General features: G+C 48.4%; 5 protein-coding genes across 12 annotated transcripts; 2 read left to right on the top strand and 3 right to left on the bottom strand.

The window, feature by feature from the left end:
* The first annotated feature begins 26,061 nt into the window (after positions 1-26,061).
* Positions 26,062-66,209, top strand: TNRC6A (trinucleotide repeat containing adaptor 6A). Of its 4 annotated transcripts, XM_088657150.1 has the most exons (24): positions 26,062-26,271; positions 28,186-28,233; positions 38,145-38,235; positions 39,113-39,134; positions 44,436-44,792; positions 45,761-48,385; positions 49,476-49,640; positions 49,960-50,141; positions 50,296-50,376; positions 50,626-50,677; positions 51,491-51,633; positions 52,762-52,911; positions 55,304-55,435; positions 55,723-55,851; positions 55,939-56,034; positions 57,343-57,571; positions 58,541-58,672; positions 59,894-60,052; positions 60,567-60,707; positions 61,542-61,655; positions 61,859-62,077; positions 62,671-62,741; positions 62,885-63,024; positions 64,003-66,201. In XM_088657150.1, exons 1-24 carry the CDS (start codon positions 26,267-26,269, stop codon positions 64,382-64,384), a joined length of 5,865 nt encoding a protein of 1,954 aa, XP_088513276.1. In that variant the 5' UTR covers positions 26,062-26,266; the 3' UTR covers positions 64,385-66,201. The 4 variants fall into 4 exon arrangements, with proteins under 4 accessions (XP_088513276.1, XP_088513275.1, XP_088513274.1 ...); XM_088657149.1 differs by lacking the exon at positions 52,762-52,911 and having other exon boundaries at positions 55,939-56,028; positions 64,003-66,209; XM_088657148.1 differs by lacking the exon at positions 52,762-52,911 and having other exon boundaries at positions 55,939-56,031; positions 64,003-66,209.
* Positions 65,285-84,347, bottom strand: LOC118092986 (uncharacterized). 2 transcript variants are annotated; one of them, XM_035131676.3, is made up of 11 exons: positions 84,186-84,347; positions 83,827-84,081; positions 77,293-79,560; positions 76,069-76,181; positions 75,266-75,324; positions 74,212-74,360; positions 73,677-73,842; positions 73,380-73,571; positions 71,007-71,237; positions 67,944-68,100; positions 65,285-66,947 (listed from the first exon to the last, which is right to left on the bottom strand). In XM_035131676.3, exons 1-11 carry the CDS (start codon positions 84,271-84,273, stop codon positions 66,873-66,875), a joined length of 3,753 nt encoding a protein of 1,250 aa, XP_034987567.2. In that variant the 5' UTR covers positions 84,274-84,347; the 3' UTR covers positions 65,285-66,872. The 2 variants fall into 2 exon arrangements, with proteins under 2 accessions (XP_034987567.2, XP_088513277.1); XM_088657151.1 differs by having other exon boundaries at positions 83,869-84,081.
* A 1,648-nt stretch (positions 84,348-85,995) lies between these two features.
* On the bottom strand, positions 85,996-91,751 carry NDUFAB1 (NADH:ubiquinone oxidoreductase subunit AB1). Its single transcript, XM_035131223.3, has 5 exons — positions 91,558-91,751; positions 90,114-90,236; positions 89,328-89,415; positions 87,582-87,691; positions 85,996-86,170 (listed from the first exon to the last, which is right to left on the bottom strand). The coding sequence occupies exons 1-4, from the start codon at positions 91,741-91,743 to the stop codon at positions 87,600-87,602; spliced, it is 489 nt and encodes a 162-aa protein (XP_034987114.1). The 5' UTR covers positions 91,744-91,751; the 3' UTR covers positions 85,996-86,170; positions 87,582-87,599.
* Positions 91,752-93,436: 1,685 nt separating this feature from the next.
* PALB2 (partner and localizer of BRCA2) lies at positions 93,437-108,419 on the bottom strand. 4 transcript variants are annotated; one of them, XM_088657156.1, is made up of 13 exons: positions 108,248-108,419; positions 106,517-106,576; positions 105,926-106,025; positions 102,863-104,554; positions 101,161-101,918; positions 99,819-99,893; positions 98,590-98,751; positions 98,217-98,302; positions 97,859-98,020; positions 97,567-97,683; positions 96,109-96,196; positions 95,337-95,413; positions 93,437-94,519 (listed from the first exon to the last, which is right to left on the bottom strand). In XM_088657156.1, exons 1-13 carry the CDS (start codon positions 108,356-108,358, stop codon positions 94,285-94,287), a joined length of 3,723 nt encoding a protein of 1,240 aa, XP_088513282.1. In that variant the 5' UTR covers positions 108,359-108,419; the 3' UTR covers positions 93,437-94,284. The 4 variants fall into 4 exon arrangements, with proteins under 4 accessions (XP_088513282.1, XP_088513281.1, XP_034987115.1 ...); XM_088657155.1 differs by having other exon boundaries at positions 95,337-95,485; positions 108,248-108,415; XM_035131224.3 differs by lacking the exon at positions 108,248-108,419 and adding an exon at positions 107,980-108,138 and having other exon boundaries at positions 95,337-95,485.
* A 124-nt stretch (positions 108,420-108,543) lies between these two features.
* DCTN5 (dynactin subunit 5) lies at positions 108,544-120,716 on the top strand. The gene is made up of 6 exons (XM_035131225.3): positions 108,544-108,650; positions 110,425-110,493; positions 111,097-111,215; positions 112,740-112,851; positions 118,832-118,934; positions 119,071-120,716. Exons 1-6 carry the CDS (start codon positions 108,603-108,605, stop codon positions 119,166-119,168), a joined length of 549 nt encoding a protein of 182 aa, XP_034987116.1. The 5' UTR covers positions 108,544-108,602; the 3' UTR covers positions 119,169-120,716.
* Positions 120,717-128,329: the final 7,613 nt, after the last annotated feature.

Raw genomic sequence — 128,329 nt, 5'->3', positions numbered from 1 at the left:
TCGCGTATGCCCCTGCCACCACAAATTTATAAATACAGTACATTTACCAGCTTGGGACCTAGGCCAGAGCCCTGTGGCGTTCCAGAAGAGACAGCTCTCCAGGTGGATGTAAGCCATTAATGGGTACTCGTGCTGTTGTTCAACAGCTACCTAACAGTAGCATCATCCTGCCCATATTTTAACCATTGGTCAAAAATATGAGAGAATTTATCATATGCTCTTCTGCAACCAATTTATACTGTCTACCACATTTCCATGAACTACTAAGTTAGTAGCTAAGATAAAAATGATTTGGCATGTCTTGTCCTTCAGAGACCCTCACTGGTTTAGTAATAAAACTTCATTTCCCATGCTTTGAAGGGGCAGGTATACTTTTTTTCTCCCATATCAGTTTTGTTCTAACAGTCAGGTTATATTGGGTCCTGGGTGTATGAAATTCAGGGTTCCACTCACCCTTAACATTTCAACACCACCATGAGCAATTCAACCAAGGCTGTTGGCTGTTTGTTGGCCCAAACATCAATAACGCTTCAGAACATACTGGGGTATCTGTTAAAGTTGGTTGCTTAAGGATATTCACTTAAATGGGGCTTCTTAAAAGTGGCATCCCATTATGCGGAGTACAGCCCTCTTTCAACAACAACTCTCAGGTTCAGTGTTTTGGATTTGGTTCCTCCCTATCTGAGATGCTCAGCATGTTAACAGTTTTTCATTTAGCTGAGCCTTTTAATTTCCCCATTAAGGAATCTCAGCTCTGCATGCTGCCTTGATTAAGGAGAAGGAAATTGCCATTTATAGACTACCATTTATGTTGACTTTAAAACTTGGGTATTTTGAGCAGTACTGGATAACTGCATCTCTCTCAAGCTGACGGTCCTTAGATTCATGGAACAATGCCTCCTCTGACCACTTCAAGGGCCACCACATTCTCTATATGGCAAGAAGAGATCCATTAGAATTGGACTTCCCTGCAGGCAGAGTGTTCGGTGGGCTGGAGAGGAGCTGGCTTATTCCGACAGGCTCCCCCATGTGCAGGAAGGCAGGGAAGAGGCTGCTTAGTAGGTGTGAGTTTACAGGTTCATCTCTTCTCCTTGCCCCAGCTTTCTAATTGCACAGGGTACTTGGCTATTCCTCTGTACTTAATGATGGGAAATGGGCCTCCTTTGGGGAACCCAAACTGCTTAGGCAGTGAAAATGTATAGCACTTGATAGCTGTGGTTGCAAGCATCTCTGCTGTGACAGAGCTACACATAGACAATTGTTAACTTTACAGCTCATAAGCTCATCTGTATTATTGCAATGGGCCTATAAACACACAAAACTTCTCAAATACTTAAAATACACCGAATTTCCAGATTTCTATGGAAAGATCATTACTGCTCCAGATGTTTTAGACTACAGCTCAGTCCTGCCCTGGGCCATCTCGCAACACCACAGTATCCATTGTAACCAAGGAACTAAACATCAGAAAAACAGCAGCCACAGATGTCAGGACACCAGAATCTGAAAGAGTCAGTCTGGGTGAACAGAGCGGTCAGCCTTCCCCAGCCAGGCACCCTCCACCTGAGGAACCTCCCTTACACTGAGTCAGACAGTTGGTTCATCCAGCTCATTACTGTCTGCAGAGACGGGCAGCAGTTCTCTTAAGGTTTCAAAGGGGATTTTCCCACCCGTACCTAGAGATGCCAAGGAATTGACCTGGGACCTTCTGCACACAAAGCGGGTGCTCATTGAGCTGAGATCCTAGTCCTCATGGTTTTGAACAAAGGCCTGATTTAAACAGCAAAAACATCGTTGGCCCATGTAGCTCATTACTGTCCACTGACTAGTGGTGGCTGTCCAGGTTTTCAGGCAGGGACATTCCCTGCCCTATCTGCAGATGCCACTAGCAGAGATCCAACCTGGGGCTGTCTGCGTGTAAAGTGGATGCTCTGCCACTCTGGGCTCCTGTTTTCCTGCAGCCAAACTCAACTTTCTTCGGATTTCCTTCTGCTCCCCAACTCGAGGGCATTCACGGTGTAGCAACCAACCTGGCAGTTTTCCAGTGCCGCCCTCCCACCCGCCCTTCCTCTGGCCTGCTCATTTCCAGAGAGGCTGGGCAGCTCATCTTGGCTGGTTGCAGTGCCACATTCCTCTCTGTTCTAGTGGATGCCGTGTGCCACTTCCCAGGATCCGAGGAGCCAGTGGCACCTCGCCCAGATGGCATCTCTCTCTCTCTCTCTCAAGGAGGTAGTGGAGCACCGAGGAAGCTGCCTGGCACTGGCATCCTCCGCAAGGGACAAAGTTGCCTCCCAGGAAAAGAGGGAGGGAAGGCACTTCATGTGCCAAGGTGCCATCTGGAGTGTCTCTTTGGCCTACATGAATGCCTCCGTGCCTGTCACCAGCCGTGGTTCCCTTTGTGCTGCAGAGAGCCGGGGGGGGGGGGTGTGCAGCCCGAGATTTCTCCGGCATCATTTGTCGGCCTGCCTCCTTGTGCCAGCAGAGCAGGTAGGAAGCAAACCCACCCCTTTTCTCCCGCTTAATTGGGGGCACAAGCTGCCCTCAGCCATTGTGCACCAACTCTGGCTCGCTTAATGGTATTGATTGCATTTGTACCCCACCTTTTTCTCCAAAGAGCTCAAGGTGGCATAGATAGTTCTCCCTCCAAAAATGTTTCATTTAATTCCCCACAACAACCCTGTGAGGTAGATTAGGCTAAGAAGGAAGGACTGCCCAAGTGAGCTTCATGGCTGAGTGGGGATATGAACCCTGGTCTCCCAGGTCCTAGACCAACACTCCTCCCCACTACGCCACACTGGCTCTCAAAAAGCTCAAGGCCTATTTAAATCTGGGTGTTTGCATGCATGCATTCATTCAATCATTACATTTCATAGAATCATAGGATGGTAGCGTTGAGAAGGATGCAAAGGGCCATCTAGTCAACCCCTTGCAATACAGGAGTCACTCCTTTTTGCTCCAATGAGCCCAAGGGTTCTCCCCCACCCACCCAATCTTCACAACAACCCTATGAGGTAGGTGACGCTGAAAGGCAGTGGCTGGCTCAAGGTTGTCCAGTGAGCTTCATGACCAAGTGGGGATTTGAACCCTGGTCTCTCCCAGGCCCTAGTCCAACACACTAACTCAGGCATCCTCAAACTTTGCCCGCCAGCTGTTTTGGGACTACAATTCCCAGCATCCCTGACCACTGGTCCTGTTAGCTAGGGATGGTGGGAGTTGTAGTCCCAAAAACATCTGGAGGGCTGAGTTTGGGGATGCCTGCTCTAACCGATACACCACATTGGTGGTCAACTCTTGGCTGTCATAAAGACTTCACAACGGAATTGTTACCCTCACCTGTTGGGTGGCCACCCTAGGTGGCAAGGAAATTACCCAACACTGGTCCCTGACCCCAAGAGGATTCGGTGCCTTGACTGCGAATGCAGGTCTTGCACCAAGAATCACCTCCTGGCTAACCCTCCCTCTGCTGCTTTTCGGCCTCTGGTTTCTGCCCGCAATGCAGCTCCTATTGATTCTTCCCTTAGGCCATTCTGGCTGTTCTCCAGCCAATCTGCTCAGCTGCTCTTGGACCCAGTTCAGTCTTGTCAGTCTGAGATTGCTCATCTCCTGTCTTGACTTGATTTGACCCTAGGCTATGGTGCCGATCTGGGAAAGATTCCAGGACCCAATGCTGCAAGTCCATTCCAATTCAGGCTTCTGGCTCCCATTCCCACCAGCCCACTGTTTCAGAGCCATGTATGTTCTGTGATTCTGCACAGTAGTCTGGGATGGAGAGTAACGTGCTGGATTCTGATAAATTCAGCATTTAATTCCGCCCCCCCCCCCAGCAAGTTGCTAGTCCATATGACTGCCAAGTAGGTCCAGATGAAAACTCAGAAGCTGGGTGTATGTGTGGCTGAACGAGATTTGTAGAGGCCAAGGGGTGGGAAGCAGGTCCAGCCCGCTTCACAGCTTAGACTTCCCCATGGAAAATTATACAAACTGAGCAAAGCCTCAATACAGAAATCTATTCATGCAGCATAGACAGATTTGCCAATTTGAGATTCATTTGGTGCAGAATCTCATAGCTCTGCCGAATTGCTGCCAGCCATGGAAGGCACAGGTGCCCCAGGTGGCATTTTCAAAGGGTGCTTTCAGTTATTATAGGATGTTTGGGTGCCGAATGAACATTCATGGGGGAACAGAAAGATTTTGTTGTTTTAGGTTGAACTGCTTTTTTTCAGTGCTCCGTGGAGAATGTTGTCCTGGCCTTCCTATGACCAAGGGGCCTTGCCCCACCCCTGCCCCCACGGGCTGGGGGAATCTATCCAATTTGGTATCTCTCATTTTTCCAGTCTCAAATTCAGTTCTGCATATCAGTGTGTAGTTCCCCCCCCCAAAAAAAAGTCATTTTGAAAATTCTTCAGCTTTTGTGTGAATTCCTCCTAATATGCATGATAGTCTATGAAACTTTGCCTTTTGTGTGTTAGTTTCACTAACACAGTCTTAACTTGATTGTCGAACGCCCTGCAACTCGGACATTTTGGCTCCCAAACGCCGCAAACCCGGAAGCTATTGTTCCGGTTTGCAAACATTCTTTTGGAACCCAGACATCCAGCGGGGCTTCCTGCAGCCAATCAGAAACCACAATTTGGTTTTCAAAAGTTTTGGGAGTCAAACGGACTTCCGGAACAGATTCTGTTCAACTTCCAAGGTACAACTGTATATGCATATTTATGCACACATAACCCCAGTATACACATTTATGAGTACCTTACTGGGCTGGAGAACTGCATTGCAAATTTGGAGAAGTACAAATTTTAAAAGGTGGTTGTGTTTTGGATGACCTGCTGTTTTGGGAAGTGTAACGTGAAACTCGGAAAATTAGATTATTGTCAAAAAGTGCATTTATTTTAGTAACACAACTTAAAAGGTGAAACCAATATATGAGATAGATGCATGACATGCAAAGCAAGATATGTCAAGCCTTTATTTGTTGTAATTGTAATTATTTGTCGTTAGGCGGGTCAATTATAAATGGAATGGAATTAATGAAATGTAATAGCGATGTTTATTTTTGTATTATTGTAACTATTTGTTTTATTACTGTGGAATTTCCAAAAGAAAGCATTTGTAAAAATTAAAAGAAAAAGAAAAAATAATAAGTTGCATTACTGAAATAAATGCACTTTTCGACGATATTCTAATTTTCCGAGTTTCACCTGTAAATTGGGTAGGTTTGCCTTTAAGTGCAAACTGAAATTAATACCGGTAGCTCCCCTATCCCTACTTGCCCATCCCAAGTAGCAATACTCTTGCTTCACATCATTATCACTTTCTTTCTTTCTTTCTTTCTTTCTTTCTTTCTTTCTTTCTTTCTTTCTTTCTTTCTTTCTTTCTTTCTTTCTTTCTTTCTTTCTTTCTTTCTTTCTTTCTTTCTTTCTTTCTTTCTAATGTTTGGCATGTTGCACTACTACCAGCTCCCTATGTCTTAAAGTTGCACAGTTCCATCTTCTGGGGGGAGTGGGAATAGATCAGGATTTAGCCTCAATCAGCGTGGGGGCTCAGGGAGGGGGAGGAACCAGGTTTCTCCCAACCATCTCTTTTGTTCTCGTCTTAAATAAACGCTCTCAAGCGCTGTGGATCTCCACAGCCATCTGTAATAGGCACGGCTTTAAGACTGTTAAATCATCGCTTTTTTTTTTTTTTATGTACAACCTCGCTGGAGATGGCTGGAAGTTGCCTCTCGTAATTAGTCATTAGGACGAGCTGCCCGTGCAACCTTGAGATGCAGGGCAGGGAAGCCTGGCGGTGGTGATGGCATGGCAGCACCGCTGCTCTTGAGTTATGCTTCCCCCGGTATCCTTTGTGACAGATTCCAGCTTGAGAGAGCCACAACCCTGCAGACGGGCAACAGAAGCGTCAGATTTGCGATTAACAAAGGAGGCTATTCAAATGGAGTTGGCACTGGTCCAGGTTGCGGTTTTATGAGAAATCGAAGGCGCGGGTATTAAATATTCATAGGCAGGTTCACTGGCATTTAGCTGGCTTTTTTCTTCTTTTTCCTCGCAACACCCCGCCCCCCCCCCGCTCGCCTGCCCACCCCCTCAGGAACAATTGCTTAATTGCAAAGGTTAAATGAAAGCTTCTGCAATGAATTCATTCACTGAGACGTTAGAATCAAGGCACATTTTGGAGTTTTTTGCGGGGGGGGGGGTGGTGTTGCCATGTGACTGGTGACCTTGATCACATGACAGCCCAGACCGGTGCTAAAGGCAGCATGTGACCTTAAGAAGCTATGTGAGCTTTTTAAAAAGATTAAATACAAAATTATCAGGAATTCTGTCCTTCCTCCCTTCACCTGCTGCTGTAGGTAATAGTTCATTTCCTCCCCAGTTTTGAGCCCCTGGAAAGACCACCTGGGCATAGTAAATCCTGCGCCATGAGACTCCTGCCCCCCCCCCACTCCCTCTCCCTGCGTGTTACACCGCCCTGTTTGGTAAGTTAACAGATACTTTGAGCAATGAATTTACGCAGCTTTTCCCAGAGTAACTCATTAGCATGCACACTGCACAGCCGGCGTGGAGGCTTCCCAACAATGCCTGGCGCGCCAGCGCCACTGCAGAGGGTGCCTTGTTCCGCATGCTTTGCCTGCCGACTGCCGTTGCTTCTCCAACTCGGGGGTGGCGGCGGCGAGGGAAGGGGGCTTCCTGGGAATGCCTTTTTCTGTTCATCCGCTGGTTTGAGAAATGCTCTCTGCAGCCCCAGTGCCTGAATTGGTGCAAGCAGTTGGGCTATTGCCCAGTGCTTGGCACCTTCTTTGTGCTTGGAGAGTGAGCCCAGCCTCTAGAGAGAATTCTGGAGGGTGGCCAGCAGGCAGGAACCCTGGTTTGCACCCGAAGGGTGGTTGTTCATCCAAGTGGCGGCTTCTGAAGCTGGTGGCGGATTGTCCTGGTTGCAGGCGGGGGCGTAATTTCCCTCTCCCTCTCCTCAAAGCGGGGTGTCACTTTCAAGACGCTTCAGCGTCAAAGCTTGCCAGCACCCAAAAAGCAAGCTGGCATCCCGGCACTCAGTCTTTTGTGATGTTCAGGGACGGCCCCACTTGCTCTTCTGCAGTTTTTAGCCGTTTGGAACTGATCTTGCCCTCAGATCGCAGGCTGGGCTTGCAAAGACAAGCAGTCCGAAATTTAAGAGGAGGAGGCAGGGCATCCCGCTCTCTCTCTCCAGGTCAGCAGGCTGGCCCTTCATTAGGATGCAATTCCATTGTCGTTACCGTGGAAATGGTGGGAGGGGACTTGGGCGGGGGTGTCCGGCTGACTTAGCCTGTGGTGTGGTTGGTACGGTAGCTATGAGGTAGTGAAGTGAATAAGGTAGAGAATGATTACCCCGATCCTAACATCCAGCTTTTGTAAAACTGGAAATAGAAAAAGAAATTCCATCGGTTATGTTCAAGAACATTGCCTTCCTCCCTCCCAACCCAGATGGGAAAGGGGGGGGGAGGACAAAGGTGGTGCATACATTTGCATCTCGTTTTAGCAATGATGGTGAACCTCAGGCTTCCACCTCACAAGAGGGATGACTCCTGCAGCTGTGTAATAAGAAAGGGGGCAGGTCAGTGTTTATAGAGGGGGTTATTCATTTTATTCTGCATGCAAAAGAGTTCCTCTTTCTGGAGGAAAATGTTCCTCCCAGGTGATGCTTAGGTTAGTGGGAGGGGATGGGAAAGAGAAAGCATTGCAATGGGAAAGCAGACTTCATTCAAAATATGTTTGGGAGCTCAGAGGCTGTTGCCATGAGGGGTGAGCACCAACCACACAATTAAGTTTGGATCCCAATTTAGCACTTTGGAAAGCAACTTGCCTCAGTCCAGTGCACTTTGGAATCTGCCCAATTCAATTCAGAACTGCCAGGGTCTCCTTTGCTTCCCTCTCTTTCGGTATTTCAATTAAAAAAAAAAACAAGGAAACAAAAACCCTTTTGGCAGAAGTGGCTGAAATTTGCAGGCTTATTAGCTGTTGCATAGGGCGTCAAACCTACCACTCTGCAAGTAAATTTGTCCTGGGGCTTTTTGTCCTGGGCACCTTTAAAGTTTTCTTTTTCTTTTCTTTTAAGAATGATCTATAATTTTCATTACTTTTGCAGGCAAGGTTGCCCCAGCTGAGGGCATCGATCCTGCCAAATTTCAAAATAACTGCAGTGCCCATTCCCCGTTTTAGTGCGAGTAAAAAATTGAACCACTCTGTCTCCTTGCTTTGTGGGCAATTGGACTGAAAATTCCAAACACAAGAGTAAGAAAATTGCCAAATAGCAAATAAATAGGCTCAAGGCTTTTTTTGCTAGGCAGCTTTAAAGTTGATTTTAGGATGAGAAGATCTAGGGTGGAAATTTGCTTCCTGGGTAAAATATTTCCCTCTCATTACAAGCTGGATTCGGGAGGAACATCGTAAGTTGCATTATACCGAGTCGGACTTACCCCTGGTCCATCTGACTCAGTGCTGCCTACACTGACTGACAGCTTCCAGGCCTGGACGCAGGGTTTCCCAGCCCTACTTGAAGATGCTGAGGACTTTCTGCATGCCAAGCAAATGCTCTGCCACTGACCTCTACAGCCCTTCTCAACAGAGCCCTCAATCCACCCTCTCCCCACGCTGACTCTCTATTCCTCCATCACCCTACCCTGAGCTCATGGCATTATGAGAGGTGCCAGAGCTGAGCTCCTGAAAAAAGGCCTGGATTTACCACCACAAGATGCAGGGATGGCCACCAATTTGATGACCTTAAAGAGGGATTAGACAAATTCATGGAGGTCAAGGTTATCAACCTCCCAATGGTGGAGGCAGGATGCCTCTGAGTAATATCAGTCGCTGGGGGTGATGGGGTTGAGGTGGTCCACTCCTCACTGGTAAACTTCCTTTCTTTCTCTAATGGACTTTGCTTTAATGGGAGTGTTTATAATATATTTTAATTATGGGCGGCTGAAGTTTTACAATTGGTTACATTCCTCTTATTTTGAGGGTGGCCTTTATTTGCTAGTGAAACACCTTGGTATTTTTTCTTGAAAGGTGCGATTTACATGAAGAAGAAGAAGAAGAAGAAGAAGAAGAAGAAGAAGAAGAAGAAGAAGAAGAAGAAGAAGAAGAAAAGTGTGGTGCAGTGGTTAGAGTCAGATGCAACTTTGAGTCAGAAGATCATAGTTCATTCCCCACTTAGCCAGTCTTTGCCTCTTTGCTCACTCACTGCCTCTCAGCGTAACCCTAACAGGGTTGTGAGGATAATATGGAGAAGGCAAAGAATCACGTACATCACCTTGAGCTTCTTGAAGGAAAGGAAGTTAGATGTAATAAGTAAATGCCTCTCCCCCCCCCCAAAAAAATGATATACTGTACTGTCACTAGGCAGGATGCTTCCTCCTGCTCTCCCACCTCATCCCAATATCTGTCCAGCTGCTTGAGGGAGTTTCTGAGGCCTGTCACTCAGGACCGCTTCCCTCAGAACAGCTCTATGGGAAAATGAACAAAAGCAGAGATTACTGCATTTATTTCCCCAAAGCTCAAAGCACCAGATTTCACAGAACCTTCAGCTGTCTTCTAAAAGTCAGATAGTTGATTATTTCCTTGACATCTGATGGGAGGGCATACCACAGGGTGGGCACCACTATCGAGAAGGTCCTCTGTCTGCCTGTAACCTCACTTCTCGCTATGAGGGAACCGCCAGAAGGCCCTCGGTGCTGGACCTCAGTGTCCGGACTGAATGATGGAGGTGGAGACGCTCCTTCAGGTATACTGGGCTGAGGCCATTTAGGGCTTTAAAGGTCAGCACCAACACTTTGAATTGTGCTCGGAAACGTACTGGGAGCCAATGTAAATCTTTCAGGACCGGTGTTATATGGTCTCGGTGGCCCCTCCCAGTCACCAGTCTAGCTGCCGCATTCTAGATTAGTTGTAGTTTCTGGGTCACCTTCAAAGATAGCCCCACATAGAGCGCATTGCAGTAGTCCAAGCAGGAGATAACTAGAGCATGCACCACTCTGGCAAGACAGTCTGCGGGCAGGTAAGGTCTCAGCCTGGGAGCCAAGGTAGATCTTTTAGGTCCCAACGGCCACTCCCAGTCACCAGTCTGGCAGCCGCGGTATGTTCCTTGGCTTATAATGAACATGTTTGCTATGTATTGTACATTATTATTCCTTGTAAGTCACATCAGTACTTCCTTGGAGGAAGCAAAACATAAATTCAATCATAAACTCTTCTGATGCTCTTATTTGCTGATCTTTGACATAAGAACATAACAAGAGCCCTGCTGAATCAGGCCAAGGGCCCATCTAGTCCAGCATCCTGTTCTCACAGCCGCCAACCAGATGTCCCAATGGAAAACCAGCAAGCAGGATCCAATCACAAGAGCCCTCTACCGCCTTTGGTTTCCAGCAACTGGTATTCAGAAGCATTGTTGTCTCCCACTGTGGAGGCAGAGCAGAGCCATCCTGGCTGCTAGCCATTGATAGCTCTCTCCTCCATAAGTTTGTCTAACCATAACTGCCTACTGTGGGATCGAGTCTCATAGTTCATCTGCTGTGTGTAGAAGCACTTCCTTTTATCTGCCCTGAATCTTCCGACATGACATAAATTGGGTCTCAGTCTATCTAGTCCATTTTTCTGATACTCTGTCTGGACCTTCAGTCTCCAGCTCCTCCAAGTCTAGTCTAGTACCCAGCAAAATTCCCAGTTCCAAAATTCATGGGAGGCACATTCCTTGCATTGATCTGTGCGGGAGCACAGATCTGTGCAGAATAAGGTAGAGAATGATTACCCCGATCCTAACATCCAGCTTTTGTAAAACTGGAAATAGAAAAAGAAATTCCATCGGTTATGTTCAAGAACATTGCCTTCCTCCCTCCCAACCCAGATGGGAAAGGGGGGGGAGGACAAAGGTGGTGCATACATTTGCATCTCGTTTTAGCAATGATGGTGAACCTCAGGCTTCCACCTCACAAGAGGGATGACTCCTGCAGCTGTGTAATAAGAAAGGGGGCAGGTCAGTGTTTATAGAGGGGGTTATTCATTTTATTCTGCATGCAAAAGAGTTCCTCTTTCTGGAGGAAAATGTTCCTCCCAGGTGATGCTTAGGTTAGTGGGAGGGGATGGGAAAGAGAAAGCATTGCAATGGGAAAGCAGACTTCATTCAAAATATGTTTGGGAGCTCAGAGGCTGTTGCCATGAGGGGTGAGCACCAACCACACAATTAAGTTTGGATCCCAATTTAGCACTTTGGAAAGCAACTTGCCTCAGTCCAGTGCACTTTGGAATCTGCCCAATTCAATTCAGAACTGCCAGGGTCTCCTTTGCTTCCCTCTCTTTCGGTATTTCAATTAAAAAAAAAAAACAAGGAAACAAAAACCCTTTTGGCAGAAGTGGCTGAAATTTGCAGGCTTATTAGCTGTTGCATAGGGGGTCAAACCTACCACTCTGCAAGTAAATTTGTCCTGGGGCTTTTTGTCCTGGGCACCTTTAAAGTTTTCTTTTTCTTTTCTTTTAAGAATGATCTATAATTTTCATTACTTTTGTAGGCAAGGTTGCCCCAGCTGAGGGCATCGATCCTGCCAAATTTCAAAATAACTGCAGTGCCCATTCCCCGTTTTAGTGCGAGTAAAAAATTGAACCACTCTGTCTCCTTGCTTTGTGGGCAATTGGACTGAAAATTCCAAACACAAGAGTAAGAAAATTGCCAAATAGCAAATAAATAGGCTCAAGGCTTTTTTTGCTAGGCAGCTTTAAAGTTGATTTTAGGATGAGAAGATCTAGGGTGGAAATTTGCTTCCTGGGTAAAATATTTCCCTCTCATTACAAGCTGGATTCGGGAGGAACATCGTAAGTTGCATTATACCGAGTCGGACTTACCCCTGGTCCATCTGACTCAGTGCTGCCTACACTGACTGACAGCTTCCAGGCCTGGACGCAGGGTTTCCCAGCCCTACTTGAAGATGCTGAGGACTTTCTGCATGCCAAGCAAATGCTCTGCCACTGACCTCTACAGCCCTTCTCAACAGAGCCCTCAATCCACCCTCTCCCCACGCTGACTCTCTATTCCTCCATCACCCTACCCTGAGCTCATGGCATTATGAGAGGTGCCAGAGCTGAGCTCCTGAAAAAAGGCCTGGATTTACCACCACAAGATGCAGGGATGGCCACCAATTTGATGACCTTAAAGAGGGATTAGACAAATTCATGGAGGTCAAGGTTATCAACCTCCCAATGGTGGAGGCAGGATGCCTCTGAGTAATATCAGTCGCTGGGGGTGATGGGGTTGAGGTGGTCCACTCCTCACTGGTAAACTTCCTTTCTTTCTCTAATGGACTTTGCTTTAATGGGAGTGTTTATAATATATTTTAATTATGGGCGGCTGAAGTTTTACAATTGGTTACATTCCTCTTATTTTGAGGGTGGCCTTTATTTGCTAGTGAAACACCTTGGTATTTTTTCTTGAAAGGTGCGATTTACATGAAGAAGAAGAAGAAGAAGAAGAAGAAGAAGAAGAAGAAGAAGAAGAAGAAGAAGAAGAAGAAGAAGAAGAAGAAGAAAAGTGTGGTGCAGTGGTTAGAGTCAGATGCAACTTTGAGTCAGAAGATCATAGTTCATTCCCCACTTAGCCAGTCTTTGCCTCTTTGCTCACTCACTGCCTCTCAGCGTAACCCTAACAGGGTTGTGAGGATAATATGGAGAAGGCAAAGAATCACGTACATCACCTTGAGCTTCTTGAAGGAAAGGAAGTTAGATGTAATAAGTAAATGCCTCTCCCCCCCCAAAAAAAAATGATATACTGTACTGTCACTAGGCAGGATGCTTCCTCCTGCTCTCCCACCTCATCCCAATATCTGTCCAGCTGCTTGAGGGAGTTTCTGAGGCCTGTCACTCAGGACCGCTTCCCTCAGAACAGCTCTATGGGAAAATGAACAAAAGCAGAGATTACTGCATTTATTTCCCCAAAGCTCAAAGCACCAGATTTCACAGAACCTTCAGCTGTCTTCTAAAAGTCAGATAGTTGATTATTTCCTTGACATCTGATGGGAGGGCATACCACAGGGTGGGCACCACTATCGAGAAGGTCCTCTGTCTGCCTGTAACCTCACTTCTCGCTATGAGGGAACCGCCAGAAGGCCCTCGGTGCTGGACCTCAGTGTCCGGACTGAATGATGGAGGTGGAGACGCTCCTTCAGGTATACTGGGCTGAGGCCATTTAGGGCTTTAAAGGTCAGCACCAACACTTTGAATTGTGCTCGGAAACGTACTGGGAGCCAATGTAAATCTTTCAGGACCGGTGTTATATGGTCTCGGTGGCCCCTCCCAGTCACCAGTCTAGCTGCCGCATTCTAGATTAGTTGTAGTTTCTGGGTCACCTTCAAAGATAGCCCCACATAGAGCGCATTGCAGTAGTCCAAGCAGGAGATAACTAGAGCATGCACCACTCTGGCAAGACAGTCTGCGGGCAGGTAAGGTCTCAGCCTGGGAGCCAAGGTAGATCTTTTAGGTCCCAACGGCCACTCCCAGTCACCAGTCTGGCAGCCGCGGTATGTTCCTTGGCTTATAATGAACATGTTTGCTATGTATTGTACATTATTATTCCTTGTAAGTCACATCAGTACTTCCTTGGAGGAAGCAAAACATAAATTCAATCATAAACTCTTCTGATGCTCTTATTTGCTGATCTTTGACATAAGAACATAACAAGAGCCCTGCTGAATCAGGCCAAGGGCCCATCTAGTCCAGCATCCTGTTCTCACAGCCGCCAACCAGATGTCCCAATGGAAAACCAGCAAGCAGGATCCAATCACAAGAGCCCTCTACCACCTTTGGTTTCCAGCAACTGGTATTCAGAAGCATTGTTGTCTCCCACTGTGGAGGCAGAGCAGAGCCATCCTGGCTGCTAGCCATTGATAGCTCTCTCCTCCATAAGTTTGTCTAACCATAACTGCCTACTGTGGGATCGAGTCTCATAGTTCATCTGCTGTGTGTAGAAGCACTTCCTTTTATCTGCCCTGAATCTTCCGACATGACATAAATTGGGTCTCAGTCTATCTAGTCCATTTTTCTGATACTCTGTCTGGACCTTCAGTCTCCAGCTCCTCCAAGTCTAGTCTAGTACCCAGCAAAATTCCCAGTTCCAAAATTCATGGGAGGCACATTCCTTGCATTGATCTGTGCGGGAGCTGTACCCTGCTGACACTGCCTCCCAGAACTTCCTGACAGTAAGAGCTGTTCGACAGTGGAATTTGCTGCCAAGGAGTGTGGTGTATTCTTCTTTGGAGGTATTTAAGCGGAGGCTTGACAGCCATCTGCAGGGCAGTCTCAAGCAGGTTGGGCGCCCTGGCGCTGAGGGGCGGAGATCGCTCCGGCACCCCCGCCCTCGCAGGGTGCAGCATGGTTTCCGCGCGGCTTTGCCGCACAGCGCCCTGCCTACTGGCCCGGCGCCCTGGCGCACCACGCCACCGGGGTTCTACCTAGAGCCGGCCCTGGCCATCCGTCAGGAATGCTTTGATGGTGTTTCCTGTTTGGCAGGGGGTTGGACTGAATGGCCCTTGTGATCTCTTCCAACTCTTTATTATTATAATTTTATTTACAATAGGTTCCAACAAATACATATGAATACAAAAAAACCTTTCCAGCCGAGATACAAAATCAATATATAAAATACATCAACTTACAACTACCCTATGTAACCCAGTCCCTCCCATTACTCCCCCCGCACCTCCAGCACGTATTTGCTAAATTTTTGTATATCTTTGCGAGTCTGGAGGGGGTTAGGTCCCATCGATGTTGTATGTTTAGCATATTCTCTCTGATGTTATAGCTCGCGGTAAAGTTCATACTTATTTTCCACAGGTGTTCCCAGTCAGCCATCATAATGGGGCGTCCGATGTCTTGCGCCCATCTTATCATACTTACTTTAACCGTTTCCTCCATCACCTCAAATTCTAGGAGGAGCCTATCCATTTTCAATATTATTTTTGTTTTATTATTTATTAATTCCGTTTCCAATTTTGATGTCTCCTTCTTTGGAGGTCTTTAAGCGGAGGCTTGACGGCCATCTGTCAGGAATGCTTTGATGGTGTTTCCTGCTTGGCAGGGGGTTGGACTGGATGGCCCTGGTGGTCTCTTCCAACTCTATGATTCTATGATTCTATGCCTCATTGTCTGTTGAAGCTCTGCTACTGAATCAGATGCCTTTCAGGTGGAACAGGCAGACAAACATGGTCCTGACACGGCTCCAAACACAGGCCTGCAGCAGGGATTCTCATAGGGCAAAGCTGGCTAACATGTTTCTCCCCAGGTGTTTCTGGACTACAACTTCCATCATCCCTGAGTGTTGGCCATCCTGGCTGCAAGGGCTGGTGGGAGCTGGAGTCCAGCAACATCTGGAGAGCCACATGTTAGCCACCTCTGGCGTAGCGGCAGGTAGGATCTGTACTTGGTGAGATGTCACACGCTTCCCGCCCTGCTTTTCAACACAGCACACCAGCAATCTTATCGAGGCAGTTGGCCCTACAGCTTGGATGCAATGAATAGTCCATTTAATAGAGCTGGTTTTTGCCCATGAGTCTGAGCAGGCAGGCGTCTCTGGATGGGAATGAATGGAACATAATTAAGGGGGGGGGTTGAGGGAATCCTGGAGAGGTGCTGATCCCAAGGAAAGCCAGTGATAATGGGGAAATGAATGAGCTGCCACCGTCAGCGGAGAGACGCTGTAATTATCTTGGCCTGACACGCTGCAAGCTGTCTGTGATAATGAGGCAGTGCCTCAAATCAAATTAACTGGCATTATTAAGCACATGGAGCAATGCGACGCCGTCGCCACAGCAGCGACCCTTTCCAAGAGCAGCATTCCAGCAGGACAGGGAAATTCCGGGTTCCAAAAGGAAGGTGTTGGAGTGGCTAGCGAGATCGTCAGACTGCTAGGTCTGGAGTTCAGATCCCTGCTCCTCCACAAGGTTTACAGAGGGACTCTGGGCCTCTATCTCTCTCTCTACCTAATCTACCTCACAGGGTTGTTGTAAGGATAAAGTGGGGTACTATGCATGTTACTCTGAGCAGTTCACGGCAGGAAGGATGGATTTAAAATGCAATGATGTTTTGTCCTGCAGCAAAGCGGCCATCCACTTGCTCTGTCATGCGCAGAGTTGCCAACTGAGCAGAAAAATATTTTGCTCAGCGGGTTATTTGTGTTTGTTTGTTTGCAAGCCCCAGGATGAACGATTGAGGGAGTTGGGTCTGTTTAGCCTGGAGAAGACTTGAGAGGTGACGGGATAACCGTCTTCAAATCGTTGAAGGGTTGTCACATGCAAGATGGAGCAAGTTTGTTTTTTGCTGCTCCAGAGGGAAAGACCTGAATCAATGGATTCAAGTGACCAAAACAAATGAGATTCTGACTAAATGTTAGGAAGAACTGTCTGATGATAAGAGCCGTTTGACGGTGGAATGGACTCCATTGGAAGGTGGTGGGCTCTCCTTCATTGGAGGTTTTTAAGCAGAGATTGTATGGCCATCTGTCAGGGAGGGGCAATGTGCTATAAATGTGGTTTAAACGCATGGTGCCCTTTCATGTCCAATCAGTAGCATAAGAAGGCGGGGTGGGGCACACTGGGTGGCACGGTGGCTGGAGGGTCCAGCTTGGATGGGGCTATCTTTTTTAAAAAAAGCTAAAGAACTTTGGACGATCACCAAGCTTCAACTTGTTTTCATTCATCATCACTGACCATCATTCATCCCCATTCATAAACGTTTGAAAGGTCCAAGGATGCAGTCAGATGACCAGTGAAACAGGGAAGGCAGAAATCCCGCTCAAGTTTGCTTTTGCTTAACTGTCTTTCTCGCCACCCGCATTCTTGAGATACAATTTTGTGCAAAAGACCTAATGGATCTTAATCTGGAGAACAGGTTGACATGCCCACATTCTCACACAGTGCAATTTGTCAAGCTAACAAGACCCGCAGAGGTACCACACATGATTCATTAGACTGCTATATCTGGAGAAGAGATGGAGCTCGGTGGTTGGTTGGAGCATCTGCCCTGCATGCAGAAGCCCCCAAATTCAACTCTTGGCATTTCCCAGCAAGACTGGGAAAGAGTTCCTGCCTGAAAACCTGGAGAGCTGCTGCCAGTCAGTGCAGACAACACTGAGCTAGATGGACTGTTAGGAAACTGCTCTACACCAAGTCATGCTATGTTCCATAGGTTTATATGATTAATTATGGGGTGTACATGTGTTGGACTCACAGACACCTAGGGAACCATCTGAGAACCTTCTGGTAAGCTGTTTGTATGGATCTCCAAGTAAGATCCATGATCTGTAGTTGAGATTCTGGATGTCCCCAGACTGCCACTGTTTTTTTCAGTAGGGATTTAAGCACCTACCATAATTTTAGGTTTGCACAGTTAAAGTGGAGTCTTAAAGCACTCTGTTGCCCTAGCGCAACAAATCCACTTAAAAAAACCCCCAAAAACCACATTTTCGGGGGGAAAGTGATGGAGAAACACATAGAAAATGAACAAACGGTTTACAGGAAGATATATAAACACCTCACAAGCGCCAGTCAGGATGCAGGGTGACTTCTGCTCATTCTCATTCAGGCATTCTGCAAACAAATCAGGATGAATGGGGAATAAACATGTCCTCTAGAGGAGCCCTAAGTAAGAACCAGGACAGATCTGTAGTTGCCGTGCCTCTTTCTTTCCAGAAGACAATAATGAGGAGCACTGTGTGGATTTTGGGCATCCTATCTTGAAAATTATATTCAACGAATTAGAGAGGTTCTGTGCTAGGAAGGGGGAGGTGCATGAAGGAACCCCTTTTTATTTGGGGTGCCCCCATTTTGCTTCTGAACTAATTGAGGGGATGAGAGACCAGCTCTGGAACATGTGAAGTGCACTGAATAATCACTCCCAGCTGATACATGTTTTGGGATGGATGGGGAAATGGCAAAGATTCCCCCCTCAATTCCAGCCTGCAGTGTCCAGTCCCTGCCTGCAGGAGGCAGCAAAACACCTCCTCTTTGCTTGCACATAAGGTCCAGTCTTCCTGTGTTGTGTTTGCATGTATGGCTCCCCTGCAATTATTATTTTTTAAAATCATTTTCTTTTACATGTTGCAGCTTCAGGCGCTGCACTCATCTGTGCTTAGAGAGCGGCCATCCGGGTTTACAATGGGGCATATATGGGTACACCTTCACCAGTTGCATAAAAGTTCCTGGCGTTTGCCACAACCACAGCTTCACCTCCGACTGCAGCAGGAGGTGGCCATTCAACATGGAATCATAGAACTGTAGAATTCGGAAGGGGCCCAAAGGGACATCTAGTCCAACCCCCTGTGATGCAAGAATCACAATACTATGGAATTATTTGACAGGATTTGTGGAGAGTATAGATAGAGGTGTCTAAATTTTGGGGCCCCAAGAGCCACATTCCCCTTTGGCCTGTTGTCTGGGAGTCCCATTGCAGCAGTGGTTGCGGCGGCCATATTTTGTGTCATTTGCATGCAGAAGACATTTCATGTCATTTGCAAACGGTTCAGTCCCCAACATCTCCAGCTAAGAGGTTGTGGAAGAATTATTGAGTTGGAAGGGACCACGAAGGGCCATCTAGTCCAGCCCCCTGTATTGCAGGAATCTTTTGGCCAACAGGGGCTCGAACCCATGACCCTGAGATAAAGAGTCTCATGCGCTACCAACTGAGCTATCCCAGCAGTGAGGAGACCCGTGGAAACTAATAAACATGACTGACTTAGGCCCATTCATTTCAATGCATCTACTCTGAGTAACTGCTGGCTAAAATCCTCATTTTCAAGCAGTTCTTGGACGCTCCATATTTTCCCATTCCTTCTGCCCCTCCGCCCCCCCCACAACCAGGTGGGTTCGTCTGAGATCAGGTAATACCTAGGAATCACTTTCTGCGAATCCTATTACAGAATAAGTGCATGTGGGTGTTTAAAAATCCAAAACGCAAAACGTGAGAGCTTTGGGAAGTGGCTGAGGCATGTCTCTTGCTGTGCAGAACCCAACACCAAGTACTCAATAATAATTTACTTAAAAAGAAAAAGAAAATTAACTGTACAGCTAACTTACAGCACAACTAGCGTACATGTCTACTCCGAAGTAAGTCTCTTTGTATTTAATGCGCCTAACTTCCAGTAAGTGAGTACAGGTTGGCAGCCTAGGCTTTGCTTTAAGCAGGATGACTCTGAATACCAGTTGCTTGGGAACACAAGAGGGGAGAGGGCTCTTGTACCCGGGTCCTGCTTGCTGGCTTCCCACAGGCACCTGGTTGGCCCCTGTGAGAATAGGATGCTGGACTAGATGGGCCCGCTGTGGCCCGATCTACAGGACCCTTGCTGTCAGGGCAGTCTCAAGCAGGTCGGGCGCCCTGGTGCTGAGGGGCGGAGATCGCTCCGGCGCTCCCGCCCTCGCAGGGCACTGCATGGTTTCCACGCGGCTTTGCTGCGCAGCGCCCTGCCTCCTGGCGCACCGCGCCACCGGGACTCTACCTAGAGCAGCCGGCCCTGCTTGCTGTAAAACCTCCAGGTCCAGAGGCAGTCTATCTAGATTCCTAGGTTCAAAGGGACATTTGTTCACAGTGAGAAGCAGATGCTGGACTAGATGCCGTCCCCCTTTGGCCTGAACCAGCTGACTCTCCTTATGTCCATATGTTAAGAGTTGTCATTGGGGGGGGGGGATATAGGGTTCTTCTGCCCTTAACAGCTGTATCTCCCCAGGACCAACAGAATATGGCTGGCTTCCGTACTCCTCAAAATACGCCTTCTGTTCAAAATTTGTCTTAAGCAGAGGGGGAACTGTGTCTTGTTTTGAGAAGTGATGGTGTGGAAAGTTGAAGAGAGATTGAGACACAGAGAGGAGGACCGCTAGCTATATTCTGTGTCAATGAATCTGATGCCTGAGGGGAATGTAGAGGGGGAAACAAGAGGAATGTGCAAAGAGGCAGCCCTTGAATGAGGCACATAACTATTATTTTGTTCCAAGAAAAGGGATCTCATTTCTGATAAAAGCCAATGGAAGAGCTACAGATAGATTTCAGAGACTTTCCTTCCTTCCATGCTGCATTTTCCCTCTGCTTCGTTTTCTTCCTCCCCTTTCCCACGAAGAGAGAAACGGATGAATGCCGGCTACTTTGTTCATTAAAATAAGATACATTAGTCGTGCATGAATAACAAGGCAAGTTTGTGAGCTCCTGCCTAGCATCAAAGTGAATGACTAAACATTAGAAATAACTTTCTGATGGTAGGACTCTGGAATGGATGTCCACAGGTGGGGGGGGGCAGGTTTTTAAAAGAGAGGTTGGGTGGCCATCTGCCAGGGGTTCTTGGTTCCTGCACAAAATGAACATTGGGGTCCCATCCAACTCCACAATTCTTTGAAAGTAAGAACCAGGTTGCTAGATCAGGCCAAGGTCCACCCAGCCCCCTGTATCCTGTTCCCAACTGCAGTCAGCCAAAAGCTTTTGGAGGAAGCCCATGTGGAGGGCACAACACTGATCACCATTCCCCTCTTGTTTGTGCTCCTGTTGTAAACAAAATCTGCCCTTCTTCCCTTATGGGGTACACAAGAGCCCTTATAGAGTCCTTTGTAGGTTCTCCACCGGTAGGAGACAATAACAGAGGCCAACCAGAGAATATTGAGAAGCAAAGCAGCTAGTAAGCCTGATCTTTATTAAAGCTGTTGCAACAGGGTGCTCCCCTCACATGCAGAAGAGAGGAGGAAGACCCAGAACAAAGGTGTTAGGCTACATTTATTATATATCTAAGACCTTAAAATTCTTATAACACTCAGTGGTAGGCTGCCCCTGTGCGTGGAGGTGGTCAACAGGACACCCATGATGGTCAACGGGACACCCTCCCCTGGGCAGCCACTCTGGGTGCCCATCCTCCTCCAGCAGCCGCCAATGCTGCACTTGGGCTCCGTGCCAACATTCCTCTGCTTGCAGATGGCGGTGCTGAGCCCAACTGGAGCGCACAGGTTCTCCTTCTCCTCCTTCTCTCTCTCCCCCCCCCCCCGCCTTGGTCTCCATGGCAACCTGCATTCCCTTCTGCGGTGCTTCTTGCCTGTGCTTTCCAGCTCCCCCCCATTTGTATTCTGCTCCTTTGTCTCCTATTACAGGTTGGCAAGTTGCCAGGCCAGGCATCCATTTCAAAAGCAGCCTTTGTTTTTATGGGCAAAATGGCTAGTCAGGAGTGGACAGGAGGCGGCTGGACATTGCGGGGGGGGGGGGAGAGAAGGAGCACATGCACACACACCTCACCTGCAGCCTGGGAATATCACCTGGACAAGGCAGCCGCCTGGTTAACGGAAGCCTAGCTGGTTAATCCTATGAATTTTAATTGATCAATCCAGCCTTCCCTACCTAAACTGGTGCCCGTTAATGTTTTGGATTGTGAGCCTCAAGAGTTACCGTCCAAAGCCTCTGGGGGGCACCAGCTTGGGGAAGACTGGATGCATCCCATCCATTATGTCTGGATAAAATCTTAAAAAATTGAATAAAATCTCCTTTTGGAGAAACAGCTCTCCAAAGGTAGTGCATGTCACTAATTTGGAAAAATGTGTTCCTGTGTGTGGCTGTGTAAGAAGTCCTCACAAACACTGTAGGAAATGGGAGGGCCTGGCAATGCATAGAGAGAGTATGAAATTGAGAGTAGAGCATTGTCCTCGTCTCTAGCTTGTAGGCTTCCCATAAGCTTCTGGCCAGCCACTGTGAGAACAGGATGCTGAACTACGGTACTTGGGCCATTGGCCTGATCCAATAGCCTCCTCTTAGGTCTTTATGGTGGGAGCAGGGCTACTTAACCCTATCCCTTTTGCCCACCCAATACTGGCCCTCCCAGCTGTTCCACCACCCCAGACCCTGCACCTTTTCCCCAATTGGGGAGAAAAGCAATTTTGATTTGACTAACAGTAGACAGAGAAAGGGTTAAGCAGCAGCCCCCCCCCCCCCGCCCTCTCCTCCTGTTTTCAGCCCCCCACATCACCTGGAGTTTGGCCCATAAAAGGGAAGGATCCCATTCTCATTTCATCAGGCCTACTTGGGCTCTTCTCCTGTGCAATGGTGATCAGGTTGGAGATGAACCAGAAACCCACAGGTTCATCCCAGGCTTGGTTTCCTCTTTTTGTTTTGCTTCAGCAGCTGTTTTGATGGCAGCTCAAAAAATAAATAGGTGCACAGCCTGATCCAGACTGACTCAACCAGAAGCTTCACTCAGAAGTAGTGGGATTGACTCCTGAGTTCACAAAACTCAACCAAGATTAGTTTAATCCAGGCACATCCAACAGGTAGATCGTGATCTACCGGCAGATCACTGGAAGTCTGTGGTAGATCACTGGTAGATCAGTGGCTCCCCCCAAAGAAGCTAAAAAACTTTGGCTCCCCTAAAAAAACTCAACACCTTTGCCCTGCACCCCTAAATCACCAAAAACAGAGCTTTCCTTCCTAAAAGAAGCTCAATGTCGCTTTCCTCCTCCCTAAAGAAGCTCAACAACGTTTACGTCAACCCCCCAAAACAGGGCTTTCCTTCCTAAAAAGAAAGCTCAACAACTTTGACCTGAACCCCCCAAAAGGGGGTGGGTAACTGCCAGTTTTTAACTCTGTGAGTAGATCACAGTCTCTTGGAAGTTGGCCACCCCTGGAAAGGACTGGCATGATATTCTGCTTCTTCTCTTTTCTGAGAAAGACACTCCAGGACCGAGGGCCAGGCTTCAATTCATTGCCCGTGCTTTCTTCAGCTTTCTCTTCTTGGCCCCAACCAAATATGGGCAGGATTTGGTGTACACAATGAATCACCCGCTGAACTCCAATTTGAACATTCTCTGAATGGATCAGGGGCAAGACAAACCTTGTGTTAAAATTACGCCCACTGTGTTGTGCATCAAGAACTCCAGTTGCCATACAACTAATTTAGACACAAATCAATTATGTTTCCAAAAACTATCAGTTTACTCATGGTTTTTTCCATTCTCCTCTCCTTAAGATGCTAGACAAAGGCCACAGGAAATTCACCCCATTCCCTTGATTTTTCCCTAGTGGTTTTCTCCGAAGCCTTGACTACAAATTGCAGACACAGGAAGGTAAAGGAAGGGGAGGCAATGCTTTGATTGTTATGCTTCAAGTGTTCTGTGAATCCTGCGAGACTTTTGTATTTAAATGCTGCTTTTGTGTCTTGACTCAAAATAAATCAAGCTGGTGATGGCAGGAATTATGTGATCTCTCTGACTGTGGAGCATAAGAGCAAAGTTGTAACTGGAGATAGATAGGCTGAGGAATACACATTTGACTGGTGGCCTCAATACTGTAGTTATTCCTTATTAGATTCTTTTATCGAGGCTGTTATTGAACTTATGCGTCACTGAAATCAATGAGCAAATACTGTATAGCAATGAATTAATTTAAGTCATATTGATTTCAAAGGGATCTGAGGTCAGATCCAGACCATGACCTGTTAACAGCTTGCAAAGGAACTCAAGGACAGCTCAGTTGTTGGGATGCCTCCGGCCTGTCACTAACTTAGAGGAGGGTTTAAAGTGCAATTTTAGGTTTGTGCAATTAAAGGAGATTAAAGTGCTCTGTTGCCCTAGCAAAACAAATTTAAAAATGAACTTTTTGCAGTTTGGAAAGTGACAAGAAAAGTGCTGGGTGAATTAATGATTAACAGGAAGCAAATCAGGACAAATGCTCATTGTCATATAACTGTCCCATAAATAAATCAGAGTGGATGCTCAATAAAGACTGGTCATCATGTAACTTCTGCATAAGCTTTCTGTAAGCAAATTAAGATGAATGCTCAGTAAACAGGAAATCTGGAGGAGCCCTTAGTCTCAAATAAGGGAAACCCACTGCCAGCAGAAATGCCTCCTTGGCTATGAAGCTCACTGACAGGCTTTGGGCAAAATAGTTTCTCTATTTCTCTCCCCATCTCTCATAGCCCAACCTCATAACTTTCACAGGACAGCTGCAGGACTAAAACACACTCTGAGACTGCCTGGAGCTGATAGGAGTTGTAGTCTAAAACATCTGGAGGACATCAGGATGGTGAAGGCTGATATAAACAACCAAGGCTAATTGCACTTAACAGTTGTAATTGCTCAGAACATAAATTGTTCTGAGAAACATCCACAAAGAAATTTGCTTTCCTATAACTCCGTTAGAAGCAAAGCATCAGAGTGACATGAGGGAAATGCTGATAAGATGCTGTATCTCTGGCAGGCTTATGGGCAGCAGAGTAGCTACCCTTGACCTAATCTTGACCAGGGTGGATAAAAATCAATGATTTTTTTTAAAAAATCAAAAAAATTGGATTTTTTTGATTTAAATCGATTTTTTTGATTTAAATTGGATTTTTTTAATAAAATGCTTTTTGAGGAAAACATATTACCATCCAAAGGTTATTCCATCATGAAATAAAGATTAGTTTTTTAATTTTGTAGTATAAGGTTGTATATGTTTAATTTTGGGGGTAAATAAATTCCATTAATCCATTCACAATGTCATGCTCTTCCAGAGGTTTTTGTAAGATTATTGGGCAGTTTCTCTGCCTACAAGATATTATCACAGGTGCTTGGTTTACTTTTGCAGTTCTCAAAACTGAATTTGACTCAACAGAGATCACATGCCTCTTCTTCACAGCAAAAATGTTATAACATGAACAGAGTTGAGAAAAAGACCTTAATCCTATTGTTCTACAAACCTATGAATACAGAAGCAACCCCTTCAGTGCTAAGTTTCAAGAAGTTCAGTGAATAGAATAGAAACAATATTTTTCTGATTGTTTGGAGTGGACAGTATTTAAGTTTTTCATGTGTAGGCTGGGCTGACAGTCTAAGTTTCTTAAAATATATATATTTTGTTTTTGTTTAGCCAAATTAGTTAACAAACATGGATGTTTGTTTAAGCAAATAACATTTGCTGAAATGTTATTGTTTCAGTTGAATAAATCTATTTAAATTGTTATTATTAAGGTAATGATTATTTTTCTCCTTCCTAAGTACAACAGTAAAGTTGTCCAAATATGAATGATTAACCTATTAAACTGGGGATAAAAAAAACTAATATGAAAAGTTGTTATTCTAAAAATCTTCATCTACTTGCATATTAAAGTTATACCAGCAAGAATTAGTCTTTATGACTAGTGATTTAAATCGTGATTTAAATCATGATTTAAATCAGTTTGATTTAAATCAAATCCACCCTGATCTTGACCAACAGGGAAGAACTGATTGAAGGAGTGGAAGTGGCAAGAACCTCGAGGGAAAGTGACCGTGTCATCTTGGGATTTGTGATAGAAATACATAGTCAAGTGTACACCATGGAAGGCCAAGTTCATGAAGCTCAAGCAACAGTTGGGTAGGGTGCCATGGGTAGACATTAAAGAGGGAGGGAGGTTATAAAAAGTGAAATACTCAAGGCACAGCCACAAGCTGCAGAGGGTGGGGTGGGGGCTGAGACAGCTAAAAGAGCACAACTGTGGCGTTAAAGGGGCATCTATGGGAGATGGGAGGAAGGCCACATTACCAGGGAAGGGCCATTGCTCACGGGTAGAGCACGTGGTTTGCATGCAGAAGGTCTCCGGCACTGTCTCCTGAGGCATCGCCAGTTAGGGCTGGGAGAGAGATTCCTGCCTGAAACCCTGAAGAGCCGCTGCCTGTCCGTGTAGGCAATATTGAGCGAGATGGGCCCAAGCCTACCTCGCAGGGTCGCTGTGTGGATAAAATGGAGTGCGAGGAGGGGGCGCGTGTGCACCACCTAGCGCTCCTTAGAGGAAAAAAGGCGGGCTATAATAAATGCAGCAACTGAGCTGATGAATAAGCCGCTTCTCTACATCCACGGAGGGGACTTTTTTGCCCCTTCTTCCACCACATTTTTTCTAACGCTTCGTTCCATGGCGGATCCGCCGCGCCAATTCCACCTCCCTCTCTCTCCCGCCCGTTGCTAGGGCGCCATGTTGGCGGCGGCGAGAGCCCCCCCGGAAGTGCTTCCCGCCGGCGGGGGGAGGCGGGGCGTCCGCTTCCGGGGCGTGGCGGCGACGGGGCTGCTGGGGAGTCTCCTCCGTGAGGGAGGCTGGAAATGGCGGCGGCTGGGAGGGGGGAGAAGAAGAAGAGGCGGAGGCGGAGGCGGCCGACCCGGGTGGAGAAGAAGCAGCGGCTGCAGCAGCACCAGGAGGCAGCCGAGGCCATCCTGCCGGGGACCCCCAGGCCGGGGCGCCGGGAATAAGAGGCGGAGCAGGCGACACCCCCGCCGCCCCCCCAAAGCACATGCGGTGAGGAGGGGGCGCCGTGATCTGGGTTGGGGGGTGTCGTTTGCAAGACAAGGTGGAGCCGGGGCTAAAATTTCCTCTCGTATATCTCCCCAGCAATTTTTTTAAAAAAAGCCCCTCACTAAACATGGCGCGCGATGGCCGGGGCCGGATCCCCCCCCCAATTTTGCTGCTGCGCCATTGCTCCGCCTTGCACGGACACGGAGCTGCCCGAGAGAGAATCGCGCCGCCGCCGCCCCGTGCCCGCGCTTTGCGTGCGCCTTCGCCCCGGGGAGGCTGCAAAGCGGTGCATGGCGCCCGGGGGGAGGAGAGGAGAGAGAGGGAAAGAGAAAGAGAGTCTCCTCCTTTTCTGTTTACTTCAGCTGCAAATGCAAGAAAGGGTGAGAGGGGGCCGCTGCGAGGAAGCGGAAATTTCGCGGGGGCCCCCGCGCCGCCCCGCAGCAGAGGATGGCGCGAGAGGAGGAGGAGTGTAGCGCAGGCAATCCTCCATCCATCCTGCGCTCATTGCAGAGAGGAGGCGGTGGGTGCCCTTATGCCAAATGAGGAATAGGTACTTGCAATGAGGCTGGGGTGCAGCCTGCTAGCCCTTGATTTGCCCAGATGGAGAGAAAATTGCCTTCCCCACCCAAAAAATAGCATCTAAGTAGAACTAAAGAGGCGCATAGGCAGAGGAGGTGCTTTCAGTCACGCTCCCCAGGGCGCATTCTTGTATGTAATAAATAAACATAAATAAATATGTTGTAATAAATAGCATAAACATCTCTGCCACCCTGTTGGCCTGACAGTGGCTGTACCCTTAGGATGCCCTCTGTAGATCCCTGCAGGGTGAGCAGCGTTGAAGGGCCTTGATAGAGTAGAAGATGCTGAGCTTTTACCTCTTTAGCTGCCTGCCCCATTCACTTATGTTTTGACCCCCCCCTTATTTCAATTGAATGAACACTGGTGAGGTATGAAAATGCCACCCTATCCATTTGTTGGGCACACATTTGTATACAGTAGCAGCTGCGTCTTTAGCAAAACAGCTGATACAAGTAAGTCCATCCCCATGTTCTGTTGCAGGTAGAATCTGGCCGAACCGTTAATCCGCCTCCTATAATTCCTTTGCTCTAAGCCCAGAGGGTGGGAAGTTACAGCATGTTTCCAACTCAGCCATAGATTTGAATCCCTTTTGGGACATATTTAGAGCACTTAATGTTGTGGCTCCATGTTTGGTGCCTAGGCCTCAGTCCCACCTAAGGCAGAGTGTTGCAAGTATGGTGTACCCTGCATGCAGTGAATGTTCTTGTGGAGTGCATCAAGCAATAGCAACTTCTGTTCTGAAGCTATATTATTAATAAGACTTTCTGTTCGCTAATCCTTCAAGCTGGTGCTGAGCTGTATAGTTCTAGCATCTTTGGGGCAGGGCTTCTCAATGCATTCTAGCTTTGTCTCTGGTGCTATCTGGGTCTATCCTGTTAGCTGCTTTTGCGGGCCTCACTTATCTGTCACCTGCACCTTCACATTAGGGCATCTGATGAAGTGGGTCGTTGCCTACAATAACTTCAGCAGCAGTTTTAAATGTGTTGGTTTTGAAGGTGCCACAAAGCTCCTTCCTTGGGTTTTCTTGCAAGTGGTTGACATGGCTGTCCTCCTGTTGGTGCCAGAAATACATGTTGTGCTCAGAACGGGACTGATGAGGGTTTTCAGCTGCTGAACTCTTGCTTCTCTTGCACCAACGTGTGTGCTCATGTTTACTGATTTTCTCAATCAGCTAGTGCATATGTGTATTTTTATTCATTGCATATTCATTTCTCATTTAACTGCACAATAAAACAATCCTTTAGATCATTGGTCAGACAAGTATGCCTGTATTTGTACCTTTGATTTGTTACTGCCTGGGCTTGCTTTCTTGATGGGGATATGTGTGTTCTTTTTCAGAGTGTTGGAAGCTAAAGCTACCAAAGAAGTCGAAAGAAAACTAAGCAGGTAAGTCAGAAATAAAAGGGCAGAAAATGACCTGAAGGGCATGTAGGAATTGGGAGCTTAGACAATTGACAGTTTGCGTGATTTGTTTTAAAGAAATGTGGTGACGCTTCCTTATAAAATGTAATTGAGCAGAGAGATCCTTTGTGAAGCGGCGTCCTCCACTTCTTTAAATATCTTGCCGAACATATTTTCTTTTGCTACATTTAAACTGTTGCCAGAAGTAAGCAAGAGCAAAAATGAATGCAGGGTTTGTTTGCTGTGTGTGTTTTTCATCCTTGCCTGGCCAAATGGATTTTTATTGGCTGGAAATCATCGCTGGCCTTGAACTCAACACAAGCCACATCTTGTGAAATAAACATTTGTTCCTTTCTATGTGCTGTATTAAGGAGTGTGAGAAGTAGCTGCTTGCTAATAGCCAGGGAAATTTGAAACTTCCCATTACTACAGTAGTAATAGAAACTTCGAAATTGGTTTAAGACTTTGGAGTGGGGATGGGGGGTAAATATCTGGCCAAATTATTTTTCAGTACTTTTGTGCTCCTCCTTTATCTTTGCAAAGAGGTAGGCCACTATTCCCATAGTGCAGCTAGGCAATTGAGAATGAGCAGTGCACTGCAAACATGTAGAAACTGTGCAAAGTATCTGGTCAAGTGCTCCAGTGCTTTCTGTTTTCTTGCATTACGCATATATGTCACATAGTATTCTTCCTGCACTTGTAAGGAACTGATCTTTTAGTGTGGCAGCGCCTACTCTTTGGAACTCCCTGCCTATTGATATCAAGCAGGCGCCTTCACTGTACTCGTTTGGGCGCCTGCTTAAAGCATTTCTGCATATGCATAGCTGCCAAGTTCTCCCTTTTTTAAAGGGAAATTCCCTTATGCTGAATAGGCTTCCTCGTGAGAAAAGGGAAAACTTGGCAGCTATGCATATGTAAGCCTACCCAGTTACATAGATGTTGATGTATTTTAGTTTCTTTTGCTTTTAATTATTTTGATATGTCTTTAATTGTTTTTAACTTTTTATTTAGGATTTAAATATTTATTGTATACTGCTTAGTAGTTTTGTAAACTGCTTAAGTGGTATATACATTTCGTTAAATAGAAAATAAAAGCACTTTTGATTAGGGATGCCTACTCAAATATGTTAAAAGTTGACCTGTGTTTTATTTAGTAATTTTAGCTTAACTACTGATTTTTATTACATTCTGTATTTTTTTGAAAACAGAAACACCTATGAACTTGAAAAAATAATTGTATGACATATTTGTATGACATATTTTATACACTATTTACAGTTAAGCCATCTACAGATGGTTAAATAATGATGTGTAGCCCCACGCAGACCCCCTCCCCTTGTCGCACTCTGTGTTTCATAACTCGTTACTTTTTATCTTTGTGTCGTCGCCCCCCCCCACTTAACTGGCCACAATTTGGCATTAGGCAATAGTCAGGAAGTTAATTATTTTAAACGTCTGTATACCTCATTTCAGCTATAACAGCCTCCCAAGCATACACCCAAATGTTGAAAAATGAAAAATGAATCTGTCAAGATTTACACAATTAAAAACAAGACATCCTAAAAAACCCTGACTGAGTTTACAGAGCAGAAATCAAGGCTACGACATCTTGCCTTGCTTTTGGGTTTTTAATATATTGTAACTGATAGTTCTGCACATCAGTAGAAGGTCAAGAAGAGTACCGTAGTTTGTTGTTAATCTACTGAACATTGTCATTTAATTCTTAGAAACACTGAACACTGCTGTAGTTTTTCTGGTCAAATCTGTTTCTGCAGGCGTGCTTAAAGTGAAACTGGCAGTTGAAGGATAGCATGTTTCATTACAGGAGGAATTTTATAGGGTGGCATGGGACTCCTGTCAAGTAAATGAATGGTCAGGGGCCTTACACCTCACTGGTAGAGAGCGGCTTAATTGCAATATCATTTTTACCCCTCTAATCTGTGCACATGTGCAGCTAGGGTAAATTTGGAATGATGGTACTACTTATACTGAAATCACCCAACCTGGCATCTCTGATGCTAAATAAATAATTGCAACAGAGGAAATGCTGACATAACTTAATGCCATCGAAGCATAACCTGCCACTGCTACACCCCTATTGGGGTTTAGAAATGAAACTGAATAAAGGACACAAACTTTCCTTAAAGCAATCACTGCCTAGCTGCATAAAAACAATATAATAAATGTTGCATTTGTGGTGAGGATGTTTAGAGTGTGTGACATAAGCTATCTGGCCAGATCTTAGGAGCTCATGCAAGGCAGCTCTGTAACAAATTTTCAGAGTATTCAATAATGGTCTGAGTCTCCTTCCTGAGCCAATTGCCGGTGCCTACAGCACTGTTCATGCTGTGCAGTGGTTCATCATAGACAGCCAGGAATCTTAATAAAACTAATCACTGAGCAGAGTTTCAAAGCATGTGGTCAGATCTAGGGCTGGGTGATAGCTTGTTTTCACTATTGTAATATATCACTAGCTAAAAATCTTGATATATCAATATATCACAATATCTGAAATAAGGAACTCTGCAGAGGCGAACAGGATAATGTCCTGGCAACTGCTACTACTTAGGGGTTTAAGACAGATCAATGACAATATTATCAATCATCTCACACTCAGTTTCATCAGCAGGCATGCCAAAATGCATCCCAACATACCAAATGGTGCTGTTCAGGACAATCCAAAGAGTGGCAATGAGTCATAGTGAATAGAAATAATCTGGAACTGCCACACTGCCAGCAGGTCTACTAGGCGGCAGAATCAACAATCAACAAGGGGGGGGGGCAGAAGCAGCCTGGCAGCAGTGGCGCAATAATCAGCAGCCTGTGAAGCCTTGCCACGGCAGTGGGCTGTGGTGGCAGAAGCGGTGGCAGCCTGCAAGGTGGCCTGCAAGGCCTTGCAGCAGTAGCAAAAGTGTTGACAGCCTGCAAGACCTTGTCATGGCAGTGGCCGTAGTGGCGGCCTGCAAGGCCTTGTTGTGGCAGCAGGAGACTAGCAGAAGCAGAGGTGGCCTGCAAGACCTCTCTGAGCCAGGTTGCCACAGCTTCTGCCACTGCCTCCAACTACCACCAGGAGTACTTGCAGACTGCTGCCACTTCTTCCCACCACAGTGAGGCAAGCCCCACTGCCTGTGTTGCCACAAGGCCTCACAGGCTGCCACTACTATTGCCACCATGTTCTGTCACCGCTGCAAGGCCTTGCAGGATGCTGCTACTGTCGTCTCCTGTCCCTGCCGCGAGTCTCCGCAGGCCTCTGCTGTGAGGATTTGCAGGCCACCGCTATTTCTGCTGCCAAATCCTGTTGCTACTGCAAGGCCTTGCAGCCACTTCCAGTCACTACCACAAGGCCTTGCAGTCCACTGCTGCTGCTGTTATATTCTATCACTGCCGTGAGGCCTTCCACACCACCATCACTACTGCCACCACCTCCTGCCATGACCGCGAGGCCTCGCAGGCTGCCAATACTGCCGCCACCTCCCGTCACTGCCGTGAGTCCTCGCAGACTGCAGCTGCTACTGCCGTCACTATCACCACCGCAAGGCCTTGCAGGCTGCCACGGTTTGTGCTGCCATTGAAAGGCCTCGCAGGCTGCTACTGCTACTGCCACCAACTCCTGGCGCTGCCAAGAGGACTTGCAGGCCACCACTGATTGTGCTGCCACTGCCAGGCCTTGCAGGTTGTCGCCGCTACTGCTGACCCGTACCACGATCATGGCAAGCTGTTTCTGCTGCTGCTGCTGCTGCCTCCTTGCAGGCCTGCTGGCAGTGTGGCAGTCCCAGATTATTTGTATTCACTGTGACTCATCGCCATACTTTGGATGGTCCTGAATAGCACCATTTAGTAGCCAAGCCCAAAACCAAAAGTCCTATGGGGATGCATTTTGGCTTGCCTGCTAATGAAACTGAGTGTGTGATGATTGATAATATTTTTGTTTATCTGTTTTAGACCCCTAAGTAGTGGCAGTTACCAGGGCATTGTCCTGTGTGCCTCTGTATAGGTCCATACTTATTTCAGACATTGTGGTAGATTGCAACATTTAGCTGGTGATGTGAGGTTTAGCTAGTGATAACATTGCAGCGTTTAGCTGGTAAGTTATCACAATGTTTAGATATCGCCTAGCCCTTACACACATTGTGATTTGCAATATATTGCCAGCTCAAATATTATGAAACATTTATTAGGCTGTGAACTTCAAAGCAGTTTTGGATGATATATCGCCCAGCTCTAGTCAGATCTTGCCATTTGTTATGCCCTCTAAAGGCACACTGGCTTCAGAGAAAACTAATGATTTTCCTTTAAGGATCTGAATGAACTCCCTTGGCAAAAGATGCTGTTAAGGTCGTGGCTCAACAATTGTGCTTGTGCACTCTGTTTGGGGCAAAATTACTGACTTGTATGTTGAACCTTCAGGAAATTGTCCCCCCTCCCTTCAATTTAATAGATGTTTCTTTGCCATCTGAGTTGGCATGGAAACCCCATTGGATATACCTGTCTGACATAAACCCTCCACACTATTTTATTTCATAAGATCATTTATACCCTACTTTTGACCCTTTTGAAATTGTAAATCACAGCAGGGATGTGGGCGCACAAATCCCAAACAGCTGTGAAACATAAAAAAAACTGAAGAGCTGTTTTGACCTTGACTTGAGTGTGCAAAATGAAACAGACTTGTGGAACTTACTGCCCTGTGTGATAGGAACTACTACTGAGAAGGCCTGATTTTACGTCTCAGTCTTCCGCACTGTACAAGATGGCAGTACATATAATAGAGTCTCTTCTAATGACTGAAATGCCTGGGGTAGGTTTACAGGGCAGTGGAAACTTGGCCTGCAGCAGTTACTGTAGTGCAGAGATGTGTTGGGATTGCAACCCACAGCTGATTTATTTTGGGTTGCATCCAAAGTAGCTCTGAGTAACACATTCTGTCAGCGCAAGAGTTTCAGCTTGTGCACCGGGATGCCACTCACCCCTGCAAAATCTTTTCTGGGGTTCCCCAAGACTCTTTAGTAGATTTGGAGAGGGTGTATGGGGAGGAGGGGGAAAGTCCATCTGGGCAAGTAGACACCCTTGCACTGACTGGACTGTTAGTTGTGTACTGCCCATTATTATTACATTTAGGTCCCAGCTCTCTTCCAGGGAGCTCAGGGTGGAGCACATCATTCTCCCCCTCCTCATAACGTCCCTGTGAGGTAGATTAGGCTGATCAATTGTGGCTGACCTAAGGCCTCCCAGTGGCCTTCATGGCTGGGTGGGGATTTGTGCCCTGCTCTGCCATGTCTTAGTCTGCTTATAGGACTGCTGCCAAAATAGTTGGTGTGCCGTCCTTCTCATGAAAGAATTTAAAATATTTATAGCCTCACTCTTCATCGAATGTTTTCAATCCCAGAGTGTGTGTGGGGGGGGGGGGAGTAATAAAAACAAACAAAGAAAAACAACATGCAGAAATTACAAAATCATATAAACAGGACCAATAAACAACCAAACAATTCTGTTATAAGGTCAACAGGCAAAATTACAACATACTATTTCCAATTTATTGAAGAACAGGCCTCAAGGTCAGCGGAGCTGCCAGCTAGCGATGTGCAGGTGGATTTGGTGGCCTCCTTATCTCCCTAGCAGCCAGCACAGGCAGTGTTCAGGAACCTTCAAGGTCTTGGCCTAAGTGGATGCTATAAATGACTTCCAAGTATTTGGAGGTTTACCATCGGAAGTTGTGATGAGTCAGAAGGGGCCGTGCAAGCAGCTCCATTTAACCCCTTCCAGTGCTTGCATGGTGCTTGAGTCAAGAGCAACACTGCAACATCCTCCTTCCATCATCATCATCATTATTATTATTATTATTATTATTATTATTATCATTATTTTATTCAGATGATGGCTTACCCCACCTTCCAACTTGATTGCCACTGCTGCTTGCCCATAACTCTTGCAGAGTTTCTAGCTTCCCTTCTTCTGGGTACCTTGAGTTCCAATGCAAGTCTTATAGACCATATTCTCATATTCCACTTCGCTTGCCCCCAAAGTAAGAGTGTTGTGAATGAGTTGACTATGTATGGATAGTTTGCTCAGCTCCATTGCTGGTTTGCGGGAGTCCTTGAGCCAGAGGTGATTAATGTTTGCTTAAGGGCTTTGTCATCTTGACCTCAAAGCTTGGAACTAATCATTAGTTGCATTTCTAAGATGGGTATTCCATAAATGCACCAAGCAAAAGGCACATAATTTGCATGAGGCCAGCTGCCTTAAGGCCTGGAATCTAGCACAGGCGGATGTCTGTTTCAGCTCTTTGATTTGCCCTTTTCTTCTTAAACCGAATGTTACTGGTTCTTGGGAAGATTGGCTTCTGCTTGACACTCTGATATTTGTGAATGAAATTGCCTGTTGAGCCTTTGTAAACAGACTGCCTGGGTGCTTAAACATACAAAGGGTATTCCGAAGGTAAAATACGAGCTCAGAGGTGTCCAGGGGAAAAGTTTGTATAGCATGTTTGCGTCATATGTGTATTAAACTTGCAAGATTTTGACCATATGCAGTCGAAGGCAATCTGGATGAAATTGTGCAAGTTAAATCCGAGCAAGGCAGAGAGATGGGGATATGCCTGTAGTATATCTCACTTTCAGCAAAGCATTAGACAGACACTTTGTGATATCTTTCTTGATAAGACAATAAAATACGGGCTGGGCTTTTGTTCCCTACCTAAGGCTACCCTCCTGCCTTTGATTTTCCTCAGTGATTCATTCCCTAGAGGTGCAAAGGACATGCTATTCTAAATATTTAACAAAAGTTATATACGGCTTGATTGTAAATAGAACCTCCAAGACAGGCATGTGCTTGTGCATCTCCATCCGTTTATCAGGCATGATCCCTAAAGGGGAGGCAGGAAAGCATCCTCACAGCCACTCTGAGCAGTGGATCTTGACAGAAAAGACTTAACACTGCCTCTTGCTTAAACTCCATGGGCACAAAAGGTTCTACTAAAGCAGGCATGTCCAAAGTCCGGCCTGCCGGTCAATTTAATCCGGCCTCCAAGACAGTATATGTCCTGGGGTAAAATCCTAAAAAAAGCTCACCCACTTTGGGGTAAAATTGTAAAAGCTCACCAACTTCAATCCTAAAAAAAAGCTCACCAACTATGGCCGCCCTCACGCATGTTCACTTCATCAAATCTGGCACTCTTTGAAAAAAGTTTGGGCACCCCTGCTCTAAGAGGTTTATGACCGATATTTAAATGATCAATACAAAACAATTAAAAACAGGTATTTTAAAATATAAATAAAATATAATTAAAATCAGACATTCAGCAAAAAACATTTAAACATATGTCTGGATACATGCCTGAACCAAAATATTTTTAGCAGTGCAGAAAAGAGTACAGCAAAGGCACTTTTTCTGATGTCACAGTGTTGCCTGAGTATTGTTACTGCCTAAGTGTCAGGTGAGAGGCAGTGTTAAGAGTGGCGAACCAGGACCGGGGAGGCCAGGGGTCCAGTCCTCACTCAGCTATGACACTCAGGAATTCAAGTTTTAGGATATCTGCTCTGGTTTTGGTCTTATTCTCAGTGGACTGTGTGGTATAAAACATAGAAAGTATTGAATCTTTTGTGCCAGTTACAGTTGGTAGCATATTGTGCAGTTTTCAAAATTCCCAGATCTCTTTCAAATCTATCTTGAGTGTATGCATGCTCCTAGTTTAACTGAAGTTGGTAGAAAAGATCGCTTTCTTAGTTTGTCTTGTATAGTTCTGTGATAGACAGCACCTGCCTTCAGCACCTAATTACTTCCATATGAAGCCAAGTTTATCAGATGATTTTTAGTGTGTGTGCATTCAGTTGTCTGGGCTTCTTTGAACTCTGGGTGTGAGCTGATCCCTGGGTGTGGTCTTGTGCAGGCAAACCTCATTATCTGTGGATTACAGTAAATCACCTCCCTATCTGCTTGTGCTTATGCATATGCATGCTGCTTTATAACACCACTAGCCCAGTGGGTCCCCACAATTTGGCCTGTCAAGTTGTAATGCAAGCATGAATTGCATAGGGCAACACACACACACACACACACTGTGATTGCTTGGATCTGTTGACTACTTGGGTAAATGTTACACATCTGTAAAAGGTTTTCAGTGGAGCATATTATGAGGGGGACAAACATGCTTGCTTTCAGTCTAATTTACTGTCCCTGTAATTGCCTTAAATTGAGACTTTGGGGTTGGTTGGTTGCAACAAGATGCGATAATTGAGGACATGTGGCACTTAAGTGGGTCAAAATGAGGCCAATAAAACTAGGAGTAGAATTCCATTACAGCTGGAAGGGCTTCATAAAGCAACAGTTGTCAAGCTGTTTGCTTAGACCCGTTGAGTCAGGCTAGCGCCATCTTGCGGAGTCTGCTGTGCCTTTTTGTTGATGCAGGGAGCAGACTGACTGACTCGGCAGCAACTTGAACCCCCTCCCAGTCCCCACCTTGCCCTACCAGGACCAAGCTATACCTAGCATGCAATCATGTGCCACCTTGCCCAATTCTAGCTAATCACAGGCTGCAATCTTCAGTGGAGCACAGAGCAGGATGAAAAGGCTCCTTAAGCTTTCTGGCTGCTTTCTACTCTAAATAACTCTTTCCCCAGCTATGTTCATGGAGGTAAGCGACAGCTCACTTAAGGGGAGAAAGGCAGCTGAAAAGATTAAGCAGCCAGCCCCCTCTGTCAATGCCCTGTGATTGCAGCTGCCTTTTGTCAATTAATGCAGGTGGAGTGTCCTGAGGGTGGGTCTGTTTCCTGCTCTCAGTGATTCACCTTTGTCTTCTTCAGCACAAGTCCCATGTGGAAGGAATTTGTTTGGAAGAGAGCCACCCATGGCAATTCAGAAAGTGATTTCCTGGCCTTGCCTGTTGTCGTTTGGCTTAATGACCCTCTCTACTTCAATGCAATTTTCATATTTCCCCCTTACTTTTAAGGCAGTTATTGTTCTAGCGTCATCTACATATCTTACTGTTTTAAGATCTGTCCCATTCCTTTTTCTTGATGTGTTATGGCTTTTTCAGTTGCGAGCCTCTGAGTGGTGCAAAATTTAGTCCTGATTCAGTTATTTAATTAATTTGAATGGCAGGAGCTGTAAATACATAGACAAAGTTGTTTTGTGGTTTTGGAAATGTGACAGACCCCTGGCCTTTATTGCAGTTCTCACTGACGCTGATGCCTTTAGCTGGGCAAGCTGGTGTATGCCTTCTCTTCCACACCCAACCTTGTATGCTTCTTGTGAGGGCAGAACACAAAATATTTCACCATCCTGCAGGCCTCTTATATTCGCTGCCTTTCCCCCAAACCCCACGGCCTCTTTTTTTTTTGGTTGCTAAGTTTGTGAGAAGTGGGGGGTTTGTTGCTTGTGCAGCTTAGTTGCCAGCACTTTCTTGGGCTGCCCTTCCTTGGTTTGGGACCCTGTGAGGCACTCCAAACCTTCCTTACCTCTGAAAACCCCTTCGTTTTCAGTGGGCAGCAGTTCCTCCTTTCCCTTGTTTCTAGTTTTGCCTTGGAGTAAGTGTAACAAATCAAATATTGGCGCATAGCACTTACCAGATTAAAAAATATATTGCCTGATTTGCACCTTGTTAAAAGCATTTCTAGTCTCAATTCAAACTGAACTAAAAATGCACTCTATAATTCTTTATATGCTTGTAGAATTAAAAGGTATATATAGGAAGATACTGCTAGGATTATTAAAGTTGGAGTGACAGACATCTTAATGCTTTTCAATACAGTAGGCAGAACTGGACTTTTAATTCCTAGCAAATTAGTGTGTGTTGTATCCAAGTAAATATTACCCAGAGTAGAATGAATTGGGGTCCATGCCCCGCGGGGAAGACGTTGGCTGTGTGTCTTTGTGAGGTCTAATTGCAGCCCTATCCTCAGGGAATTGGTGCAAGAGGAGGAAGAACAGTTGATGGAAGAAAGGAAAAAGAGGAAAGACGACAAGAAGAAGAAAGAAGCTGCTCAGAAAAAGGTGAGTCAGAGACTAAGGCACTTGGTGGGTTGTGATGGCCACCAACTTTGGCGGCTTTGAAATGGGCTTAGACCAGACATGTCAAACCTGCGGCCCTCCAGATGTTTTGGACTACAATTCCCATCTTCCCCAACCACTGGTCCTGCTAGGTAGGGATCATGGGAGTTGTAGGCCAAAACATCTGGAGGGCCGCAGGTTTGACATGCCTGGCTTAGACAAATGCATGGAGGAGAAGGAGACTCTTGATGGCTACTAGTCATGATGGAACAGCAGGAGCATCTTATTGGCCACTGTGAGAAACAGGGTGCTTGACTGAACAGGAGCCCTTTGATCTGATCCAGCTTCAGGGCTCTTTTACGGGCCTAAAATGTATGTGTTTGTGAACCTCGCATTGCATGTTTATCAGATGACTTCAGCCTTTAATGCTGGGAGTTCTTTGCACATAGGGGGAGAAGCCTTCAACTTTAAAGGGGTCTGACTACAGTTTTATAGGGAGGAGGGGAGACAACCTTGCCAGTGTGGTGTAGTGGTTAAAAGCGGTAGACTCGTAATCTGGGGAACCGGGTTCAACGTCTCCGCTCCTCCACTTGCAGCTGCTGGGTGACCTTGGGCTAGTCACACTTCTCTGAAGTCTCTCAGCCCCACCCACCTCACAGGGTGTCTGTTGTGGGGGAGGAGGGGAAAGGAGATTGTTAGCCACTTTGAGACTCCTTCGGGTAGTGATAAAGCGGGATATCAAATCCAAACTCCTCCTCTTCTTCATATTTATGTTGAGAAAGGATGCATATGCTGATAATGCCCTATAAGCTGCCAGTTTGTGCCCAGTGTTGGGAAAGCGTCTCTGATAATCATTAATTGGGTTGTTGTTGTTTTTCAGGCCGCTGAACAAAAAAACAAAGGTGAGTTATTTCATGGTCATTGGCTTGGCATAACTTTGATATGACTCCTCTTTGTCTGGTGAAGAGCTTTGAATGTGCCTTTGGTGGGCTGGAGATTCTTTCATGAGAAAGCCAGAAAGGACAGAATAGAATAGAATAGAATAGTTTATTGACCAAGTATCAACCCTCCTTGGAATTTTGCTTCGACTACATTGCAATGTAAAGAAAAATGATGGCACAAGGAAAAAAAGCTATTCCTGTGCCTAGACGTTTTTGTATATAGAGTCCTGTACCGACGTCCAGATGGAAGTAAATCAAACAAGTGATGACCAGGATGTGAAGGGTCTACAGCAATTCTCTCTGCTCTCTTCCTGACTCGAGCAGCATAAAGTGTCTCTATTGGAGGCAAACTAACACCAATTACCCTCTCTGCAGTTCTTACTGCTCGTTGGAGCCTCTTCTTATCCAGCTTAGAGGCTGTACCATACCAGACAGTAATGGAATTACAGAGAACAGTTTCAATAGTACCTCTATATAATTGGACCAGCGATTCTTGGGGCAGATTAAATTTCCTTAGTTGTCGCAAGAAATACAATTTCTGGTGTACCTTTTTAATCATAATATTGATGTTATCTGACCAATTCAATTTTTGAGAGATCATAGAGCCCAAGAACATAAAGGACTCTACCACTACAACCATGTTACCAAGAATGGAGATTGGCAATGAGATGGGAGGATGCCTTCTAAAATCAATTATCATTTCCACTGTCTTTTGGGCATTTAGCACAAAGTTTTTCTTGCTGCACCACGAGACAGGGTGGAAGAGATGAGCAAAGAACTTTGAAATAGGAGAGGAGGAAAGTGCATGGAAGAGAAATCCCCCCCATGCCTTAACTCAGGCACCCCCAAACTCGGCCCTCCAGCTCTTTTGGGACTACAATTCCCATCATCTCTGACCACTGGTCCTGTTAGCTAGGGATGATGGGAGTTGTAGTCCCAAAACATCTGGAGGGCCAAGTTTGGGGATGCCTGCCTTAACTCTTGTAGTTCAAACCCCTTTGCTAGTTGTTTGAGGATGGAGAGCAAAGTCCTCCTCCCCAGACCCAGTGGTCCTCCTTAGATACCAGATATTGCTGCACATTTTGAATGCCTGCATCCTGTCTAAAAGCAGGAAATTTGGAACAGCATCCAAGGATGTCCACCTGCTTGCACAACAGAAATTGCTTGTGCAATGTAGCTTCTGGTTTCTTTGATTTCCCCCTCCTGCGCCCCTCCAATGCGCTCACAAAATTGCTCTGGAGGATCCCCAAAACTCTGGAGCATATTTTTGGGGTGTGGGTAGAGCTTCAGGGGAGGAATGGAAGGAGAAGCCCCATTGCAAAGGCAGACACCTCATACTATGTTGGCTCTCACCTTTGGTTTTTGGGTTTTTTTTTAAAAAAAAAAACCTGTATCCTGAACTTAAATTTCTCTCATTAGGAGATACCGTATTTCCAAGATAGAACTGCAGATTGCACAAATGCATTTGCTCTGCAAATCTTTTGTTGAGCAGATTGATTTTTTTGTGTCCCTTGATGTCTGGAGTCATCTAATGTTTTGTTTCAGATTGCATTAAGTGCAAAGCAGAGGAAAAGAGGGACTTGGGGGCAGTTATAAGGCTTTAAAAAGGCTTCCTTCCTTTCGATTGAATTTTACTTTTCTCATGAGTGAAACTGGCTAAGAGTCCTGTTGGCATCATAAGGGTGCTCTGAGTAGTATATTCCAAAATATTAGGCATCTTAGATTGATTAGGAAACAAAAGCTTCAGTGCACTCTAAACTAGTATACTTAAGAATGGTGCATTTTGAATATAGGCTAATTTGCTTCAGTTAAGGGTATCAGACCAGCTTGTAGTACACACATGCCCAGGGTGGATAAAAATTAATTATTATTTTTAAGAATTAAAGGTGCCTCTTTAATTTAAAAAAGCATTAATAGGCTGATTTAAAAGAAAAAGAAATCTGAACCCATATAAGTCACAGTCTTTTTGGTGGAATTACTTTAATAAGTGTACATAGGATTCAGCTTTAGCCTGCAAGTAAGTGATCTTGCTTAGTCTACTTACATGTGTACAGATGGGTAAACAAAAGACTATTGTTTTCTATTGGTTATAATTTTGCAGTGCAATGCTAATATGGGCAGTATTGCAACAAATTCTGGATTTTGCTTCTTGGCTTGTAATTAAGGCCCTGCTTAATTACAGACTGCAATGCTTTAAACATTATAGTGCCTAGTCAGTATGGATTTTGTTCAGGAAGTATGTATACATTTTGAAATTGGAAAACTGATTGAAGGCTGCAATCCACAGGCAGGTGCAGGAATGCTTTTGAATACCGATTGCTGGGAACCACAGGAGGTGAGAGTGTTCTTGCTCTCAAATTCTGCTTGCAGGTTTTCCACAGGCATCTGGTTGGCCACTGTGAGAACAGGATGCTGGACTAAATTGGCCCATTTGGCCTGATCTAGTGGGCTGTTGATGTTCTTAGGGGATCTTGTACTGTCCCATAGCTAGGTCTGTGGCCCTCACCCTACTTTCAGCAGATCCTCAGTTGGCCTTTTGCCATCTTTAGGATTGCTTTGACAATCAAATTAGTCTTTCTTAAGGTTTAAATCAGCAGCAAACTGATTTAAGCAGGGGTCAGCAAACTTTTTCAGCAGGGGGCCGGTCCACTGTCCCTCAGACTTTGTGAGGGGCTGGACTATATTTTTTAAATAAAAAAAAATGAACTAATTCCTATGCCCCACAAATAACCCAGAGATGCATTTTAAATAAAAGGACACATTCTACTCATGTAAAAACACCAGGCAGCCCTCACAAATAACTCAGAGATGCATTTTAAATAAAAGGACACATTCTACTCATGTAAAAACATGCTGATTCCCGGACTGTCCGCGGGCCGGATTGAGAAGGCCTTAGTTTGGGGAGGCCTTAGTTTGGGGACCCCTGGTTTAAATAAATTACCCTACTGGAGCCTGGTGACATGTTTCGTTTGTTTGTTCCAATTGTGATGGATGAATCAGAATTGTAGAGTTGGAAGGGACCCCAAGGATCTTCTGGTTCAGGGGTCGGCAAATTAAGGCCCAACACAAGCGGCCCACGGGGGTCGTTTAACCGGTTCCTGAGCCACCCGCCCAGCGAGCCCCCCCACACTGCACTAAATTGGTGCAGCACGGCCCGGGGACTCGCTTCCTCGGTGCCGGAAATCGCGTCTGTGCATGCGCAGATGCCGGAAATCACATCAACGCAGATGCTCCAGCCCACCGAGGGATCTCCACTGGAGTGAACCAGCCCAGGCAAGGTAAACCTTGCCGACCCCTGCTCCACAACCTCCTGAGGGAGACCATTCCACTGTGGAACAACTCTTACTGTCAGAAGGTTTACCCCCTGATGTTTAATCGGGACCTCCTTTCTTGTCATTTGAAGCCTTTGGTTCAAGTTGTGTGACATGTCTTGAGATATTTGAAGGTAGCTATCATATCTCCTCTCAGTAAACATACCCAGCTCCTTCAACCCTTCCCCATAAGGCTTGATTTCCAGACCCTTGATCATCTTGGTTGCCCTCCTGTGTGCACATTCCAGCTTGTCAACATCTTCATTAGATTAAAACTTTCTTTTCTATAAAGTTGTGGGAAGTGCCCCTTTTCTTATTGAAACTAAAGTTGGTTTCCTTTCACATCAGAACTCCCAGAAAATCTTGCACACACTTAACTGTGCTTTGGTGAGCCATTGCTGTTTATCTGTGAAAGGGCAGGTATTTCCTGTCAAAAGCCCCCACCTTGCCTCATTTCCTGTTCCTTCTCATGGCTCTAGGGGAGTCAACTGCAGCTATCCATCCTCCCCAGGGGCCTCCATTGGAACTTGTGCGTTTTGCATGTCTCATCTTGGTGATATGAAAGCCACATGTACCCTTTAGCACCCCCAGACTGGCAGCTCAGTGAGGTACTCAAAAGGAAAGTACGTTGCTATGTTTGTAAGTGACGGTGAAAGCAAAGAGGTCTAAATGCAGCCTGCTTTGTGCCAGAAAAAGGAGTGAAACCAACACTTGCAGGGTGGTTCTTCAGCTAGTGAAACTGTTTCCTGTCTGCACTGAAGATGTTGAAGCAGCTGTAGTTTTTTCATGCCTAAGTGAGGACTTGAGAGAAGAGTTCTCCTCATTAGCCCTGTAAAACTATACCCTTCTGGCAGTTAAGTGATGTTTATGCAGCACATTGGATGTGCTTCTTCTGATCTCTATTGTAGAGTTTTTTAAAAATTTAAAAACAGGTTTTTTAAAAAAATTAAGACAAACAAGGCTTATGCTTCTTGAAAACATGTTCTTTGCTCATTTTCTTTGCTGTTAAGTTTTGAGGCAAGTCAAGGGCTGCACAACTGCTTTAAAGTTTCTGTTTAGTCCTAAGAAATTTTCCAGGGAGAAGTGGAAGTGGGAAATTGAATGGTTTTCTTATGAAAGTTAACTGAAGCCATCTTTGAGCATGCAAGTGTGTGAGCCTGGGTTGCATTGGAGACAAACAGGCCAATTAAAATCACTCACCTCTAGTAACTCGGACATACATTGGTAATTGAACATGAAGCTCACCCCACAAGTCTGCCTTTCCTCCATCCTTCTTTTTTGCTTTTACTTTCTCCTTTCTGACTACCAACATTGAGTTCCTCCTGGCGTCTGTTTCTCCATGAGATTTGTCCAGGCCAAACTGTCTTTTCCCCCCAGAGATGCTCAAGCCAGCTGTTTATTCTGTTCCTGGCCCCTTCGCTCTAAGCCATCATTCCCATCATCCCAGCGGTTCCATTGCCACTGGGGAAGGGGAGGGTTTTCCAGCAAGAGCAGAAACTACTTAGTCTGTCATGTATATAAAGCATACAGTCAAACCTTGGAACTTGAACATAATCCGTTCCGGAAGACCATTCGACTTCTGAAATGTTCGGGTTCTGAAGCATGGCTTTTGCTTGGTTGCAAGAGCTTCTTGCACTCAAGCGGAAGCCACGTCAGACATTTGAGTTCTGAGGAGCGTTCCGGGTTTTCGGCGTTCAGGAACTGAAACGTTCAAAAACGGAGCTGTTCGAGAATAGAGGTTTGACTGTATAGCTAACGCCTTTTTAAACCCCTTGTGTAAGTTCTATGTTTTAGAAGTCTTTTTAAGAACAAACAATTGTGTGTTTTGTTGAATAAATATTTGTTCTTGTTTTTAATGGTCTCCTAAAACGATTTACTAACAACTGCTCTTCCTCCCTCTTCTCTCCCCCTCCCCCTCCCCCATCAAACATCTTGCTTTGGGCAAGTGCAGTGCCGGAACCTGCCAAGCCCAGTGTCAATCAGCTATTACCTGCCACCTCCACTGCCGGCACAACCACAGCAACCAGCGGTGTTGGTGGCAATAATAATGCCAAGAGGGCTTTGGTCAGCAGTCAGCAGCAGCAGCAGTCGTCATCCTTGCCTCGATACCCACCTCGTGAAGTCCCTCCACGGTTCCGGCACCAGGAGCAGAAGCAACTCTTGAAGCGAGGGCAGCCACTGCCGGGGATCGCTGCAACCCTGGGGGCGGCATCTAAACTGCTGAACGGCCAGTCCGAAGGGAGCCCAGTAACAAGCGAGCAACCTGCAGTGGGTGGCGAAGGGCAGAGCAGCAGCAAAAAGCAAGCAGGTGAGGAGGAGGAGGCAAAGACCTCCCAATGAAAGGGACAAGTGCCTGTAAACTCTCTGGCTCACTTGGCAGGGGGGCTGCATGCCTTGGAGGAAGGCCTAACCCAGCTCTTTTCCATGCTCCTTAAGACCCATTTATAAATGTCACAACTGCAGAAACCGGATGTTCTTTTCTTGTGCTTCATGCCAAGACTGCAGCTGCAGAACCTGCCAAGGCACAACACATGGTCTCTCTGTCCTCAGCTCTGTCACCTGCATTTCCACACTTGGGGGGAGTGGAGCGGGCAGGAGGAATACACTTGCTGGCGTCAGTTCTTCCTTCACACTTGTGACCAGAAGATCGCTAGAGAGTTTCTCCACTTAAGAACATAGTACTGTTCTCAATGTAGGAGGAAGGTTGGTGCACCCATTGCGTGACTTAACATTTTGAAGAGGAGCATAATGGGGGCACATGCTTTCTATATGCCAGCAGTTTACTCTCAGAGTGATAAGAAGCTGGATGCTTAACAAGAGGGAGTTCTTAACAAGAGGGAGGGGCCAAGATGAGCTCCATAGCCAAGGCGCTCTCCCACCATTCCACTAGCTGCACTTCAGCTACCAGTGGGATGTGGTAAGACACCCCTACTGTAGATCTTAATGAGTGGGGAAGGGGGAGAGGCAAGTCATTTTAGGTATCAGGGCTCATTTCACGTGGAATATATGGACATACCTGTGCCTGCCCCTTTGGGCAGGCTCAGGTATGTCCCTATATTCCAATATGCAAGTACCTAAGCCATGTACGTTTGCAACATCTTGTGGTCCTAGTTTTCCAGAATTCTAGAGTCTTCTTGCCTCTGTTTCTTTGCTCACTGTACTGAATCTTTCTTTTTTGCTGTACCATTTCCAATGATCATGAGATGTCTTGTCTCCTCCTCCTCCTCCTCCTCCTCCTCCTCCTCCTCCTCCTCCTCCTCCTCCTCCTCCTCCTAGATCTGAACCACAGCACACTAGGATCCCATTATGAGAACTCTCAGTGGGGAACAGTCTCTTCCAGTGGTGACTCCAGCACAAACTGGGATAAAGTTATTGTAGACGGCTCAGACAAGGAGGCATGGCCCTCAATCACTGGCAGTGACGTGGAGCTGGCTTCAGAATGTACGGACACTGACTCTGCTTCTGCCTCGAGTTCTGGGTCGGAGAGGAACCTCGTCGCCATGGCTTCAAGGGGCCCAGGCAGTGAAGTGAATGGCCTGCGGAACGGCGGCAGCGGCCACTGTCCTCAAGCCAAGTTCGTCAACAGTAGCAACAGCAATAACGTGGGCAACGGGAGCGTTGGCAGGTCGTGGGGCGCGTCCCTCGGCTCCCTCGTGAGCTCCTGCCCACCGATGCCCGCCGATGCTCCTAATGGCATGTCAGAAAGTAGCAACAATAGAATGAACACTTGGAGCGCGCTCAACTCATCCAATGGAGGATTAAATCCCAGCACTTTGAATTCCAACGGCCACCGCAGTGCCTGGCCTGTCTTGGAGAACAATGGGCATGCCCTGAAAGGGCCCGGAGGAAGCGGTAGCTGCAGCACAGGTTTAGGTCAGATAGCGAACAATCAGAGTATGAACTCGTCCAGCCTTGGCGGCTCCTGGGCCAGCCTCCAGGAAAACTGTGATCCCCAAGCGAATGGTACAAGGAAGGCTTCGCGGAGTGGGCAGCCTCAGAGCCTTAACCCCGAAGTGAATGGACCAAATAATAATAACACTACTAACTTTATGACCTCTAGTTTACCAAACCCTGCTGGTTCGATGCAGGTGACTGAACCGGCAAGTAGTAATACAGGGCCTGGGGCCTGGTGCGTGAGTGCCAAGAGCAGTAGGCCTCAGGCCCAGGCCTCCTCTCCAGTAATAAGCAGCACTTCCGTTTCTCACCTGAGCAATGGTGAAGCAAAAAATGGTGGAACTCCCAGTACTCTGTGGGGCACCTACAGCCCCGCTTACTCCGGAGACACCTGCTCAAACAGCCAAGCCAATAGCGACACTGTGAATGCAAACCTAATGCAGTCTGGGCTCAGCGGGACCAGCAGCACTAACTTTGAAATCAATGGGGAGAAAGGAGCAGGGGCGTGGGAGGCGGCAGGCGGGGGGGCCAGCGCCCAGAATGTGGTGTGGGGGGGTGGGATTGGAATGGGGTCTGGAGGAGGAGGAGGCGGGGGCCGGAGGGGTCCTGCCCAAAGCACCACCTTAGCCGACGGAGAGTGGAACAAACTTCCAAGCAACCCCCACGCCTCCAAGGGCGGCAGTGGGAACGGTAAGAAGTTTACAAACATGCGGAAATCTTCCGAGGAGGAGAGTGCCGCAGTCGACATCCAGAGTTTTGCAGCAATTCAGAATGTGGAGCAGAACGGCGGGTGGACGAAAAGCAGTATTGCGGATAGCGACGGCAGTACCGAGAGCCCCGTGGAAAGATCCGCCGCGGAAGGGGCGAACCGCGAAAGGAGGAAAGCTGACCAGCACGCGTTGCTCCAAAGCATAGTGAACAGGACAGATCTGGACCCCCGGGTCCTTTCCAATTCCGGTTGGGGACAGACTCCGATCAGACAAAACACTGCCTGGGACACAGAGGTTTCTTCAAGAGGGGAGAAGAAGGCTGACAATGGGACGGAGGCCTGGGGGGGCTGTGTGGCCCAAGCTTGCGGCTCAGGGGGCCCCACGGAGAGGTCCAGCCTGCATGGCAACAACGCTCCATCCAGCCAGGGTTGGGGCGATCCAAAGTCTGCTACAAGGTGGGGGGACTCCAAAGTCTCCGGCACCCAGGGGGGGTGGGAAGAGGGCTCTGCTTCCACTGCACAGGCCAAGGGCAATCAATCATGGGGGAGCGGCAAAGAGGACAGATGCTCATCATCGCAGTGGAGCGACCCAGACAAGCTCAAGCAGGGGTGGGGAGATGGGCAGAAGGCAAGCCCCGGGTGGGCGGCCCCAGCTGTCGACGGCTGGGGGGAGAATCTGAGAAGCAATCATTGGGGCGAGGTGAAGAAATCCAGTTCCGGCAGCAGTGACAGCGACAAGTCGACCTCTGGCTGGAAAGAGCCAGGCAAGTCTGGCGCTGCGCACTGGGGGGGAGGCGGTGGCAACAACGCCAAGCCAACGAGCTGCACGGGATGGGAAGAGTCTGCCAAGCCAAGCCAAAGCCAGGGGTGGGGAGAATCTCCTAAGCCAAGCCGCTCCCAGAGCTGGGGGGGAGAGGCACCATCCAAGCCCCCTCCTTCCCCAGACTGGAGCAAGCAGCAAGAGGTGGGCTGCTGGGGGGCACCGTCTGCAGCAAGCAAGCCACCGGCCGCAGGATGGCTGGGAGGACCAATGCCGCCTGCAGCCAAGGAAGAGGAGCCCACCGGATGGGAGGAGCCATCCCCCGAGTCCATTCGCCGCAAAATGGAGATTGACGATGGAACTTCGGCTTGGGGCGACCCGAGCAAGTACAACTACAAGAATGTGAACATGTGGAACAAGAACACTCTGAACAGTGGCACTGGCTGTTCAGACCAGCAGGCACAGGGAGTGCAGCAAGGGCTTTCTTCAAGCGCCATGAGCAGCATGGAGACGGGTGGCGGCAGTGGCAGCAGCTCTGGTAAGGCTCCATTTTCCATGATCTGCCCGACTGAGGCAACCCTCAGGCTCTACTTTGTTGGGGGGGGGAGGTTACTAGAGTGTCTATTGAAAAGCATTGTTATTTTTTTCGCTCCAAAAAGCTAGCGGGAAGTCAAGAATATGCCATGGCTTCCAGGTGTGGTTTGTCTAGAGTAGGCATCCCCAAACTTCGGCCCTCCCGATGTTTTGGACTACAATTCCCATCTTCCCCGACCACTGGTCCTGTTAGCTAGGGATCATGGAAGTTGTAGGCCAAAACATCTGGAGGGCCGCAGTTTGGGGTGCCTGGTCTAGAGAGAAACACACCATCTTCCCACGTTCAGGTATCACAAGTCAGACTCCGGCTCATTTCCTGGTGGAGCAAACAGGAGCAGGGCAGAAGCAAAGCAAGCACTGTATTAGCTGCATTGCACAAGCATGCTGCTCATTTGTGTTTAACCATTGTTTGTTTTTAAGCTATGGTTTAAAGTTGGGTGCAAACCATGGTTTATAAAATTGTGTAGAGAAGTAGCCAGAAAATCATTCAGTGGTACATCTCAGCCTTGTCAAATCAATGAAAACTCACAGTTGTTGAAAGGTCCTGGGAGATTTGCAGAAGGTTGACTGATTTTGGTGTCTTGCCTTCCAAACAATACAAAGATACCACCACCACCCTTCAGCTGCCTTCTAGTCAATTCCTACTTGTATTTTGTTTTAATTGCAAGGAGCAAAATAAGAATTTATATCCTTGCCTGTGAATATTTTGGGGGGATGAACAAGTCACACATAGCATTTTTCTTGCTTATTGATCAACAGGCATTAACACAGCAAATGGGGCAACCCTATCAGATGGGCAGGGTATAAATATTATTATTGTTATTATTGTTATTATACGATCATCTTCTTTGAAGATCAGTTTGTGTTGGTGGTAGGATAATGTGAGCTTTCCGTTTGGTAGAACAGTTTTCCTCACAATGGAACTGAAATTGTTACTAAAAACGTCACTAAATTTTCTTTAAAGAATCCAAGTTAGCCTAGCCAAGTGTTCCCTGGCTTTGGGACCAGCTAATAATGTGAACCTCTTTTGAAAGGTTGGGGAGAGCCTCTTCCTGCTCCTGTTACTGTAGACAACGGCACATCAGCTTGGGGCAAGCCTGTTGATGCTGGTACTAGCTGGGGAGAATCGGTCGGTGATGCTATGAGTGCCGGTAGCTGGGGGAACACATCTGCTGGGCAGCAGGCTCCTCATAAACCTGGTACGTGCTTTTCTAGGTGGGCTGGAAGTGGGGAACTTGACTAGGGAAGTTTCCAGCTGTCAAGATCTGGGGGGTGCGGGGAACCAAGGGTGTGTTTGTTTGGAGAGCTGAATTAAGAAGGGAGGCCCTATGACTTGGGTCTGGGAGATCTGGGTTCAGATCCCTCTTTTGTCATTGGCTGCTGTTAGCTTGACTCACTCTTGTTCTTTGTAAAATGTGAGTCACAGCTTCCCAGTTGATAGTGCTGCATAGTGGCTATAGTGGGGGGGGCTTGTTGTATCTGATGAGGAAAGAGTGAATTCTTTTTCATCACAATCAGGACCTAAGTCTATGCAAGTTCCAGATGGCTGGTGTGGGGGCGACATGCCTTTGCCAGGAAGCCATCAGTCGAACTGGGAGGAAGAGGACGACGTTGAGATTGGGATGTGGAACAGCAACTCTGCCCAAGAAGCCAATGCCTCTCTACACTGGCCACCATACCCTAAAAAGATGCCTTCTAAGGTAACCGAGTTTAGCTGCATAGCAAGACAGAGAAAAGCTCCCTCTACCTGTAAACTACCTGAAGCCTGTGCCCCCATTAAAGTCCTATGTCGGTGTGGATCAGTAGTCATATATCTAATAATGAACTTTCTACGCTGTTTGTGGTTACTTGTAGGGAACAATGAAAAATGGAAACAAGCAAGACGAAACGTGGATAAATCCATTTGTGAAACAGTTTGTGAATCTCGGCTTCCATGTAAGTCCTGAATTGGGGAGTGCCTGGCAGGGCAAGGACTCATCCCATGGCAATTCATTCTTTTTCCAGCCCCACTTCATATTGCCTGCTTTTTTCACTTTTTGCTAAAATGCACTCTGTGATCTTCTGTCTTGAAAGGCAGTCTGCCTGCCTGCCTTCCCTCCCTCATGAAAAGCAGAAGGGGTAGCCTGGAGTATACCAGTAAGCAGAGGCTGACTGTAATTAAGCTCTTCTTGGTTTTTCCTTTAGAGAGAGTCACCAGAAGAAATGATCCAGAGCAATAAGATGGATGTATCTGGAGGTAAGTGCAGGCATGGGGTTGTGGTTGGATGAATGAAAGGCGACTCAAGATAGAGGGAGGGCAGAGTATCTCAGTGATAGAGCACTGGCTTGGCATGCAGAAGGTTCCAGGTTCAATCCCCAATGGCAGCATCTTCTGGTAGGGCTGGGAAGGACTAGCCTCTACCAGTCCATTTAGATGGGCCAGTGATCTGTCTCAGTATAAAGACAACTTCCTGTTTATTTGTGGTCTTCTAAAAAGTGTGCATTTCTAGTCCAAATGGATCAGGCCTTGTTAAAAAATCAGCAATCCCAGTTATAACTTGCGCCTAAAGCAAATGAAATTGAGCATGTTGTTGTCAAAAAAGACTCGGCTTCGCCTGCGTTGTCTTCGCAGGAATTTCCTGTGCAAGGTTTGGACTGCTATTTTCATCCTGGCTGGGGCTGATGGGAGTTGCAGTCCGAAACAACTGAAGGGTGTCAGGTTGGGGAAGGTTGCTTTAGGACAGAGGTGCCCAAACCTTTTTCAAAGAGGGCCAGATTTGATGAAGTGAACATGCGTGAGGGTGGCCACAGTTGAGCTTTTTTTTTAGGATTGAAGTTGGTGAACTTTTACAATTTTACCCCAAAGTTGTTGAGCTTTTCGGATTTTATCCAAGGACATAACTGCCTCGGGGGCCGGATTAAATTGACCGGCAGGCCAGACTTTGGACATGCCTGCTTTAGGAGAACTTTTTGTGCTCGTGGAGTTCAAGCAAGAGGCAGTGTTTGTCTTTTCTGTTGAGATCCACTGTTCAGAGCAGCTGTGTGAGGACGCTTTCCCATCTCCCCTTAGGGATGTTACCTGACAAACGGATGGAGATGGACAAGCACAGCCTGAATGCTGGAGAGTACAGCCGGGTGATAGGAAAAGGCCCTGGTGCCCGTCCTCAGATTTCCAAAGAGTCTTCCGTGGATCGAAATCCTTACTTTGATAAGGTGAGAAAGCCTGTCTCCTCCCAAGGGACAGTAAAAAAAACAATTGCTGCTGTACTCAATAAAATGATTACTCCTGTACTAAAAAAAAATGCTGTGTTGCTAAAGAGTTGCATTGCGCTTCTCACCATGTCTACTCCGAAGTAAGTCCTTAATTCAGTGGGGCTTCCTCCCAGATAAATAGGATTCGAATTGCAGCCGTAGTGTGCTTCTGCTTAACCCTTAATTTTAATTCCTGTATTCAAGCTTTTCTTTATACATGCCATTCCAAATGTTTCGTTCAGCCTGAAAGGTGCCTATTCTAGGCTGCCCATCTCCAAATGAGTGAGTGGAAGACTTACTCTGGTACCTCTAGAATCCAGAGCAGAGGAAGATTCTGAGGGATGCTGATGTGTTTTCACACATAGTTTGCAGGGTTGGGGGACATTCAGTGCATAAAATGAAAGCCCAGCACCCTCCACCAGGAGCATCTAATGCTGTTGCTTTTGCTATGAGTCATAGGCCCTTAAGAGAGGAGTCTGCACTCCTCTTTTCTCAATCGGTGGGCATCTCAGGAAAGCATTTTCTAAGCTGTTGTGCTTAATGTTTGGTTTAGTGAATCGCTTTGAGTTTACCTTCCTCCAACAATGTGACTCGTAAATATTATTATTAGATATTCCACAAACTCATCCTTTTGACTCAGGATTGCTGCTAGCGCAACAGGACTCCCCCTGCTCTGTGTCAGCCAAATGGGCTTGGAGGGTTGGGGAAAGCCCTACAATAGTTTTTTTTTTGGGGGGGAGGGGGTCCCATTGCATTAGTAGCCATCCTTGATGGGACCCTGACTTCATGCTACGCTGAATACAACCCACTACTAATTATTTTCTCAATTTTAAAGTTTTCTTATTTTTGCTAAACTGCTTAGAGGTTTTCTTACAAATCGAACAGTATATAAAATAAAAGAATACCTGCCATCTGCTTAGAGAACCATCTGGCTCTGGACTGCAGTGGCACTAACCTCTCTCCTGTTTTCTGACTTTTTCTCCCCACCCCGTTGATGCTGGACTTGTCTGCCTCTTCCTGTCCGTCTATCCGTCCTGCTGCTTGGCTTGCTGTCCAATCCTTGCTCCTTCAACTTGTCTGCCCAACCAGGATGGCCTTGTTGTAGCAGACGATTCCCAGAACATGCAGTTTATGTCCAATCAGAACGTGAAGTTTCCCCCTTCAAACAGTGCACTACCTAACCAGGCCCTTGGCTCCCTAACAGGGCTGGGTATGCAAAACTTGAATTCTGTTAGACAGGTAAGGCTGTGAGCATCCTCTTTACATGATGTTTCAACAAAGCCATTGGGTACTTCCTCAGATTTTAGCATGCTGTCTCATCCCCTTTGATTTACAGACATTTAGAGAAGATGAATGGCAGCTTAAACCTTTTGGTCCTCTTCCAGTTAGTGAACACATGGTTTTAAAAAACCTGCAACCCTCTAGATCAGTGTTTCCCAAACTTAGAATAATCATGTGCCCCTTTTGTAAGTTTAGTCTTCCCGCCAAACCCCTTCTGGGGCAAAGTTAATTTGTGGGTATTTTTCATAATAATATTTTATCTCGACTAGAGCAAATTCTTTTGTGTACCCTTAGAAATCCTTTCGCGTACCACACTTTGGGAAACACTGCTCTAGATGCATATTTCTTGTAGCCTCTCCAGATCAAATATCTTTCAGGCAGGAGAATCTTCTGTCATCCTCTAGATCAGGTTTCCCAGATTCGTCCTTGGTGCCATACAAGGTGTGTGTGGGCTGCTCTTGTGCTTGCTGGCTTCCCTTCCCCAGGGTTAAGTCATCTGCACGGTGTTGTAAAAACAGCCATGGTCGGAGAGCACCTTCCTTCCTTTTCATTTGCTGCTTTACACCACCTCCTCTTTACATGTGCCTGTTACTCCCCTCTGCTTCTCATCGTAGTTTCTTTTTAACTTCTCAACCCTCCAACCGCTGTCCGCGTATCTGTGGGTTAAACCACAGAGTCTAGGGCTGGCTGATCAGAAGGTCGGCGGTTCGAATCCCTGCGATGGGGTGAACTCCCGTTGCTCGGTCCCAGTTCCTGCCAACCTAGCAGTTCGAAAGCACGTCAAAGTGCAAGTAGATAAATAGGTACCACTACAGCAGGAAGGTAAATGGTGTTTCCGTATGCTGCTCTGGTTCGCCAGAAGCGGCTTTGTCATGCTGACCACATGACCTGGAAGCTGTACGCCGGCTCCCTCGGCCAATAACGCGAGATGAGCGCCGCAACCCCAGAATCGGTCATGACTGGACATAATGGTCAGGGGTCCCTTTACCTATGGAGAACTGAAGGCAGCAGAGAATCATAGATTCATAGGTACCCCAAGGGTCATCTAGTCCAACTCCCCGCAGTGCAGGAAACAGACCCTTGGGTGGACAGGGCTTGTGTTTACAGCCCCATCTGAGGGCTGTGTGGACCTATTTTTGCAAGCACAGGCTTAGCCTTTGTGTTGTGGTTGTTGTTGGCATATTCACTTTAGTCCAGAAAGCGTGGTTGGGGTGAGAAGAGAAGCAGCTGTGCCACTGCAGTATGTCTTGGGGGCTCCCTTCTTCCCTCAGGGTATCCCCCTCATTAACCAAGGATCCTGTCACTGGTGAAGGACCTGGTGGGTTCCCAGTGTCTCCTTCTGTGGCAGGTAGATTTATCATACTGACTGGAGCTCCATTGTGGTGCTGTAGCTTGGGCTAGAGGTTTAAGATAGTGTTTCCTAAACTTGGGTCTCCAGCTGTTTTCAAACTACAATTCCCATCATCTCTGACCACTGGTCTTGCCAGCTAGGAATGATGGGATTTGTAGTCCAAAAAAAGCTGAAGACCTAAATTTGGGAAACACTGGTCTTAAGTCATGGAAGAGCCTGGTTCAAATTTCCCCTGAGCTTTCAAAGATCACTAGCTGACTTAGGCAAATCCAAATCCCTGCACTTGAACCTACTTCCCACTTCCATCATGAGGACACACCTAGGCAGTGCTTTTTCCCCCCTGGTGGGACGCAGTGGTACGCATACCCTTAAACATTTTGTGAATCTAAGATTGGCCTCATTGAGGGGCAGTATTTCAATATGAGTAGGAAAATGAGAGTGCCCCTAAACATTTCTTTTTAAGAAAAAAAGCACTGCACTAGGCATGCTTCCCTCAGCTCCTTGCAGGAGTGCTGGAATGCAGGCATTCTTTTTTGCTTCCAGGCAAAAGAGTTTCAGGGTCTACTAAGAGTCAAGGATATGAGAATGTCAAAAGAGCTCTGCAGCAGTTGGAGCCTCTCAGTGGCCAACCAGATTCCCCAGTGGGAGGAAGCCCACAAAGTAGCTCTCTCTGTAGAATTCAGAGAGAGATGGAAACTCTTTCTTACTCTCTGGTTTCAGGGTGATGCTTGTTTGGTTCAACGTACATCTCAGCTCCAAGCTCACCTTAGAATTGCCGCCTTCCTACCAAAACAGCACTAGGCTGAACAGTTGTCTCTTTCCCTACATGTGATGAATGCAATGCTTAAGGACAATGCAAGAAGCAGCTTCAGTAGCTGGCAGACCATAATTTCTGTCACTCCTGACTTAAGCTGCCACTTTATGGTTATGTGCTCCTGCTCCTGTCTTGGGAGAGGGTGGGAACAGCTGCTCAGCCCTCTTTTTACGTTCTCTCTGCAGAATGGCAACCCCAGTATGTTTGGAAATCTAGCAGCACAGCCCCGGAGTATGCAGCCGTCTCCAGCACAGCCTCTTAACTCATCTCAGCCTAACCCACGTGCTCAAGTGCCTCCTCCATTGCTCTCCCCTCAGGTGAGGCTTGTGAAAGAGAAGGCCTGGCCTGATCTGGGTGGGTGGGTGTGCTAGTTTTGTAAAGACATTCCTCTCTTCAAAAATGATGGCTGCCAGGCTTGGTCCCAATAGCACCTGCCCTAGTACAAGCAACCACAAGTCACATTCTCCACCTCCCACCTCTCCTCTTCTCTCTTCCACCTCCCATTACGATTGTGGTGAGAAGGTGCTGGTTGCGTGTCTCCCTCCCTCTTTCCTTGCCAACTTCCAACCTTCATGTCATTGTCATGCTTTTCTCCGCTTTGCAGGTTCCAGTATCCTTGCTGAAGTATGCACCAAACAACGGGGGCCTGAATCCACTCTTTGGCCCACAACAGGTAGCCATGTTGAACCAACTCTCCCAGCTCAACCAGCTTTCCCAGATCTCCCAGTTACAAGTAAGTGAGACACTTCCTCCCCCAACTTTGCTTAGAAAGTGCTCATCCTCCCTGACTCCACCCTGACTTCTTCCTGACTTTTTGCAGCGATTGCTGGCCCAGCAGAGGAAAGTGCCGAACCAGAGAAACATGTCCTCTGCTGGGGGTGGCGGCCGCCAGGAGCAGCAGCAGCAGCAGCAGCAGGTAGGGTTGGGGAAACCTTTTTGTTTTCTCTTCCATTTTTAATATTGGTTTTGCCTTCTCTTGACCTGAATTGATCGGAAAAGTTCAAGTTGAATTGGGTCTTTCTCCGCTGACCCATACGTTATCCCCTCCTTCACATATCTCTTGTTGCCAGCTCAGGGCTGTTTGTCTGAGAACTGGAATATTTCAGTATTTCAGGGGAACGGTGGACACCCCTTTGCAAAAGCTAGGATGCACTTAGCAACACACCTTGGGAAAGTAGGGGAATCATCTGTTGTGGAAGAACTAGCTCACTTCTTAATCTTAATCTCAGGGTTGTGGGTTCGAGCCGCACATTGGGCAAAAGATTCCTGCACTGCAGGATGACCCCAAAGTGGCTGGGGAAGCCCATTTAGATGGGCGGGGTATAAATAATATATTATTATTATTATTATTATTATTTATTATGGTCCCTTCCAACTCCTCGATTCTATGATTCTCCTGTTTTCCATCCTGCTGCCTTCATGGCCAAAGGAGCATCTCTTTTCCCTCTCTCTCTGCTGGATAAAGTTATTCTAAAGGTTGTTCTAATCAGACCACTTTATTTCAAAGAACAAGTGCAAGTTGACCACCTATGTTTTGCAGCCCAGATCAAGGACTCGCTTTGTTTAAATATTGTACATTAACAGTGACCATTTTGCAGATTGAAAAGTAGATAGGTTTTATTTGCAAATAACAGTTATTTTAACATCCATTACCAACAATACATAGACAACATTATAATTTAGGAATAATAATTTAGGAATAATTTATTGGCCAAGTACCAACATAATTGGAATTTTGCTTCGGCTACATTGCAATGTACATATTGCGGATTCAAGTCATGTTGGTTGTGTGTGTTTTCTAAATTATGTCTGCTGCTCTGTTTGACTGTTATTAGGATGCTGCTTTAGACAGAGTCAGGCCATCCAGCTCAGTACTGTGTACAACACTGATTGGCAGTAATGGCTCTCCAGGATTTCAAACGGGGGGGATCTACCTGGGAATGCTGCCAGGGATTGAACCTGGGACCTTCTGCATACACTGAGCAGCTCAGGTGCTGATAACACCAAGGTTGCAGGTTCGATCCTTGCATATTTATGCATTGCAGGGAGTTGGACTAGATGATCCTGATGGTCCCTTGAAGCTCTACAGTTCCATGGTTCTATAGCTGCCTGCTATATAAGCTGTGGCTTCTGTTTCACAGCTACAGTGGAGCCACTTCCTAGTTGTGCAGGCCTCAGACAGGACATCAGTCTCAAATCCATTTTTTCCTCTCTCTATTTGAAGAGTCGCGCTCTCAATATGCAGCAACAGATGATGCAACAGTCTTGTCAGCTGGATCCAAACCTACTCATGAAGCAGCAGCAGCAGCAACAACAACAGCAGCTGCACCCATCCCAACAGCAGCTCCATCATTCCACCATGAAGTCTTTCGTGGAGAATGTTGTGCCCCATGCCAACCCAGAGCTGCAGAAAGGGCCGTCGCAAATCAATGCATTCAGCAACTTTCCCATAGGTGAGTGTCCTCTCCGTCTTGTCATGGCTAATCTGCATCACGTGACCAAGGGTGTGAGCTGGGTCAGTGCTTGGTCTTAGCCTCTCTCAAAAGAGAGTCAGTGGCTGCCTAGCTAAGCCTCTTTTCTCTGATTCTGCAGCCAGCAATAACAATCCTGCCAGTCGGTTACCTAGCTTTCTTTTGGTGCCTGACTTCACCAGATTAAAGGCATAATGTATGTGTATGTATTGCAAATCCTCAATGGAGGCCCCGTTTAGGATCCTCAAAGGAAACAGGGTTCCCGGTTGCAAGTTAATGTATAATTTAACAGATTTTTCCATTCAATTCAATTCAATCAACTGCTTTGATTGGCAGAATTCAATATTTTAGTGTGGCAGCACCCACACTCTGGAACTCCCTGCCTCTTGACGTCAGGCCAGTGCCTGCTAGAAACATTATTGTTTAGACAAGCCTACTCCAAGGTTTAGAACGTTGATCTGAGCTTTAACTTGTTTGAAAGTCAAATTTATTGTTGTTAATTCCTTCTTATTGATAAATGTTATGAATTCAATAAATAAAATTGTTTCCTCCCAAGCTTCAGTTTGAATTCCACTCTTCAGTTTGAGGCTTAATTACTACAGCCTTCTGAAAAGTGTCCCGTCTTGCTGTTTAGGAGCTGCTGCTTCTGTTTTGCTTGGAGACAGTCTCCCAGCTCAAAAAACAATGCCTCTTTTGGGACCTGAGTACAGCAGCAGCACTCTCCTCGCTTGTGGTTCTGAGATGGTGGTATTCCTAGTGAATCCTGCCTCTTGACAGTGAAGGTTGCAGAGGCCTGTTTTATTCAGACTGCTATGCTTAGCTGAACTGGAGTCCAGTGAGTGACTGCTCCCAATGCTGCATTCTTGGGAGGCATTTTGGTGCGGGGTGACCTGTCTTATATAGATCAGTCCAGCTGTTGTTGGCTCTTGTAACCCAATTTCTTCGATGCAGGATTGAACTCAAACTTGAATGTAAATATGGACTTGGGCAGTATTAAGGAGCCACAGTCCCGGCTGAGAAAATGGATGACTGTGGACAGTATTTCTGCTAACACATCGTTGGATCAAAATGCCAGCAAAAACGGTGAGTGGAATGCAAGGGAGGGGGAAGAAAGAGGGCCCCAAACACTGTCTTCCAGGTGCAAAGATGGGTGCTGCAGAGAGAAGGGGTGTAATTTGTGGATATTCATTGTGAAAGGTGGCAATAAAGCTTTCGTAGTGTACACCTTTTATTCTGACTAAAGCAGGTTTCCTCAAACTCTGCCCTCCAGGTGTTTTTGGCCTACAACTCCCATGATCCCTAGCTAGCAGGACCAGTGGTCAGTGATGATAGGAACTGTAGTCTCAAAACATCTGGAGGGCCGAGTTTGAGGAAGCCTGGACTAAAGTATGCAAATCGGTACAATACTTAAAAGGTTGCATATCTTTGAGTTTTTTTGTAAAATGTGATGAGAGTGGCAAGAGGAGAGAGGAGTGGGCTGTAAGTAGGCGGGGAAATGGACTTGGGGCCACATGGGGGCAAGATGTCATGTAGGATGTCAAAGCTCCCAAGAATCTCTGCCTCCAGGGGGCCTTCTGGCGGTTCCCTCACTGTGAGAAGTGAGGTTACAGGGAACCAGGCAGAGGGCCTTCTCAGTAGTGGCTTCTGCCCTGTGGAATGTTCTCCCATCAGATGTCAAGAAAATACACAACTATCTGACTTTTAGAAGATGTCTGAAGGCAGTCTTGTTTAGGGAAGCTTTTAATGTTTGATCTTTTATTGTGTTTTTAATATCCTGTTGGAAGCCAACCCGAGTGGCTGGGGAAACCCAGCCAGATGGGTGGGGTATAAATTATTATTATTATTATTATTACTATTATTATTATTATTACTATTATTCGGGTTTCCCCAGCCACTTTGGGTGGCTCCTTGCATGGTTATTTTCTCCGAGAGGCCCTTGCATGGTTTGAAGCATAATCCCACAGTCACACTGGAGTGTCTTTTTTTTTGGTTGCCAAAGAAAGCCGATGGTCTTGGGAATTTGCAGCAGTTGCCTGCCAGATTCTGCCCATGCAGACACATCTCATTTGCCTTGGCTGCCAGCCATAGATAATTTAGAGGAGAATGAAGACCTTACCCTGGACCAGGATGACACCTGGGTGCAAGTGGGGATCTGACCTGCTGCACCTTGGCAGGGACTGGAGTACTACTTCTGGCTTAACTCACAATGATGTTCTGAGCTGTGGGTGTAAAGGAAGGGGTTAATCTAGTGGTTGCTGTTGGCAGCTCAGTGGCCAATCTGATCAGCAGTCTCCTCTCTTCCAGGTGCTATTTCAAGTGGCTTTAGGTTGGAGGAAACTCCCTTTGTTCCCTACGACTTCATGAACAGCAGTAACTCACCAGCCAGCCCTCCTGGATCAATTGGGGACGGCTGGCCACGTGCCAAATCGCCTAACGGTTCTAGCAGTGTCAATTGGCCACCAGGTGGGTGGCGTGCATCAATCTGTTCCCCCAAGATTTGGGGCTTGGGGCACAGGAAACCCAACTTCTTCCCTTCTTGGGTGGGGGAAGATGGTGGGAGCAACTGGTTGAAGGGGGGGGCTTGAGAAGTCTCTAGGGAAGGGTAGAGGAGTTCACCTACGTGCCTTCTCTGGCCGTGACAATAAATTGTGGACCCAAGAGGCAGCTGGAAAGAATAGTTTTGTGCTAGGAAGTTCCACAAGTTAAGTGTTGGGGGTGGGGAGGACATGCATATGATCTTGCAGCTGGGAAGGGGACTACGAAGGTGCTCCTTAGAGGATGCATTTCTCTCCAAACTTTGAAGAACTCTGGGGAAAGCCCAAATCTTTTTCTGAGAATTATTGGAGAAGGAGCAGTCCTGTTGTGAGTTGAAGTGGGTCCCCATCCCTGCCCTTCCCCTGCATGAGGCTGAATTGGGCCCAATAGTTCCCCCATGGAATAAGCTCAGCCTCCTGATCCTTTTTTTCCAAAATGCTAGAATTTCGTCCTGGTGAGCCGTGGAAAGGTTATCCAAACATCGACCCTGAAACTGACCCGTACATCACTCCCGGCAGCGTCACAAACAATCTGTCGATTAACACTGTGCGGGAGGCCGACCACCTCAGGGACAGGAACAGCGGTATGTATCTGGGAGCAGAAGCTGGTCACTTGAGAATTCTGCACAAAAAGAGCCCCTTTCAGTGGTCCAAAGTTTTTGCCAGTTTGTATTTTTCCTGAGCTTTTTGTTGTCTTGCCTGATTTAAGTGGCTTGGTCTTTGGCAAGTCTCTAGAGGAAGGAAATCCTGCAGCTCTTGAGACCCTTGCTGAGTCCTTCTCCATACCCAGCAAAATGTAATGCAAAGGAGAGCACAAGGAGCTGGTTAGGTCTCGCCTGACCTGACCTGAGCAAGAAGGGTCCCCCCAGCCCCACTCAAAGATTCTTGATGCTCTCCACCTAGGAGACATTCTGGAAAGCCCAGGTGTGAGGCAGTCGGGTCCACTTGGATTTTGCACGTCCTCCATTCTGCTGCAGTTGGGTAGCCTTGCATGCTGCTTCTGCAGAACTGCAGCCAGGGTGGAACTCAATAGCCTGTGTGCATCTTGGCAAGAGTGGGGGAAGAGGGCCAGAACGCCATCCCCATAGAGTTCCCCCCGCCCTTTGAGTAACTTGCAGCCAACCATGGCTTGATCCCTGAGTTGAGGTCTGTTGGTCTGAGCAGTGCTTGGGGAAGAAGGGTTCCTGTGGGCAGGAGAGAACTGAGCTGTGCCTGGGTGACCAGAACTGCACCCACCTCGCTGGGCTCTGCGTTCCAGTTTGCAGCAGGGTTCAGCCCTGCAACCTGCATTTCAATGCTGCGGTGCATGTGAAGAAACAAGGGTGCCTTTCAGCAGCTCCAGGCTGTCTCTCCCTTGCTGCTGGTGACCTCCAGGGCTCCTCCAGGAGCATAATGAGCTGTCGACTTTTTCCTGGTAGGGTCATCCTCATCTCTGAACACCACGCTGCCTTCAACTAGTGCCTGGTCATCCATTCGTGCCTCCAACTACAATGTTTCCCTCAGCAGTACAGCACAAAGCACTTCTTCTTCAGGTGAGGTTGGGTGTGTCACACACACCCCGATACACAAGCCATGTCTGCCTCCTCCCCTCGAATGCCGCCATGAACTTATCTGCCCAGAGTCCTGTGTTGCCCAGATCAGCCCACGGGGAAGATTGGGGAGGGGCACCAGGAACAGCTCTCCTTTTTCTTTTTCTTTTCTTTTTTCACATGCCTTTGGTTTCCTTCCCTCCCAGCCAGAAACAGTGACTCCAAATCAACGTGGTCTCCTGCTTCCATTAACAACACCTCTCTGGCTCACGAGCTGTGGAAGGTTCCTTTGCCACCCAAGAGCATCACCGCTCCCTCGCGCCCACCACCAGGACTGACCGGGCAGAAGCTGCCTCTGTCCTCGTGGGAGAACTCTGCGCGGCTCGGGAGCAGCTGGAGCAATTCCGATGCTAGATATACCCCTGGTAAGGGTCTGGGTTGCCTTTGGCCAGGCTGGCTTTTTGCCTGCAGGAGTGAGGAAGAGAGGAGTGGGGTCTGCGGAAGGAGAAAGAACACCTTTCCTGGCTTTCTGGTTCTTGAGGCTGTGGGAGAGCTGCCTTGTTGCAGCTGGTAGCATTGCCTACCAGAGGGGCAAACTAAGGTGGCGCCGAGGGGGGCCCTGGAAATCATGGGCCATCAATCAGGAGCTGAAACGGGGCCTGAGGTTCAGACCCTCCCCACACTCTGCCCTCTCTCAAATCTCCCTGCTTCTTGCAGCATCTCCAGTGCCAGCCTTCTGAACTGACTGGTGGCTGGAAACATGGCAGCCTGAGGGCATGGCCAGCAAGCTCTGTACCACAGTCAACCTTCTGTTGCAAAGTCACTGTTGCTTTAGAGTGGCTGCTTTGATTCCCACACATGAACTAGAAGCCTTCGGCCTCATTCGCTATGGGGTGAAATCTGGCCCTTTTGTGGGTGGGGTAGAGGACCTTAAAAAAATCCCTGGCTTTCCCATGTGGGGGGTCTGCAGGCACCTTTTTCCGCGATGGCAGTGCCATTTTCCTCTTGCTTCTGGCAGGTTCAAGCTGGGGTGAGAGCAGCTCAGGGAGAATAACCAACTGTCTTGTCCTGAAGAACCTCACACCTCAGGTGAGTGAGGGCACAGCTTGGCCTTGTGCCAGGAGCCTGCAGGGGGGTTTGGGCCCTGTTCCCCTTGCCCTGAGGGCTCAGGCGGGTAGAGACAGTGAGTGAGTGTGTGCGTGCCTCTCTCCCCCCACCCCCACCCCATCCAGATTGATGGCTCCACCCTGCGGACACTGTGCATGCAGCACGGGCCGCTGATCACATTCCACCTGAACCTGCCCCACGGCAATGCATTGGTCCGCTACAGTTCAAAAGAAGAGGTGGTGAAGGCACAAAAATCTCTCCACATGTAAGTACGGCCGGGACCCTGGGGGGAAGAGGGGAGGTGCTTTTCTGTCCTGCTGCATTGGGGGGGGGGGCGCACAGAAGGCAAGGATTGGGGCCTCAGGGGATGCCAAGAGCAGCAGTGCCTAGCTGGCACACTTCCGTGTAAGCGGGTGGTCCCTGCCCCTCACTGGGCAGGAAGTAGACGTTTCCCATAGGAAACGTTGGTCCTTAGGGTCGACTCTGTTTCAGATACACTGCTGGAGATGCATTTGCTATGAGAGATGGAGGGCAGGGTAGGATTTAAAAGCACAAAACTCTTGAACTTGCTTTGAGCACAGGGTAGTCTTGAGGGCTGCAGATAGAACTGATCTCCTAGAAACACCAGAAGCTGCCTTGGGCTATATCACACCCACTGGTCCATCGAACTCCATATTGTCCACACACTGATTGGCAGCAGTGGCTCTTTTCAGACAGGCAGCAGAGTCTTCCCCGCCCCCCCACCGCTCACCCTAGAAATGACCTGGGGGGCTGAACCTGGGGCCTTCTGCACACAAAACAGGTGCCCTGCCCCTGAGCTACGCAGCTTCCCCTGAAAAATAAATAAGATGCTAGTCCTCATGTTTCTGAATGAAGGGCTGGTCTGAACTGGAAGCTGCCTTATACAGAGTCAGACCCTTGGTTCCATCTAGCTCTGTACGGTCTGACTAGCAGCGATTCTCTGGGGTTTCAGGCATGGGGGTCTTTCCCCAGCCCTACCTGCAGATGACATGGTGGGGGGCCGGTGTTTGAACCAGGGGCCTTCTGGATGCAGAGCAGGTGTTCTGCTGCTCTCCTGTCTCAGAACCTGGATGGTGGGGACAGGGATGCCTGCTGCAGTCTCTGTGTGCGAGGAAGGCAGGTGGGCTGGAGTAGTGGAGGCTGAGTCGGGGAAGAGAAGATGCCACCTGATTTTGAGGGCTTGTGCCCACCTCACCCCCTTTCTGGGCCTCTCTCCGGACAGGTGTGTCCTCGGGAACACTACGATCCTTGCTGATTTTGCCAGTGAAGAGGAGATCAGCCGCTTCTTTGCACAAGGCCAGTCTCTCTCCCCCTCCCCTGCCTGGCAGTCTCTGGGCACAAGTCAGACCCGCCTGGGGCGCCTCGATGGCTCCCACGCATTTTCCAACCGCAACGACCTAAACAGCCACTGGAATGGTGCTGGGCTTTCAGGAACGGGCAGCGGAGACCTCCACGGCACATCCCTCTGGGGGAGCCCTAACTATTCCACAAGCCTCTGGGGTTCCCTGGGCAGCAACGACACCAGGGGAGGGCTGAGCAGCCCCTCCCCCCTCAATGCTTTCCTCTCGGTTGACCACCTGGGGGCCGGAGGGGAGTCCATGTAGCCACCTCTTCTTTCAGTGAACAAAACTGTGACCTCAAAGCAGCACTAAATTTGGACTCCCTCCCCTCCCCATCTCCCTCCCCGCCAACCCACTCTCCCCACTTGCAGCCTCCAGGGGTCACCTGTGGAAACGGTTACTTCGTGCGCACATTTCCTCCCCTCTTCCCCACCCCCCTTTGTTTTAGCCCAAAACATCCCAGTTTGAATACTTGAATCGTGCAGGCCAATAATTATAATGTGAAAAGAAGTTATAGATTTTACACTTCCAGGATATAGTGCTATACATAGTTTAAAGAAAAAACAAAACTACGTAGAATCAGCTTGCTTTTCATGTGTTCCATCACTTTTTTATTTTATTTTATTTTATTTTTATTTTTTTGCCTTGTGGATTCATCATCATTGTCATCATCATTCTTACTATTTTTGCAACTTGCTGATGATGGAGTTTGAGCTTTCTTAGGCTTTGCACAGACTGTCCTTCTCCCTGCCCCACAATCGTCAAGTTGGGGGCGGCAGCAGCAGCAGCAGCTCACGGGTGGCGCTTCCTGGAGGACAGACAGAAGGATGCTCCTTGCTTTGGACCAGGCTGTGCCCCACTATGCCTTGACACCTGCCTGCCCACCCAGCCGCCACGTGGCGGCCCTCCAGCGCCCAACAATCGAATGATGAGACTGGTACCTAGGATGCCGAGCGGAAAAGCCTTGCACCTGTTTGTTCATGTGGAATTAAACTAAAGAATGGAGCTCTGCAGTTTCTGAAACTGCACGCACAGCTATGACTGGCAACCCGGCCTGCTTGTCTGGGCAGGGGGTCCTGCACTTTCAATAGGCGTTTGGTATTTTTGTTTTTGTTTTATTTTGGGGGGGCTCCTGTGTTGGGGTGCTGCCTTGTTTACAGAAATCTCTTTTTTTCCTTTTTCTTTTGAGAAACAATGTTTACTCGACCATCACTTAAATATTTTTTAAAAACAAAAAAAATTGTGGATGTTAAAAGATGCTTTCTATCTCTGGGAATAACGAGCAGTGTTTGGCCATGTTCCATTTGTGTTTTTTCTATTCCCACCTCCTAAATCTAAGAGCATGGCTCTCAGGAAAAACCAAGGTCCCTAAGTAAAACTCCTTGTAGTTTCTTATAGGAAAATAACTTTTAGCACTGATTACTACTTGCTCTGTAAACCTTCTTCTGCCAAAAATTGCTTCAAATCGCTGGAGTTTGACATTCTGTGCTTTCCAATGCTGTCTTTTTAATAGTGTGGGGTGGGAGAGGGGTGCTTGGCTCTTAATCTCTAGTTTCCCCCCAATTTTTGTAAAGCCGGCCCCCTTGTTCCTTTCCTCCTCCCTCTCCTCCCCCCCCCTTTGGTGTGGCCCTTCTTCCTGCTCTCGTGACTGTGTTCAGTGTTTAACCTTAAAGCTGAAGTAACTATGCAGACTGTAACCAAGAACTTGGGCTTACAGAATTTTGTTGTATAAATTTTAAATGTTTTAAAAGTTCCTGCAAATACTTTTCTTGTGAAAGTGTTAAAATCATCTTCCTCTCTTTTGCCACAAATGGTGTTATTACCTGAAGCTTGTTTAGTTGGAGGATGAAAGACTAAACAAGGATAAAAAAAGAAAAGAAACCAATTTTTTTAACTGTGCTGAAAGACGCTCTCATTTCATTGCCTTGATTCTAACTGTTGTGTCTGAAAATGCAAAAGTCGCCAGTGGCTTTTTAACTGTTTACAAATAGAGTGTGATTGTAAAATGTACAGTTTGGGTTGTGTTCTAATTATGAAGTTTCTCCAGATATTAATAAATCATGACATTTTTTGGCTGCTTACCATGGAACGGTCTCATTCGTGATTTGTATTGTCTGTCTGTGTCTCTCCCCTCTTCCCCCCGGACCCTCTGCTATTGCTGCACAGGCAGATTTGCTAGATTAAGCTAGGCTAATAAGGGTTTAGTATTTGTGTATGTCCTTTTAGGGCCAGCTCCCACCTTGACAGGACACTTAGAAATTGAGGAGTGTGGGGGGGAAAAAATCCTGGGTTTTGGTTTGTTTTTTTAAACTCTGGCGTTTAATACTTCCATTACAGTGACTTGCACAAAACGAAACAGTAACTGCTCTTCCTCCTCGCTCTTTAATCCAGTTACTTGTCCAGCTTTTTCCGTCAAGGAGATTCCTGTCTCCGAATAGGAACTTAACTCCTGCGTCCAAATAGGAACTAACTGCTCAGACTTGTCCCAGTATTGGATTCCAGTGCTGTGCTGTTCCTCCCAAGAGTAACTACTTGTAAAAATAAAAATAAAAAAATCCAACACCAAACCAATAAGGCTAGTTTGCTTGATGGTTGAGCCTCCTCAAGCCTTTGCATTGAAAATGGCCACCTGCCTTGATGGGCTTGCACTGTTCGCAGGGTTCAAAGCCACCTCAATCTCTGAGCTGGTCAGGTAGAAATTAAAAGGATGGTTTTGAGGATGTTGACACGCCCTGTGTCTTACTGGAAGGATTCAGGCTGTCCAGCTTCTCTCCAGGTTGACCAGCTCCATTCCCTCGCAGTAAGAGTGAGGCCTCTGGGCTTTTTGCTGCGGAAAGGAGAGAGAGTGGGGCTCCAGGGATTGTTTTGTACTGGGAATGCCATGGGGGGGGGGGCTAATTTGACTGAAAGGGCCCAACCCCTCTCTCCCCTTCCTGCTGATTTCTATTATTATTTATATACCATCTTACACCTTACATCTCAGGGTGTTTCACAGAATAAAATCAAGATATAAAATCACAAAATACATAATAAAAACAACAACCCAAAAGCCCCCTCCAAAAAAACACATTTTAAAAGGGCAGAGGATGTAAATCGGATCAAAGGCCTGGTTAAAAAGGAACGTTTTCGCCTGGTGCCTAAAGGTGTATAATGAAGGCGCCAGGCAAACTTCCCAGGGGAGAGCATTCCACAGATGGGGAGCCACTGCAGAGAAGGCCTGTTCTCGTTTTCTAGGGCCGGTGAGCAGATGCCACAATGTAGGACTATTGGTTTATGGGTGAGCAGCCAGACAACTTAACTGGTTGTTGCCAAACTGATGGAGTGACCTTGAGCAAAAGTCTCTTCTCGTCTCCACCATAAGCAAGTTACATGAGCAAATTTATATCTTATACCCACTGGCCCCCTCGGAGATTCACCATAACATACAAATAAGATTTTTGTTTTGCAATATGGAAACGAATACAGTGGTACCTCAACTTACGAATTTAATGCGTTGCAAACACACATTTGTAAGTAGAAAAAAATTGTAAGTCGAATCCCATAGGAATGCATTGGGAGAAAAAATTCTTAAGTAGAAAAAATCCTATCTAAAAATTCGTAAGTAGGAAAAATCCTATCTAAACCGCATCCAAGATGGCGGACGGAGCTCCATTCGTAAGTAGAGTTATTCGTAAGTAGAGGTACCACTGTAGTTGTGTTTCATCAGAGTTCTGTGCCAAACTATCCTGTGTGCTTCTGTGCCAAAGCGCCACCTCTCCAAACTAGAGACCCCCACAGCCCAGGGAAGTGTGCCTGCTTTCCCCCTGCCCTGGACCTCACTTACCACTTGCTCCCTGGAGGGGTTGTGCAGAGCGGGGCAAGGGCTCCACTGAATAGGTTCCATGGGCCAGCTGGAGACGGAGACTTCACTGGCCTTCCCGGAGTCTATCATAGGGTCATTCATGCTGTTGGAGCTCACGTCCCAGTGGTTGTAATGAGCGCTAAAAAGATTGGAAGGAAGATGTCTAAGATGCAAAATGGGAGGAAGCCGTATCTACACAGCCTCTGGCATTTGTAAATGCTAGGCTGTACTGGGGCATTAGATGCAAGGAAACACACATTAAAACATGGAACACCAACTCTCTTCCTTAGAAGCCCATGACTTTCCCCTAGGAATGGAAGTAAGGCCAACATTTTGCCATATCCTGCTTAAAAGCGATTTAAAACAACAGGATCAACTACGGTGGGGGTTCAGGGAGAAAGAGTTGTAGATTTTGTAAAATGCCAATGCGGTCCTTCCACCTGCTTTCCACCCACTCCAGGGTTCACCAAAGCTTTTGGGAAAGGGGAAGTAGCACAAGTAGTTGTGCTGCAACTATTGGATGCAGCCCAGCATCTCTCTGTTGATAGGAACTACTGCCATGGCATATTCTCAGGAAGGATATTCAAGGTGGCCTGCTTTTGAATAATGAATGCCAGTTGCTGGAAACTTCCCATTGGGGCATCTGGTTGGCCACTGCGAGAACAGGATGCTGGGTGGGACGGGCCCCTGGTGGCACCCTTTTGGCCTCGTCCAGCAGCTGGGCTTATCTTTAAACACTTCTCCACTTCTTAGCAATAACAAAACATTGGGCTTCAGGCATCTAACCCAACTCTGATCGATAGGATAGTTGGGCATGCGACTTTGACCCTGAATGGTTAGAACCTCTTCTCCTGGCAGCCCCTCTTGAGCCCTATCTCCCCACCAAGCATCTACCCCCATCCAGCAGAAGGAAGATCCATGGTTAGATCAATGCTCGTATTCCCAAGATTTGAGGTTGGAGGAGGAGGAGGAGGGGCTGGAGAGAGCAAGCCAAAGGGAGGAAGCTGAAAGTCAGATGCTGCCTTGGGAAAAGCAGCCAAGAAATTGGAGTGCAAGGCTGCAGTCTAGCAGCGTGGAAGCTTATCTCTGCATTTCTGCTGCCGGTTATCATCCTGAGTTCCTCTCCTCTTTCCATGGCGCTGTTAGAGGCCTTTATGTTTGGGGAGGTTTTTTCCCTTTAGCACCAAACAAACCAACATAAGTGGAAAGTTTATGCCAGCTGCTTGGCCTCAGGCCAGCCAGGAGGTTAGCTGTGACAATTGAAGGTCAGTCCTCTGGGCTCAGCCTGTCCTTTCCTTGGGGAGCTCCCACCTCCCTGCCCAGCTTGCTCTCCACCCTGCTGGGCTGTTGCCTGCTGCTGGAGATCAAGCATGACTTGCTTGCTGTTAGGTAGCAAGTTGCTAAGCAATGAAAGACCTTTGCATATGCTAGTCTATATGTACAGAGATGTCTCTGGGCAAATGAAGGTGGTTTCTGACATCCAGCGGCCCTCTAAGCCAGGCATAGGCAAACTCGGCCCTCCAGATGTTTTGGGACTACAATTCCCATCATCCCTGACCACTGGTCCTGTTAGGTAGGGATCATGGGAGTTGTAGTCCCAAAACATCTGGAGGGCCGAGTTTGCCTATGCCTGCTCTAAGCAAAGCAGCTCATCTTTTAAAAATCAGGAAGATGAATTTACAATTGCCAAACACAGAGGAAGTTGTCTTGACCTGATCAGACCGCTGGCCCACCTACTGTCTTCTTCACTGAATTGAGAGCGGCTCTCTGGGTTTCCAAGCTGATATATTTTAAAAATGGGCATTGGCTTTTATAGCCCAACTCTCCATCAAGGGATTCAGAGTCCATTATCAGTCAGAGAAGAATGGGTGGCAGTAGGAACCAGTCAAAACAAAGCAGATCTTTATTTTCCTGTTGCAACAGAGTCCACCCACCCACCCCCAACTTTGCATGAAGGTGAGGAGCATCCAGAAGAAAGGTGTGTACGGTCTCTCCCAACCCTACCTGCAGATGCTGCTGGGGATTGACCCTGGGGTGTTCTGCATGCCAAGCAGGGGTCCCATCACTGAGAAACGATGCTTGAGGACAGGGCACCTCCCTTTCAGAAACTAAACACTGTATGCCCCTGTGCCATTACAGCTGCAGTCCTTAGAATCATAGAGTTGGAAGAGACCACAAGGGCCATCCAGTCCACCCCCTGCCAAGCAGGAAACACCATCAAAGTATTCCTGGCAGATGGCTGTCAAGCCTCTGCTTAAAGACCTCCAAAGAAGGAGACTCCACCACACTCCTTGGCAGCAAATTCCATTGCTGAACAGCTCTTACTGTCAGGAAGTTCTACCTAATGTTTAGGTGGAATCTTCTTTCTTGTAGCTTGAATCCATTGCTCCGTGTCCGCTTCTCTGGAGAAGCAGAAAACAACCTTTCACCCTCTTCTATATGACATCCTTTTATATATTTGAACATGGCTATCGTATCACCCCTTAACCTTCTCTTCTCCAGGCTAAACATACCCAGCTCCCTAAGCCGTTCCTCATAAGGCATCGTTTCCAGGCCTTTGACCATTTTGGTTGCCCTCCTCTGGACACGTTCCAGCTTGTCAGTATCCTTCTTGAACTATGGTGCCCAGAACTGGACACAGTATTCCAGATGAGGTCTGACCAGAGCGGAATACAGTGGTACTATTACTTCCCTTGATCTAGATGCTATACTCCTATTGATGCAGCCCAGATTTGCATTGACTTTTTTAGCTGCTGCATCACACTGTTGACTCATGTCAAGTTTGTGGTCTACCAAGACTCCTAGATCCTTTTCACATGTACTGCTCTCAAGCCAAGTGTCACCCATCCTGTATTTGTGCCTTTTATTTTTTTTGCCCAAGTGTAGTACGTTACATTTCTCCCTGTTAAAATTCATCTTGTTTGCTTTGGCCCAGTTGTCTAATCTGTTAAGGTCATTTTGAAGTGTGATCCTTGACCCCCTTTTCACCAGAACCCTTCGTGCACCACCCCTTACACCACCCACCATGGCTGCAGTGATGGTTACCTCGGCCGGCCTGCAGCCCCAATGCAGGGGGCATCCTGCGGCTGCTTGCAGTAGCCGTCGGGGCCCATACAGTCGTCCTGGCAGCTGCAGCAGGCTGTGTCCAGGATCTGCAAGTGCAGCAGTTCTTCCGAGTTGCTGAAGGCCGGGTTGTCCAAGGAGACTGCTGAGGCCAGCCAAGGCTCCGACCAGTAGTGGGCCGAGACATCGTCGAGGCGGCAGAAGCGGCGGTAGCTGGAAGGGTCAAGAGTTTATGATCCCTTATGTTGCTATGAGTCATAGAATCGTAGAGTTGGGATCCCCGAGGGTCATCTAGTCCAACCCCCCAGGTAATGGAAGATAATCTAAAATCCTAACAAAAACGAAGCATGCTAAAGTAGCAGGTGGTTGGGAAGTCATTGATAATTAAATGCACTGCTTATGATTTTTATGTATTTCATTAAAATTATATGCTGGTGGGTGGTAGGAAACCTCACGGCAGTTTAGGAAAAGGACTTATTAGTAAAAGAAATTAAAACATTCAAAAAAAATTAAAATGGCCAATATACGCACCATCATTCTAAAAGCCTGAGCAGGGTTGCCTAAACAAAAATGTTTCTAGCAGCAGGGACAGAAAAGAGTACAATGAAGGTCCCTGCCCGACGTCAAGAGACTGGGAGTTCCAGACTGTAGGTGCCCCCACACTAAAATATCTATTTCTTACAAATGTGGAACAGGTATTACGTGACACCTGTAACAGTGCCAGTTTTGCAGGTCAAAGTGGGTGAAAGGATGTTTATGGGCATGAGGCGAGATGCCCACAGTGAGACCTTCTGCCCTGTCTTTTCATTCTAGGAGTGGAATTGCACTCTGCATAGGCTCATAGCATACAAAAGGGGCTGCACTCTGCATAGGCTCAGAGCCTGTAGCCAGAGATTCAAGCCTGGAGTGCAAAAGAACTCAGGCTGAAATGAATGCCCCCCCCATCTCTCTCTCTCCCAGCACAAAGCTCAGTTCACACTCTCTACCCCCTCACGCCCCACCCCCGGATTTCCCTTGGAGTTTGGCCAGAAGCTGCTGGCTGTTTGCTTTTCCCTTGAAAGCAGGCCTGGCGGGAGGAAATGGATCCCTCAGCTCAGCCTAGCAGCCCCCATCCCATTTCCCACCCACCTGCAGCCTCACGCTAGATGGGAAAAAGAAAAGAGCCCTGGGATCTATAGGTGGAGGGTGGTATACAAATCTAATAAATAATAATAAGGAAAGAGCAATGGGTGAACAGCCCTGTAAGCCCAACAAGGCCCAGAGAAAGGGAAGCAGCAGAGACTCAGCACTGCAAACCGCCCCTGGGGCTGCCCTTCCTAAGTGGAGAGGTTAATGAGGAATGTCATGAATAGGGGGAAAAGACATCATAAAATTGCAGAGCTGGAAGGGACCTCTAAGGGTCATCTAGCCCAACCCCCTGCAATGCAGGAATCACAGCTAAAGAAGCCCGGACAGGTGGCCACCCAACCTCTGCTTAAAAACCTCCAATGAAGTAGCGTCCTTCCCCTTCCAAGGTCAGGGCCGGATTAAGACCTTTAGAGGCGCTAACCACTTAACAAGATTGGGGTGCCCCCCATATACAGTGGTACCTCGGTTTAAGTACACAGTTGATTCCGGAAGTCTGTACTTAACCTGAAGCGTACTTAACCTGAAGCGAACTTTCCCATTGAAAGTAATGGAAAGTGGATTAATCCATTCCAGACGGTCCGCAGAGTACTTAAACCGAAAGTACTCAAACCGAAGCATACGGTACTTAAACCGAGGTATGACTGTATATCTGATTCAAAATATAAAATTCAATTCAAAATATAAACAATAGCAAACCATAAAATAAATTTTTTTATATTGAAATGAAACAGAACCTACAATAGGATGGAAAAATAATGTTTATCTTTGTATACTTTATATTTGAAAAGTTTTCTTCTACTTTTTCTAATTGCAAAGTCATGGATCGCATCCTCAAAACTAATCTTACCTTATTAACGCATCCACTTCTATACTTAGTAGAGATAAAGACATCAAGCCTGCCTTGTTGCATAGTTGTTCTGTGGGGATTTTTAATATGCTTCAACTAAGAAAACGAATGCTCGGCTGAGCAATTTGTTACCGTTTGTTGTTAAAAATCCAGCTATGGAAAATGTCTAACCCTAACCCCCTTCCCTTGATGCCCTAAGCATGTGCTTCTTTTGCTCCACGGTTAAACCAGCCTTGTCCAAGGTAGCCAGTGCCACTGTCAAGTGCATAAATTAAACCGGCAGGGAAGGCAGGAAACCAACGGGAGCAGTGCCCCAGTTTCTCTCTCTTCTTTCCACCTCCATGGAGTCCAGGAAGGGAGGAGAAGGGGCAGGGTCTCACCTGCTCTTGGTCTGATCCGCTCTGGCCTCCAGCAGCAGCATGCGAACCCGGCGGATCACCAGGCCGGCAATGGCAGCTCCGACCACCACCAGGCTCAGCAAGAGGCCGCAGGCCACCCCCAGCAAGCCCTGCTGTGTCACCTTGTAATCGCAGCGCACCCCCAGGAACCAGAAGTCGCTGCCCACGGGACACCTGGGGAATGAAAGGGGAAAACCGTCAGAGAGAGACCTTGAAGGCAGAGACGTGTGCCCAGGGGCAGAGGGACCAGGTGCAAGGCCTGTGCGCCGTGGCACTCACTGGCAGACAGGCATGTGGTTGACGGCATGGGTGCAGATGCCCTCGTTCTTGCAGTAGTCGCGGTGGCACGCAGAGGTGCATACGGCACTCCCGTCTTCCCTCGTAGAGACGCACTCGTAGCCGGCCTGGCAGGCGAAGAGCATGGAGCAGAGGTCCAGGTGCCGCTCTGTAGGAACAGGCATCAGCTCAGTGGCAGAGCCCCTGCTTGGCATGCAGAAGGCCCCAGCTTCTGTCCCCAGGTAGGGCTGGGAAAGACTCTTCCTGAGAACCCTGGAGAGCCGCTGCCAGTCAGCGTAGACCTCAGTGGGCCCGCTGGCAAAAGGCAGCTTCCGATGTGTCTATGGAAAGCAGCTACTTTTTGTTTAAAATCTTGTGGACTAGAAACTTGCAGGCAGGGGGCCATTGCTCAGTGGGAGAGCTGCTGCTTTGCAGGTTCTCAAGTTCTGTCCCCAACGGTATCTCCTGGGCAACTGATGTCAGCCAGTGGCAACACTGGGTTGGGAAACGGGCAAATTGCTCGTTGGCAAAAACTTACCCAGCGTCGTACTCTGCAGCACCCGGGCATTGCCAACCCAGAGCCCCGGCCGCAAGCGCTCCGAGAGGGATGAGCGATTCAGAGCAGCCCACAAGCCGGGAGCCGCTACTAGGAAGAGGGCATCAAACGCCACCACCACACTCCCGGGCCTGCAGAGAGAATAAGAGAATGGTAGAATTGCAGAGGTGGAAGGGTATCCCAAGGTGGCAGCAGGGGCAGCCCTGTCTGAGTCCTGAGATATACACACACAGATACTGCCATTCCTAACACAGGAAGTTTCAGGGCCCAGTCATCACCCATAAGCGAAATTATTTTGCAGGGACAGGTTTGGAAATGTGACTGATGAATGCACCAAATACTTTAGGAAATTGCTTGAGTTTTTAAAGGCCTTCCTGCCATAGCTGTCAACTTCCGGATTGGAAAATAGGGGATCAGCAGAGGCGCGGCACCGGAAGTTGCTTCTGCACATGTCCAGACATGCGCAGAAGTGACTTCCAGTGCTGGGCTGCCCATGTCCCCATGTCTGGGCACCAGAAATCGCTTCTGCGCACACCGGGCATGCTCAGAGGCAATTTCTGACAGCACTCGGCCATGAGCGAGCAGCAAGCTGGTAGCCGGGACATTTACGGGGTATTTTACAATCCGGGGTTGCAGCGGGAAACGGATTTAAATTCAGGGGTTTCCCGCCAAAGACGGGAGGGTTGACAGCTATGCTTCCTGCAAGCAACCAGCCTCTCCTGGTGACCCAACTCTGCCATCCGATGGAGCTGCCCAGAGGGTTGCCTTCTTCCCTGCCCACCTCCTGCACCCTCAGAGATTCCTCAGAGTCATCAAGGCCTTCCTGATGTCAGCTGCCTTCCAAAGAGCCACCCGGGACAATTTTGAACTTTTGAATTTTCACCTGCTACACAGTGGTGTCAGTCACCCTGCCCTCCCTGAGCCCTGGGATATGGCGGACAAGAAAACCCAAAGAGAGAGGTGGGTGAATGCATGGATTGATGGATGGATGGATGGATGGATGGATGGATGGATGGATGGATGGATGGATAGATACCGGATTGCCTTCACTTCCAGTCGCTGAAATCCCGGCAGAGAATCGAAGAGAGGCGTGACCTTAGAGAGAGAGAAATGGAAGGGGAAGGAATGGTAATCAATCAGTCATTGATTTATGGAGCTTCAGCTTCCATCTCCAACCCTTCACCAAAACAGATCCCAGAGAGGTTTGCTAACATGAAATAAATCACGCATAAAATACAATTAAATTATAACACCTGCAACAAAACAGACACAAATTATTTTTAAAATCCCTCATTCATTAAAACAATGAAGCATCATCAGTTCAAAATAATAAACTCTAGGAGGGCCTGGAGAACCTCAGGCCTGGAGATGAAATGTGGCCCTCCAGTCCTCTCCACCTGGCCCTTGGAATGATCATCAGGCCCCACCCATTTTTCCCTGGCCCCTCCCCTCATTGGCCCATGCTTCACTCACTCCTTGAGTGCTTCTGCCCAAGCAGAATGATTTCCTTGCACTCCAGAGTGGCTGGGGAAACCCAGCCAGATGGGTGGGGTATAAATTATAAATTATTATTATTAGTATTATTAGTATTATTATTAATGTCTCTCGCTTGCCTGGATGAAGATGAGAGGGAAGGGTGCATAGAAACTAGCCAAGTGTTCAAAGGCCAGATTCCCATTTGCAGCCCCGCCAACCTTTACCTCTAGCCCCCCACTCCCAACGGCCATGTGGCCCTGGGAAGGTTGGCCAGCAGGGAATGTGGCCTTTAGGCTCTAGAACCTTGGACAACCCAGTTAAAATCCCACCCAAGTCCTGGGTAAACAGACACGGCTAACCCACCGTTTCATTGACGCTGAGCACCAGGCCCTGGTACTCAAGTGAGTCAGGGTTCAGGAAGCTTCTGGAAAACTCCATGGCCAGGACCAGCTCACAAGGGATATGCAGGAGAGTGGCTGCAGGAATGGAGGAGAAGGAATATAGGACCCATCTCAGCCCAAGGTTGGGGGTGAGGGAAGGAGGGAGAGAGAAAAAGAGAAGAGATTCTTTAGTACTGATTCCTGCTTTGCAGGGGGTTGGACTAGATGTCCCCTGGGATCTCTTCCATCTGTACGAGTCTGTGATTCAATTACCACCTTCAGGGCCCCAAGTGATGGCAGGATGGTGAGGATAGATCCACCTGCCCCACAAGTGTTGGGAGCACAGAGGCTGCAAGCTTATAGCATTAAAAAGGAGAGCCAGGAGTGGGGGTCTTTGCAACAGAAAATTTGCTTCAAAGAGGCCAATGGCCACAGCTGTAGCTGGACCAGGAGAATGGGTGTAGAAACTGAGCATTTCTTGTAGGTTTTGTTTCCCACAATGGGCACTTGGTCAGCCAATGTCAGAACATGGTGCTAGGTGGGGCCCCGTTTGGCCTGACTAGGAAGTCATCTTATGTCTTTACGTTCAGACCCAGACCAGCTTAGTTCCAGCAAGGTGGTGGGGCCTCCTGTGTGTTAAACTCTGCCTGGGGATGGCTGGTCCATTAGGGCAAATGGGTACGGCTGGCGTATGCCTGGATTTTCCCGGGAAAATCCTCAGCCACCCCCACCCCCCCGTCTTCTGCCTTTTAACTTAACAACCAATCCAGGGGGCAGCCCTGGCTGTCCTCTTCCTCCTCCCCACTTTGGGATGCCTCTGTAAAACTCATCAGGGGAGAGGAAAGGGTTGAAACTAGAATCAGTTAGCTCCAGCTATCAGTGGCCTGTCTGCCTTCAGCCTTAACAGGCACCACAGAATCATAAAAAGGTGGAGTAGGAAGGGACCCCAGGGGTCATCTAGTCCAGCCCCCTGCAATGCAGGAATCAGAGAGAGAAAATCCCCGTCAAATGGCCAACCAAGCTCTGTTTAGAAACCTCCAATGAATGAGAGTCCATCGCCTTCGCAGACAGTCCTTTCCAGCCCCCACTAAACCTGGGTTTACAGGGAGCTCACCTGCCACAGAATACCCTCCTAGCTCACCAGCCTTGTCCCCCAGGCCAGCTCTGCTTCCCTCCCTGAGTTTGCAGAGAGAGGTGCCCCACTGACCTTTCAGGCGGGGCAGCTGATTCTCCACCACAAAGACCTGGTGGGCTCTGGGGCGGCCTTCCCTTGGCACGGCCGGCTCCAGTTGCGTTGTGGGCTTCTCTGGTGCAGCAGGCGAGAGCCGGGTGCTGGCAACGAGAGGACCCTCCCTTGCAGTGCTCTTTGGTCCCAGAGCTTGCAAAGGCGGCTGTGTGTGCCCACTGCTCCTTGTCGGAGCGGCTGTTGTTCGGACAAGGCCCCCCGGACCAAACGGAGAACGGGCAATCTCCCTGACGGAGCCACCTTCGGCTGGGGCGCTGGGCCTCTTCCCCCATTCCCAGCTCCTTGTCCTGGCTGGAGAGGTCCACAGCCGTTGGGTCACGGGCATGGGTCCAGTGGCTCCCGTTTTGCTTGTGGGCACAGCCATTCCAGAGCCCGAACTGGAGGAATTGGCTGCTTGGGAGTGAAGCTCTGGATTCACCGAAGGAGCTGCACTTACATCATCTCCCTCTGGAGTGAGCAAGGCAGCCTCAGAGCCCACTGGGGTCTTGGTCGGGCTGGGAGTCCAGCCAGCGGGGGCACTATTTTCTGGGAGGCTGCTGCTGCTGGCGAACGGCTCTGCTGCCTCTGTGGCTTGCCAAAGGGACCCCTCTCTTGTTGCCTGCTGGGTGGGGCGTGTTGTGGCTTTATGAGGGCGCTCCCTGGCGTCGCTAGGCACCCCTGTTCTTTCTCTGTAATTGACAGAGACCTCCATTGGGCTGGGGACCCTGGTGGGCGAGGTGCCCTCTTCTGCAGCCCGCTTGGGTGTAAGCTGCCTTGGCTGTGAGGATGGCTGTGCAGGATTGCCCCGTTTCGTGGGCCAGGCACTGCCAGGCTCTGAGGGGCTCTGAGATCCAGGCTCTTCTGTGGCTGTCGAAGCCCCGCTGGAGGAAGCCTCCGCAGCCGTGAGCGGGTCTATGGAGCTCTGAAACGTGGGCACGTCTGCACTGGCACGCCCACCTGCTCTGGGGGCTCTTGGTCCTTCCATGGCACCACCTGGACCCACAGACGAGGTGAGCAATGTGGACCCAACAGGGAGGTTGCTGGCAGAAGCAGGGTGGGTGGCAGAGTCCGCCAACCTGAGGGGCAAAGCTGTCCCCAAGTGGAAAGATGAGGGTGAGTGGGGAGCCACCTCTGTTTGATGTGGGGAGTCTGCAGAAGTAGGCAGAGCATCCGCTACAGGCTGTGCTGCCCTCATGGCTTCTGTGGAATTGTGCACCAAAGCTCTTCCACTGGGGACAAAATTGCCTGCGATTATGGTTTCCTGGGTCATCTGCATCGTGTGACCCAACCCTGCCCTGGATCTCGGCAGCGTTGAGGATTGTGCCGGGGTGGAGCCAGGATCAGAGGGTCCCATGGCACCCCCAGACTCGTGAGGTCTGTTTTCTCGCTCCACAGCTGTTGTGCTGCCCCCTGGCCCATCAGCACCCACCACAAACGGGGTTGTGCTCCAGCCCTGTGGCAATATTTGGGTTGCGATGGTTGCCACGTCCCCTTCCTGGGTTGCCCCAGTATCAGCCGCAACTGGCTGTGGAGTGGAAGCCAGAAGAAGGGTCCCCTGAGTCTCTGCAGTGGGTGACTGGGTCTCTTGGGGCCTCAGGCTGCTGGCTCTGGTGGGCATCTTCAGGTCATCTGTAGGGCCCACGCTGCCTGTCTCATTCTCACCCGTTGTAGCACTCAGGGGTCCCTGGCTCTCCGGCCAAGGGTCCCGGGGCTCAGCCTGGGTCTGTGTAGCAGCTTGCACTTTGGAGGCCAGAAACGGAGAGGGGCTGGTGGACTGCCAGACCTCAGGGGGTTCCTCTCCAGCTCCAGGGCTGGAGGATTCTTCCGAAAGAGAAGAGGGCCAATAATTTTGACCTGCAACATCCTTTGGGGAAATGGGCCCAGGAAGCAATGCTGACTCAGATGAGAGGGCCACAGGCTTGGTTGTGATGAGAGGTGGACTCGGTTGGGGCAGCCTGCCAGCCCCCAATGTGCTCTCTTGAGTAGGGAACTGAGTGCCTCTCACAGTGGCATCTGCTGCTCTGCTTTCTTCCACCTCCTTTGGCCTCCTCGGTGTCTCCTCCTGGCTGGCATCAAGGACAGCAGATCCAGTCTGCAAGTCTGGGTGTGACGCAGTGGGGACAGCAGCAGCAGCAGTGGGTGAGGGATGATGCCAGGTGATGCCAGAGGGCTCAGCGCTGCCATGGAGGAAGGTCTTACTGGTGCTTTGCCCTACAGGTGGCGAGTCCTGCAGCCCAGAGAAATCGGACCCTGTGGGGTGGAGGTAAAGCAGAGGGCAGTGAGCTCCCTGGGGGGAAGCCGAGGTGCAGCACCACCTTCACTGCCACCCCTACAGGCAGAAAAGCAGAGGAGTCTTAGGGATCTGAGCTGCAAATGTCAGCAATTGCCCTTTGTTCAATCAGATGCAAGGAGGTTAAAGCATTGGGAGGAACCAGGCAGCAGGGTTGTGCTGATGGAACATGCTGGCAGCCCTGGGAGGGTGAATAAGCCAAAGCCCCCAAACCTCCTGTTCCAAAAATGCATTTAAACACAGAGCTCTCTCGGTGCAATTGTAAAGCTCCCTTGTTATTTGTGCTATTGGATGCTGGATGTAGTTGTTTATGCAACCCTGCTATATTTATAGCACTAAAGTGTTTTTTTTTCCTTTGGTGTTCTCTATATTGTTGTGGTGTTTGGTTGCTATTAGGAAATTATTTTTGCACTTTGATTTTGAAATGCTCTCCTCTTTTCTTTGTTGTAAGCTGCTTTGAGCATGGAAAAGCAGCATACAAGGAGAATGAATGAATGATTTGCTTTTGATCTGGTTTTGCTGATTTGGTGGTGGAGCAGCTGGCCTGATTCTCACCAGATTTCTGCACCACGCATAGACACCACACACACATCCGGACCGTAGTTACACAGCTCTCAATCCCAAGACGAAGTTGGGAACCAAAACCTTATGTAAGAACATGGGGTGGGGCAGAAATCCCCCCCAGCCTCCCAGGGGCCACAGCGTAGCTATTGGGTAAGAATGGCTCTGGAGCTGCCATCTCAGTGGCAGAATATTCGACAGAAGCCCAGCTAATAATCCAGAACAGGCACTCAGGGCAACCCACCCAGATATTCTGCATCACTCTCTCCGTGTTGCCAAGGCAACGAGCTTTCTCTGGCACAGACCGCCATCTGACACGGCTGGTTCAGAGGAGGAGGCTGGCATCGTGTCTGCTGTGGAAGAGATCCACGTTTTGTACGAGGAACTCCTGGATCCTCTGCATTCATACGCGCACATCTGAGACACAGGACTTGACGGGTAGGGGGGCAGAGCAGAAGGCAGAGACCCCAGGGAATGAGGAAGGGTGTGCATCGGCGACTGTAGGATAAGTGCCACTACTCTTTCCTGCATCCACACACACACAGCTGCGATGTCAGCCATCATAGCAAACATAGCAGAGCATCAGGCACCCCGTAGTTATCATTCTCTGATAGACTTGCAATGACTACTTCTCACCTGATTGCCAGTGGGGAAGGAATATCCTTCCCCCACCTCCTTCCCTCTAAACAGCCAGGTTGTCCTTAGAGCACTGCACGTCACTCATACAGATGGACTGAGAGAGATAAGCCCAGGCCAGTAAGAGCTTGCGGTATATTAAGTTGGCAGCCAGACCACTGGGCCAGTCTAGGCCACCCAAGACCTCGCTGATTAAGAGTTGAGTGCACTCTTACTCTCCACCTAAGGTTGAATGATCAAAGAGGAGCATTGTATCAGCCCTGCATCACTTGTCCTGGAGACTGGGGGGGGGAGGACCAGAATACGGCCCTCTATGACTATCTGGCCCTCACCTGCCTTGCCATCTCCTCAAGTGCCCTTGAAGTGTAATGATTCTACTTTGCTTGCCTGGATGGAAGACAAGAGCTGTGCTGATATATCTGACTTTTGTGTGGCTGGAAAGTAGAAAAGTGGAGAATGGCAGTGGAAACTGCTGTTTTGCCTCTGGCCACACTCACTTTTACCCATGACCCTGTCCACAGCTGGCATGTGGCCCCCAGAAGGTTTCTTGTAAGGCAATGTGCCCCTCAGGCTAAAAAATGTTCCCCACACTTTGTCTTACAGAGGGGAGGGCACATGCCTAACCACACACTTCCAAAGGAACAGAGTCATAACTCGCTGCCCTCCTCCCATCCCAACCTAGAGATTAGCATCTAGATGCCTGTTGACCACATAAGTGTGCTATGAATTTGTCTGGCATTGCTTTCTTCTGAACACAACCATGTGACAAGAGCGAGAGCTTCGTTCCTCCATTGACGAAAACCCTAAGCAAAGGTCAATGAGAGTTTGGGTCACTAGCAAGAGGTTTTCGTTGGGGTTGGTAGGCAAGCATGAGATGGACATATTTAATCTCAGGATTGCGAAGGAAGGTTAGCCATGGATGGGAGCCCCAACGGTTCTGCTGGGATCCCCAGAGGCAGCTGCTTCCTACTGTGGTTCTGTTGCTTTTTTCCTGTTGCATAATATATTTCCATTCTACTCAGTCTAGGAATGCAGCTCTAAGAAAGATACCCAGCTCTGGCACAAAGCCAGCACCAACCCCAAAAGACCTGCCTGCAGCTAACTGCACACCCACACAGATACATCCTCGCAGCACCATAAGGTGAGACGATGTCTTTCTGGAGTGGAGATCGGAGTCAAGCAAGGGGACAGGTGACGGCAAAGGTGCAGTGCAGATACCTAGGCTGAGCAGCACCCTGCAGATCAGACCCCTCCTGGAACAGCAAGGGAGGAGAAAGAAGGGCCATGTGCGGAGTGCTCCTTCCTGACCCACAAAGGAGCCACAACCAGCCTCCAAAATATGGAAGAACATGGGGCCTCGCAGCCAGGCATTATCCTTTGGGGGTGCTGACAGGGTAAGACTTGGGGGCCGAGGTCCAGGGCGCACCCACCCCCCACTTAACAGAAGGAGCCGCTGGTTTCTCGAAATGCAGCAAGAGCAGCATGGGACATTTTGAAGCCAGTGGAAAAAATGCACATGGCTATCTAAAGGGGATGGTGCTTGTGGGTGCTTTAAGGCTATGAACTCCATTGTCCACAGCTGGAGGCTGTTATGCTTCTGAATACCAGTTGCTGGAAACCAGAGCAGGGAAGAGCACTCTTGGGCTTGGCTCCTGCCTATGTGTTTCCCACCGGGGCATCTGGTAAGCCACTATGAGAAGAGGATGCTGGATTAGATGGGCCACTGACCTGATCCAGAAGGCTCTTTTTATTTTATTGTGTTCTGTTTAAAATTTGGCACCCCTTCTACTTTCTGCCTTCCGTTGTTTGTCATTGCTGCAGCACCCCCTGTGGTGCCCTCTCGGCTCGACACACAGTGTGGTGAGGTAAAGGTAAAGGGACCCCTGACCATTAGGTCCAGTCGTGAACGACTCTGGGGTTGCGGCGCTCATCTCGCGTTATTGGCCAAGGGAGCTGGTGTACAGCTTCCAGTTCATGTGGCCAGCATGACAAAGCCGCTTCTGGTGAACCAGAGCAGCACACGGAAACACCGTTTACCTTCCCGCTGTAGCGGTACCTATTTATCTACTTGCACTTTGACGTGCTTTCGAACTGCTAGGTGGGCAGGAGCTGGGACCGAGCAAGCATTCCCCTAAATCTGCCTCTGATGCTGCTGTCCTACCTTACTAGGCTGTTGTCAAGATTAAAATATGAAAAGCCCCAGGAACATTCTAATGCACTAAACAATTACTGCATACGGCTATCATACTTACGGTATGTAAGCAGTTTAGCTATTTTTTAAAAAAATAAGTGTGGCTTGTAAATCTTCCTAAATGATGAGCAGTAATTTATTAATGACTGGGGGTGTGAAAAAAATGTTCCCTGTTGAAAGACCAGGTGTATCTTCCATGAAGCAGGGAGGTGGGGGGGCTACCTGTGGCTCCCAGATGATGCTGAGCTCTCATCACCCCAAACCAGCACAGCGAAAAGTCAAGGATGATGATGAGAGATGGAGGCCAGACACATCTGGAGGGCAGGGCACAGACAAGCTACTTCAGTGATCAAAATTGGGGTGGGGGCACCCTGCAGCGCAAATGACTCCCAAATTCACCCTCCCCACACCAGCCCCAGGTTCAGACCTGCCAAATCTCCACCACCAACACGGGATACCCAGTGCTGGCAGTTCCAGGCAGGCAACAAGTGGCACAGTGTGGGGGGTCCTCGGTCGAGCGAGATGCCTTGTTGGGGTGCCCCATGCCTGGGGCCACTTGGCTCCCCCAGCGGGCGACCTTCGGCTCCAGCGGTGCCCAGCACCTCAGCCGGCGAAGAAGGGCTGTTGCCCGATTTTAGAGGGCGCTGGCAACATCATCCGAGAGAAGCGGGTCTCTTAAGCGTGTGCAGAGAGAGCCCTAAGCCTTGCCCACCCCCGGCAGACAGTACCCGACGGGGCGGGGGCTTCCCCGATGCCAAGGACAGCGAGACCGATCGCCAGCCGGGCGACCTTCTGGAGCCCTCTCGAGGGAAGGGACAAAAAGGGAAGGGGTCCTTACCGGAGGAGGGGATGATGGCGAGGCCAGGCTGAGGGTTCTTACCGGCGCCTTGCTGGTCCCCGCGGGGCCGCCGACGCTGCCGCCCGCCTTCCGGGCCGCCCCCCTCGAAGTCCACCTGCAGCGGGTCTGGCAGGGCCGCCGCCGGCGCCTCCTGCCCTTCGACGGGGAGCGGCTGCCTGGGGAGGAGATCCGAGCAGGGGGGCCCCTCGGGGGCGGCCGAGGCGTCCAGACGTCGCTCGCAGCCTCCGGAGCGCCCTGCGCGGAGAGAGACGGAGAAGGGCAGGAGAGGAGCCCGCGGTACCCCGCGATGCCCGACGGAGCGCCCGGCCCACCCCTCGCCCCCCTCGCCCGCGCCTTACCTGCGGCGGCCAGCAGGGCCAGGAGCGCCACGAGAGAGCAGCGGAGGCGGCGGCAGCACCAGCACCAGCAGCGGCGGTGGAGGTCCATGCTGCGCGCCCGGCTCCCTCCGAAGCGCGCCGCCGCCGCTGCCAGGAAGCGGAGCCCCCCCCCCTCCGCCCTGCTCGCCACCTCCCGTGCGCGACACGAGCCAGCGAGCGCGCGGCAGCCACAAAAGGAGGAGGCGGAGAAGCAGCAACTGCCGCCGCCCCAGACCCGGAAAGCGGAGCCCCCCGGCTTGGAGACGGGAAGTCCCCGCCTGCCCCCAACTCCAGGACGCCCGCGGTGGCACGACGGGAGGAGGCGAGGGAGGCGGCAGCAGCCCCAGAGCTTGCCGGTGCACGTGGGGAGGAAAAGTTGCTCTCTGAGCATCTGCAGAGTGCCCTGACTCGCCCAGCCTCCCCCTCGAGGGAGGGGCGTGTGGGGCCGAGAGCAGCCGAGGGGGTCTCCTGATTCCCCTCTCCGGGGCAGGCGCTCGGGGACTTCGACTGACGCCCTGCTCGGGACTTCAATCCCAGAGACTCCCTGGCTCTCTGGGAGCCTCCGTCGAGCAGGCCAGCTGCAAGGAGGGGAGACAGTTCAGGCGCTGGTGGCCAAATGTGGCACACCAGGCTTCTCTCTCTGGCCCTAGGGAGCACACACACCCTCCCCATGTTCCTTCCTCCTTGGCTGAAATGTGTCCTTGAACTCTCCAATGCCTCTTAGTTTGCAGAGAAGGTGCAGGTGGGGAAACTAGCTTACCATACAGAGGAAATTTGGCATTAGTTGTTCTGGCATTAGTGTCGCCATCACTGTTATGTGGTTGTCCAGAGGAGCACGTGGAAAAGTGTCCCCACCCCAACCCCTCTCCCTTGCTTGGAAACCAAGAAGTCGCCTCCAATTGGCAGCGTGGGAGCAAGAGGCCTTGGTAGCTGAGCAGTTGGCCACCGCTACCTCCCATCATGCTAGCTCAAGGAAGGGTGCGGTGTGGTCCTGCCCCTGTTTCTGGCCCACAACTCCCACCATCCCTGGCCATTGGCCATCATGGCTGGGGCAGATAGGAGCTAAGGCTTCCTGGTGGGCCACAAAACCCCCACGCCCCTGCTCCAAACACAACAGCAGAGCAAGTCCCAACAGGGCAAAGTTATTGAATCGGCAGGAACATATGGGGCTCCAGAGGGCCTTTGCAGAGCATCTAAGCCAGGGATGAGTGTGGGGACCTCTGGGCCAAAGGCTCACAGGACCCTCCCTGAGCCATAGTTTTCCCCCTCACCAGCTCAGCTTAGCACATTCCTTGAGTTTTTCTGCCTGGCTGGAATGTGTCCTTGAACTCTGGACACAAAGTCTGGAGAGAGGGGTGCGTGTAGAAATCAGCCTGCTGTACAAAAGGGAGGATTCACATTCATGGCTCCACCAACCTTTGCCTCTGGCAAGTGGCCCCTCCAATGCAGCCCTCAGCCTGAAAAAGGTTCCCCTTGTCTGACCTGAGCTCAAGAGCTCATCCCACCTCTTGGTTCCTTTAACATAGTTTGGTCAGTAGAGCATGAGACTCTTCATCACAGGGTCATGGGTTCGAGCCCCACAATTGGGTAAGACTCCTGCATTGCAGGGGGGTTGGACTAGATGACCCTCATAGTCCCTTCCAACTCTTCAATTTTATGAGTTCCCCAGATGCAAGTAGGGAGAAGAACCACACCCCTTAACCAGAAGAGAACAGGCAATGTAGCTGTAACCCTAACCCTGAGACACGTAATACACGCATGCTTGGAACCAGCGAAAATCAGAATAAAGGAGTCAGTATCAGTCTTTTTATTTTGAAGGCCAACATATATTACACAGCTTTAAATACAGCAGCCAACAGGACTATTCCTCTGAGCGCAATAGTGATTCAATACAGCACAGAGCTTCCATGACACGGTCCCCTCTTCCTGCTGACATCATCCTAGCCCTCAGGACAGAACAGAGTTGCCTGTGGATGGGAGAGGGAGACATGTACAGCTTAGAAATTCAAAAAGATCACTGAGAAGTAACCCACACAGTGAAACACTTCCTTATAAACTAGGGGGTTCCACTTCCTTTTGACATGCTTCTGACTGATCATAAAGGAAAGAGAGGTTATAGAGTAGGCACCGGCAACGTTTTCTGCCCGTGGGCCGGAGGATTCCCACGGACTATCGTCCGTGGGCTGGACATGGGCCGCACAGGCACAGAAGCGATTTCCAGTGCCATGCTGTCCATGTCCCAAACACTGGAAATGGCTTCTGCGCATGTACATGGCTGCGCAGAAGTGATATCTGGCGCTGGGGACATTTTGGAAATGGGCAGTGCAGCACCAGAAATTGCTTGTGCGCATGTCCGCAGCTGCGCAGAAGCCATTTCAAGTGTTTGGGACATGGGCAGTGTGGCACCGGAAATTGTTTCTGTGCAGAAGCAATTTCTGGTGCTGCGCTGCCCATTTCCAAAATGTCCGCAGCGCCAGAAATCGCTTCTGCGGCTGTGTAGACGCGATTTCCGGCGCTGCTTGGCAAGTCCCCGTGCTGCGCTGCGCCGGTTTACCGCAGTGCATGGGGGACTTGCTGAGCGGGTGGCTGGGTTCAGGGGCGGCCTGTGGGCCAGATAAATGGCCTCCATGAGCTATAAATGGCCTCCATGGACTGTATCCAGCCCATGGGCCGGAGGTTGCCGATGCCTGTTATAGAGCTAAAACTCAATCTCTCATTCTACCCCCACCCCTGGGTCACCTTTTCAACTTCCAATGCCAGTTATTGCTGCCTCTCCACTCTGGAACAACCTTTACTTGCTCTTCTTGCAATTTGCCTTGCATTTTACTTTAGAATAAAGTGCTCCCTTTTCCGGAAAAGATCTAGTCTAGGAGCACTTGGCTACCTAGGCACAACGGGACCTTTGCTGTGCTCCTCTGTATTTGGCAAAATCTACTAGACCAGCTTTCAGTAGCCTCAACTCAAGGAGAATGTCACAGGGGGACGATGTTCCCTTAGCACCAGAGTAACTTCCCACAGCTGCGTGTTGCTTATTCCATGAACATGGAAAGGTGGTTTACGGACACAGATAGAGGGCTGTGTCCCCAAGCAAGTGTAGTAACACCTACGAGAAGAGGCAGCAGGCTCCCAAGGCCTTCCCAAGCAAAGCATGAATAAAAGAATCCCCCTTCCAAAGAAGTTTTAACGGGGGCTGCTCCATGCTACCCAAGATTCTCTATCTAGCAGAGCCTGATGCCTTTGCAGTGAGAAGAGCATGAAGACCTCCCCAAAACGTCCATCTTCTGCTTCCCTTGCATCAGATGCCCTCTGAACAAGAGGAGAGGAGGTTTTCTACCACAAGACCACTGCACACTCCTTCCAGCAGGAGCCTCTACTTACTCAGCTTGACACAAACAATTATTCGTACACGTCCTGCTTATCGGCAATGTAATCTACAATCTCTTGCGGACACATCAGCTTCTCTGCTTCCACATCAGGGATTTCAAATCCTGAAAAAGATGTGGCCTGTTTAGTCCTAGAGGTGAAGGAATCTCAGTCAACAAGACAAGGGATCACAATGTAGTTTTTCAAAGGAGGGGCAAAGGGATCACAATGTAGTTTTTCAAAGGAGGGGCAAAGGAACCCCATGTAGTGCAGGAAAGTTAACAGAATGATCTGTGTCCCCTGGGAGTCAGGGTGTAAACATACAAGAACAGTTTGTAAGCACATTATTACTTATGAGATTCTCCTGGAAACTCCTTAAAGTGCTACTAAAGAGTATGGGAAGGGAAGGGGCATTTAACAGAAGCAATTTATGCAACTACCTATAGTTCAGGTACCCAAATCTTTAAGAAATTTAGGATAAACACCGACAACTGGGAAACACTGGCCTGTGGGCGCTCCATTTGGAAAACAGCCTCTAACAAAGGGGTCATGGACTTTGAAGAAGCACAAACTCAGGATGAAAGGCAGAACCGTGCTAAGAGGAAGGCATGTTTGGCAAATCCTCAGCGGGATGAACTCCCACCCGGAAACCTATGGCCCCACTGTGAAAGGAATGTGTGGATCCAGAATTGGCCTCCAGTCACCTACTGACATACTGTTAAGACCATATTCATGGAAGACAATCTTACATGGCTACAAGTGATCACCAAAGAAGTAGTAGTTTGGGTAATGTACCAGGCCACTTATATCAGTGAAGGGAGTTCAGCAAGCTGGGATATGCTAAAATGCATGAGCTCCATCTTTTCCCAGTAGTCTTGTCAGAAATGCAACTAGAGATGGACCACAACCCAGTGGCAGAAACCTCCCCCCCCCCTTTTTTTAGATGAAGGTAGTCCCTGGTTCAGCTACTGGCACCTGCACTTAAAAGGATCAGGAAAGCAGCTGATGGAGAGCTGCTGCCAGATAATACTGGACTTGAAGGACAAATAATCTGACCTGGTATAAATTCCTACAAGTCCAAATCACATATCAGGATGCACAGCAGTGCAAGATGGTTGAGCCTAAGCCAAGGAAGTAGTGTAATGACCAATGTGCCATGAAGCACAGAGAACTGTGGGAAACACCAATATAGAGAGAAACTTAAGTGAGTGTAAATTTATACCAAAAGGTCAAATAAGAGAGAAAAGGGAAATGTGTGCATATCCAAGGAGAATAAAAGGATTGTCGTGTTAAAAGCCTGGTTGGGCAGTTTGTATAATGGTGTGAGTAGCCAACATGGTGCTGTCCAGATGTCGTTAAACTACAACTCACAGCAGCCCCAGTCCACAGTCAGGGATGGTGAAAGTAACAGCACAGCAACATCTGGAGAGCAGCATGTTGCCTATCCCTGCTAGAATGAACACCCAGACTGCTTTGCCCAAGGAACGCCAGAGAGCTGATGTTCCCTGACACTGTGGCAGAAACATCAAAGGGCACACCAGGTTGGCTGTTGCCAATGGTATGGAAGACACAAACATCTGCATTCCAGACCTGACTAACTCTGATGCTCAGAGCAACGGCCCAGGAGTATTACTTTGCTTTGTATTAACTTCTGTTTTTTCTCAAATAAGACTGAGATCCACAGCAGGCACACTCTGACCTTGTGACATTCTAACAGGCACATCTTGAGATGTATTTGCACACATCAAAGTAACACATTACCAAATTCATCTTCCATTGCCATGATGATCTCCACTTGGTCCAGGCTGTCCAAGCCCAGGTCTTTCATGAAGTGGGAAGTTACCGAGAGCTGGAAGACAAAATAGAAAACCCCACATTGAGGTACAGTAGAACCTCGACTTGCCACCGCCCCTACTCACGAACAATCCAACTCACAACCGTGGCAAACCCGGAAGTAAAAACCAGGTTTGCCACAATTTACGCATGCGCAGAAGCGGCTTCTGCCGACTACACATGCACAGAACGGCGCTTCTCCCAGCGACCCAGATCGACTCATGAATGGACCTCCAGAACGGATTTGGTACATGAGTAGAGGTTCCACTGTATAATGGACAATGTCCCTAACCATCCAAATAATGTCAAAAGTAAGAAAATAGGGGCCAAAGACTCCAGGGAGATTTGGGTTTTACTGCGTATAGAGGTCTTCTCTCCACCCCACCCACAATATTGTTCTGACTTTGTTCCCATTACTGGACAATCTTAAAACTGAAATTGGACCACCTTATTGTTCATTTCCTATTTTGGTGTCTGGATGCTCACTTGTTTCATTAAGCCAGAGAGACAACTTTCTTCCTATCGTCTGCTATGGCCATAACGCATGACCTGTTTGAGCTGGCACAAAGTTTTAGGAAGATAGGGAACACACCTTTGTGGTTCATTCAAAGGTGCGGTTTGCTCCAGTGCAAAATGTATGTTAATCATACACATGAAGAATCCAGGACTCAAGAAAAAAACAGTCAAAACAGAGGCTGCAACACAGTTACTCACTTTTTCTGGATCTATCTTATCATACAGTTTCAGGACATAAAGAACTCGATCTTTGATGTTATCCAGGGTCAAAGGAGGCATCTCAGAGTAATGACGACATAATTGAAGCAACGTTCCAGAGACCTATAGGAGAAGCCAGATATATGTTTTTCATGATTTGGGAATATCCTCAGCACCCTCACCTGAAATACTAACTCTTTACAGGTGACACCTAAAAAGAACTGGTCACTAAAGCTCCCCAGATATTCATAGATGGAAACACTGAAGTGTGCATGTTTGATTTTGAAACACAGCTCCTGAAAATCTGAGCCTGATAGATCATTCTCAAGCCCTAAAATTTATGGCAAACTAAATGCGCCTTCAAAAAAACAACTTTGGCTGAAAAGCAGAGTCTCAAAATATAATTTCTAAGGATCAGATGGCACAAGGAACTCCAAAAGCAGGGAGGACAGTGCAAGGGGTTTTCCACTGGGCATTTGCTGCCTTGGTGTGCACATAAAACCTCCTATTTCATGGCGAAGCACCTTGTACTTGTGAAGGAAGCCCAGCCTACAATCCAGGGCCAGTGCGATTCAGTGTCCATAATGCTGGACTAGGACCAGTAAGAGCTGTTCGACAGTGGAATTTGCTGCCAAGGAGTGTGGCGGAGACTCCTTCTTTGGAGGTCTTTAAGCAGAGGCTTGACAGCCATCTGTCAGGAATGCTTTGATGGTGTTTCCTGCTTGGCAGGGGGTTGGACTGGATGGCCCTTGTGGTCTCTTCCAACTCTATGATTCTATGACCAGGGAGACCCCTGAGTTCAAAATCTTCAATGCACCCACAAAGCTTATTGCATAACATTGGGCTGGTCACTCTCTCTTTCTCTCTCTCTGTTGAACCTTCCTCACAGGGCTGTTGTGAGGATAAAGTGAGATGGAAGAACCATCCTTGGCAACTTGAGCTCCTTGGAGGGGAGGCGTAGCACATATATTTATTCACTTATTTATTTCATAAAATTTACATACCGCTTGATTGTAAAAAACACCAACAATAACAATGCGAAGAGATTTAAACCTCAAAGTGGTAACGAATGCAAGAATAAACGAAACTGGGACTACCCCACCAAGGAAGCAGCAGCACAGAATCATCTCCCCATGGCAGCAGTAAAAGGGCAAGAGAGGCCACGAGGGGGAAGCACTACCCTCATGCAGCGGGGAGCCGCTGCTGCTTCATGTTTTTACCCCGTTCTTTGTCGCCATTCTTGATCCAGCTTTAGCTGTGTTAATTAATATAATTATTTTCGGCTATTTGTTGGTTGAAAGGCAGCGTAGGAAAACGATAAAACCCCGAATCTTGCGCAATCCGCTGGGCTCGGTTCCAGACCACCCCCCTCGTTGGGATCTCGGGCGGCCTGCAAAGCCGAACCCTGCGCTGCACCGGGCGGACTCCCGCCTGCGCTCTTCACCTGCGGCGTCAGCCTGGCGGGTCCCGGCGGCTGGAGGGGGGCCAAGCAGTTGAGGCGGGAGGCGGGCGGTAGCGGGAGGCTGAGACGTCCGAGCGGGGAGGAGGAGGCGGAGAAGAAGCCGCGGCTCCCGCTGCAGCACCGGCGGCGGAGGCAAGTGGAGGAGAGCAGGAGGACACGGGCCGCCATGATGACCCCGAAAGTGCGCCTGCGCCGACGCCCACAATACCTCGCGCCAGCCAGCTCGCCCGCCGGGCTTCAAGGGTATTGAGGAGGGGAGGCTCCCGGCATGCAGCGCGCCGTGCTTGCATATGCAAAGCAAGCCCCGCCTTACCCTCAGGCCCACGTGGTGGCTCCTCCTCTTGCCCCGTCCAGGGATTCAAATTACAAGTAACGGAGCTCAGTTAATTTCAATGGTTCTACTCCGAGTAAAACTGGAGTAGCGTCGATAGCCCTCCAGCCTGCCTCATTGCCCTCTTCCCTCCTGCAGTTTCACTGCCAGACAGCTCCTCCTTTGCATGCAGAAGGTCCCAGATAGGGCTGCGGATATTCTTCTGGTGAACTACTGCCAGCCGGGGCAGACAATATGGAGCTAGATGAGCCAAGAGGTCTGACGCCATAAAAATAGATTACAATGTTGGCATTTAAACCAGCCTTTTATTCAGAACAATGGGGACTGGAATCTTTCCCCAGAAGTAGAGCGCTTACTTTGAATCAGGCATCCCCAATCTCCAGATGTTTTGGACTACAATTCCCATCTTCCCTGACCACTGGTCCTGTTAGCTAGGGATCATGGGATTTGTAGGCCAAAACATCTGGAGGGCCGCAGTTTGGGGATGCCTGCTTTGAATCTAGGCCTTTTGGCATGTTATGTGGCTGGCATCTCCAGGAAGACCTGGGAGACTCCTACCTAAAACCCTGCCACCAGTTAGCAAAGTCAGCCTCCAGGGCACATGGACAGGATGAAACCCTTTTGGGGAACACATGCCTGCAGAGGGTGTAGCTATCTAGTGCATGTGTGCATGTGCACACACACACAAGCCTCCCACCCCCACTGATCAATGTAGAGGTGTGGGGAACCTTTGACACTTCAGAGGTTGCTGAACTACAACTCTCAACATCCCTGGTGATTGGCCATGCTTACTGGTAAGGGACGTGGATGGTGCTGTGGTCTAAACCACTGAGCCTCTTGGGCTTGCCGATCAGAAGGTTGGCGGTTTGAATCCGTATGACAGGGTGATATCCCGTTGCTCTGTCCCAGCTCCTGCCCACCTAGCTATTCGAAAGCATGCCAGTGCAGGTAGATACCGCTGCAGCAGGAAGATAAATAGTGTTTCCGTGCACTCTGGCTTGTGGTTTAGTCAGAAAGCTGTCTATAGGCAAACGCCGGCTACCTTGGCCTGAAAGCAAGCTGAATGTCCGATGCGGCTTCCGATTGAGTGCGGGAAGTTCCCACAGCCAATCATAAGCCACGCCTTGGTTTTCAAACCATTTTGGGAGTTGAACAGACTCCCAGAATGGATTAAATTTGAGAATCAAGGTAGCACTGTACTCCATCCCACTTTCATGCCAGCTATCTGTAGACCATTCTCTGCAGCCCAGGAGGATACTGTAATTATTGAGCGGGAGACATCATAATGGGCAGTAAAGGATTAGCTGCTCCAACACTTGCTTTCTTCTTCCCTCCCCATTCCTTTTTCCTTTTCTTTTGTGACTATTACTTCTTCCTTTTCTATTGTGTCTATTACCATTGTGAGGCTGGGTGAATGGTCTGTCTCATCTTTCAATGATACACCTACAGCACTTGGAAAATTTTAGGCAATTTATAAGTGTCACAGTGGCGCTGGTGGCTACTCTAGAGTAACGACTCCTCACAGCTCTGCATTTTTATCCTTTTATTTAGTGCAGTCTATTTACAGTGCTGAAACAGTGCTATGTACATGCTGTCAGTCTGGTGCAGAACCTCCGAATGGAGATTCCCGTGTTTTCCTCCAGCAAAGTAGCCTGGGGATACTAAATCTCCGCCCACGTCGTTTCCTGCGCAATTCCGGGGTCGCTGGGATCGGTCTTCTTCCCGCAGTTTCCCCGCTTCCTCCTTCCGTTCCCAAGCGGCACCTTGGCTCGGCTACCTTGCCTGAGCCCGGGCTCCTACTTCCTGATTCCCCGCTAGAAACATCCCCCTCCCCGCTCCCACTTGCGCTGGGCGAAGAGCTTGTGTTTAAGATGGGAGGGGGCTGTCTATAGCTTCTGTCCCTCACATCCAGTGTTTAGAAATAAACACATCACCTAGAAAACTTTATACATTTTTTGAAAAAGAAATTTTAATATTACATTTAGGACACTCCAGAAAATGTTTTTAACAGTTCAAAGCCTGCACAAGAGGGTGAACAGTAAGAACAATAGATTTTGCACAATACTGTGCCCAGGAAAGCCCATTGGGGTATGCAGAGAAAATGTTTGGGGTATGCAGAGAAAAAGTGGATTGTGCCCATTATCAATTCCTGAGACCAGCCTTCACCAACCTGATGTTCTGGGATAAAACTACCATTGGCCCTAGCAGGCACAACTGTACTGGCAACGCCAGAATAAACAGAATACAACTTTCTCCTAGGGCCACTTCATAACACTTCTGAAATTGGTTTATCCCTGAAAGCATTCAACTTTTTGGAGAAACAGATCCACTAGTCCTTACATGTTCAAGTGCAGGAAATCTTGTCCAAATTAACTCATCTAACCAAGCGAGTCCCTCAACGCTGTTGTGTAACTGTAAATGTAAACACTGCCATCTTTTTGCCCAGCCAGCAGACAAGTGTCAGTCACAGACCACCTGGCGAGAGACCAGCTCCCTTCAGAGTCGGGGGGCAGCAGAGCCGTGCACTGCCCCCAAAATAAATCCCAGACAGCAATGTTTCCAGATGTTAGCACAGCTGCTGCAGAAGCACCCTTCACTTCGCCCTCCAAGTACCTAGAGCCAAAAGCAATATCCATATTAATACTGCCCCATAACGTAACTTTAATTTTTTAAAAAACTAGAACTAAAATGCAAGAGCATAAAACCAAAATAAAAACAAGAAACACAGAGGACTCGCACAATTAAAAACAGATTTAACATTTTTCTACAACTTTATACAAGGCTGTTTTCTTAAAATCACAACAGTGCAGTAAAATCTGGATCCTTAAAAAGCCTGCTTAAATAAGAGTGGAAGTTACAGCATGTTTTAATGATCCTCATCATCAACCAGGAAAGAAAGCTGTTTGTGGAAGAGGTCCAGGATGTTCAAAGGGCAGAGAAGGTGGCAGGCAGAAAGTGGTCTGCACTTGAATGATAACCCATCATGACACACGCCAGCAGAGGCTTCATTAGGAACTCCTGACATGAAGAGCTGCAGAGGAAGCAGCTCCCTTCACCAGAGTCCAGGAAGCTCCAGTGCTTAAAATCAGATTTACACAGGAGGCTGGCAGGAAGGAGGCAGTGCCCTCCCAGTGACCTAGAGCTACAGAAGCATCAACAGGAATGTAGCTCCACTGGGCTGGAAAGAAAGTGGGGGAGGGGAAGCATGTGTCTTGAATATAGGACACCCCCAGTCCTTGCTGCGCCCAGTTAACGTTATCAGAGGTAGCAGGACTGGGAGAAACCTCTGCCAGAGAGCCTGGGAGCTACTGCCAGCCAGAGTAGGAAGAACTGAGCTAAATGGGCAGTCAGATCCCCATACCCTAGTTTGGCTGCAATATGCTCTAACTGCTGGTTTTATGGGTGGAAATAACAACAAGCAACAACTTGCCTTCCTGTGATTCCCAGGGGAAGGGATAAGGACATCAGCCTGGCACTCCTTGCTGTCTTGGGGTTGAGCACAACCACCTGGAAGGCAGGGTTCACACATGAATTGCTCTCCTTGGCATGCGGGTGGCTCAGAACTACGAACAGGAGGCCCTGATCCACAAGGAAGGAAAAGCAAGTGGAAATGTCAATTCAGCAAGCAACAAAAGTAGCAGCGACTGGTGGTGGAACTGGGGGGAGGGAGAGGAGATCCAGGGCTCAAGAAAGTGGTACCCACTTAACAAGGTTGTGACTCTGTTTCTGACCCACCTCTAAGACTCAAGGCATGCTGCAGTCTGAAAGCTGCACACAACTTGCTGCAAACCTGGCTGAAAGCAGAGCTTCTGTTAAAATCTCAGATCGCGAAACATTTTGGTCTGGCTCTTAGATGCCAACCCAGAAACATTTTAACCCAGGGAACAGAAGCCTATATTGATGGAGACTTTGCTGATGCCTTACACTGCAATGGGATGTAGGAGGGAAGGCAACCTCCTAGGAATGCAGAACTAAAGGGATTTAGGACCTTCAAGGTCAAAGTTGGACCTTGGTGGTGTCTAGAGCTAGGGAGCTAGTGCAACACAAAGACAAGAACATCAGGGGGGGGAGTGGGAGAGGTAAGTGCAAGGGTGCAACTTGAATCCCAGATCCGCTTTTTCCCAAGATGCCTTGCTCCTTGACCCAGCCCAAACTGCAGCACTGTGTATTTCACAGAGCAGAACTTGCTTTAAGAGACATACCGAGTCAGAATAGACCTTGTGGCACACAGATCCTGGGTAGGAAAAACCAAGAGGCACCTTCCTCAGCAGCTGCCCAGTTGTCAAGTTCCTGCAAAAGGAGACAGCAAATGTCACCTGCTCCTGTACAGAATGCAGCAAAAGGTGTGTAGAATCAAACAGTAAAAATGTTCTGGAAGGCCTGTAAACACCATCTTGGTAGTCAGGATAACCCCAAGACTAATTGTTAGTCGCTGCAAAAATGAGGTCACGTATGTTTATCTGCTTTGAAGCCTTAGTTTTGATTCAGTTAGGAGAGGAGAGACTTCACTCGCCGGCTGCCTGTCGGCTACTCCTTTATCTAAGGAGATGGATGCGAGCTGGGAAGGGGCCTCTAAGCCAGGGGTGTTAACTGGGCTACTGATGCCAGCTTGCGCAGCTTGCTTTATGTATAAGTAATGCTTAACATAGTAGCACCTTGCGGACAAGTCATGATGGCTGCTTGCTGTTTTGGTGTCCGTCCTGAGTCTGTAAAGGCAGCAGGTCCCTTCAGGCAGTGTTGTAAGTTTACACTTTGCTTTCCTAAAGCACTAGAACTGGCCATTCTGCTGTTTTTGACATCCTTCTTGGCATCCCTGCACCAAACCACTTGAACAGGCCCTCCTCAGGATAGATGGCCATGAAGACAGCCTGGGAAACATAAAACCCTGCCTCCGAGAGAGGGGCAAGTTACAAAGAAGGGCCTGTAGCTCAGTGGTAGTGCACCTGTTTTGCATTCAGAAAGTCTTGGGTTCAATTTCTGGCCTCTCCAGGTAGGGCTGGGAGAAACTCCCCAGTCTAAAACTCAGGAGAGCCGTTGCTGCCAGTTGGCATAGACAATGTTGAGCTTGAGAGACCAATGGTCTGACTCAGTATAAGGAAACTTCCTTTGTTCCCAACCAGTGCCCAAAGGCATCTCCCTTCAGTGGTAATGGGTTTTGATCGCTTAAGAGCCAAACGTTCGAGAACTACGACTGTATTAGTAGTAGTAGTAGTAGTAGTAGTAGTAGTAATAATAATAATATACCACTCTATACCCACAGGTCTTAGGCCTGTTCACAGGAAATCCACTGTTAGTCATGACTTTCTGGGCTTGCTAAGATTAGCATGTTAAAAATACTGTTTCCACCCCACCCCCACATTTAAACAATATAAGACAAATGCATGCTGTTGAATTACCAAGTCTTAATTTTAAAAAATCATTTAAAAATATTTAAAATGTCCTTTACTAGTCTCCTCTCCCCACAAACAAATATTTCCTCGCATGTGAACAGGGGTGGAATATACGTTTATAAAATTGCCGTGTAAACTTTTTCTGCTTTCCTTATGAAATATAAGTCAAACATCAGAGTCTCATTAATTGAGGACACTGGGAAGTTTTTAGATTTTAGAGAAAAACTTTGTTCTGGCAGCGGTACAAGTAAACTCCATACAGATGCTTACCAGACCACCAAGCAATCTGTGGTAGTCAAGGCAATTAAAGCCTCCTGCATCCCATCCACTTCGGCAAAAGCCAAAACAGTCTCTTCAGGAGGCATCAAAGCCTGCCTCTCTTTACTCCTAGAAACAAAAGAAACCCCCAGGGATGTTGAAACCAAGCTGAAAGAAGTAGTAGAAGATGTCTCAAAGACAGCAAAACACCTTTTGTCTCTGCTGCTGCTCCAGGAGATCAGTGAACCGCCCCCCCTCCCCTGGGCAACTTTCCTTTCCCACTGCTACTGCCGCCACCTCTCACCTTCCTGTCTCAGAGAAAGAGAGGACTTCCACTTCTTGGTCTTGGAGTGACCCACAACTGCTGACCAGCCTCCTATTCTTTAGTCCAAGAACAGCATTTATGTTTCCAGTTTTGACGAGGGGTTGCTTAACACAGCCATCTTCAGAAGAATAAAACAAGAACCTAGAGGAAAAGGTGACATGGTAGCTTTTGGCCCCGATTCCAAGCATGTTTGTAATCCCTCCCTTATGTCAACGGCACTTACTTCAGGCAGGTATGCTGAGAACCTTCGTGTATTGGTAACATCTCTGTGCTACCATGCAAGAAAAACAGGGTTATTTGACAAGGCAGCCCTCATAATTCCTTGCCTCTGTCTTACCTGATCTCCGAAATCTCCAGTCCTCCCAATGCAACACACACAAGGCTCTGGACACCCGGCAGGGGGACAATCTGAATGACCGGAACCTGGGGAACCAGAGTAACAGGGATCAACTCTCTTCCTCCTCATCCGTGCTCCCCCTTTCCAGGACAAGAAGAGCCTGGCTGCTGGAAGAGGCCAAAGGGGGCCCATCTAGTCCAGCATGTTGCTCTCCCAAGGGCCAACCAGATGCTCCAATGGGAAGAAGCCCAGAGCCAGTTTTTGTTTCCAGAAGTTACTAAAGGGCAACTGCAGCAAGTTGCAGGTGATAGCCACCATGGGGCAGACCACACATATTCTATTTCAGCAGGAGCAAAGACCCCTTCTTTCTAACCTTTGTAAAGTGCCATGTGTGCACAGAGCCCCAGTGGCCGGACTCCAGATGCCTCCAGAGGGAAACGGAAGCCTCACAAGCTGTCACAACACACAGTGCTGTGAAGTCAGCGGCCTCCCACCACACGGTGCCCATGTCCACCAAGCACGAGGCAGAGCAGCTCTGTACAAAACAAGAGAAAGAGAATCAATAGGGGGCAGGTGGGTGGGAGGGAAATGTTGCCAGAGCAGGCAAATCATGTGCCACAAAGAGCTTCCACCACCAACAACCACTAGCAGCAGCAGCAGCAGCAGCAGCAGCAGCAGCAGCAGCAGCAGCAAGGGGCTGGTGCTCCTCTACACAGGGAAAGCAGCTTACTGGAGATGTACAGTCACCAGACCAGCGGCTAGCTCAATAAAGGGGCCAAGGCTCAAGCTTGCTAGGAAAGCATCTGCACATCCCGGCCTTCCTCCTAATGTGGACCAGATGTGGTCTCTGTGCTTCATTTCTAAAGGCCTTTCCCCTGTTCATGCCAGATGTCCTGACGATGTCTAGTACTTGCACATACTTGAACCCGGCTAATTCTGCCCTTCCGCTTCCTCCCCACCTCCTGAGACTGAGAGGGAGAGCACACTTGGGCACCCAACCACAATACTGCTGTCCTACACACACACACACACACACACGCAAAAAAAAAGCAGCATTCTTGGCACTATCCTGGAGGCCTGTTCTAGGAAAGGAGTGAGGGGAGGATGCAAGAGAAAGGAGAGCATCCAAGAGGGTAGGGGCAACTGTGCCACTCCTCTCACTCCACAGGCAAGTGCCTATCTGCACCTCTACAGTATTTTGATTTTTTATTAAGGATTTTTTTTATTTACAAAAGTATGTGCAATGTCTCTCTCACATATTTTTTCTATGTATCTACAGTATTTTGTTACATATTCATAACAATTTCTGAGCCACTTAATTTTTTTTAACCCCTAAGCTATGTACAATATAAATACAATATCCATTATAATGAAAAACCCAAACCAATAAAACAGAATAAAAGCATATAAAAGGATAAATGAACAAAAGTGTGAATTGGTCCTAGCAAGCCTGAATAACATTGTCCAGGGGGAAAAGGACACATCTGTGTCCAGAAGCAGGTAGAGTTGGAACAAGGATTTTTTAAAATAAAAATGTGCAGACATGCATTTACATCAATAAAGCACTTTAAAAAAAAATGTGACATGGTTTTCTTCTTTAACCTTTAGTGTTGAGGTCATTTGCAAGCTCCCTTTTCTCTGGCTGTCCTCCACTGGGTCTTCTACAGCCACTTTGTTCTGCAATAAAACATCAAGGTAATAAAATGAAGAACCATACGGCTTCCGGGCAGCAGAGTTCCCACTTGCCTCTTAAGCGCCAGGCACCTGGAATGCTAATGCTTCTGCAGGAATGTGATTTTGGACAGACAAGGGTGCCTAAGCTTGGCTCAAGCACAATTGTCCCAAATCAGATTCCTGGAAGTCAAGGTGCAACATGAACTCTCAATATCCCAACCCCTTGAATGAGGTGGGGAACCTTTGGTACGCCAAATGTTGTTGATCTCTGACTCCCATCATGCTTGAAGGGGCTGTTGGAAAATGTAGTTCAGCACCACGTGGAGCGACAGAAGTTTCCCACCCAACGTAGGCTATATATCTGTACCACGAATTTATGCATGAAAGATCCTGCCTAAGGGCAGAAGCTTGAACTAGGCTGCCTTCTTTTGGACGCAAGGGTATTCCACACCTAGCAGGCTAAAAACAAACAGTGACTTGCCCCTTGCTGGGAATGGTCTTGAAATGCTCATGAACATTCTACCTGCTCGGGGGAAAGGTTTCAGCCACAGTAACCTGGCAATTGATGCAGCTTCTGTGAAAGAAAAGTTGATCTGGCTGGGGAAGGGGGGGAGGGGACTCTCACACAGGGCTGAATGACTGGAGAGCGGTGCTGGCAGAAACAGGCTGAGTAGGCAGGAATGTTGAGGGATGGGTAGCTAAGGGGACCCAAGTGAGCTCCAGGCGAAGGTGACCAAAGAAAGGAGGCACAGTAGGCAACAAGAACCTGAGGGATGGGCAGAGACTGAGGAATGAAGGAAGGGAGAAACAGGCAAGACATGGAAGCAAAGAAAGGGAAAGACGTAGAGAGGCTGTGGGAAACTTAGGCAGGGCCAAAGAACAGGGAGTGTCATGGAGTTCTGCAGGCAGCCAAGAGAAAGGGAAGAAAGAGGTACACAAGCGAGAGAGTTTTGATTATAACTGCAGTTCCTGGAAGGTCAAGCCTGCAGCTCTGACAGAAACGCCTCTGCTTTCTCCTTGGGAATCCCAGAGACCTCTACAATTATGACTGAAAGCAGAGAGCAGTTGGTACTACCCAGCAAGAGTGTGCGATCACTGCAGCAGAATGTGGGTGGAGTGAGTAATAATGTTCAGCTGCTCTTTTGTTTTATTGAAAACTCTTCATTATATAACTTGTGCTGTAACTATGATGCTCTGCTGTTGTTGTTTATTGTTTGTACACTGTTTGGAAAGCAGCACAGAAATTGTATGAGTAAACCAACCAACCAACCAGAGGCTCCTCTGCTCTTTCTTCCTGTTTGGGGGATTCCTTGTAACACTCAACAGACTCGCCAGCCGATAGCTGCCCTTCTTCAAAGCTGGCTATGTCCTCATCAGGCTTCCAGCTCTTTTCCCTTTGGCCTTGTGACCATGAGGGCATCCTTCCGCCACCTCCCTCTTCTTCCTCTTGCCTGCTCCTGGGCAAGGCAGAAATACCTGCAGAGTCCCCTGGCTCAGGGCTGGCATGAGCTTGCAAAGCAAATGCACCAGGTGTGCCTGGCAAGGCCTGGGAGGCTGGGGTTGCCCCCAGACGGGGGAAAACTGGGGTAGGCAGCTGGGACTCTGGGAGGCTGCTGGCACCCTCCAGGGCTAGAGAGAGGAACAACTCAGTTGACAGAGGAGCTTTCTGAGGGGAGCCCACTGGAAAGGGTGGCTCTTTCTCCAGGGAAATGGGATTCTCTCCTAGTGCTGAATCTTTCTCAAAGCCAGCCCCACTAGTGTCCTGGAGGCACTTGGCTGACTGGCCAGTGTCAAAAGTCTCCGGCAGATTTACAGCACAGGCTTTGAGCTTTTCCAGTTTAAGGAGCCCAAATTCATCTTCAGGTAGGTGGAATTCTTGGAGATCTAAGCCACAGGGCAGCCATTCAAGACTGGACAGCTTACTTCTCTTGCCATGAAAAGGAAGGGACAATTTGGGGGAACCTGTCCCAGAGAGGTAAAGTGAGGCAGGATCCTGAGATTCCACAGGCAGGCTGGCCCTCCTTCTACCTGCAAACACAAAAGAGAAACAGCTTAGCCTGTCAATCACTGCAGTCATGAGGATCTTACTCTAGAAGGGCTCCTGGGATCCTTAAAGCCACCCTGCTTCAAATTAGCAGCAGGAGACCTGTTGGTTCAAAACATGCTCTCAGTTGTCCTCTGCTGAACCACCTAGATCAGGCACCCCTAAACTTCAGCCCTCCAGATGTTTTGGACTACAATTCCCATCATCCCTGACCACTGGTCCTGTTAGCTAGGGATCATGGGAGTTGTAGGCCAAAGCATCTGGAGGGCCGCAGTTTGGGGATGCCTGACCTAGATGCTCTAAGCTGTGAACTCCCCCTGCATCTCAGGAATCTCCTGGAAGAAATGGACAGATGCAAAGGAACTGTGTGCTTTGCTTCCAGGTACATTTTGAAAAGCCTTGTCCTCTGCCCCCATCCCCCAGCTCAATAAGGCCCCAAAACAATGGGGAAATATCAAAGACCACCATGGGGCCTGTAAAATGAGCGTATAGTGACCAAGCTGGAAATCCAAAAGCCCTCACCACCCCCAATTAGTATGGGGCGCAATCAATCAATCAATCAATCAATCAGGGAGCTCTTCTTGGGTGCCAGCTGCACAGCACCTCCAACTCACTTCAAAGGGTCACAAAGAACTTCTCAAGGAGATCCTGCAGGTCATGCCACCTAAGGGAGCTTCCTCAACTTCCCCATGGGAAAGAGTCTCCACTGAAGAAGCCAAGCCAGTGTACACAGGAAATGAGCAAAATATTCCCAAGGGGATATTTACTGAGGCCTTTCATGGGAGCCATTGGAGAAATTAGTGGGCACTGTAGTGCCCACAAATACTGCGCTGGCGACCCTTGCTCTAAAGGGACTAAGTAGGAGCCCCCCCCCAAGCTGCCCCTGGGTGATAAAGCTGAACGAGCTCTGGGTCCAGGGGGCACATACCTCGGGATGCTCCCCTCTGCTTGCATTTCACAGAGGCAACTAGGGCTGCATAGTGAGGCAAGGCAACTCTATCCACTTGTGCCAAATTGACCCCCGCGTTATTCCGATTCCCAGCCTGCTCAGGAGACCCACTGTCAGGACAACATGTCTTGTCATTTTCTTCCAGGCTTCCCATGAAGCTGGAGGGAACACTGTCCTTTGAGTTCACCGCCTGTGAGACATGGACAGTCTCTAAAACAGTCTCAGGGTGTGTGGAAGCAGAAAGTGCAGATTCTGCTGGCCATTTTCTGCCACTCTGCTTGGATTCCACGCTGCCACCAGCTGTCATGTAAAGCACTGTGGCTTTGTCTCTTCCATGGTGGTTTTCTTTCCTTCCCTGAGCTTCACTAGGCACAAGAGAACTATCAGCCTTGGAAATTGTCAGCTCCACGATCTCTGCTGGGTCCTCCACTGTGCAGGATGAGGCCCTGTGATTAGACCTCCTTCTCAGCCTTCTCTTTCTTCTGGACTGCACTAGGCCTTCGCTCTGTACTAGGTCCCCGCTGGAAGATGTGCTCTCATTAGAAAGAGACTGAAGAGGAGAAGTGCCAGGGCTGGCACCAGAATCAGGAAATGGGAAAGGAATAGCCTCCCTCTGCTCACCACTTTCTTTCAGCCCTTGGGAGGATGATGAGGCTGGATCTGTGCTCTTCTCCTTGCATGCAATTCTCTGTCCTTTCCTACTTTTGCCCAGCTGGGTTTGAATGACGGCCGCCAAGTTCACCTCCCTCTGGTGACTGGACATTCGCCGTGTTGTCCTTACGTAATACTCAACAGGAAACAGGAGCCCCTCAACTACTGTGCAAGAGCTCAGCACATCCTTAGCAGGTGTGGCTGGAGCCCTATCCAGGAGGGAAGATCCAGCTTCTTCAAGCTGATCCCCTAAACCCTTTCCGCTGGGCTTGCTGGTGGGAGCGTCACCGCCGCTGAGCTCCAATTTCTGAGGTTCCTGGCATCGGCTGCCTTCTTGCTGCATTCCATCCCCATGTGTTTGAGAGGAAGTTGCATCTCCCTGGGAAGCCTCAATGGTCACAGCTAAGCCTGCAAACCGGCCTGCCTCCTTCTCCATCTGTGGAGATTCATTCTGCATGTCTGCAGGTGACACAATATTCTTGACAGCTGGACCTCCAGAGCTATCAAATTTGCCTTCCTCACAAAGATGCTCAGGTGAAGACTCCTGGCTTTCACACGACGGATCATGAAGAAAGGTGGTTTGCCCAGATGTTTCCTGTAAACATTCCAGATGCAGCAACACAGGAGAAACATCGCTGCCTCGTCCTTCTTCAGCTGTGTTCCCTGAGGAGGCCACTGGGATGCTCTGGTCAGTCCATAAACTGTCACTTCTGTTGAAAACTGGGGACCTGGAGCCCTGGGAGCTCTCTGGCTGGGGTCCCACATTTCTCAGAGGTGCATCCGATGTAGATTCTTCTCTCTCCTCCAAAGCCAAAGATGCTCTCTGTTGCACTTTGGTTCTACTTATTGACAAACTTTTCTGGTTTTTCTTAAGAACAGGACTAAAGAGAACACTTTTGCGGTCTTGGTTGCTACACGAAGAACTCAAGTTTCCTAGCAAGCTGTCTTCTTGGTTGAAGGCCTCAGGCTTGAAGGTGACTGATGCAGATTTTGCAGTGCTCTTCTTTGAACAGCCACCATCTGTGAAGGAAGAAATAACAGCACTCTCCCATCAAGGAAGTACACAGCACAGCAAAACGAAGCACATTTTAATAAAAAGAAGTTAAAAACTACAGGATGATACAAAGGCAGTTGAACATACAACTCTGTTTCACTTCCTAAAGAGTGGAAAGCGGAGTTCAGGCTTGACAAATCTACTTTCCTTTTTTAAAAATTAAAACCCAGAGATTCATCAAACAGTGTCAGGTACAAAAAACAAACACTTAGAATTAAATAATTGAGTGCTGAGGAATTTCTTTTGAGTGCTAGAACTGAACTCACAGTCCTTATACTGTGGTACCTCCGGTTACGGATGGGATCCGTTCCAGAGGCCCAGCCGTATCCCGAAAACTCCAAAACTGGAAGCGTCTTTCTGTGCACGTGCACGGCGCGATTGAGTGTTTCTGCACGCACAGCGAAACCCGGAAGTATACACTTCAGGTTTGCCACATTCGCAACCCAGTTTATGTATCCAGAGTAATATGTAAGAAGAGGTATGACTGTATACCAAAAAAACACTTCTGGCTACACAAACATATGGTATCTTCTTCAGATTAGTAATATGTGGGAACATACAAACCAGTATAACTAGAGGAACAGCTGTATAATATCAGAGCTGTATAATATAAGCTGGATTATAATGAATCAGACCATTGGTCAATCTGACTACTGACTACACTCCTGGAAGCGGATCTCCAGTGTTTCGGGCAGAGAGTCTCTCCAAGTCCTGCTTGAAGACTGAATCATGAACCTGGTGAATTCAAAGCAGATGCTTTGCCACTGAACTGCAGTTCTTCCAAATGTTTGATCTCAGCCTAGAAGCGTGTGATAAAAATGCCTCTGAACATGTCTGGAGCACATCTCCTCTGCACGATTCATCATGGCTTATCCATGTATCTCACAAGTAGAAAGCAAAGGCTTCCAGTCCACCCAGCACAATTTTTAAGATGGCTTTAGTCCCAGTTCGCCTCATTTTAAAAAATAAGCACTCACAAATACCCAGAGTAGTTCTGAATTGGGACACCAGGCCTCATCTGTACATAGCCAAACAAAAAATGTGTGGGATTCTAAGTGAACAGAACCCAAGACCCCAACGATGCAAAGTTTTGGAGCAGAAACAACAAAAGAAAATTTAATTTAAGTTTTATGGCATCTCCCTGTAATGTTCTCACTTAGTCCTCAGCCCAAGAGGCCTGCCCAAGCACAGCATCAGGTGCAATACTTACAAAAAGTACTCTGCCTTGTAGGAAAGGTAGAGGAAGCCTATAATGCAAGAGCAAAAGCCATGGAGCAATGACTTCATCAGGACAGATAAACACCCAAAGGACCATGGATCTGCCTTTCCAGGCTTACCTGCAAGATCCCCCTCATCTTCCTCTTGCATAAGCAACAGGTTTTTCTCTGCAACCGTTTTCTTGACATAGTTGTTCACCTTTTCAGCTCTTTCAGCACGCTACAAAAACAAAAACAGTAAACAAGGGTAATGGGAAGACCAGTGCTTAATCAGATGTGCTTCTATTTTCTGCCAAAAATGTTGTTGTTATTAATATTATTAATTAAATTTTTATATCACTCTTCATGAGATGATCACGGGGTGGGTGGGTGGGTTACAACATAGAAACACAAAAATGCACACTATAGTAACAAACAAAACAATATCACCCCCACCCCCATTTTAAAAGGCCATAATTAACCAAAGCCTGGAAGAAGAGGAATGTTTTTTGCCTGGCACCTAAAGATATGTAAGGAAGGAGTCAGGTGAGCCTCCCCAGGGAGCACATTCCACAAGTGAGGGGCCACTGCAGAAAAGACCTGCTCTCGTGTTGCTGCCCTCAGGGCCCCTTGAGGAGGCACATGGAGAAGGGCCTCAGGTGATGAAACATCTTCCCCAACTGAAGAAATCAGTTGCTTATAAGTCCTTGGCAGACACTATTGTTTACTTACCTGTAACCTGTGGAATGTTTTGCTGTATTCTCTTTTCAATAAGGCCAACTTTGCTTTCAGCTAGAAGACAAAGATGTTACAAGGCGGTCACAAGAAGTTGTTTTAAAACAATGTTTGGGAAGGCAGCAGCTACATGAACTGCATTGCCAAACACTCGGTCTTGCTGGAGGAAGGAGGAACACAAGAACACACCAAAACAATGTACTCAAAATGAAGGGTTCTGTATAACTTAAAACCGCATCCCCAACAGTATAAACTGGCCTCCCTCAATCTAGTGCCCTCCAGGTATTTTGGAGTGCAACTCCCAACGGCCCCAGCCAACACAGCTGTATGATGTTGGGGCTGATAGGGGTTATAGGCCTACATCTGGAGCGCACAAAGTTGGGGGAGGCTGGTTTAAACAGATCCCCAAAAGGAGTACATAGGAAATTGCCCTATAGTGAGTGAGATAACTGCTCTATCCAGCTCAGTTGTGTCTTTACATTTAACAGCAGTGGCTCTCCAGGGTCTCAGGTAAGGGCAGCTCAACCTGGAGATGCTGAAGGGAGAATCTGAAAACCAGCTGCATGCCAAGCAGTTGCTCTACAGCTAAGTTATGGACCTATATATGGGCCAGTGGCTCTCCAGGGTTTCAGACAAGGGTCTTTCTTACTCCCACCTGGAGATGCTGATGGGAACTGAACCTGGGAGTTTGTGTGTGCAAAGCAAGTGTTTATATTCCTTCCCTACAAAGTAAAATTCCATCTAGCTCAGTATTGTTGACACTGGAAGTGGGTCTCCAGGGTTTCAAGCAAAGGTCTTTCTGACTCCCACCTGAAGATGCCGGTGGGGACTAAAAACAGGCTTTTTTTTTGTATGCAAACTGGAGTGAGCATGATCTTCCAAGCCATGATCTTTCTCACCCTTGGGTCTCCTGATGTTCTTGAACTACAACTTCCATCATATCTGACCCCTCACCATGCTGGCTAGGAATGATGGGAGTGGTAGCCCAGCAACATCTGAGGACCCAAGGTTGAGGAAGAATCCAGTCCACATGGTTCTAAATAAACAGCTGGTTTAAGCAAAGACATAGGAAACTGCCTTACACAAAGTTAGTGTCTTGTAGTCCATCTAGCCCAGGCATCCCCAAACTGCGGGCCTCCAGACGTTTTGGCCTACAACTCCCATGATTCCTAGCTAACAGGACCAGTGGTCAGGGATGATGAGGATTGTAGTCCAAAACATCTGGAGGGCCGAAGTCTGGGGATGCCTGATCTAGCCTGTAATGTCTACACTGACTGGCAGCAACTCTCCAAGGTTCCCAGCCCTACCTAGAAATCCCACCACAGGAAATCTCCACCACAGGAAAATAACCTTCCCTCCCCAGCTGCCAGGCCAAACTGGCCTCCCTTCAAGAGACCCTCCCGCCCTTTCCTCCTCCAGCAAAAGCCCCTCGGTCGCGGCCCCTCTCGCCCGGTGCCCACCTGGGCCTTCTCCTGCGCATTGAGGGCCGGGAAGTGGCCCCGCGGAGGCTCCATATCTCCCGCTCTCTGCGCGCTACGCACCTCGCGCCAGCTGCGCCTGCGCAGTTACTGAACCAGCGAAACGGCGTCCATGGAAACGCAATATTCGCCGGGAGCGAGGGAATGTCTGCGCATGCGCCATGTCATAAAACGGGAGTTAGCGCCATAGAGAGGGAAGGTAGAGAGAGGCTCATTCCCCCACCCCACCCCACCCCGATGCCGTTCTCACCCGGCCACTTAATACTGCGCGTTTTATTCTCCGTAGCTGGGACGCCAGGCGCTGCCCGGCAAAGGGATGTCTCTTGTCAGAGCCAAATGTTGAAATAAGACAGGGCACCATGGAGAATAAGGCAGGGGAGGGGGGAAGCCGCCTTGTTTTTAAACAGAAACCGGAAGTAAATGTCTTCACTTCAATTTCGTCTTCAGTCATTGGCTGGCAGTGTTTGGGGCCTCCGGGAAGGTCCGTGCTGATAGGTTGCAAAGTCTACGGCCCGCGGGAGGGCGGAAGTGGGACGCTTGTACGGTAGCCCCGCGGGGACAATAGAGTCTGGGAGCCGCTCTGGGTGTGACGCGGGGGCTTCGCGATGGAGCTGAGCGAAATGCTCTACAACAAGTCCGAGTACATCGAGACGGTGCGTGTCGAGTCAAGGTGCTAGTCCTCTTTACCCGGGAACCAGGCCCGTGGGAGTGGGAGAAGCATCGCCATGCCAGGGCACTCACCTCAGAATAACGCATGAAACGTATGGAGGCAGAGCGGAGGCCACAATTCGATCGTTTTCCCCTCCCTCCCCGCATGCCTTGTCTTTTTAAAATTTATTTTAAGGCTATGGGTGGGGCCGCCTTTTGTTTCCTTCCTTTTTTAAAGTGCTATATAAGCCGCTCTGGAAGGCTGCCCCCCCTTTTTGCGTGAAAAGCAGGATGGAAAGTGTCTAAATAATATAATTGCAGCAGAGTGCAGGTTGTGATGGTGGGGTCTGGAAGGGCCTTTGGCTAGTACCTGAAAGGCATACCCTGTGGAGCCAGGAAGGCCCTCTCCCGACCCCCGACCCCACTTAGCTTCAGAGGGTGGGGGCATGCGGTGAAAAGTCTTATGCCACGATCACTGTGGCCCTCCAAGTACCTGGGTCCTAAGCTGGCAAAGGCTTTAAAGCAGGCTTCCCTGGCCTGGTGCCCTCTAGGTCTTTTGTATTCCAAAGCATCAGTAGGGCACCTGGTTGCTGAAAAGGTAAGAGAAATGGCTATTTGGAAACTAACCAACACCTAGTGAAGCAGTTTCAGTACCGGCAATGTGTGTGTCCATTGGCTATTCCCAATTAATAACCAGTTACCATGAAACATGGACCACTTATAAACGCCATCTCCAACTCCTCAAAAGATTCCATCAACGGTGTCTCCGAAAAAATTTAACCATCACTTGAGAAGACAGGTGAACTAATATCAGTGTACTGGAAGAAGCAAAGATCACCAGTTTGAAGCAATGATTCTTCAACATCAACTTTGTTGGACTGGTCATGTTGTGCGGTTGCCTGATTATTGTCTTCCAAAGCAACTACTCTATTCCGAACTTAAAAATGGAAAGCGTAATGCTGGTGGTCAACAAAAGAGGTTTAAAGACTGTCTCATGGCAAGTCTTTAAAAATGTAGTATAAACACTTGACAACTGGGAAACACTGGCCTGCGAGTGCTCCAATTGGGGAACAGCCTTTACCAAAGGTGTCATGGACTTTGAAGACACTCGAACTCAGGACACAACGGAGAAATGTGCTAGGAGGAAGGCACACTTGGCAAATCCACACCGTGATCAACTCCTGCCCAGAAACCAATGTCCCCACTGTGGAAGGATGTGTGGATCCAGAATTGGCCTCCACAGTCACTTACAGACTCTTTGTTAAAACCGTGTTTATGGAAGACAATCTTACTTGCCTACGCCAAAGAAGACCATGAACAGGAGTCAGCCCCTCCCTTATATGTAAAAAAACCCAGGTTCAACCCCCAGCTTCCTTGGGGTGGGGATGGTTAAATAGAGAGCTGTTGTCAGTCAGTGCTGAGGGAGGTGGGCCAATTGGTCTGACTTGGTATAAGGCAGCTTCCTATGACCTTATATGCTATTGGGTTGCGTTCATGCAAAGCCACTAAGAATTTTAAAAAATCCACAGTGAAATAATAAAATAATAGCATAACAGCACTTAATTATCATATCAAATGAAGCACAACCCACCCACCCCTGAAGAAATATTTAGAGGCAGGCATACCACATTGTGGTGGTTAATCTGGAGGTCATTGGGTTACAGATAACTATGGCCTTTTGGTGCTCCCACCCATATTGCAAAGACCACAGGGCTCTCGCCCAAGTCCCTTCTTGAAGAGCTTTGTTTTTGCTAATCATTTCTGCCTTTATCTCTTTAGGCATCTGGGAACAAAGTGAGCAGGCAATCTGTGCTGTGTGGAAGCCAGAACATCGTGCTCAATGGCAAGGTGAGAGGCCCTTGAACTCCAGAGGCTGCTTATGGGGCAGGGTAGGAAGGGATTCTAACTGCAGTGAACAGTTCATGGCCTACTGATAGATTCAAAGGATGGGAAATAAGACCTCTTGTTAAGGTAGGCCAGTGATTCCCAAAGTGAGTGGGGGGGGGGAGAAGTGAAATTACCTGGAGGGTACTCAGAGGCAGGGGGGCTCTTGAGGTGGACCCCTTCAAGTGTGTTGATTGTGTGTTTACAATTGACCAGGCTATAGAAAACTGCGAAACACCTTTCTTCCTTCATATTTCAAGTTTTACTGCTCTTCTCATTTTCAAAGCCGTTTCCTAAATTTATGTTTTAAATTGTTTCTATGCTTTTTAAAATTGAGAACCATCTAGGGAGGCTCTTTGGCCGTATAACACAACATAAAAATACTATAATAAATAAAAGATAATCTTGACACAGGCTGTACCTGGGGGTGGTTCTTACAGCAACCAAGGAAGATGAGCCATTTGGTGTGTTGTTCAGATTTACATGAATCCCATCTTATTTGCATGTTTCTCAGGGTCCCATCCTGCTTTGACAAAACTGCAGTAATTCTCTTCTTTTCCCATTCAGACAATTGTCATGAATGACTGCATAATCCGAGGGGACTTGGCCAATGTGAGAGTTGGGCGCCACTGCGTGGTCAAAAGCCGAAGTGTCATCCGTCCACCTTTCAAGAAATTCAGCAAGGGGTAGGAGTTGCTTGGGACAAGGTGGGAGGGCTTCCTTGAAACAGGGTAGTGCTGAGTTTTGAGTTCAAGGAGCTGGGTTCTTTAATAAACATACAACCCTAGACTGATAATCCCAACTGCTTGATTCCTTTTGATATCTCTCTCCCCCCCCATTTGAATATCCTTTGGCAGAAGTGACAACTATCCATAGAAGATTATTGAGAAATCATCACATACACATCCCAACTTCAAAAGTGTGGGGGTTAGTGAAGGTGACTTATGCTGCCTGGCTCCATTGTTTTGGTCCGTTTTTAGATTAAGGAATTTGAGTAGAGAAGAGTGTATACAATTTTTTAGCCTACATATCTATGGTTAGATAGCTCCAGCAAAGTCCCAGCAACCAGCTGCTCACCAGGGCTTGCATAGTGCTGTGTTTGCTTACCCACATTGTTTGATTTCAGTCATGATGCCATGCCATTGACAGATGAGCAGCCCCTCCCAGCTGTCAAACTTGACCCATGGTTGGTGAGGGAGATTACCAGTCCCACCAGCTGAATCTACTTCCTTAATATAATTGTTCAAAGAGTGCATGGGACCTTTCCTGGTGATGATGAGCCTGGGAGGTTAAGGATCCCACATACTTGGAAATGGAGACTTTGCTGAGAGGGTGATTGCTGTCTCAGTGGAAGTGGAAGGAGATCTCTGCATTGGCCTCTAGCCAAAAGACAGCAGTCCTAGACATTGTGGGGCTGGTGTACTGCCTTACATCTGCTTCTTGACATGGCTGCCGCCCAAACCTACCGTAAGGATGGGCAGAGCGGAAGAGCTTTGGTTGGAGGTGTTAGGATCTACACACGAGTAGGACCTTGGCAAAGACACATGCCCAACTGGCATGTTCTCTCCCTCCTGTTCGATCGTTCGGGAGCTTCAAAAGCTTTCTCCAACCCGCACATCAGAGCGACTGATGCCGAGAAACATCAGCACACTTACAGATTCATTGAGTTTGCGCAGTTGTGTAATAGAACTCAGCAACCCAGCATTTTGGCTAATCTATGTTTATTTACATATAAACACACTCGGAGCACTGCAACATGGCTCCCCCTCTCTCTAGCATCAGACAGCAAAGAGAATGAACAATGGACAGTAGTACCACTTCAGGAAACACAGTAACACAAACATCCTGTCTTCGTCACTTCCCACTCTGGAATGAAAACATACACCATCATGACATAAACAGCAATCCCATGACAGCAGACACGGGGAATGAATCTTCCACAGGAGGTTGCCAACTGTGAGGAATTTTTTTTGGGGGGGGGGGGGAATCCAGGAAATCTTTGTGTTCTTCCTTGCCAATCCCACTTGGGTATTGGTAGCTCCTGGGCATGCTGCATGTTGTTTGATCAAGCTTTGCAAGTCATCCTCACCAAATTTGTTATGGTTCTGGGGCTTCAGTGATTAGATTATATTTTATTTTTGGTGGGGTGGGTGTTGCTGGCTGTAAATCTGCCCCCGCTCCCTCAACACACATGTATATTGCTTCTTCAGGGTTGCATTTTTCCCTCTGCACATCGGTGACCACGTTTTCATTGAGGAGGACTGTGTCGTCAATGCAGCTCAGATCGGCTCCTATGTCCACATAGGCAAGAACTGTGTCATTGTAAGTGTGTCTCCCCTTGGGCATCCTGTAAAGTCTATGTAGCATAACAGTCCCACTGAATTTCAAGCAGTTGCACAGGGGCCAAAAGAACCTAAGAAGAGTCTGCTGGGCCAGGTCAAAGGGGGCTCATCTGGTCAATCATTTTGTTCTCATAGTGGCTAACCAGATGCCTGTGGGCAACTAGCCAGGGTATTTATTTGGCTCAGAATCAAGTTTTATTTATTTACTGCATTTATATGCCACCTTTCCTCCAGGGATCTCAAGGTGGACTACATCATTCTCCTCTACCCTGTTTTATCCTCACAACAACACTGAGGAGGTAGGTTAGGCAGTCCCCGGCCCAAGGTCACCCAGTGAACTTCTTAGCTGAGTGGGGATTTGAACCCTGGTATCTTCCAGGTCCTAGTCTGACACCAACCACTACACCACATGGGCTCTCTAGTTCACCCTGAGGCTCTTGTAAGTCTGGATGCCTAAACAGATTACACTCCAGTTCAAGATCCACACATGCACCCATTCAAATGGAACTTCCTGGCCATGTCAATGTTTGGCTGGGGAGGCAGGCGGAAGCTGAGACCCATTCATATGCCAGAGATTTCAACTTGTGGAGTGGAGCCTTTCTGCTCCTGGTCAGCTGCTTGCTGCGGCTGCCAAACTCCAGTCCCAGCTGCAGTGTTCCCCTCTTGTCTGCAACAGTGCAGGGCACCAGCTAATGGCAGGAGGGTGGGGTCATGGCGATGGGAAGGGCTGTGGCTTGGCAGGCCTGTCAGGAGATTTCTGCTGCTCACCTAGCAGAGCTCCACCTGGGGCAGCAGCAGGAGTTTGGTCTGTGCGGTTCTTTTTGTGTTGTGGGGCGTGGACGCAACTTCAGACTGAGGGAACTGAGAAGCAGGCCCCAACTTCTGTATGCAATGCAGATGCTCTAGCACTAAGCATTGGGAAAGGGCCATAGCTCATTGGTACAGCATCTGCATTGCATGCAGAAGGTCCTAGGTTCAATCCTCAGTAGCATCTCCAAGTAGGGCTGAGAGAGATCTCTGCCTGAAACCATGGAGAACCATTGCTTCCAGTCAGTGTTGACAATACTGAGTAGATGGACCAAGGGCCTGATTCAGTATAGGGCAGCAACCTATGTTCTTATGAAAAAGTTATTGAGTGAAAGTGTGTGCATGGTTCTGCACTGCACAGGATGAGCAGCATGCCAGTGACAGGGCTGATGGCCAAATCCGGTCACCCCCTGTCTTCATGCCTGGGCAACTCCAGGACATGGGTAAAAAAACCCAGCAGAGTCTACTCTTTGTAGAGATCAAAGAAAAACAAATACAAAGGAAGCAGGATTCTTCAGTAAGAGTTTTACTGAGGCTTAAATGCATACAGGAACTTACTGGGTTCCCAGTAAGGCAAAATCTTTGCTCCAAAACGCATCCAGTTACAGAAGCAAAATCACACAATATACATGGAAAGAAAAGTAAAGAGCAGGATGGAGGACAGAAGATAATAATAATAATAATAATAATAATAATAATAATAATAATAATAATAATAAATTTTTATTTATACCCCGCCCTCCCCAGTCAAAAACCGGGCTCAGGGCGGCTGACACCAACAGAACCACAATAAAACATAAAAACAATTAATTAAAATACAGATTAAAATACAGTATTAAAATTTAAAGTGCAGCCTCATTTCAAGTAGGCCATAAGTGGCTGACACCAACAGAACCACAATAAAACATAAAAACAATTAGTTAAAATACAGATTAAAATACAGTATTAAAATTTGAAATGCAGCCTCATTTCAAGTAGGCCATAAATCCAAGCCGTGAGGGAGAAAAACACAGGGGTCAGGCTGAGTCTAACCCAAAGGCCAGGCGGAATAGCTCTGTCTTGCAGGCCCTGCGGAAAGATGACAAATCCCGCAGGGCCCTGGTCTCCTGGGAAAGAGCGTTCCACCAGGTAGGGGCCAGTACTGAAAAGGCCCTGGCTCTAGTAGAGGCCAATCTAGCCATCTTATGACTCGGGATCTCCAGAATATTATTGTTTGTGGACCTTAAGGTCCTCCGCGGGGCATACCAGGAGAGGCGGTCCCGTAGGTACGAGGGTCCCAAGTCGCAGGCAGGGATATGTATCTCCCACTGAGGCAGCGACCTTGACTAGATAAACGCAGCTGCAAGCTTGTTCTGTTGTGAACACGCTAGAAAGTTCAGGAAGATTCTAGTAGATTCTACATCCATAAAACTTCCATCCCTGACAGTTAGAACCTCTCTATGCACCTAACCCTTTCTGAACAGACTTAATGAAGCCATCCCCAATTAACAGCCATGGGGTTGTATCCAACTAACTCCTGTTCAGGGTTAGTAGACCCACTGAAATAAGTGAACCTAAGTTAGTAAAGCCCATGACTGGATATGGGTCTGCTCTGAGTAAGGCTAACATGGGTACAATCCAGTGATTCATCAGTGTGTGAGAGAAACACAATTTGTCTGAGAGAAAAAGGCATCATATCTGTGTAATGTGGTTAGCAATAAAAGACACACCCATAAACCTATAACACACAATTTCCATGGCTGAGTGTAAGAACATAAGAGTATGTTGCTGGATCAGGCTAGTGGCCCATCTAATCCAGCATCCTGTTCTCACAGAGGCTGAGCAATTGCCTATGGTAAACGAGCAAGCAGAATGCAAGAGCAGCTCTCCCCTCCTGTTGTTTCTACCAACTGGTATTCAGAAACATTGCTGCTTCCAGGTGTGGAGGTACAGCACAGCCCTCATAGCTAGTAGTCATTGAGAGCCCTCTGCTCCATGATATTGCCGAGCCCTCTTTTAAAGGGCCTTCTCGGCAGTGGCACCCTCCCTGTGGAAAGCCCTCTCATCAGATGTCAAGGAGATAAAGAATTGCACAACTTTTAGGAAACCTCTGAATGCAGCCCTGTTCTGACATTTTATTATTATTTATATTTTTCTGGAAACCACCCAGAATAGCTGAGGAGGCCCAGCCAGAGGGGCGGTGTAATAATAATAATAATAATAATAATAATAATAATAATAATAATGGTTATCCAAGTTGGTGGCCATCCTGTGGCAATATGGCTGTGAAGCTGTACCCACGTGACCTGTTGACAACTTGCCCAAGTGCCTGTTGAGAGATCCCAGGAGAGCGTATCAATCTCAGCCCCAATTGTAGCAACCTTCTCCTCTGTCCTTCACCGTCCAGCACTAGTATTTTTTTTTTAAAAAAAAAAGCCCTGCGTGACTCAGTGTTTGCACTTTAAATGCCACTTGGCTCCCCTGCTCTTTTGTCAACGGGCATTGCAGCGGATCTCTCCTACAAAGTGGCCTTAGCTCAAGCGCCAGCTGCTCGTGGGGGCTGCCCTGAATAGCGCTTTGTTCCCAGAGTTGGCACCAGTTCAGAGGCCTTGGCTTGTCAGCCTTGCTGGTAAATGCGAAGAGGACAGCTTACCTGAACAAGATACCGCTGTGGTTTGGCCTGTGTGGAGATACCCGAGGAGGGAGCATGTTTCCTGAACACAAGAAGAGCCTGCTGGATCAGGCCAAAGGAAGCCCATCTAGTCCAGCATCCTGTTATCACAGTGGCCGACCAGATGCCTGTTATGGGAAACACTTAAGCAGGATCTGAGCACAAGAGCCCTCTCCTCTCTTGTGGTTTCCAGCAACTGGTATTCAGAAGCATTGCTGTCTCCCAACTGTGGAGGCAGAGCATAGTCATACTGGCTAGTAGCCATTGATAGGTCGCCCCTCCATGAATTTGTCCAGTCCTCTTTTAAAGACATCCAAGTTGGTGGCCATCACTGCCTCCTGTGCGAATGAGTTCCACAATTTAACTATGCACTGTTTTGAGGAAGTTTAACTATGGGCCATTTGGAGAACGACTTAGTTTTATCTGTCATGAATCTTCCTATCTCCCTGAAAAGGGGGGCAGACTGTCTGTGTCTCTTTAAAGAGAGGGCACGTCTGATCTCCCAATGGAGTCTTCCTGATGGGAATGATTCCCCTCTCTGGCAGCCAAACCAAACAACAAACTTCAGAACGAGGTAACTCGAGAGCTCTCTGAATCTCTCCCACATCCCCACCTGAGCAAACATTGTTAGGTTTTTATTTGCTGAGAGAACAGAGCTTCTGGCTGTCCGGGGACTGCAGTGTGTGGGACGTGACTCCCGCTTACCTGTCCCAGAACCTGTCTTTGGCACCTGACCTGAGCAACTCGGCTCCTCTCATGCCCAGGAACTGCGGCCCAGAGGTGTCTGAAGCGAAAACACACCTTTGCCAGAACAATAAAAGATCCAGTGTTAATCACTACACTTTGCTCACCTGCTCAAGCAGGTTCTATGGGAACTTCAGCTGGAGCAGGGGAGCTGTGTCCCTGCAGATGGAGTTGGACTGTACTGTAGTTCCCATTAGCCTTGACCATCTGCTGCATTGGCTGGAACTGATGGATTTGGAGGCATGGTTTCCCCACCCTTAAACTAGAGTGTGGTACAGAAAAACAAAAGACAGGCCTGCTGAATCAGGCCAAAGGGGGCCCATCTTTTCACAGGGGCTGACCAAATGCCCCAATGGAAAGCCCACGCACAAGAGCACTCTCCCGGTGCTTTCCAGCAACTGGTATTCAGAGGTATCCTGCCTCTGACAGTGGAAGTAGAACAGAGCCGAAGTGGCTAGCAGCCATCAATAACCCTCTCTTCCATGAATTTGTCAAATCCTATTTTAAAGCCATCCAAGTTGGGGACCGGGATGCGGGTGGCACCGTGGGTTAAACCACAGAGCCTAGGGCTTGCCGATCAGAAGGTCGGCAGTTCGAATCCCCACAACGGGGTGAGCTCCCATTGTTCGGTCCCTGCTCCTGCCAACCTATCAGTTCGAAAGCACGTCAAAGTGCAAGTAGATAAATAGGTACCGCCCCGGCGGGAAGGTAAATGGCGTTTCCATGCGCTGCTCTGGTTTGCCAGAAGCGGCTTAGTCATGCTGGCCACATGACTTGGAAGCTGTCTGCGGACAAACGCCAGCTCCATCGGCCTATCGAGCGAGATGAGTGCCACAACCCTAGAGTCGGTCACGACTGGACCTAATGGTCAGGGGTTCCTTTACCTTTACCTAAGTTGGGGACCACCATTGCCTCCTGTCGGACTAAGTCCCATAGTTTAACCATGCAGTTACACACACACACTCTTGGTGCCTTTTCATATATTTTTATTCTTTGCTGGGTGGTCTGCAGGCCACACCAAGCCCCCCTCTGCCTTCCCCCCAGCTGTTTCTGCTGGCTGTTGGCTCTCTGTGCCATGTGTGGAAAGGCTTTGGACCTCCCAGATGTTGCTGAACTACAGCTCCCATCAGCCCCAGAAAGCATGGCCAGTGGCCTGAAATGATGTGAGTGTTAGTTCAACAACACCTGGATGACCAAAGGTTCCCCACCCTTGGACTGCCCCAGAGGCAGTTGGCCAGGTGCTTCTTTGTTAAACATCTGATAAAGCCAGGCATTTACCTCTAGTTCTTCAGACGTGCTGACTGTGCACGCTCCCCTGATCCAAGCTCCCTGCACATTGCTCTTGCTACAGAAACACAAAGGGGGGGGAGGTGAGCCAGCAGTTTGATTCCTTACCCAATATTAGTGCTGCAAACCACACATAGAATTGTAGAGTTGCAAGGGAGTCCTGTGGGCCAGCTAGTCCAACCCCCTTCAACACAGGAATCACAGCTAAAGAAACCTTGACAGATAGCCATCGAAACTGTTTAAAAAACCTCCAATGAAGGAGCGTCTACAGTACTCAGAAGGAAAGTCCTGAAGTGCTGTAGTTGGTGAGATTGCCAGTTAAGAACAAAACCATCCCCTTGGATGCAGTTGAGCATTTGGGCTGCCTGCTGGCCCTTTAAGCCTGGAGGTCCAGGGCATGAGTGGCAGGTGGAAGATTAGGAACCTGGGGCCTGTTCTAATTCCAAACTGACTTGTGGCACATCCTTTTTAGGGTCGCCGGTGCGTCCTCAAAGACTGCTGCAAGATCCTCGACAACACAGTCTTGCCTCCGGAAACGGTGGTCCCACCTTTTACTGTCTTTGCAGGCTGCCCAGGTAAATGGGGAAAAAGGGTGGGGGGAGGCCTGCCCTATAAAGCTGTGTGTGCCTCACTCAAAGTGGGACAGTGACCACACAGCAAAGGATGTTCCTTAATGCCAGGCTGGCTGCTCACACTCCACTTCACCCCCAGGGCTCTTCTCTGGAGAACTTCCCGAGTGCACACAGGAGCTGATGATTGACGTCACCAAGAGCTACTACCAGAAGTTCCTGCCCCTCACCCAGGTCTAGCCGTCTCCACCCAGCCCTCCCGTGGCCCTCTGCAGGAGGAAGAGTGGGAAGAAGCTTCGGCGTGACTGGCGTGGCTTGTGAGAGTCCTGCAAGCAGCTGGCCCCAGGCCCGACTGGCAGACTCTGCCAGAAGCTGCCTTGTATAACACCACCTTCCCTCTTTGGCCATCCCCTTCATTCCTCTGCCTCACACCCTTGCCCACGACCTGGACTGTTCTGTCCCATATGGGAGGCCTTTTCCCACTGACCACCATAGCCCTGCCACTGACCAGCCTGGACTAACCCCACTGTCTACTCCTTCACTTGTGAGAGACACACATGTTATTTATTTATCCCTAGTCCAGGGCGCATTGGAATGTGAAATGGGCAGAGACAAACCTCCTGAGCCTACAAGCGGGGTGTGTGTGTGTGTGTCCTGTGTGCTTCTGCTGTCATCTTCCCCCCCCCCCAACACATTCCTAATTAGAGGCAAACGTGACTAGAGGCCCCTCGGCACCCTCTCCTCCAGGCAGGTGCGTATGTAGCCTCCCTCCCTCCCTGCCACTTTCCAGTGGTAAAGGCTCTGCTCCCTGCCTGGACAAGATGAGAAAGTGGTCATCTATTTGGCCCTTGAGGGCTTCCCAGCAAGTCTCCATCTCCACTTCATACGACTCTTGTGAAGGCCATCGTAGATGGGGGGCATGCACTGTGACCCAGATCAACAGTCTGTCCAGATTACCCCTCCCCTTTGTCAGCCGCATATTTTTCAGGCAGCGAGATATATGTGACTCAAGGGTGGCACTGAGGAAGTGACCTGGCACTTAGCAGAAGCAATCCACTCTTGAACACATGCCCTCGGCAAGCAGCTGCTTTGACCCATTTCTTCCTAAAGGGGGCAGCTTTGTAGAGGTTGTTCCAGAGCATAGGGCTTGAGTGCAGGCAGGAGGTGGGTGGCCTTGTGGATTTTGCGAAGGGGGGGGTGTCCCTGCACAGGGTTATGATTAGGGGTAGTATGTCTGGAAGGGCATAGGGCAGGGACAGGGCTCCTGTTGTTCTTCGGAAGTTGCTAGATTCCCAACTCCCACCTTGCCTGACCAGGCTGGCTGATGGGAGTCCAGCATCACCTGGCAGGCCACGGCTTCCCCATGGCTGAGTCATCTGCAAGAGAAGGTTGTGTCCTTCCCTTTAGGGTAGACACGGCTGGAAAACATGAAGTAACCAGCTTCCATCTGGGGATGCAAATGACTCCCACCCCTGCCATATATGCTCTGCCGATCCTTTGCTTCTTTCCAGATCAAACCCCCAGTCCATTGGTTTGGTGGCTGTGCGCATCCCTGGTTCCCACCCAGCTGCTTCCTGAATGTTGGATACAGGCCCAGCATACTGGCAGGCAGGCGGGTGGGTGTGAGTCTTCTTTTCATCTGTTCTACGGCACGTACGGCTTTGCCACCCATTAACTAGCCATGGCCTCTCCAAACACAGAAGCGTGGAGGAGCTGCTGTTAACCATCGCTTCACTGGCCGCCTTGTTTATACTTTGCTGTCCACAAATTAAAATCCTCTCAACTAGGTCAAGTGCTTTGAAGTGGTAATTTTCCTCCAACAAATCTTCTGGAAACAGAGCGGGGGGGGGGAGTGTCCTACTGGCATCATCACCTACTTTTTGGGGGGGGGTTGCTAGCTGCACCTCTCCTTGGTGAAATCTCCAACTGCTGAATAAATGGGGCTGCTCAACCAGCCACCCAGACTAACCCAGCCCGGCTACCTGTAAGTGATTCCACACCTAGAATTCTAGAATTGTAGAGTTGGGAGGGACCTCAGAGGTCATCTAATCCAAACCCCTCTAGCGAAGGAGAGTCCACCAGGGGATCCTGCTTCCTCTTACTTTGTGTTTAAAATGGTCTTTTAAAGAGCTTTTACAACCAGAGATGCCTGTGTCAGCCTGACCTCCAGAGCTGTTGGCATGGCACCGAAGGCAGTGTGGAGGCAGCTTCCATCCTCCAGGGCTGTGCTTTTCAGAGGGTGGCCTTGGGGTACAAATCTCAGCGTAGGCAGGAGGGCTTCTGCCTCCAGCGCTGCTGCCTGCTGCTGCTCTCCTTGATGCCAAGTAAGGAGGGAAAGGATGAGCGCCCCCCCCTCCGGTTCTTTGTGCCAGGTCCTTCCTCCCATGTCAAGCAGCTGCACGTGGCGGTGAACTGGTTTGAGCCTGTGCTTCCTCAAAAGAGCCCAGTTTGGACCCAGTGCCTGAAACGGTACAGAGCCAAGGCCCAGCAAACTTCTCATGGGGCTCTACCAAATACCCTACAATGCAGCAAACTCCTCTGGTGGATACCCGCCTTATTTAATGGCCTCTGCTGTTGAACAATAGGGCTGCAAGGCCCGTCATTGGAAAAATTCAATCCTTAAGGTGGTCAGGATCAAAGCTGCTTGGGGCTTTAACCACCACCACCCCAAATCCAGCCAGGTCCCACAAAACCAGCTTTGCAAATGCAGGGCTGGAGGGGCTCTTAGCCAGTTGGGTGACCCAACATCGGGCAATGTCAAGGGCTCCTTTCCAGCTGCCCAGTTAACCAAAGAGGTCTCTTAAAAGCCTAAAGCTGCCAGCAGTGTGCCCGGAGGCTCTCCCAGTTGCTTAATGCAATCTCTCTACAGCTCACAAATCTCCATGTTCCCCCATTTAATCTCTCTGTGTTCTCAACTGAACATTTCCTGGACCGCGCAAGTGATAAACAGCCGGATTGGAGGGCTGGCCCTGGCGTGTCCCATCAGAAGATCTGAGAGCACCTTTGTCACAGCCAGAAGCAGACTTCTTGCCACATGCTTGCCATATCAGGGTCGATAAGGGCCGCTATCCTTGAAGGTGGCTATCAGGGTGAAGAAACCAGAATAAACAGTTGTGAAATGTGCAAATGCGACTTGTGCCGAGCTGGGCACACTCTTTGCAGAAAGACTGGACCAGGCTGGAACTGAACTGCCCAAGGGTGGCTGGAGGAACGTTGGAGAAGCTCAGCTCCCAATTAAAATGAAAAGTGTAAAACGTGAATCCTGATTTGCAGGCGGTTGGGCTAGATGACCCCTGGGGTCCCTTCCAACTCTACAATTCCAAGATCCAGCCTTTCACTGGAACAATGTAAGGGCTGATGCCCCTCAATGAGCAGTCACTAAGGATGAGTCCTGTAGCAAGGCCCTCAGCTGTGTCCGGCTGTAGTCACCTGACTCGTTCTGCATGCTTTCTCCCCCTCTCCCTTACCTGTCCCCCCCCCAAAATCCCATGCTGGTGTCCAAGGAAATTAGTTCCACAGCAGGCTGCAGTGGCAGGGGGAGCTTGCAGGCAGGAGTGACAACAACAACAACAAAATGGATAGGATGAGAATCTTTGCAGCAAAGAACTCATAGAATTGCAGAGTTGAGAGGCAGATCCAGGGTCATCTAGTCCAACCCCCTGCAATGCAGGAATATGCTTTAAAGGTATATTGTCAAAAGGCTATATTCCCTTGAGGGTAAATCTATTGTTCTCTCCCATGCCACCCACATGCAGTGGCGGGCGTGAAGGGAGTCTGAAGGGAGTGGTGAACTCTGCCAGGGCATGGAGCACTGCTTGCCCATGCTGTGGGGTCTGAACGGATCGCTTGACAAGGGCTTCTGTCTTAGGGAGAAATCAAGCTACCTTGCCGGAGATGGAGGTTTTAGATTCCCCCCTCCCACAGCCAGACTACAATACACCCCCCAAAAAGGGAAGAAACCAATCAAGACCACAATTGAGGGCTGGCTACGGTGTGTCCTATCGGAAGCGCCGAGGTCACCTTTGTCACCATCAAAAGCAGAGGTCCTGCACGCTTCCCACATCAGGGCTGATAAGGGCCGCCATCCTAGAAAGCGGCTATCAGGGTGAAGAAACCAGAACAAACAGTTGTGGTAAAGGCAAAGGCAACTTGTGCTGAGCTGGGCAGTCTCTGCCCAAGGTGGCTGCAGGGATTCTGGCTACGCCTGGAGAATGTCAGCTCCACTTAAAATTGAATGTGTAAAACCTTGTGATTTCTGCTTTGCAGGGGGTTGGACTGGATAGTGCTTTGGGACTCTTCCAACTCTACAATCCTTTGGTTCTATGAATAAAGCCAAACCAGTACCGGGGAATAATCTACTATGGGGCAGAGCCAGGAAAGAAACTGGCAAGGCCACCACTTCTTGTCGTTTACAGCTCCGCTATGAAACCACTCAGACCCTAATCATTCATGATCTGCAGCCTGTTCTGCACAAGGACGCCTTCCCTTTCACAGACCTTGCGTGGCAAGGATCTATTGACTGCTCCTCAACCTCAAAGAGCTACTGCTCAGCAGCAACAGAGAGCAAAGATGTACACACAGGGAGCAGCCACTGCGGTCGACCCACACCCATCACTGCCCCACAGCCTTCAGGAGGCCGCTCAGGCAGGAATGTGGCCCTCAGGATGGAAAAGGTCTTCACTGGCTGGCAGCAACAGTTCTCTAGGGTTTTCAGGTGCAGCCTTGCCCAGCCCCACCTGGCACTGCTGGGGATTTGAAATGCGGGTGGGAACACCTGCCGGTCAGTCGTCTGATATCACAGTGACATCAAGTTTAACCCACAGGGCAGAACACGGTTGGCAGAGTGAACTCACACTCACGTCCAGCTTGCAGGCTTCTGACGGGTATCTGGTTGGCCCCTATGATGACAGGATGCAGGACTAGATGGGCCACTATAGATTTGAGGCAGGGAGCCTGGCACAAGCCTCCCTGATTTAGTTAAGTGGTGCAGTTGCCTCTGCCAATGCCCAGCCCTTTTCTGATTCAGCAACCGTTACAGGGAAAGCACCCTTTCCTTAGTTCGGAAGACCGAGCCCACTTTCTCAGTGCACACGCCCACACTTACATCCCAGCCCCACAAAACACACAAACAGCATTTATAAAAATACACACCTGCCTTCCTTTTTCCAATGTGTCAATAGCAGCAAGATAAAGGCTATAATAAAGTCCCTTTCAATTACTGTTGTTTGCAGATCTTGGGCCTTGGTGTTGTTGCAAAGGTAACCTTACCTGGCCCATCATGAGGCACCAGGTGGATTGCTGGGCAGCAGAGCACACAGGAAGCCAGCAGGGGAGGGATGGGCAGCAGGGAGTGGAGCACTGGCAGCTCTCTGAAGTATCCTTAAAATAAGAGACCACCAATACTGCAGCATCTTGCAGGGGGTTGTACATCCTTAACATGCCTGAGTTGCAAGGAGGCCCAGCTGATTTCTTGATCATGGAACACAAGGGCTGCATTTGGAGGCTGCTGGTGAAATAAGTTCCTCTCTACACCTCCCAAGCACAATCAGTGCTACATTCTGCTTTTGGTCAACTCTTGCAGCCACGTATTGGGCAGTGCCTGTGACGTCAATGATAGTATTGGAGGCAGTATGTCTGAATACCAGTGGCTGGGAATCACAAGCAAGGAAAGAGCACTGCTGCGGCACTCGTGCCGTGCTTGCAGGCTTCCCATTGGGACATCTGGTTGGCCATTGTGAGAACGGGATGTTGGACCTTTGGTTTGATCCAGCGCGGTTCCACCATTGAGCTATGGCTCCATCACTAAAAGCTATCCAAGGACCTCCAGTGTCAGAGGCAGCATGGCCCTGAATACCAGTTGCTGTTACACTCATGTCCTCCTTGTGGCTTCTCATTGGCTGTTGTGAGAGTAGGATGCAGGACTAGATGGGCCCCCTTTGGCCTGATCAGCAGTCAGACTCTTCTGGTGTTCTTCAGATAACTCACCTGGCTCATCCCTGTGCAATTACAGGACTTTTAAAGGGGGGGCTTTTAATTTACTTTTCAAAATTTTATACAGTCGTGCCTTGGTTCTCGAAGAGAATCCATTCCGGAAGTCCGTTTGACTTCTGAAAACATTCAAAAACCAAGGCATGGCTTCCGATTGGCTCCAGGAGCTTCCTGCACTCAATTGGAAGCCATGGAAGCAGTGTCAGACGTTTGGGTTCCAAAGAACGTTTGCAAACCGGAACACTCACTTTGCGGTGCTCGGTGTCAGGAGTATGGGCAGGAGTCAGGCTCTGGGGCCTGTAGTGCTTTGCAGGACTGGGGCCTGCCTCAGCTTGTGCTGGAAAAGCAAGGAGTGGCCACACAGGTGAAGACCTCAGCTTGTGCTGGAGAGGCAAGGAGTGGTCACTCAGGTGAGGCCACTTGATACCTCACTGCACCTGGTGGCAGGAGCTGGGATGGATAAAAGCTCAGCATTTCCCTTCAGCTCTTTGCCACAGCAACGCTATCCCTGCCTGGTTGCCTCTGGTCCCTTGCTCCTTGGACCCTTGCCTTGCCGACGCCTTGTTCCTTGGACCCCTGCCTCGCCGACGCCTTGCTCCATGGACCCTTGCCTTGCCAACGCCTTGATCCTCGACCCTTGGACCTTTGCCTTGCCGACGCCTTGCTCCTTGACTCCCAGAGCTTCGCCTCTGCCTTGCTCCTTGACCCTGCTGCTGCCTGTTGCTGGACCCTCAGCCCTGCACCTGTTCCTGCTTCTACACCACCATCTTGCCTCTGGTCCTGACGTCCTCAGCCAGGGCTTCAACTGCCTGCCGACCGGACCGTGACACTCGGGAGCCAATACGTTTGAGTCGCAAGGCGTTCAACAACCAAGGAACGACTGTATATGGTTTTGAAAGCACTTTGAGCAACCCAGTCCCACCTCCAGCGGTGTCTCACCATTTTCCCTTTCCCTGGAAGGATGTTGCCTTCTATCACCACCACCCTGTCTCTATCTCCCTCAACTTTTTATTGGGCTTTATAAATATCTCTCTCACCCAAACACTCGTATTTGCATACTTGGTTGTTTGAAGAATGGATCAGGCCTTTCTTGGGAAGTCTAACAGGCTTTCCAAGCATGTTGGCTTGAATATGTGACATGGGCAATTCAACACACCCAGCTCCGCTGCAAATTGAACAAACGGCAACAAAACCAACTAAATGTATTTGAAGCAAGCCTCCGTAGCTGGTCTGGCTACCATTTCCTCCAAGGGAGCTAGGTGGAACACTGATGGACACTGGCCCTGGGACCAACTCCAGCCAGCAAGGTCTCTGTTTACACAAGGGTGCATGCCTTCCTTCAACAACAAGCCATCCCTTCAACAACAACAACAACAACAATAATAAAATTTTATTTATACCCCGCCCTTCCCAGTCAAAACCGGGCTCAGGGTGGCTAACACCAATAAAATTACAATAAGACATAAAAGAAAGGAAAACAATTAATTTAAATACAGATTAAAATACAATACCGGTACTATCATCATTTTCATTTTAAATAGATAGACCTCTAATCAAACAAAAAGGGGGGTTGCCACAATATATACAGTACCAACAAATGAAGCATAAACAAACATTTCAAAACAGTACCCAGCTCAACATGACTGCTACCAAAAGCCAAAGGACATCCACACAGGGATTAAAGTTAATCGCCAGCTCTTTAAATTGGGTCTGGAAATGAACCGGATGTCAGCAGGGAGGCTATTCCACCAAAGTGGGTGTTGCAATGCTAGTCGCTCTGCAAACCAGAGTGCCTGACCCACCAGAAGGGCTTCATCTGATCATCTCGGTGTCCTAGTAAGTCTATAGGTGAAACTCAGAAAATTAGAATATCGTCGAAAAGTGCATTTATTTCAGTCATGCATCTTATTATTATTTATTTTTCTTTTAATTTTTACAAATGCTTTCTTTTGGAAATTCCACATGAATAAAACAAATAGTTACAATAATACAAAAATAAACATCGCTATTACATTTCATTAATTACATTCCATTTATAATTGACCCACCTAACAACAAATAATTACAACAAATAAAGGCTTGACATATCTTGCTTTGCATGTCATGTATCTATCTCATATACAGTGGTACCTCTGGTTAAGAACTTAATTTGTTCCGGAGGTCTGTTCTTAACCTGAAACACCACTTTAGCTAATGGGGCCTCCTGCTGCCGCTGCGCCACCGGAGCACAATTTCTCTTCTCATCCTGAACTGAAGCAAAGTTCTTAACCTGAGGTACTATTTCTGGGTTAGCGGAGTTTGTAACCTGAAGCGTTTGTAACCCGAGGAAACACTGTACAGTATTGGTTTCACCTTTTAAGTTGCATTACGGAAATAAATGCACTTTTCGACGATATTCTAATTTTCCGAGTTTCACCTGTATATAGGAGAAGGCAGCCTTTCAGATAACCTTGGCCTAAGATGTTTAGGGGCTTTGTTTACCAACAGCAAAAGCTTACATTTGCCCTGATAATATATCAAAAGCGGCAATACATGCTGGACTCGATGTACTGTGAACAAAGTCCCATTCTTTTGCAAATATTCCGGAGTCGCTGAAGCAACATTGAGGGGTGTTGCCGCTCACAACCTCTTTTGGCATACTATGCTTTCAAAATATAATTTGTATTGTTTGGTTACTGATTTACCTGCGATGCCCTCAAGCAAATATACTTCCATGTGTTTTGAATAGTAATCCCCACAATTACTTTCCTTACAATTCAAGTCAATTCAAATCTCAGCACAAGTGTTTTGGGAACTTTGCGAGGCCACGGTGCCCCATGAAGCTGGGCTGGTTCCCTTTCTTGTCATCTAACTATTTTTAAGGACCTTTATTATTCTAACAGGCCTTTGCCTCCCTGAGCAGTTGTGTTGCTTCTGAAGAGATACTGCATTTTGTGTTTGTCTAATTCTAATCTCATTTGCTGGTAAGCCAAACAGAGTGATGCATTAGAAAGCGTATCTATAAACAAATGAATAAGTACTCTATAACATAACGTTGGGGAAAAAAACAACGGTCAAATAATAGTTTTCCCCCATGTGTTGGCTCAGAGCTATCAAACAATGGACATTACTCATCAAGCTCTGAAACTATTGGAATAATTAGTCATGTATAAGTTTTGAATTAGTCACACAAGTGCTGAGATAGTAACATTTATTAATCTCATTAGTCATGGCCACCATTCTTCAAGATGGCATCCAAACAACCAAGATTAGAAAAAAAGTGACCCAAATTCATATCCTACACACCTCAGGAATGATTTTCAGTTATTTAACAAGGTTCCCTAAAATAATGCACATGTGTGTTAGATCTGTCTTAATCTCAGGGTCGTGGGTTCGAGCCCCACGTTGGGTGAAATATTCCTGCATTGCAGGGG

This window comes from Zootoca vivipara, chromosome 13, assembly GCF_965207765.1.
Source record: "Zootoca vivipara chromosome 13, rZooViv2.hap1.1, whole genome shotgun sequence".
Taxonomy (NCBI): Eukaryota; Metazoa; Chordata; class Lepidosauria; order Squamata; family Lacertidae; genus Zootoca; species Zootoca vivipara.
The sequence above is the reverse complement of the archived record's forward strand: the minus strand, read 5'-3'. Positions and strand labels throughout refer to the sequence as shown.

Excerpts from the sequence above, each read along its gene's own strand:
- LOC118092986 (XM_035131676.3), bottom strand. The coding sequence starts at position 84,273 with ATGGACCTCCACCGCCGCTGCTGGTGCTGGTGCTGCCGCCGCCTCCGC. Across the intron at positions 74,361-75,265 it reads CTGGAAGTGAAGGCAATCCG|GCCCGGGAGTGTGGTGGTGG; the intron begins GTATCTATCCAT and ends TTCTCTCTGCAG. Across the intron at positions 71,238-73,379 it reads GCGGATCAGACCAAGAGCAG|CTACCGCCGCTTCTGCCGCC; the intron begins GTGAGACCCTGC and ends TGACCCTTCCAG.
- TNRC6A (XM_088657150.1), top strand. Across the intron at positions 50,142-50,295 it reads CTAAAAAGATGCCTTCTAAG|GGAACAATGAAAAATGGAAA; the intron begins GTAACCGAGTTT and ends GGTTACTTGTAG. Across the intron at positions 63,025-64,002 it reads GCACAAAAATCTCTCCACAT|GTGTGTCCTCGGGAACACTA; the intron begins GTAAGTACGGCC and ends CTCTCCGGACAG.
- DCTN5 (XM_035131225.3), top strand. The coding sequence starts at position 108,603 with ATGGAGCTGAGCGAAATGCTCTACAACAAGTCCGAGTACATCGAGACG. Across the intron at positions 110,494-111,096 it reads ACATCGTGCTCAATGGCAAG|ACAATTGTCATGAATGACTG; the intron begins GTGAGAGGCCCT and ends TTTCCCATTCAG. Across the intron at positions 111,216-112,739 it reads TTCAAGAAATTCAGCAAGGG|GGTTGCATTTTTCCCTCTGC; the intron begins GTAGGAGTTGCT and ends TTGCTTCTTCAG.
- PALB2 (XM_088657155.1), bottom strand. The coding sequence starts at position 108,358 with ATGGTGCCCTGTCTTATTTCAACATTTGGCTCTGACAAGAGACATCCC. Across the intron at positions 106,577-108,247 it reads GCGCAGTATTAAGTGGCCGG|CTGAAAGCAAAGTTGGCCTT; the intron begins GTGAGAACGGCA and ends TTTGTCTTCTAG. Across the intron at positions 104,555-105,925 it reads AGATGAGGGGGATCTTGCAG|ATGGTGGCTGTTCAAAGAAG; the intron begins GTAAGCCTGGAA and ends CTTCCTTCACAG.
- NDUFAB1 (XM_035131223.3), bottom strand. The coding sequence starts at position 91,743 with ATGGCGGCCCGTGTCCTCCTGCTCTCCTCCACTTGCCTCCGCCGCCGG. Across the intron at positions 89,416-90,113 it reads ATAAGATAGATCCAGAAAAA|CTCTCGGTAACTTCCCACTT; the intron begins GTGAGTAACTGT and ends TTTGTCTTCCAG. Across the intron at positions 87,692-89,327 it reads GGCAATGGAAGATGAATTTG|GATTTGAAATCCCTGATGTG; the intron begins GTAATGTGTTAC and ends CATCTTTTTCAG.